Consider the following 144,179-nt stretch of genomic DNA (forward strand, 5'->3'; position numbering starts at 1 on the left):
TACTAACATTGCTGCTGCCTGTTTACCATCTGTGGTACTACTCTAATCGCTCCTTGGAGATGAAAAATCCATATGCATTTGCATTTTAGTCATTTCTTGCTGCCATTTCATTTTGACAGACAAGACATTGATTAAGATATTCATGTTGATGCTCTGCAGCAATTAGTACATGACCTGTTCTGTTAAGTACTTTGCTTTTCAAACCACAAGGGAGTTTTAGTGTTCAGCACAGCAATAAAGCAAACCTCATGGAATACCATTCAACAAGGACTTTTACATAGGCTACAAAAAATATTTTACTTCATTTATAATGTCAGTAAACACATCAGGAACTATGTTGTTTTAGTTTTATTAAAGTTTATGATCAGTTCTGATTAATAGAAAGTATATTCAGTCCAACAGTTATCAAGCCACGTATCACAATAACCTTTGTGGTCGGTTCAAATTGTGAAAATTGGAAAACAAAAAAAACACATTTTGGTGTTTCAAAATTGAATTGATTATAAATTGTTGAGTATGAAAGGGCAGGACATTATAAGTTATCATATCTTCTACCTGCTCCTTTTCGAACAGATAATATAAAATTGTATGTCACTTGGGAATAATCATTTGTTTTAACTTGTATTTTTTATTAATTTTTTCTTCTTTCTTGTTTTTCTTATGTCTCTTTGAAGTGAATAAAAAAAATTAATAAAAACAATACATTTGCTTAATGGCAACACACCAATTTTGAAAAAAAAAAACAAAAAACAAAAACTAATGTTTTTTGATTTTATAAAAGCATTCAGTAGGATGAGGGCTTTTCTTTGGCTGTATGGAAATTAATGTATTTTGCGAAACTACACACTTTTCTGCATTATGCAAGTCATGATCAACAGCACCAAGTTTTGCACACATTTGTAATGGAAGTGCAGCGGTAACACTTTATTTGAAGGGGGTTGAATAAGACTGTCATGACACTGTCATAAACATGACATAACACCTGTCATGAACATCAATAAGCCTTCATGAATATTTATGACTGTTGTCATAAAGCGTCATTCGGTAAATTATGACACTTTTAATACAAAGTTGACATTATTCAAAATGTCTTTGTTATGACAACTTGACATTAACCAAGAAATCATCACTGTTTAAACTTTACCTTTAATAACATAAAGTTACCTAATTTTTAAAGTGCAATCAGTAATTATTTTATAACAAATTTATATCAGTGATGATTTCCTGGTTAATGTCAAGTTGTCATAACAAAGATATTTTGAATAATGTCAACTTTGTATTAAAAGTGTCATAATTTACCGAATGACGCTTTATGACAACAGTCATAAATATTCATGAAGGCTTATTGATGTTCATGACAGGTGTTATGTCATGTTTATGACAGTGTCATGACAGTCTTATTCAACCCCCTTCAAATAAAGTGTTACCAGTGCAGCTATTGGCTGTAAAACAAAAATATTTGCATAGAGATAATAGCTAACAGGTTGATGTTACTGACAGTAACATGTCCTGAATTAATCCATCTGTTGTTCCACTTCTCTTCAATTCTCTTCGTTCGTTTAGACAAAAAGCTGCGTTTAGTCATAAAAGTCTTCAAAAAGAATAAATCAGTAGCAAAGCTACTCCAACATATTGCTGCTGTGTGGTGTAATTCTAGAGGTAACACAGCATGAAGACCAAAGCAAAGCTGAATTTTAATCATTAGATTTAAAAAAGTGTTTTGGATCCAAATAAAAGTTTAATTTCCTTTTTGGTTTTACTGGCAGAACATTACTTCTCATTTAGGCCCAGCAATGAAACAGTAGCGATTATAATATGTACTGTGACAAAGCCTTACATCTATTTCCTATAATAGCCTGTGTAGAGAAAGAGAGATGGGGAGAGTTTCTCTCTGATGGAAACCATAGCATGTAGGACGCAGAGGTCAGAGCCAGATGATATTTTGCCCTGCTGTTCTGTCGCCAGATGAAACAGCAAGAATGATTTATGGAGGCTGCTGTACGGCAGGCAGCGCAGAGAACAATGTTTTCACTGGCCCCAACAGACACGAGCAAAATTGGGTTACTTGGAAAATGTAAAGACTCTGTCTAAGACTAACAAATTTAATCATGGTCATCCTCCCCTGCATGTTGTTTTTCATCTGGTTGGATTACAGAGGTTTCTCCTCTCTCATTGTGTCTCTTTGGCAAACACACATGTCGTCCTGGTCAAATCGCTGCAGCACAGCACTGGGGTATCTGTAGGGAGTAGGAAAAACTCTGATTATATATTAAAGCAAACACCACACTAGGTTTTAACAGTCCTTTTCAGAAAAAAAGAATACATTTCTTTGCACATACTATTGCAGGAATGCCAACATAATGGAACTGTCAGTCATAATGTTAAGGCCTGAGCTTTGTGGATAATCTAACCTGGCAGTCCTGCAAAAGAGAAAACAAAGCTAAACATTGATGTCACTGAAGACTGAATCTGCTCTCTTAGGATGTTTCTGACTGATTACAGGAGCTGCCAAAAAAATGAAGAGGAATGTTAAGAGCGTCTTATTTCTTCTGAAATTCAGATTTGAAACTGTGTAACTCGGATCAAATGTTTAGGTTTTTCCTCCACCATCTTCTAGCGATAGTTTGATGGAACTTTTTCTTCCTGATAGAACAGGCTCAGGTTTGTACGTCTCCTTGCTAACACGCACACCTTTTCAGGTCTGACCACAAATTTTCTGTAGGACTGAGATCAAGACTTTGTGATGGTCACTCCATCCACTTTGTTTTGTGTTTGCCAATATGTTTCTAATCTTTGACTGTTTGGAAAACCAACACTTTCCTATATCTTCAGATTTTCCATCAAATCTTTCACACAATGTTCTTTCCTGGTGATTTCTAGAGTAGCTTTGCAATTCATGTTGATACAGCATAGTAGCTGTATTCAACTGACCGTGTAATTGCATAATTTGACATTTTGAAAATAAATTTGCCTCATGGAGACAATCCAATTTAGGAAAACCTTGTCTTTTGATAAAAAGTTGTGTCACTCGATTGTTGTCCATATCAAAATTGGTTTATTTTCCAAAGCTGCCATGGAAACAATTTTTCTGCATCAGACGAGTCACATGATCAACAACCAGATGTTACTACTGGGGCAAACCACGAAGAAGAAGACAACAGGAAGTAGTTGGAGGATTGTGGCGCAGCAGTATTTTTAATGACTTATCATGTCAACAAACTTAGTCGTTTGATTTTAATTGTACGTTTCGCCACAAAAGCCTAATTGTGTGTTTTTTTTTTTTATTTAGGAGAAGAGTGATAAAAGTCATAAGTCAAAACAAAAAACAGGTTATAATTTTTACACAGTGGATTAAATGTCTGGTCTTCACTGAGCACTTACAGTAAGCAGGACTATAAAGATTTATGTTTTGCCATCTTTGAAAAAAAATAAAATTCCCCTAACTGCCACCAACAAAATGGAATTAAACATAAGCAGAAAATCCTCTTTCTTACCTTGAAGCCGATATTGGACTTGGCTTCAGGGATTTCCTCCCATTCAGCCACAAGAGTATTAAAAGAGCTGCAACATGATATTGGTAGATAAGGCCGCACTGGAAACCTGATAACCACTGCTGCTATTTCATTACTTTAGTTGAGCCAATTTATGTCTTGCTGAAGGTTGGAAAGTTTGGCTGGAAACCACAGTTGTTAAAACTTGCTTCAATGTATTCTGATTAAATTGGTCAATGGGAATAAAACAATTAAAAAGTAATAGTCTTTAAGTAGAGATTCACCAACAAGGTTTTTCTAGTAAAGCAATCCATCCATCCATCCATCCATCCATCCATCCATCCATCCATCCATCCATCCATCCATCCATCCATCCATCCATCCATCCATCCATCCATCCATCCATCCATCCATCCATCCATCCATCCATCCATCCATCCATCCATGCTTATCTAAGTTCAGGTTTTGGAAACAACAGGTCTGGAACTGTCATTGAACTGTCAGTCATAATGTTAAGGCCTAAGCTTTGTGGATAATCTAACCTGGCAGTTAGATTATCCAGTTCTGGATAATCTAGCATCTGGTTCTGTCCTAACCAGAACTGTTTGGTTAGGAGAGTACCCAGATGTTGCTCTTCCCACAGATGTTCTCCAGCTCTTTCTTGGTGGCATTCTTGGTGTGTGTTTCCTCCACCCCAAATTTGTTACAGCTCTCCTTCATGAGCGACATTCAATGGAAATCCCCCCAAAAGATCAACTAGTATCCTGACCAAATGTCTAAACTACCGTAGCTAACTCGTCTCGATGTGGGTGGGTCTACTTCAAGTGATAACTGAAGCTCATTTCAGGATATTGTCCTTCCATTAATGCTACATGGCTTTATTTTGATGATGTTTTGTTCAACTATGGTAAATTCCATTTTTAGTTCTTGCTGTTCAGTAAATAGTCCTGCATTTTCCAGGTGCCTGGCAGATTGATATTTAAGCTGTATATTTAAAATATACATTCCCTAAAATAGTTTACTGGTATTTATTTTTGCCAAGGCACAGTAATCCAGCCCAAGATAAATATGGCACAATTTATTTTTTTTCTTTTTAATCAGTTAAAGAACTACATTGTTAAACATCTATGCCTGTCATTGGGAGTTCAACTTGGACTTTTGATTCATTCATGGGAGTGCAATCATTTTTAGAAAATGTGTGGAGGCAGATGCAATGATGGGGGATTTAGAATTTGAGCTAGAATAAATCCTTTGCTGCCATCACCTCTTAACTCCTCATTTACATGGACAACAAGTCATAAAAAAACGGCCCAAAATCCTCAGGTCACCGCAGGCCTGCAGCTGATAAGAAAAAACTGCCAAGGAAGTTACACTGAAGACAATATTTTCCAGATGAAAATAGGTTCAGGGGGATTTGTGCTTTCTGCAGGTCATTATTACCTAGTCACCACTTACCTGCTCATATATTGACTGTGGAGATTTCATATTCATCTGTTCAGGGTTCAGCTACCCAGGGAAGGAAATGCAATCAACTGACTTTGCTGCTGAGGTTTCTGCTTGCATTTTAATTTGTGTTTGAGCGCCACGGTGGCGGTTCCTGCTGCAGCCCTGTCACTGTGGGCCTTTGGGCTGCATTTGAGATGCAAAGAAACAACCGAACACTTCTATTTTAAACCAAAGTCTACGCACAACCTTTATCTCTGCCCCCTCCAATTTGGTGTGTTACCTTGTCACCGTGGCGATCGATATGCCTGGGTAATGGCTGCCTAGAGAGCAGCACCTCCTGAATGACAGTTCTGGGAGCAGGGCTGAGTGATGGAGCATTGTTGCCAGCTTAATTAACTTCCAGTTGAGTCTTCAGCGAATGCATTCAGCACCCCACCAACATCTTCCTCACTGCATCATTCCTCTTTCCATCCCCACCTCTACCCCATTACCCTAAGCATAAACAACATGCCAATTAAAAAGGATGCTTGCACTTTCAAGCCGTTGTTTACACATGAGTTTCGTAATACATATTCATTCTGTTATAAGATTTTTGTGCAGGATAATGTATTATAGATCAAACAATGTTTGTCCGCTGAAAGAAAGTTTCCCTTGTGTCCTAAAGAGATTTTTCTATACACATACACACACACGCACGCACGCACATGCACGCAGACACGCACACACACACACGCCTTGTTTATACAGAAGCCCAGCGATGCCAGAAGAGACTGTATAGAGACATCCATTGCGCTTCAGTAGCTGCAAATTACCATTAAAGATTTCAATTTTCCCCCTGTCACTTCAGTTTTAAGTCAAAAGCTAATTTGTTTGCCTCGTGGCAAAGGAGATCAATAGATTGATTCGAGAGAATGAAGGTAAGGTTGGGGTAATGTTGAAGAAAGGGTTTTCAGGTCCGTTTTATGGAATAAAAGATGAACCATGGGAAAGGTACTCTTCACAGTTCAGCTGTTTAAAGTGGATCCTTGAGAGCACAGAGCCCAACAGATGGTAAATGGACTGAGCTCATATTGTGCTTTGCTAGTCATACTGACCATTCACCCAGTGGTACTCACTATAACTCTTTATATCATTAAAATTTAAAAAAAAAGTTTTGTAGATGTTTGTATAGAAACATAGATATTAACACACATTGTACGGTAGTGTGCGTCACTAGTGATCATCCTGTGGGAACAGAAACAGAACAATTAAAAACACATTTTTGCTTTTTACACAGCTTTACATTATTATCCAACAGTTACTATGACTGGAAGTGATTCACATGTTCCATCCTCCTCATGTTTCACACAGGAAGATCAATAATGGTGCACTTCCTCCAACATTCATTAAGAAATGATTGTTGGCTTCTCAGAATATAAATACATGTGGGTGTCTGTTATGATTGAAACATTTTGGACTAGCCAGTAGCTTTAGCCTAACCAACCATATGCCATGTCAGCAAATAAAGTCCAAATTAAAAACTCATAAAATGGATCACAATCAAATTAAGCATGGATAGTCATTCAGCAACAGTAATTATAGACCTATTGTTATTATTCTGTTCACAGTTTTTACCTTGAATTTAATGTCAATTTAATTTGCATTTTATTCAGAAAAGATTGAACAGCAACAATGTTACGCTTTTTTTTATTATTCAAAATTTGAAGAAAACAGATAAGTAAAAACAGTTTTTATTTTTTTTCATTTTAAGAAATGTCTTAAATGACTCATCATAGGTGTAAGTATACCTGTCAGCTTTGTGAGATATTAAAATATACTGATTTTTAACTTTACAGATGCTGCTAGAAATAGAAACCAGGCTCATATAAAGTAGCTATTGGTGAGCTAACACTGTTTTGTGGGATGCTTTTCCACCTGACCTAAAAGTTTGAAGGCTCAGCTGAGGAGCTTCACAAGAATTATTTTCCTCTGACTTTACCACCATCCCAGCAACAATTCATTTCTTATTTCCGACTTGGGTGAACACCTGGCTAGTGGTTGTGGTAATAGAGGAACTGATTTTTTTCACTCATTATCTGATAATATGTCTGCAGTTTTAAAGCCAGACTTTACCTGTTACACACCAAAACCAAAAGTCATTTGGTTTTTCAAGGTTCTGCAAACATAATCAATCATAAGTCCCTTTATGGATATCATCCATCCTTTGCTTTCTGCTTATCCAAGATCACGACTCGATGTACATCAGTGAGGCAAATGCAGATGTTCCACTCCTTCTGCTAATTCTGGCTGATCCTCAGGAATTCCAGGGGCCAATAGGATGATAAAGTTCCTTGGAATGTTCCCAGAAAAGCCAAATAACTGACATCTTTTTATGTGGATGAGCAACAGTTTGACCCCAACGTCTCACCCACTCTCCAAATCTAGAAACAGAGGAAGCTCCTTTCAGCTGCTGGCATCCAGCATTTTATTATTGTGTATTATCCAAAGGTGAGATTTGGAACCTAAAAATACCAGTAAACTGGGAGGTTTACATTTTCAGTAAAACTGCTACCTCCACAACCTGACCTTGAATAAGTGGAAGACAATAGACGATAGTTTGGTTGCAGTGTACGTTTTTTTTTGTGTGTGTGTGTAGAGGCTATAATTAAAGATATTTCTCTTTCTTACAATTAAGCACTTTTTTTTACTTGTTGCAGGTCATGTACGCAGCAGTCACAGGGGAATCCATCTTGCCGAGATCTACATGATGTGTGTGGGAGAGGCAAATTGGCACAGTTTGCAGTTATCCCTCTGAGTAGTGAGACCTTTCTTCACTGTAGCAGATAGAGAAGTCAAATCATATATAAAGACATTTTGCTTTCATATGATCAGAGCTCCTTCCTACTCGTTTTTCATTTCCTTTAAAAGATTTGAACCAAACTGAACTCCTTAAAGATATTTTCTCCACACTCATGTTGTGTGTAACTTGTTTTGAGAAAGAAAACCACCCAGTCAGTGCCAATAAGCAATCCATTCCTTTCTTTCTTTTGTTTCTTTTATTTATTTATTTTTTTAGAAAATACCGTGATATTTTATTAAAAATGTTGCAGAAAAAGTTTATACAGGGGTCCAGCCAGAAATAGGTCTATTATCACTTAAGGCAAAACTGCAAAGAAATAAGACAAACCGAGGATTTTAAAACTACAATAAAAACCCTTGTTAGCTTGAGTGGATTGGGGACCAAATGACAAGAATATACCTTTTTATACAATTTATAAATGCAGCGTAAAATTTTGTGGATGTAATTTTTTTCTCCTGATATAGGATGCAAAATGGAAAGGGCATTAATGGAGACTTATTTTGTTTTCATAGTAATTAATATTAATATTTACACTCATTCACTTGCTTGTGTAAACCAAAATATCACAAGTCTGGCACAATATTTTACATATTGCTAGCATATGACAATTGGAAATATCTAACATAGATGTCTTTACAAACATACCCAACTAATATTATTACAAAAATTCACTGCCTTTTTTAATTCCTAAAGAATACATTGCTGGTCACATTGTAAGCTCAGGCAGAGCTGAGATTGCAAGACAAAAATAAGCAGGAAAAAAAAAATCCACAAAGAAAAGCAATAGAAGCAGAACAAGATGAGATCCAGTCAGACTGAAAATACTGAGTTAATCTCCTTTCCGGGCCTTGAGTGTCTTAAAAAGTGAACACCAACCAACACACAAGACAGTACTGCATATGATGAACCGAAGAAATCTCCTCTGATGGGATTGTGTTCGCATTTTGGTCATTCTGACAAAACTAATGAAACACAAGCTGTAGCCAGAAAAAAAAGATTATTTTTTGGGATATATTTACACACACAAAACTGAAAGCACAAGCCAAAACAAAACAAACAAAAAAAAAATTAACCATCCCAGCAAAAAAAAAAAAAAAAAAAAAAATTTAAAACAAATCAAATATAGAAATAGCTCTTTGTATTTTTTAAAATCTTTTTAAAAACGTCTTTTATTTGCACGCATAATTATATTCCCTTTTAGTTTTCTTCTTCTTTTTTTAATTTATTTTTTATTTTTGCAAAGTTTTTATAAATACATATCAGACTGGGGTGTAGAATTGTGTGCCCAGGTCAGGTGTCCGATGCAGGAAAGATTCTGAAAAGATGAAGCTTCTTTGTTGCTTTCTTGTTGTCTTGTGTATTTCTGGCTCAAAACCTCCATAAAGGCTTTTTTGCCCCCTTATAAGGATATTAACAGTCAGTTCTGGTTGCTTTCTTTTAAGTAAAACCTTCTATGAAGCTTTGCTTCAAAAAGAGTTACTAATGTAACATTCATTCTGAATTTCTGGAGAAGTTTATGAGCAATGCACCCATTTAATACTTTTCAAGAAGGCGTGATAACAAAATATCATCTGCTTAGACTCGGAGTCTGTGCTTTTCAGTCAATTTCACATATTTGCTTTGTGTTGGAATCTGGATTGGTCCCGGCCCAGTTCAGCTATACCCGTGTTGTCGAGTGGCCGTGGGGCAAATTGGTACTGTTCTGGCTCCCCCCAAACGTGTTGAAGTTGTGCAGAGGCTGCATGCCAGCCAGCGAGTTGGGGATCATTGTGATAGTGCTGGGCGTCATCAGTGGGATGTCGTCAGGCGACCGGCGTAGCGTGAGGGTGTAGTCAGGGGGACAGGTGAGCCGCAGCGTGTCGTGGCTCTGCAGGGACTCACACTCGTGGTGATGTTCGTGCTCAAGCTGCTGCTGCTTCATCTGTAAAGACATCAGCTCCTCGCTCTGCATGTGCGCCACATCGTTGGCTGTAGTAGAAGTGTTCGCCGGGGCGGAGTTACGCTGCGGGGTTGGAACTCGGCGGTTGGACTCGTGTCGCCGCTTGTCTTTCTTGTAGTAGAGTGCCGCGAAGGCGAGGATGTTCAGAAAAAGCAGCGACGCCCCTACGGCGATGGTGACACTGAGCTCAGTGGAGTAGTCTCTCTTGGTCTCAATCATGACGGTTGATTCCTCAGTCAGGTCTCCACTCTTGCGCTGGTCTGTGGTTTGCTTGGTGTTGGCAGAAGGGACTCCTGGGTGGCGTGTGGTGGATGGCCAGTTGTTTTTCCCTGGAAAGCGTTTGGTGTAAGGGTACGGGGTGGTGTCCTGCGGCGGTATCTTGGTGGTGGTGGACACATACTGGAAAAACTCATTTATATTGTGCAGATGTGGAACAAGTTCCAGCCAGAACGCAACCTTTGTAGCCCGGTAGTGATCCCGAACTCTTGGCTTTAGGCCAATGTGAAGGTAGAGCTGGTCTTTGGGGTTGTACTTAGTCCAGGCTACTTCTTCAAACCGGTTAGGCTTTGTGTGGATGAATTTTGTGTCTTGTGGAACTGGCTGATTTGGATCCCTGAAAGAGAGAAAAACAAAAACAGTATTCTTAGTAAAGGTTTTAATTCAGAACCCTTTCAGTAAAGTCTTTTCCTATCAATCAGATGGCAACAGACAGTTGCTCTGTTGCAGTTTTTCATATACTCACAACAAAATTCATTGTGTTTTGATGATAATTTAAGTGAAAGACAAACACAAGGTAATGGGTAGGGATTGAATTTTTAAAGGTTTCTTACACCATCCTGAACAAACCAACTGCACTGTGAAACATGGTTGCATCAGCCTCATGCTGTGGGAATGCTTATATCAGCAGGGACTAAGAGGCTGGTAAGAGTTTACAGGAAGGTGGATGGAGTTAAATCCAGGACGATCCAGGAAGAAAAGCTGTTTGCTGAGTACTTGAGACTTGGGGGAAGGTTCACCTTCCAACAGGACAACCACCCTAAAAATACAGCCAGAGCTACGATGGAGACGTTTATATCAGTGATATCGACTACCGATACTCAATGACAGGTATTCTCAATGTCTTAGATCTTTTCCTGGTTGGGTGTGAATACAGTATCAGTATCTAAACAGTATCAGTGTTTAGAATCTAAACCAAACCAAAGCAAGTACGTATCTGTTGTTTCACTGAGGACTGATGGATGTCACGTCCAGCTGAGTTATTACCACATCTCTTCAAAAGTAATGCATTTCCAAGTGACTCCAGGATTAAATGAATGCTCTGTCACCACCTTCATATTTAATGATGCCTTATGGTTGGCAGGTTCTGAATTTTGTGCTAGTTCTGAAGGAAGAGAAAGTTAGACAACACTTGAAACATGTTCTTCTTAGATTGTTTTCAGTGAGAGGTGTTGTTGACCATGCATACATAACAAAAAAGATTTTATGAGTTGGTTGTCATATTTGGTGATTTGCCTTTACATACATATGTGATATGTCCTTTCCTTGTATCCATTTTCTGTGCATGAATCAAATGATTGAAGGTGGTTGGAACTGATCTAAAGCAGCCACTGGGTAAGACTGAGGAATGGAATCTTGTCATTCCCTCTTACTGGTCCCAACTCATATGTGGGCCCTGCTGGTTTATTTTGAGCACATTTTATTACCAAAATCATATGACTTTTTTAGTTCTTTTGTTCTTATCATGAGGTTTTCTTCCTATATGTTAGCAATACTTTGTTGTTTTTTCATGGATTTTTAATCCTAAGATTGACCTTTCACTGCTCTAGTGACGCATAAAGCAAAAGGTATTTATTTGCAAATTAATTTAAATGTTATAGACATATTTCATCACTAAGCAGTAATACTGCAGTCTCCTGTGTTCTCTCAGCTTTGCTCTGTTTGAGGTCGATGCCAGCAGTCATTTGGCAAAAGATGGGAAACCCAAAGGAGAAGTGGCCTGTTCATTGTCCTTTAGATAATCTTGGTCCAAATAAAAAGACATAAATAAAATTAAATAAAAATAAAAGTCATGACAAAAAACATCATGAGTGACTGAAGAGAAATCTTCACACAAGGGTCAAAACCAGAAATCCACTGCTTAAAGGAAGGTCTCATAGATCCCATTGGCAGCAGTTTTGCTCATGTTTTCACCTCTCTGATCAATCAGGTAACAACCTTTTGTTGAAAAATTCAGGCTCTGCTTTTAAATAAAATATTTTTAAGTACTTTATTAGAATCAGAATGATTTTATTGTTATTTTACCGAAATCTGTTTTTGAAAGAGAGTCAGATATTTTTTGGTGCATTGCTGTCTGTCGATGTTGATTCTGCTCAGGAATCACCTATTCATGCAGATCTACATCCATTACCTATCTGTGAGTATATTCACCTGTGAATAGGTAAATATACAATAGAAAAGTTCTACTTTCCTATTGTATCAAATGTTTACTTTATGCATTAAAATGCAAATTAATAATTATACGTTTTTTTTATTATTATTTTTATTTTGATAGGACAATGTATTTCTGTGAATTTTTTAGGTGATGTCTCTCAGGGTTGATGTGTATCAACAATGACAATTCTAGACCTCCATCGTTTGTAAGAAAATGTAAAAAATAAAATGAAATAAAAATCCACAGTGTGTCAAATACTTATGTTCCCTCACTGTGTTTTCTGAAAGGGCCTGCACAGCAGGTGTGGTTGAAATCATGCAGTGATGACAATCTGTGTGACGAGCTGGTTGGTAAGATTAAAGCCAAAAAACAAAAAAACACACCCTAACTACATTTGGATAGAGGGTCATACTAATCCTTTCTTGCCAATAACACACATTGATTGATTGGGTCATGGTTGGAACTTTTACTGGAACTTTTGTTCTTCTCCCTTGCAATCATAAAATCCATTAGTTGCATAAAATTCACCACAAAATCTAAATTTATGAATTATAATATTTGAAAATGCTAAAAAGTTAGTGGAGCATAAATCATTTCCCAAAAATGTTAACTTGCCTGTTTTCCTTTTCTATTTGTTTTACCGTTCAAAAAAAACAACAAAAAAATAACAGTTTTCTGCCTTTAATGCCTCCCTCACTACCTTTGGCAGTCACAGCTTCCTCATTGGAACCAAGAACAAAGCTGCTCGGCTCAAGCATCCCTGAAAGCTTCCCATGTTTCAGATGGATTCTGTTTTGGCAAACACTTGATCCATTTTTCAGAACACACTGAGCCAGAAGCAGAGTATTTTCTAGGATAATAAACTGGACCAGAACACTACTGTGCCCTTCACTCAGTCAGAGGAATTTTGCCCAGGAATCTGTGCTAAATCTCCTGCAGAGTCATCACTGCTGAACTCTGCAGCCCATTAGGATGTTGGTGTCAGTTTATTGAGGGTCCTAACAAGCAACTGAAGAAAAGTGTGTCCAAGTAATTGAGGCCTTTTGGGAGACAAAGCTGAGCAAAGACTTCTGAAACTGAGTAATTACAAATTTTAGATGGTCTACTGCATTTTTTACACTGAAGGAATGAAAGTCAATTTATATCTGCAAACACTAGAGCAGATTTCCAGTCGGTGGCTACAATCATGCAGCCCACTGGAGCCTCTTTATAAGACTCTTCACTATTTCATAAGAGTTTGTTTGCTTTGTGTTGAAGACCCTGAACATTCCTACTTCTAAAAATCATTTACATGCTTATTATTTTTCTGTTTCTACATTTGCTTCTTCACAGGATTTGAATGGTAGCCATTTAAAATTTTACCAGAGTCAAGAAAAATCTAATTTGATTGGTGACCATGAATGAAGAAGTATCACTTTTCTCTAGCTGGATAAATCCTCCTACACTTTAGAGAGTGTGCCTGTTAGCATCCTACATCAATCATAATATTGGGGTATAGTATGTACAATGGAAACACAATATTCATGTTTTACCTAAAATATTTGACCCAAGTCGTGGCTAATTTGATTATATACAAACATTTCTAAAAAGTGTTATTATTATTCTCATACTTAGGTCAAAATAATTCAGTTAACTGAGGAAAAAAGGAAAGCTTTAGTTAGATTTAACATCAAATAAAATTAATATAATTTTTTTATAACTTAAGTACGCAATTGTTTGGTTCCAACAGTATCACTGGTAGCTGATAGAAGCAGCACCTCTGCCTGATTAAACTGCCTCCTTAGGAAGGGTCAAAACAGTCATCCAGTAAGGTTCGGCCTCCAGCTGGTAGCTGCATATGGAGCCACACAAAAACGATTGCTGGCATGTGGTAAGAGTTCCCTCAAGGCCTGTCATTGCTGTACAAACATATGTTAGAACAGACATCACCCCTCCCACTGAATGCATTAGAGATAGATTAAACAGAACACTTTAAACCAGGGGTCCCCAAACTTTTTCCTGCGAGGGCCACATAGCTGTTCCTTTCTCTAGTCGGGGGCCGGTCTCAGGTTTTGTAGAAAGAAACCTTAGAAAATTCTTGTCGACGGGGGGGAGGGGGGAGGGAGGAGGAGGAGGAGGAGGCTGTTCTGTCTTTGAAACTGTCGAGCGGGGGGGGGAGCGCGACGACACATTCGCCCTTTTAGATAGATTTTTACCCAGAATGCAAATGGAAAAAACCGTGAGTGACACGGTGACTGGGACTGACTAGTATAAATTCCATTGAGGGAAAGTTAGTTTCACTTCTGCTCAAGAGCCCCCCTGGTGGTTGAAGAAAAATCCACATATAAACCGGAAAATACAATATATGAAAAAAAAACACTGAATGCTCTCTGGTATGAGGAGGCGGGCCGGATCCGGCATTGTTCAGGGGGCCGGACCAAATGACGTGGCGGGCCGGATCCGGCCCGCGGGCCGTAGTTTGGGGACCCCTGCTTTAAACCTTCCTCTCCGATAGAACCGCCAATTATCTTACCTCAATTATTTACATCCAGATTTTTGTAATAATTGAGATTTCTTTTTTCTCCCCCATGATTAATTTTACCAAACACTCCCTCCATTTCTTCTGGCCAGTAAATTAAAAGTGAAATAAACTTCACCAGAGTGTTGCAACAGATGCTTTAATGGACTTGGATGAGCTGGAATGAATTCAGTGCTGGATTTTAGATGTCTATGAACAATATTTACATTGTTGCACTGCAAGGGGACATGTTTCTAATCAATAAAATGTAACTTGAGACTGAAAATGTATTTATAAGTCATCTGACCGATTTGCCTCCTGTTATCCTCCTGAATGGGAACACAGTCTATGTTTACTTTCCTAGGAGGAATGTTCTACTCCAAGAGTTTATGATAGGTTCCCACCAAGTTGTTTCCAAGTTTGGTGGAGTCGATGTAAACCTTTGCAGGGTAGTGTTCAAGAAGTTCTCTTCTACCAAATGTCTTTGAGTTTTTTATCTGACCACTGCCCTTTCTCCAAAGCCTCCTTTAAGTCATGTAGTGGTTCCATAGAAAACTGAAGCTCCTTGTGTGCAGCTACAAGGGGTCTGCCTGTTATTGGGTAGTGTGTCTTTCTAATGAAAGTCCCGTTTGGATTCAGATCATTAAAAAGCTCATCTGTAGTTGTATGTTGGTCCCTCACCTTTTTATCATCAGCATCACTTCATAAGGTAAAATCTCAGACTGGACTCCAGAAAGATGGTGATTAATGATAATTTTATCTCTTATGTTTCTTTCCTTTATTAGTTCTTTGGTTTGACATTTTCAGGTTCAAATGAAAATCAATTGGAGTTAAAGATATTTGGGTTCAAATCTTTGCTAAAGACTTCAGGGTGGAGTCTGTGTCCTCTGTATGTGTCGGTCCTCTCTGGGTAAAGTGTCTTCTTCACACAGTTCAAAACACACATGGGTAAGTAGATGGTCAAAATGTGCATGTATGCTCAGTTGTATGTCTTGTTGGGTTCTGTGTTGCCCTGGAGATGAACTGGTGACCTGTCAGTAGGTCTCCCACCCATCACTAGAGACAGTGTATCTGTGCCACTGCAAGGACAAAGTGGGTATAAAAAAATGGATAAATGGTGTGTTTCACACACACAACATGCTGGGCTCAAACATTTCTGATTGACTGAAGTGTTGGTGCCATATGGAGACTAAGATAAAGTGCCAGAATCCAAGCTGGAACATAAGGGGATTAAATGTCACTTTCACTCAATGGGGTAAAAATCAAGTGAAGATTTACAGTAGAAATAAGATCTTTACCTACACTGTAAAAAATCTAACACATTTTATTTTTCTTCATTTGGTATTAGACTAAATTTTCTATGAATTACAAAATGTACTTTTATCTGAAGAACAGCAGGGTAAGATACATTTTCAATTTTAAACTCAGAAATTTTCTCCTAATTTCTTAGTATTTGGTCAAACCTTTAAACTTTACAACTTGGGTCAAATGATTTGGTTTGCTGTAATTTTCACCAAGTCCTCTGAACAGAACTTGTGTTACTGGGTTCAGATTTTAGGCCAACAATCCTCTTAAACAGGATGAATGGTGGACATTGCTATGCTGTTCATAAAATAGTTTGAACAGATTAGGGAGGAACCTTCAGATATCTCAAAAGTCCACAATTCTTTTTTCAGATATTTGGACAGATCTTCTTTTGATTTTGTACAAGGAGCCAAAGTGGTTTATTTGTTGCCAACTCACATGTGTCAAACTCAAGGCCCGCGGGCCACATGTGGCCCGCCATGTCATTTTATGTGGCCCCCCCAGCGTTTTATAGGTCCATGATTGACTTAAAATAGGTTTTGAGCACAAATTGACGACAAACTACATCTCCCATAATGCATTCCGATTGTTACCAGCCAACATTACGGCTTCTCGCCACTAGAGAGCAGCAGAGTCACCTTAAGCTGCTTATTGATTTTACCAGCGAATAAAACTGAGACATCGACAAGCTAACATCAAAACGTCCAAGAAAAGAAAAATCGATTTACAAGTAAGACTGTGAATGAAGATGTGTGAGTTGGTGTCAGGGCGGCAGGTCGCGCTAGACTTTTTTTGTTATCCGTTATCTTGACCGACAACATTAAAAAAAAAAAAAAAAAAATTGGCCCTGTACTATTTTTATCCGTGAAATTACAATCATATTAACATCGGATATTTAGCCGCATTTTATGCGGTTTAGTGAATATTCACCGTGAATCCTGATCCCATCACAAATTAAGCAGATAAATGCATCTACATTTTTCTCCGTAGTGACAAAAAAACCACTGACTGAGGCCCCAATAACTTTTAATAAATTAAATTAAGCGACTTCACTTAAATCAGCATCACTTCACCCGCTGGGGTCTGAACGCACTTCCTCCTAGTTCAAATCTGCAGAAAAATCTGCGCTAATTCATCAGTCAGTTGGATCTGTCTGATCCAAACAGATCAACTGAACTCTGAGTGTTTTACCCTGCGGGGTCCGGTGTGCGCTTTAAGGATTTTTTTTTTTTTTTTCCCGCTTCTCCGAAACGGACAGATGTCACGTCTGCAGCTCCTCCAGAGCGCCGCTCTCCTGGGTAACGTGAACCCAGAAGGCTCCATTTGTTAAATCCGCTGGATGAGTTTCTCCCAGCGGTTTTTAATTCTTCGCAGTGGCATAGCGTAACTGCCTCCGCAGTGGTTGAGCAGCGCACTGCGCATGTTACAATCTAATTAACTTTTGCATCGTCATTTATTTCCTCAAGATAAACTGCCGGCTCCTCAGATGGATTAACACAAAGTTGCATTCTCTTTAGTTTTCTCTGGTCTGTAATGGAGACTTGAATTTAACGCGCCATTTCAAACAAAGGTTTTGAATGTGCTTCCTAACCAGAACCTCCAAAGAGTTGTTTAACAATATGAGGTGTTGTTCAATTTATTTTTAACATTGTATTTTCATACATTTTATGCTAGGGGTGCCCAAGTCTAGTTTTCCAGAGCTACCATCTGCAAGATGCGTTCCTTCTCTAACACACCTGGATCATTTACTCATTATAAGGCTCTACAGAACTGAGTTGCTGCTAATGAGGGAAGTCAACCTTTTGCCTGGGGTGTGTTTTAGCAGGGATGCATCTAAAAGTTGCAGTCTGAAGGACTGCAGCTGGGCACTCCTGATTTGTACCGTCAATGTGGCCCTTTGAGGGTGGCCAATATGCTGAAGTGGCCCTCTGTGAAATTGCGTTTGACACCCCTGCCTTAACTTATAGTTTCAGCTGTTGATGTGATCCAGAGTTTGTTAACTTCATCATGCTTCATTTGAAACACATTGTGTTTCAGAATGGGTTAGATTTAAATCATTTAAAATCAGCTAATACAATGATTTAAATCTAACCCCCTTCCAGTAAAAATAAATTGTCAGTCCTGACTGATCTGAAACATGAACAGATCAGTTTAATTCATTGTCACAGAGAGTGTTAATCTGACAAGACAAGATATCTGGTTTAACTTTGTATACAATGTGATTTTCTAGCATTTTTGTAAGTTTTTTTTTCTTTTACTATTAAAATCAAGCAATCAAGAAAAACATAAACTGTATTTATTTATTTTTTTTTTCCAAAGTGAACACATTTACATATCGTCACCTTCCTAGGTCATTTTTGGCCAAAAAATGATTAAGGCAAAAAAAAAAATGACTGGAGGTGTTGTTTAAGGAAGGTGACAATATTCAATAGAAGATCAAATATTGATCACCTCCAGTTCTTCTATATTTCTAATTACATCTACCATTTTCTACCAAATCAGAACTGACAGTTTTTTGTAGCGAAATGCAATCTGGCATGATCACAACTGGAGACTTTGCAGTGAGGTGGGGAGACTTGCTGAGAAACAGCAACTCTCCAAGTGATAAATTTGCTTTCAGTAAACGCCGTCTTGGAAGTGCATAAAAAAAGCAGCAAGAGAAAAGAGCCTACCCAAAATGTGTGTGAGGAGACCAATCCCCCCGCTGATCAGGCATCAATTGAATTGGAGCCAAACAGCAAGCGGTGAAATGCTGCAGACTATCATGCTGATCAAGACTTTATTTATTCGCCTGAAAGTGAATTTTCAGTGTGACTGGGCCGCAAACAACCTGATGCCTAATCTCAAGGTGTGTGTGAAGCAAAGAATCGTGATCCAAATATAAATAGCAAGCAAATCCTTTCATCAAATCCAGCACTGCAGCAGCACCAGGGCAGGATTTAATGTGTTTTATTAACCCCCACTTGATCTCTGTGACTCACCGACTAATCATTAAATAGCTAATCATAGCAACAATATTTGTTGATACCCTGTCCCTGAATCCAGGTTTGGAGCATTAATGTTAAATGTTATTTTAGAAAACATTTAGCTGGTAATTTGATTCATCAAGAGGCATCTAGAGCTTTATACACATCTCTGGTTATGAGAGTGCAATGGGAAATGCTGATTATCTTGTACTAAGACTTCAGAATGTCTTGTGTGCATAGTGTGTTGAAAAAGTCTCACACAAAAAACTTTAAGTGGGTGTAACCCTTGTACAAGTTGTACAAGAACCTTTGTGAACCAGTAAAATAAACAAATAAATAAAATCAGCTTTTACAGTGATTTAAATCTAACCCCAAACCATGCTTGGAAAAAAAAAATAGTTCACTTAATGATTCAACAGCTTGTAGAGCCATCTTTAGCAACTTATAGTAACTGCTTTCTGTATCGCTTTATCATATTACATTCCTTGCATAGATCAAGAGAGATATATGGCCTCACAGCCGACTCAGCACATTGCATGTTAATGTTTACATCCAGAGATTTTGCCCATGTGTAGGACGCTTGAGGGCAAAAAGACTATTATTTTACTTGCTATCCATTTTTTCTGCCACGGAAGAAAAGTTCAGTTAACAAAATGAAACCCGGAGATGTAGGTATTATTAATTTAGTTCACTGCAAATGGAAAAATGCAGCAGAAAAATGCTGAAAAACAGCTCCAAACCACCAGTATTCTTTTTCTTGCTCTCTGTCAGCTATGCTTCACACAGAGCCGTTGCCGTAGTGACTGACTGACAACAGCTCCAGCAGTGTATCAGGATTCAACACCAAAAACCAAGCAAACATTTCTCACACAAAGAACAGAACATTCAGTCGTTACAGATTTAGGTGTTAAGGTTGTCAAAGTCAAGCTAGCATAGCTCACCTACTTTTAATTCAAACTTTTCCCTGATCTGGTGATACTCTTGGGCCTTATTATTGTTGTGGTATTGTTGGCTATTAATAACAAAGTGTCCCTTTTTCTTTCACATATCAAACGTGCATTTAAGATTTACAGTGTTATGTTGACAACTTGACAGCTAAAACCAATGGTAGTCATCGTTAGCAAGTAGTTTGTTGCCCTCCAGCAGGGAGATGGGGGCAGGATCTTTCATGCATCACATCAAGTTGCAATTTGTCTATAATATTGTAGGACACAGAGGACTTCTTGGTCCACTCATCGACTCTAATCAAATCCAGATCTTGTGGATTCAAATCAAGGTCAAATCATCCAGAGGACTTCTCCACTGTGCCGGCCGGTTGGCGTGAACGTATGGGGTCAAACATCTCTACTTTAGTTTCATCTGTTCACAAGTTCCAGAAGTTTTGTCTTTTTTCAAGATGCAGCTTTGTAAACCTTTGTCATACTGCCATGTTCTTTCTAGCAAGAAGACGCTTTCCCCTTTAAGTTGTTTTAAAAAAGTCATGCTTGTTCAGTCTTTTCCTAATTATCCTGTCATAGTGTTTAGCATCTTAAATGAGGTCAAGAGGCTAGGATGAAGCTTTTAGGTGTTTTGCAGTTTATCAGAGAGAATTTTGACCAATGGCCAGATGGCAGTGTAGCTACTGACACTAAATTATTGTAATTCTTGATTTTCACACTTAATCATGCATTTTTATAAATATTAACTGAACAATATCTGTATTTATTCATGTTCATCTATTTATTTGTTTGTATTTTTAATTTATATTTACATGAGCCTATATAAAAATATTTCACAAGTCATTATTTTATTCATCATGGTAGGCGACTTTTTTCAGTCGCCTACCATGATGGATGTCACTGAATGAAGGATGAATGGGAAAATGTACTTGAACATGCTTGATAAGAATCTGCAGATGAAATACAAGTGGATATTTTAGCAAGACATCTATACAACACACTATGTGTGTTGGAAGAAAGTATAGCCTTTATAATAAAATGCTGCTCTGAATCAAATAAAATACCTGTGAAAACCTGAAGTGGCCTCCAGAACCAGTTTGTGTGGAAAAATGAGTCGAAATCTGCTGTAGTTTCTTGATATAGGAGACATTTTGATGCTGTCATTACCAACAAAATATTTTCTAATAAATATTAAATAAGTTCAAGACAACTTTTTCAATACTTATTCCATATGTCACTCTAGTAAATATATGTGAGAACGTGATATAAAACAAGGTGAATATTACGTAGGTCACCACATCTCTGGGTGTCATTTACAAATAACTAACATTAATTGAAGTGAAAATAAGGCTGTTTAATAGCCATCTGTAGTAAATCACAGTGAGAAAAGACAAAGATAAGAAAGAAAATGTTTTAGAAAAACTTGAACCTTACCCTGTTTTTGCAAAATTAGTCCAGTAGGTCATGACGACTGCACTAAGCATCACATCGTTCTTTGAGAAATTGCAGTTAAAAAGATCTGTGGGGCCGATCATAGGGATCCCAAACACATAAGGTACCTCGTCACCGTGGGCCGAATCGGCCCAGCTGGGCTTCATGTCACTTTGACAGTGGTGGTAAAAAGCATAAAAGTAGGTGGGGGAGCCGTACTGGGCGTGAAGGTCAGCTGTGGCCACAGCTGGCGCCACCCACTGGTGGTCGGTGAAGAGCGCCACAAGGGTCTTGCGACGGGTTTCTGGATTTTCCTTGTCTGCCCAGTCGGTGTACATGAACTTGATGGTTTCCCGCAGAGTGTCCTTTCCCTCTGGGTATCCATAGAGATGATCCACAAAGTCTGACACTGCAAAGTCAAAGTCATTGGCAGACACTCCATCCTCACTGTCCACAATGCCGTCTACAAATTTGAACCCCTCGCCCTGGTTGACGCCCAGCATGATGTCATAGTTCAGAAACTCCCCTTGTTCCATGAGAATCTGAGGGTCGTCAGGGATTACGTCGCCGTCAATGACAGGCCCAAAAGCAATGTGATACTTTGCAGGCGTGACGTACTGCTCGATCAGCTCCTTGTAGTTTTTCTTTTGCAGGCATTCCACCAGGTCGATGGTGTCCAGCATGTTGCAGCCCACCTTCTCAGCGAGGGATCGGGTGTACTTTGCAGGCTGGTAATTGACAGCCCAGCTGGACAGCGCTGTCCCACTCTGGATGATGGCTTTCTGGAACAGATCTGAGATTCACACTGGTATTAGTTAAACACTTCAAAGAACGCCACTTCTCTTTTATTGACTACACACATTAACCAAAAAGATGAGAATGTGTAAAAATTAAACATTAAGAATAATTAGAAATTCCGATTTAATTGGAATTCACAGTGTGGTGATAAAGTGTTTGCCCCCTTCTACATTCTGTTTTTGTTTCTTTCTTCCAAATCTGGCCATATGTGAGAAAGTAATGACTCTTTAACATCATTGTAGAGGAACTTTGGCCTACTGTGTTTTGTAGTTTTTCTTTTTTTAATTCAGCCAAATTAAAATGTTAAAAACAAACTTTTTTTTTTTTTAACATTTACACTCTTAGATTGACATTCAGGACGTCCCTGAACCTTCACTTTGGTTTTTTGGTTTTATGAGTCATTTGGACATGAACGTCCTGGTGTGCTTTGGATCATTGTTCTCCTGAACAACTCAAGTGTCCTGGAGTTCAAAATCACAAACTGATGCCTGGACTTTTAGGGCAGCAAAACAGCCCCAGATCATCACTGTCACCACCATGACTATAGGTATGATTATCTTTCTCTGAAATGCTTTTCACAGAGCAGGATGCACACTATGATTTCCCCAGTAGTCTTGTGGATCATCAAGATGTTTTTTGATACATTTAAGATGGACCTTTGCATTATTTTTTGCTCAGCAGTGGTTCTGCCCTTGTTTCTCTTTCTTTTGTTGGAGTAATTAATTCTGACTCCAAGTGCAACAGGATCTAGATGGTTCTAAATGTTTTGTCTGTGATAGATGAGGGCTACCTTTGAGTTGGATAAAATTACTTGTCATTTCTACATCATTCCTTGAACATTTACCCCAACAGAAGTTGGCTGGGAAAAGCAGGTTGACTTCTACCAGCCTCAACAAAACACAGGGAGATGTAAGGATCTTGATCTGCCCTCAAAATGGTTTGAAAAGTGGATAAGGTGTTTCCCTTTCATCTGTTCTCGGATTATTTTTACATGGACAATATTATTGCCTACATTTGAAAACCTCAAAAGAACAAAATGAGGATTTTGAAATGCTTTGTCAAAGTGTAAGGTTAGGGTCAGCTGACATCAAAATAACTGTTTGTGTTAAACCATGAACAGTCATTCAAGTCTTTAAATACTTGCATGAATATTACAACAGGTTTCTCAGGCGGTACTTAGCACAACATTTCCAGCTTCCAATCAGCAAATAGGTCACAATACATTTTCCCCAAAATTTTGGTTTTAGACGGTTCTATTTATACTCATGCATACGCAGAGTAGTGACTCAACCAGGCCGATGTGGAAAGTATGTTTTGAGCTCAGAGCCGACATTTCCCAGAAGCCCTGTTTAGTTCTGTGCGAGATTTTACTGCCACCGTTCTCAAGCTGATGGCGAGCTTCGGCTCAACCTCGACTCAGATATTCACTTCGAGTGACGGTGAGGTTTTATGAGCCTGGCATGTTGATCCACAAGGCTGATGATGCTGCTGTTTTCATGGCAGATTTACAGCATGGCGAATGCAACAAGCCACATTACATTTCTCGGTGATGTATTGCACAGAAAATAAAGGATTCTTGGCAAGGCATGGGCGTTTGTTTACGACCACAGCCCTGAGTGCTGCCCCTTCAGAAACATCCAGACTTTTACCTAAATGTAAAGTAAGCCATTCCTGCTGCAGCAACTACACAACACAGAAAAATGAAACAGATCTGCACACTGCAACAACAGAACCTATTGTTCTCTTTGATCTTCTTTAACAAGCTCTTGCCTTTTTGGATTACCTTTCAAATGAAGCCAAGACACTTTTACCTGTTATTTCAATTTTTAAACTTGTACAAAAGGGAGTTTTTTCCCCAAAGCCTGTGTTGTTAACATTTAGGTGGAGATATCTTTTAGTAAAACAAGGTTTTAAAGTCAAAACAGAAGAAATATTTATGAATAAAACATGAATATACAGCTGAACCAATATATACTGTACCAAAAATTCAAAGATTTTTCTCATGTCTGACACTGAATGAAACTAATCTTCATGTTTTTACCAACATCGTTTGAATATACTTATATCAAAAATAATGAGAGATTTCTGTAAGACATTGTTATTCTTCTTCTACCATTCTTGACATTACAAAGTTTTCATTTATAGTGTCCTATCTGGGTATACTGCTGTCAAACTGATACATGTGCAGCTGAAACCAAAAAAAATTACATACACCAAAAAAGTACTTTTTTTTCCTCAACGCCCCTCGTTAAATCAGACCAAACTTCTGCTGTTTAGGTCAGTTAGAATTACCAAAAAAATGTATACTTTATATGCCACAATAATAACAGAAAGAATATGTCAGATTCATTGATTTTCAGATGTTTCTGTAGAACCTAATTCAAAATTATAAACTAAAAATCCATCATTTTATAGATTTTTTCTAAATAGTGTATTTCTAGATTTAAAAGAAAATACCAAGGCACAATTCTGTTTGACAAGCTATTAGCTGTCGTTTGCAAAGTGGCCAATCCAGGAGAGCCATTCATTTTCCTGTCTCTTATTGGCTGCACCCTCAAGAGCAGATGCAATGAAAATGGCAGATATTAGGTTCTGCTGCAGTGCTCAGGTTCTTTCCACTGTGCTTTTAAAGACAATATCAAGTATATTTGGTGTCTAAATTGTTAAAATAAACAGTTTTAATTATTATTATTATTATTATTATTATTATTATTATTATTATTATTATTATTATTATTATTAATATTTTAAATGCAGCAGATTTTTGAATCCCAAGACAACATTTTTGATAGTTATATCAATTGTGTGAGTTTACAGTTTGTGTCATTTACTCTTATAGAAGATTAGACACATAAAAAAATAATTTAGAAAATGAAATTTTGTTTAGATGAAGAGCTGATGAAAAGTGCTGTTGGTTCAGTTTATGCAAGAACAGCTTAAAATCTCTTTCTGTTTTGCATCCATAAAGGTGGCACCTGGCATTATAATAATATTATCATCACATTAATACAATATAATTCTCCTATTGACTAAGTAGTTGCCACAAATGCTTGGTTGTTTTTTTGTGGCTGTCGTCTTTGTTTATGTGATGAAGCTGTTTTCATTCCTGGGTTAACAAAATGATGCAATTTTCTAAAGTCTGGAGCATAAAATCATTTGAGAAAGTCTGAGGCTTTGATGCCCTGAGGCAGCAGCTGTGGCAAACAGAAGTCCACACCGCCAAGCAAATCTTTTCTGCTTTTCATGGATGTTTCTGCTCAACAACTTTAAATAAGTTGTAAGAGCAGAAGTAAATGCAGATTCAAAAGTCAGCTCTGGTTTTAGAAGTAAATGTTGCTGTGCTTTGAGATGGAAATTCAACTTCTCTTCATGACTCAGTGGAGGAGCTCATACCTTCTGAGTAATGCGAAAGGCAGAGCAGGCTGACGCACGACGCTCCAGCCCCTGAGCCGAAAATGGTCACTCTTTTTGGGTCTCCTTTGAAGGCATGGATGTTTTCTTTGATCCACCTGAGAGCCTGAATCTGATCCAGGAGGCCGTAGTTCCCCTTGGCTGCCTGGTCACCCGTGCTAAGAAAACCTGCAGCGATAAAAATGGAGAAAAAGATATAGCTTTTATTTATTTCAACAATCATAAGTGTTTGTGGTACCTGCAACAATGACTTGCTATTTGTGTTCATTCATGAGAAAAAGGTGTTCATGACTTCTAATCTAACAATATGGAAACTTATTTAAACCTTTGCTGTTACTGTGTCTTTAAGCAGATGCTACTAATCAAATAGATGTGAGGACTTGGAGCTTAGCAGTGTGTTCTCACAATGCGTGGAAGGAAAGACATCAGTAATCGCCTCAGAGAACCATTGTGTCTGCCCATTGATCTGCGAAGGCTTACCAGGTCATTTCCACAGATTTTCAAGTTGCTCTTTGTACACTGAGAAAGATTCTTCACATGCAGAATTTCTCTTCTCACTTTTCAGCTACCTGTAGTCATCGTTAAACACATTTAAGTGAAAACCTTGACACTTTCTACTTTCCAACCCCAGTTTAATTGTATTTAGATGGAAGTCAAAGGGGTTTTCTACTCAGGGTTTCAGTAAAGATGTACATTACTAGAGTTCATAGCAGTGCAGTTAAAAGAAATTCTGAACAAGCATGATTTTTGTTTGAAAAAAAGCAAAGCTTTAATTAAAAATAAATATGATTTCCTTTAATTTTATGAACATTGACAAATTGTTCAAAAACTTTTTTATAAAGTAGGTCTGGAAAAAAAATTGTCTCTTTCAATTTAACTGAGAGATGTGAGTGAATTTGTTTCTCTTCTTTAGACAGATCAGGGCATCATGAGATCCTGCAGCCTACGTCATGCTGCTCCTCTCTGTGTTTGTCTCAGTCGTGTCCTTTATTATGGGGACTTTCACAAAACAGGTAAACGTGACTCAAGTCCACTTTTTTGGCTCAATTGCAACTTATTTCTGACTTTTTCATGGCAGTCTGAATGACCCAATAAAGATTACTTTTCAACCACCCAAAATCCAGATTGTGCTACTTTGACATGTGCTACTAAGTCGGAAACGATTTATGCCGCATTTTATGTCATTTATGTGAGATGTGTCATAATTTTGCACCAGCAGAAGTTAGACAAACAACAGATGTAAACAATGGCTGAAAGTTATAAATCAAAAATTCTGATGTTAAGGCAGAATTCTGTCATTGGCTGCGTCTCCATTACAAATGTCCACAAAACTTTGTCAATATTCCATTAATGTTGAAAAACACAATTTCGCAATTGTGGCATTTCCATTAAATAAAAAATAAAAGTACAAAAAATCCCACTTGAATAAATTTGTTCATGTGAGGTCACTAAAAACACATGCCACACCGTGATCCTCTGACTACTTCCTGTCGTCTTCTTCATGGTTTGCACCAGTTGTAACATCTGCATGTTGATCATGTGACTCTTGTGATGTGAAAAAAAAGTGTTTCTATTGCAGTTTTGCAAAATAAACCAATTTAGATATGGCCAAAAAAGCTACCTCATTCTAGAGGAAAAACTTTTTTTTGAAATAAGTGTGTTTCCATTAAGCAAATTTATTTTCAAAATTTCAAATTAACGTAATTATATTGTCAATGGAAATGCAGCTGAAACATCATAACTCCACCACTTTGACTGCAACTACACATCCAAACAGACTTCTCTACAGGTTTGGAGTCAATGCAGCACAAAAGTTCATTACTATTAATTGAGCTTTCTTTTTATTAGTTGTTGATAGAAAAATATCAATAACAGATTGTTTCACTTACAACAATAGAACAATGTCTTGTTATAAATGAAATAATCTACCAGTAAAACATGTATTTTTTTCAACATTATTAAGGAATTAGTGACTCAAAACAAGCTCCTGCATCTTGTTAAAAAGTTACTTGTAAGTTGTCTTTGTCTTTATTCAAGTGTGCTAAGATATTTGCACGAGAAAGTAGACCAAAACTACTTAGTGAGACTGTATGTTTTTGCAGTGTGGGTGCTGCTGGTGGTCAGGGGGTTCGGTGGCTCACTTTTGTCAGTCTGCTCCAGGGAAGCAGAATGCTGAATGGATGAATTTCTGAATGTAGTGTAAAGCGTTTTGGAATCCTCTGGACTTGAGAAAGTGCTATTCAAGAACAGGCCAGCTGTAATCTGTGTGGGGTGAAATACTCTTCACTCTGTGTAAACCTCAAAAACACCTTGGTGGATCTGTGATGAACTGGAATACAATGAAAGGTGGTAGTACACATGCTCCTCTGCTGTTCCAAGTATCAACAGCCAAGTAGAGAAGTATGCAAATTTGATTGTACCCATTGCACCAGAAAAGGTTGCCCAGAAGGAATCCCATCCAGACTGACCAGCCAGACAGCAGCCTCTGACTTCCAAAAACTTGTTGACAAATTAGCAAATACCACTAAACCCATTAAGTGGCTTTCTAAATTGTGCCACTGGGGTTCCTGGCTGCAGCATCCTGCCAAGCCTGGCAGCGGCCACCGGTAGCTGTGAGCTAACCAAGACTGAGGAAGTGTAAATGACAAATGGAATGAAAACCACTTGGTAAGAGTGCAGGGGAGAAGGAGGATATGTAGCCTGTGGCTCTTTGATACACCACAGATCCAGTTTGTCATGGTGAGATGGAGGGAATGATGGGAAGAGGAGGGAAAAGGTGGGGGTGGGATTAAAGGCCGACGGCAGCCTCCAAGACCCTGCAGCACGGCCCTGATGCTGCTCTCCCCTTCAGACCCTTTTCAGCTCCCAGATTCTCATTTCTCTGCTCTCTTTTCCTCTTCCCTCACATCCCTCACCTCAAAGGAGCCAAAGAGAGAAGCACGCTTACAGGCTCTCCTCAGGAGGTGTGAAGATTAGTCAAAGATTCATTTCAAAGCATCCTGTCCCCAAAATAGACTCACATAACTGTCTGCTGCCTGAGACTTTACAAGGAAAACCATTTCAAATAAGTAACAGGAATCAAATAAACAACACACACTCTACAGACATGTTCACATGTTAAACATGAACAGTATGGTCATTCTGAACTGATCTTTTTTTGGTGTTAAATGTACGCATTTACCTAAATGTCTTAATGAGTGGCGTTAGAAGTTATATAATGCATTTTAAGCTTTTACTTGTTAAATTCACAGATAATTAGTTGAAAAATAACTTTAAAAATGTGTTTTTGTCATCATGCAGATCCCACATTTAGAAGAGATGGTTCATTTTAATTTTGCACATATAATAGGTTCACATTTTGGTATTTAATATGTAGATTATATAAATAAGATAATTTACTAGATGGCATCAAAGTTATTACAAAATGATTCTTGGTAGGAAGAAGTTTGAGGCTAATTTGCGACAGTAGACAATGACTGAATTTCACCTGATGAGTGTTGACTAAACCAGATGGTAACATAATCTGTCTTTCTGTTAACTGCATAATTTCACAATTTCACATTTTGGAAATACATTTGCAAACTTGATTTTTGAGAAAAAGTTCTTAGACAACAAGACCTTCAACATTTCTTCAAAATGTGTAAAAACCTTTGAAATCCATGTTTGAAAACAATTTCTTCCTTTCTCTACAGCTATGTGATTTTTAGTAAATTTCCACATAAAGACTCAGTAAATACCCTGAACTTTGGTGTTGGAATGTGACAAAATGTAAAAAAGTACATACTTTTTCAAATGTTGTACATAGTGACTTTTTTCTATGCTATTTTTATGAGGAAAATACCCTTTCAGTATCTTTAACAAATGACAAAAATAAAGCATCATTTACTCTGCAAGAGTCAGAGGCTCTAAGGAATTCACTTCTGGTGAAATAGGAAACAGAATAGGAAACTCAGTAAATCTGAGTTCATTCAAATATCGAAACAACTAAAATCAACTCCCAGATCTTCAGTTGTTTAGCTGGTCAGTTCATCATCCTATAAACTAGTGGCTGATTGAGACATGTGCAGCTGAGATTTACCAAATTAAATGATTTAAAATGTGAAGAAAATGAAAGAAACATTCCTTGAAGGTAAACTGCCTGTGGCTGCAGTTGACATTTCAGTCCTGCTGCTTTTATCGGAGCGCCACCACGGAAATTAAACCGGAGCAGAGCTGTCAATACTCACATGGAAGAAAACACTAATGGCACACATTTAAAAATACCACTCAGGGTGAATCACATAAAGAAATCACTGGACAGCCTTTTAACCAGACCACTGACAGGCAATTTTCATTTTCAGTTTCACCTGACAGGGACACTTAGTGAGTTCTTGGTTAATGTAGTGTAATAAAATGTGTCTCCAGACGGACTGATTTAAAAAAAAAAAAAAAAAAAAGGTATAGCTTATCAGAAAGCAAAATTGTAGAGTTTTTTATCATAGACTTTAGAAATTCCACTCACCTGACATCATTGATTCAAGTAAAGATTCTTTGAGTTTTCACTCTGTTATATGATGTCAGGTTTTACACTGGAGCCCCGTCATGTTGAGCTTCACTGCTTCACCAGCTTTTCTTTATTTGTTTTTTAATTGAGTGACTTTATTCAATCCTAACTTTGCCTTACAAACTTACAATGTGTTGGATTTAAACATCCAACACATTTGGGCTTTGGTGAAAATTTTCTCTCTTCCCTCTCCAATAAAAATAAATACACAAAATTTCATCTATAATACACAATGAAATAAATACATATCAAACTGCAGTGATAACTGTTTTTTTTCCCCAAGAAATAAAATGTTTAAAAATGCAAATGAAACAAAGATTTGGTTGTGTAGTTTAAAAAGACTTTGGGGTGGGGGGGGGAGCGAATTGATTTCTGTGCTAAATGCATTAATAAAATCCAAAAAGTCACACAAACTGCAGCCTGTTTTTGTTGCGTGATGTGCTACAAAAGTAAACTTGAATTAACTTGACCTGTGTTTTATTCGGCAAAATTTCCTGCAGAGACAATAAGCTGCTACTAGTAATTGTTTGCATTCATAGATAATTACATAATGGAAATGTTCTTTTTTATTTCCTGGTTGGTTTAGTTGTTTTGTTAAGCTTTAGAGTCATAGTAAAAATAAAGTACGCACTCAAGCTGTGTAAATATCAGAGCATGATCAAACATGTGAAATTGTTAGAATAAAAGCAGAAAACAATTAGCTTTTTTTACATCCTTAAGGAGAACTGATTCACAGAACGTGTTAACACCTCTATGGAAGCTGGAGTTTTAGATTTCTGCTAGCTGTAGGTTTTCACTCAATGCCAAAGTGGACAGACATTAGCAATTCATTTAGAGAAGAAAATGTGTTGATGTTTATCACCCTAGGAAGGGTTAAAGGTCATTCAAAAGAAATAAAACTAGAACTACAAGCCCTACCCAGCAAGTCCAATAAATACATGAAAGGTCATTTCCAAATATTACGAAATCCATCATTCAGTAGTGAAAAAATAAAAAGGTTTAATATATCTGCAGATCTTCCCAGGAGAGGAGGTCTCAACAAATTCAGCCTCTGAAGGACATTATAAATTCTTGAGCTCACTTTACTGCTTGATTACTAGATTATTGTAGTTTTAGGGCCAGACTAAGAAAAAATAGCAAATAAAAGAGAAGATTAAGAGAACAAAGTCATACAATTACAAGAATGAAGTTATGATATTGTGGGATTAAAGACTAAAGTCTTAATATTTTAAGAAAAGTCATAGTATTATGAGAATAAAGTCATTTTTTACAAAAATAAAGTTGTAATATAAGAAAATGCTCATATTACAATAATAAATGTGTAACATTGAAACTTTATCCGCATATTATTTTGACTTTATTTTTGTGATATTGTGACATTATTCTTTCAGTTTTGGGATTTTATTTATGCAAATTGTATTATTTTAATTTTATTTACGTTACCTTAATGCTCCATTAGTTTAATAAACAGGATCAATGTGTATCTGATTGACTTAAAATGATATTTCTGTAAAGTGCCTTGAATTGATGTTATATAGATAAAACCAAATGAACTGAAAAATGAAGCCATGTGAGAATTCCAGTCGCTAAAGGTGGAGCTACAAGCAAAACATTTTCCACTTTTGCTTTATTCTTGTGTATTGATAACAAAGATAACAAAGATATCATTGTTATCCTGGTGAATATACTGGAGTCCAATTTGCTTAAATGTGTTTATAGTAAAACTCTAGAAGTGAAGGAGGGTGCGTTTTCTTTTCATCATGGCAGTAAAGATGTTTTCAGCAGTCTGTCAATGACAACCCAACTGAGCAGCACCACTCACCGCTCTGGCCTACAGCATTAAACCCTCCCTGCTCTATCTGTACAAATGCTGCTTTCACAGGCCAGAGCTTAATGTAGGTCAGTCTGATAAAGTCCACAGAGCTCTGAGGTTTAAAAAGCGCCGGGCTGGGCAGCCAATGGATTGATTTCAGGCTCTAAATGGAGCAGAGGAGTAACATGTCTGGGTCATCAAACTTTTCACATTCATTGGAAATTACAGACAATTCTATAAAAAAAATATACAATTGTTGAGCCAAATAGGGAGGTGGGGAGTCTGCTTCTCTCTGACTGACATTAAATCAGGCTAAACTTTTTCTGCTTCAGGTCAGTTAGAAAAATGACTTCTTTCTTAGGAAAGAAGTCATTTTGTCAGAATGTCAGAAGTTTGCACCCACTAAAATTACTATGAATTGAAACAAATTGGGAATACAGAGATTATGATGTCACGACTACAACAACTGAGCTAGAAGAGAAACACTGGAAGCATTTCACAGCTACATCCTAAACACACTGTCAGAATCAGGAACGCTGGGAAAAAAGAAGCAACTATTACGAAAAATGAGACAAAGGTTGAAGTGCTGGGACATAAAGAGCATCATTACATATGAAAGAAAAAAGTGAAGCTGAAAAAGTTGGGAACATTAACCCAAGTGGGACGTTAAGGTGGTGGCAGCATGAGAAAATAACATTCTGTGGATTTATTGAAGCAACATCTCAAGATATCAGGGACAAATTTGTCTTCCAAATGAATAATGTCCTTCAGCATGACACCAAATTACTTACAAAGTGTATTAATGTTTTATTTCTTTTTCAGCTCTGATCATAATTCCATTGAACATTTGTCAATTAAAAAGGTGTGCATGAAAAGAAGAACCAGAATCTTGACCCAGTCACAGAGGTCAAACTAGATACGGCCCGTTTGCTGGAAACTATTTTCAACAGCTTGATGAAAACAAGCCAGATGATTCATCCAGATCAGAAAGTTTAGACAATATTTCTATCCAATACTGAGGAAATATGTGAAAACTTTTGAATTTGAAAAATGTAACAAAATTCTCACCATTGTGATATTTAACACATGAAAAGTTTTATTTTCAGACTGAGAGAAACAAGATCATATTTCTCCTTTTAATATTCAGTTCAGTTCTTTTTTTTGCTTTTGTAGCAGAAATGTTTTTGCTGCTTCCTGTCCGAAAGATGCATTTAGAGGGAAAAATATGCAGGAGACAGACTGGACCTGCTCTGTATTCTGCTGCAGCTGTGAGATATGGCCCGTTTCCAAAGAGCAAACAATCAAGTTACAAATTATTTAAACCCTAAATTTAGACTCTTTATGCTCTTGAGTGCCATCTGAACTTTATTTGTCTGCTTTCAGTCCCATATGAAATGATTGTTCTGTAGTTGTTGCTGTTCATCGACTCCAGCTCTGATGGAAACACACCTGATGACTGGAAATGAATGATCTGAACTTGTTGCTGTGAGGCGGGGAAAGCTGACTTTTAACTAACAGAAAGTCTTTGCTGAAAGCAACATGTCCCATCGAGGCTCTGACAGTACCAACTCATACAGCGGAGGTGAAGATTTGGATCTTTGTGTCTGAATTTCAGATGCTTTACTCTCAATCCCATTGTGTGAACAAGGAAGTCAAGATTCCCAGGAACAGTTTACTGACTGCAAATTGTTTTCCAATTCTTTATGAAAAAAATTCTGAAAGTATGCTGGTCCTTCATAATCAGCCCAGTATTAACAGTTCGTAGAACCACAATCCAGACAGATCCAGCTCAAACCTGCAGAGTACATTATGTCTACAATTTAGTTGTATCTGACCAGTCAGAAAATGTTCATATATTTTTCACCAATGATTAGCAAATAGCTCAAAAGTGTTAAAATTTGATATTAGGTCTAAATTAATTTTGCAGTCTGGTTTAATCTTGCATAAATGAACCCAGACATGTTATTGAACTAATAGCTAAATGTAGCAGAACTAACTATGCTAACTAATCATGAACTTGGATTTCATAGTGAAACATGATTGTTTTTATTCTACAAAATTTAAGGGTATATATAAAATAACTTACAATTTAGTTGTTTTAATTAATTTTATTGGGTTTACAACAAATGCATAGAATCAGATTCAGTGCATTTCCTATTAAGAAATTATAAATTCAATGATGTAATCAATACACAAATCTAGAATAAATTATGGAAATTAGCACGATCAGCTAGCTGATGCTAGTTCGCAGACATACCAAAGATCATATTGAAAGCAAAGTGCTGTAGTGGTTCAAAATTATACCTGATTCAGATCAGTTTCATAAATTTGCCTCTTCTGCCTCTTAAGTACTGAAATGTATTGAATGTGCCATATTTAGCTAAAAAGAAAAGTTTTCTTTCCAGAATCTGTCAGCTAGCATTCAGGTCCTAGAAGATCACACCAGGATAGCATGATGCTAACTCCACAGCTTTAGCATGAGTCCTACTTCCAATGTTTGACCAACCCAGAGTGGTCAAACATTGGCCACTCTGGGTGGTCAAACATTGTGTGTTTGACCACCCTTTGTGTGTGATACCACAACACAAAGGACAACATTGGTTTTGTAGAGGCGCTTTTATAAAAGTATTTTCTTCACCTTCAAAAATAAATGCAGCCTGAAAAATCACCCAACCAACCCATTGTTAATGAGGTTTAATAGCACTGAGTCACATGAATGTACAAACCAAACCCCAATGTAAGCCAGGGCGTTGATTTCTAAAGATAAGAGAAATCCACCTAGCAACAGAAATGTTCTTGTAGGTGTAAACATGAACAAAGCCGCTTCACAGGTGGTCGTTTAGAGAACCTGGACCGACTTAATCCTCACAGAGCATCTGAGCTTAAATTGAAAATGAATCTCATCAAATTCTGAAAAGACCATTGGAGACTTATCAAAATGTCATGGTATGTTTTTTTGGGTTCAGTTTAATGTTTAAAAAGTAGCAGCAGCAGCAGCAGCAGCAGCAGACAGCAGAGCGGCATTAGTGACACGTATGAAGGAGTGAAATGGCACCGCAGCTCTCTGAACAAACTGTGACCCCGGCTGAATGCCAAGAGTCGGAGCTCAGAGCACACAATGTTCAGAGGCAGAAATCTGTGACTCACTGCAAGTTGTTGATTTGATTAAAAGACTTTTATCTGTTAAGATTCTGTAAAGGTTTAACCATGTGAAGACATAGAGACAGAGACAGGCTGGTCAATTAGGTCAGGTGAGAACCCGCTATCACCCACGTAGATGACTTTGTGATTTATTGTGTGAAAAGGGAGGAGATGGAAGAGAGTCAGAAAAAGTTGTGGAATGTCTTGCAGAGAAAGTAAAGAAACTCACCAGATGAAAGAATTCATGTGTGAATTAGGGGAAAACAAGGAAACCGCAGAAATAAAAGGTTCTGAAAGTGGATTGGATTAAGTTCCTTCAAAGAAAACAGCTAATGCAAAAGACAGTGGAAGGTGGAGTGGAAGGGGACGAGTGTCAGCGATGATGTGTGTTAACAGATAATAGAACCAGGTGTTATGTACGATTTGGAGACGGTGGTGCCAATGAAAAGGTCATCTGAGACGTTTAGATAGTGATCAGCAGGGACCAAAATGGACGGGATCAGAAATTAGTATTAAAGCTAATGCTAAAGACTGTAAACACAAAGTAAGGCTGTGTTTACATGATACTGCTGCCTGGAAACTGCCACTATTTCCAGATCTCGATTGGGAAAAAGTTCCACGTTTAGACGGCACCACAATGGCAGCTCGGGTCAGCTGTAGTTGTTATGTTGTGCCACCAGGTGGCGATGGGCTTTTAGCATGTGGTCAAACATATCCTTAGTGTTTGCCTCATTGTAAACAGTAATCTGTCCCCTTCTTCCATGAACAAAATGCTTGTCTAACACATGTACTCTTTATCAGAACCTGTTTGCAACTTAATTGAAATTCCGTTAAAAAATTGGGCAAAAAATTTGTCGCTATCCCTCTACTATCAAAAAAGAACAACACAATTTCACAATTATGGCGTTTCCATTAAGTAAGAAACTAAATTAAAGTCACACTTAAATAAGTTTGTTTACGCAATAAGTTGCTAAAAAATTCACCATCATCCTCCAACTACTTCCTGTCATCTTCTTTGTCTTTTCTCCCTTTGGTAACATCCAGTTGGTCACATGACTTGTGTGATGTGAAACAGCAATTCCTTTGTAGTTTTGGAAATTTCACTAATTTCAATACAACTGTAAAATATCCCGGCACAAAAATGTTTTAGCAAAAAAGTTTGTTTCCATTATGCAAATGTATTTTGGTAATTCAAATTTGCACAATTATGTGGTCAAAGGAAACACAACTATTGTTCATCCTGGAAACCCCTATTAACGGGCTAGCAACCTGTCAGTAGGGCAACATGGGGAGCTAATGGATGGCTTATAACTAATCAGTTAAATGTACAAAGATTATGAAATAAGATCAAATATCTTAAACAAGTGAATATGACAAAAAACAAGGTCAAATCCTTTCCTACAGCACACTCTTTGTTCACATATTGTGACCTGCAGTGTGCAAACAAACCCAGGGTTATCAAATGGACTGATGGTGGAAGCATGTCGTGCTCAGCTGTGTCCATGTTCAGAGCTACTGGGCAGGTCAAAGTGGCAGCAGCGAAATTAGGTGAGAAGAGCTCCATCAAAGTCTCCAACTGGGCTGCGTAATTAGAAGGGCGTGTGAAAGCCCACATGGGGGAAGCTGAATGTTGATGATGGAGCGGCAGCTCAGCAGTGAAACAAACACACCATCGCTGTCAGAGCACATCAGCCACTGCATCACTGGGCCAAATCATGAGGCTGATCTCAGTCGACAGATGGGTGAGTCAAACTTTGAACAGCTTTATGATGCCTGCAACATATATTTTTTTAACTAAAGCTGCCAATCAAGGTTAGAGTTAGATTATTTGGCAAGAAAAATCCCTTAGGTGTTCTTATAAAGAATAACGGAATGTCATTTACCTCCCTTCAAATTAAAAAACAAAAAGAGCAGTTTTTTTTTTTTTTTTGTACACCACAAATATCACGATCTTGATTTGTGAAAGTCATTTGAATCCATGGAAACCACAAACAGACAAAATGTGCCTCTTAAAAATGTTACACAACATGTGAAACATTTATGTTCTTTACTTTGATGTGACATATTTCATAAAGCACTCTGCCTTTAGCAGCTACTGTGACATTTCATTCTACTAAAAACTTAAATAATTATTCAGGGTGCCTTCCAAAAGGTGTTGTATTTTTTTCTCTTTTGGAACAAACTGTTCTGTTCATTTAAGATTTCCCTTACATAAAAAAACAGTGTTTCAGTATTCCTCTCTTTTTGTAACCTACAACCAAAAACATTTCTCCTAAATGACATTTTCATGTCAAGATTAAATGTTATAAAAGGTTTCACTGACAGACCCACCCACCATACATGTCTGTATGTCACCCCATTGTTGCTAATTTGGCAACATTCTTACTATATTTAGCAACATTTCATACAAAACAATCGATATAGACCAAAATTGGAATTGGCCGTAATCTGCAATTGGCCAGTAAAATGTGATCGATGCAAGAAAAGAATAATTGTCCACTTCATTAATCTATTCCTTCTTCACCAAAATCTAAGTTTGCTTCTTTGAATTTGAGACCTGACAGAAAAAAGGAAAATAAGATATCTCTTTTTTTATGCCAAAGCTGCAATTAAATAAGTGTAAATTCTTGAGGCACCATGGCACCATGCTCACTTGTTTCTAATGTATTTAATCCCTTACGTACCCAGGAGGTTGAGTCTTCAGTAAGATTAAGAAGCATCCCGGAACTTGACTCAGTTTCTGTAACATAATACGATTACAGGGAATGTGAGCCTATGTGTTGTATCGCTGATGCTCTTTGAGGTTCATCAGAGGGAATCAGATAAGACAGAACAAAAGTCAACAAACACGTGTCAATAATACCATAAAGGAAACAACTTAGACATGTTTTTGTTCTACAAAATGCTTCATGGAAACATGCGGAGTCCTGAGCACAACCAGAACCATGGAGCGTTAGAGGCCGCCTGGTCTCATATCCAAGTCAGATACGCTGCAGAAAGAAATCAACCACAACAGGTTTTAACCGGGAAAAAGAAGCTGTTGCAACACGCAAGGTACTGCATAAAATGGAAATAATGCAAGTGAAAATGCAAACACTTCAAAACATCTGTACAATTCCAGATTTGAGCAATTTTTTCAGTTTTTTTTTTATTTTTTATTTTTTTCTGTCTATTTTCAAAGTTTAAACACTTAAATTCACCCTGAATTTTACACAGATAAAATGATGGCTGGATAGACAGACAGGTAGCTGAATGAATGCAGTGATGTGCACAGATAGACACCAGGTGGTGCTGTTCTATTGCACCTGCCTTTTTCTGCTGAATAAAAAAGTGCCCTTCTGAATTTTTTTTTTCTTTTTTCTTCACAGTGCATGGACCAAGGTAGCAAAAAGCCTATTTTAATTAGGTAGCAACTAATTTATTTTGGATTTGAAAGTGACAGATGTTCAATATTATTAATACTATTAATAGCTGTTTATATATATATATATATATATATATATATATATATATATATATATAAAAATAAATAAATAAATTCCCCTCTCACCCTCCGTGGGTGGTCTCTTTCATCTTCTGAGCTCGGGTCCTCTACCAGAGGCCTGGGAGCTTGAGGGTCCTCCAGTATCTTGGCTGTGCCTAGAACTGCACATTTCTGGACTGAGATGTCTGATGTTGTTCCTGGGATCTGTTTGAGCCACTGCTCCAGTTTGGGGGTGACTGCCCCGAGGGCCCCGATGACCACAGGCACCACTGTGGTCTTCACCTTCCAGGCCTTCTCCAGTTCCTCTCTGAGGCCCTGGTATTTCTCCAGTTTCTCATGCTCCTTTTTCCTGATGTTGTGGTCACTTGGTATTGCTACATCCACCACAACGGCTTTCCTCTTTTCTTTATCCACCACAATGTCCGGTTGGTTCGCCATTACCATCTTGTCTGTCTGGATCTGGAAGTCCCACAGGATCTTAGCTCGGTCATTCTCCACCACCTTTGGGGGTGTCCCCCATTTTGACCTCGGGGCTTCCAGTCCATATTCTGCACAGATGTTCCTGTACACTATGCCCGCCACTTGGTTATGTCGTTCCATGTACGCTTTCCCTGCCAGCATCTTGCACCCTGCTGTTATGTGCTGGACTGTCTCAGAGGCCTCCTTGCACAACCTACACCTTGGGTCTTGTCTGGTGTGGTAGATCTGAGCCTCTATTGCTCTGGTGTTTATGGCCTGTTCCTGGGCGGCCAGGATGAGGGCCTCTGTGCTGTCCTTGAGTCCAGCTTTCTCCAGCCATTGGTAGGATTTCCTGATATCAGCCACTTCAGTTATTTGTCGGTGGTACATCCCATGTAGGGGCTTGTCCTCCCATGATGGTTCCTCCAGCACCTTGTCCTCTGTTCCCCATTGCCTGAGACATTCGCTGAGCACATCGTCCGTTGAGGCTTTGTCCTTGATGTATTTATGGATCTTGGATGTTTCATCCTGGACAGTGGCTCTCACACTCACTAGTCCTCTGCCTCCTTCCTTACGGCTCGTGTACAGTCTCAGGTTGCTGGATTTGGGGTGGAACCCTCCATGCATGGTTAGTAGCTTCCGAGTCTTAACATCCGTGGCCTTTATCTCTTCCATTGGCCAGTTAATTATTCCGGCAGGGTATCTTATTACTGGCAAGGCATAGCTGTTTATTGCACGGATCTTGTTCTTGCCATTGAGCTGGCTTCTCAGGACTTGCTTTATTCGTTGGAGGTATTTGGCTGTGGCTCCTTTCCTTGTGACCTCATCGAGGTTGCCATTTGCTTGTGGTATTCCCAGGTACTTGTAGCTGTGCTCTATGTCTGCTATTGTTCCTTCTGGGAGTGAGACCCCTTCTGTGTGGACGACCTTCCCTCTCTTTGTAACCATCCGGCCACACTTCTCTAGTCCGAATGACATCCCAATGTCAGTGCTGTAGATCCTGGTGGTGTGGATCAGTGAGTCGATGTCTCGCTCGCTCTTGGCGTATAGCTTGATGTCATCCATGTAGAGGAGGTGACTGATTGTGGCCCCATTCTTAAGTCGGTATCAGGCCTATGCAGAACAGCAGTGTTCTGCACAGCCCCAGTAATGAACGAACTATATATATATATATATATATATATATATATATATATATATATATATATATATATATATATATACTGCTCAAAAAAATAAAGGGAACATTTCACTTTAATTTTGTGTGTGCCTCCATTGGTTAATAAATTTGATTTCCATTGATGATTTTTGTGTGATTTTGTTGTCAGCACATTCAACTTTGTACAGAACAAAGTTCTGTACAAAGTTGTACAGAACAGAACAAAGTATTCAATGAGAATATTTCATTCATTCAGATCTAGGATGTGTTATTTGAGTGTTCCCTTTATTTTTTGAGCAGTGTATATATATATATATATATATATATATATATATATATATATATATATATATATATATATATAAATTATTTATATATATAATTTTTGGGGGGTTTGACATTACACTGTATCATACTGGTAAATAAACACATTATCAGTCTTTAGCTTTACAGAATCTTTATGTCATAATTTCACAGAATTGAACTGTTGATTTTATTGACTTTTTCACTGTAGAAGTGGGACATGCAGACAAAGTTGTATTTTACATTTCTGTGTGAACAAATATGATCAGAGTATTTTAAATATCACTATTCATGTTGGTTAGCACATATAGACATCCACTCAACAAGTACATTGTACTATAAAGATGTATTGTTAAATTAACAAATCAATCATTAATACGTTACAATCCTAAAGGAAACCTGTCAGGATTTCAACTCCATCTGCTGTGGAAGGTGATTCTCATGGCCTTCATGCAAACGCTTCAACCTCAAGCATCTTATCAACCATAATTTTACAAATACTGTAAGCCATCTTTTTTGAACAGAACAAAAAGCAGCAGCTTATATTCTCTAACCTAAGGAATATGAGGACACTAAATTTGAAATTCCAATTAAAGTTATTTAGTATATAAAGTCAATTTTTTTTTCTTTCAGGACATAAAACAATCCTAAAGAATGAAAGTTAAAATGATCATTTTACTATATGTGAAACTATTAGCATTGTCTGAGTGCCTTGGGCCTCCACTAACTCCACAGGAGGATTTTCAGGGCAGTGACACATTTTACAAAGTAATGCTGCAATTAAGCCAATGACTGCAAAGCAGCTGACATGCAACCATTGTGGACTCTTAAGGGTCAGGGGCCCCAGGGCCATCTTCTGAAAGGTTGCACTGTAAATAACAACCTAATAACCCATCACAAAATGACTCAGACTGGAGTTCAGAGGGTCACAGAATCAGCAGTCAGCAGTGAGAAGAGTTGTTGAGCATAGCAGACAGTAGAGGAACAACAGAATCAGCCAGTCACCCAATCAGCCTGTCTATTAATTATTATTTCTAACTTTTTATCATCAGCAGAGATGATCACATTGAAAATAACATGGAGGGCAAGGACAACATCAATTAGAGTGGGCAAAAAACAATAAACATACAGCTAGACTGCAATGGAGTGGTTTAGATCAGGGGTGTCCAAAGTGTGGCCCTTTTACTGATTTTTTGCGGCCCCCAACAGCAGTTCCAAAATTGTGCAAATTTGGCCCATCCAGCACAGGGACTTAATTCAGATAAGGAGACGTTTCTTGTAATTGTGGTACAATTATTAGTGACATGATTTTATTACAATGCCATTTGCTAAGTACAACACAAAGTGCTGATCTTTTTATAACCAAGTTCTTATTAAAATTAAAACCAAGTTTGTCCAGAGACTTTTACTGAAAAACCAACTTTGCTGCACACAAGTCAGCTTCTATTCAAGTTATTAAACTTGGCTAGCATTTTGAAACGAAGTGACCCAAATCCTGTTCTTACAGCTGAAAATAAATGTGTTTAATTAACCCCAAATGAAATTGAAAACTACAGAAAACAAGCAAAATCCTTTTAAAGTTTTGGATCCACAATGAAAAACATCCATTTAGTAAAAATAAATAAATAAATAAATAACTGGACTACTTAATTTTATTTATTTATTTATTTATGTTTTTTTTAATTTGGACTCCCCTGGTTTAGATCAAAGCAGATTCAAATATTAGAATGGCCTAGTCAAAGTTCAAATGTTGACAAATTCTCTCCATCCAATTTGACTGAACTTGAGCTGTTTGAAAAAAAGTGTCAGCTTTCAGCTGGAACTGGTTAAACATGGTTCTAAGTACAAAGAACCGAAGCAGGGATCTGAACATAAGCACACTCCACACTTTTCAGATTGTATTTCAGTTTTATGTCATGTTCATTCCAACTCACAATAATTTACTTTTCCTTTAATTGACTCACTACAGACACATTTAATAACCATGAAAGTGATTGTGGATCCAGACAAAGTGTTTTAACCTGTACAGGAAGTAGTTGTGACCACATCCTGTTGAATAGTGAGGCTTTGTGCTCTCTACTCTCTAGTGTTTGGTTAAAGCACCTCAGCAGGCTGTGCTGGAACAGCAGTAGTTGCATAAGAAAATACACTCTGGTTTTTCATCATATTCCAGCAACAGAATGTGACACATGGCAGGGCCTGAGCGTTTGTCCCTTCATTAATCTCAGCATCGTTTTCTCACTAAGTCAGGGCTACTTTCTTATTTCCTCCTCCTCTCCTGAACTTCCATCTGTGACGGCGGGCTCTTGGCAGGGACGCTCCAGCTCTGACACCCACATCATCAAAGCCTCGTCTTCCTGAAGCAGCGAAGTGAAGGAAAAACACACGCATAAGCTGTGTGAGACTGACATGACTGATGGAGGATCTCTGCGCTCATGCTCAAATGCTAGCAAAGATGAAAAACAAAAACAAGTGTCAGGCTAAGTTCTCCCTCTCTGTGCCTTCGCCTGGCACCTCACCATCTCATTCCCCTCTGTTGGATGGCTGAGCTAAGTGGGGATGGCGGTTTCCTCTTAGCATACCAAATTCAGTTAAAAGCCATAGTAGAGCTGGATTTGACAGGGCATATGGAGAGATATGCTTCCAAAATGAATGGAGGTGACTGTGGCTGTGTGGGTAGAGTAGTCGTCTTATGATCAGAAGGTTGTATGTTCGATTCCACCTTCTTCTCCACGTGTCGATGTTTGGGGTCAAGTGTCTTAACCCATTTGCCTTCTGATCTGTGTATAGATGTTTGAGGGTTTGTGAATGTGACTCTAGTGTAAAGTGCTTTGAGTGAGTCAAAAATGACTGGAGAAGCACTATATAAGTTCAGGTGAATTAAAATGAATATAAAAGATGTTGGATTAAGTTAATTGGATGTACAAACATGTAAATACAATTTCTCATTTTATGTGAATGTGTAAAAGAGTTTCAGTGTTTTGGCCTTAAATGCACATGGAAACAATTACTGTGTTTCCATTAGAAATGTTAAAAATCAACACTTGAATAGGATTGTTCATGCAATAAGTCATTAAACATGCCTGGCCATCACCCTCAAAAAATTAGATTTATTAAAAATGTGATGTATTTCCATTAAGCAAATTTGTATTTGAAATGTCAAGTTTCAAGAACAGTATAGCTGGAAATTCCCACAATGTCAATAAAACAGTAAATGGTTGAATGGAAGATGCATTTGTCTAGAAATGTCAAAGTTTGCAAAGCCATCATCTGGGTTTTCCTACAATGTTTAAATGAATAAAAATGTTAGCATGTGATCTTAAAGGTTTAAAAAAATTAAAATGTCTCTCCCTATTGACATTTCGCAAATAGAAATTATGTGGAACAAAAACATTGTGTCTTTATATACAGTCAATGAAAATATCTGTTTTTTACTGTACCTGTTTTGAACTCTGTTTGTTTGTTTTTTTGTTTTTTTTTTTTAAAGTTCAAGAGCAAAATGTACCATAGGAAAAAGGAAAGAGAGAGAAGACGGACACAGAAAAGAGAAGTAGATTTGTCTTTCTCCAGGTTCATCGATTGAGAAGTGGAAAGATGCATTTATTAAGAAAGTACAACAACATCTGTAAAGAAACACAAAGTGAAGAAATCCAAGGACAGAACTATAAAACTTGCAACTATAAAATCTTGTTTCCATCCTTCAGAGAGTACAAAGAAAGGAGCGAAAACGTGGTCAAGGCAATGGAAACAGAGAGGTGTAGATCTTGTCCTCTTTCTTTCCATTATCTGGTGATTTTGTTCCTTTTTTTACTTTTTTTGCCTCTGTTCTGAATATCCACAGAAATATTGAGGCTGATACCGAAGAAAACACAAAACATTTGAAGCTTGTCAAAGCTTCATGTCAAGCCTGTTCCAAGCATTTGTTTTTGCATGATTGTAAGAAATAGGCTGAGTTTGAAAGATTCTGAATGAAATAAACAGCTAACAATGTAGATGCTGTGGTCTGATCTAACAGTATGAAAGTTTTTATTATTATAGTTTGTAAATAGTCATCAATGAAATCAAGGCTTTGTTAAAAAGTGCAGAAACTAGAGGCAAAGTAAGTAACAGGAATTTTGCTACATGTATTAAATAAGAAACACAATCAATTTCACAGGAATAACTTCATTCGCACGATGCCATGACATCATCCTCCAACTACTTCCTGTCGTCTTCTTCGTTTGTACCAGTAGTAACATCTGGTTGTTGATCACGTGACTCGTCTGATACAAAAAAATATGTTTCCATTGCAGTTTGAGAAATAAACCAACTTTAATACAACTAAACAAATCCATCGAATCCTAGTAACACTTTTTCTTGGAAAAAAGTTTTTTGGAAATAGTTGTGTTTCCATCTATTTATGAAATGCTAAACTGCATATTTACTATAAATGGTTTATAGAAATGACATCCTGTCTCCTCAGTTTCCTTAGGTAGAAAACTTTTTACCAGTTGCAATAATAAATTAAATCTTGTAAAACCAGGATTGAATTGAAATGTGTGTTATGTTCATTAATTGGCTGAATCCGCTGGATGGAATTATCTGTATATTTCTGTATATAAATGTAATGTTTCTCCATAAAAGAGCCTTGATATGACCCCTACTGTTTATCATTAACATAACACTAAAATGTTAAACAGTATGGGAAACAATACAAACTGCTCCATTTACAGTGAATGTAAATATCACTGACTTCAAGCATATCTTCACTCATGGAAATATGAGATTTATTTTTGACCCTTGTCATTTGGGGGAAACGGGAAAGGAGAAAAGAAAATCAGCAGGAATCCGAGGTTGCGGATGTGGCAGCGAGGCGTAACAAACTGTCCCGTTCTGACCGCAGCGGTGCTCAGCCCCTCCCCGGAGCCTCCAGCCCGGCACGCCGTACACATTTCAGGGGTGTATAATGTGTGACAGAGCTGTCACAGGTATCAAGCCTGTCTGTGGCAAATCCATAGAGTGTGGCAAGGTGTGTGGGGAGGACGGGCAGGACAAAGATGAGGGACTGGAAAGGAGACTGACAGATTGTCCGGATGGAGGACAGCTGGGAGATGGCGATATGTGTTTTTTCATACATATCTCTCAACACCACTGAGTAATGGTGCATTTGAGGAGTGAAAGTAAACACAGAGTACATGGAAATCTGCAGTGCAACATGTGGAATAACACACAAACACTACAACCCGAAACACACATCACTGCTTGGGCTCAATCTGGGTCACAAGGCATTAAATCCCCTTGTTCATCAGCTGCTCTTACACACACCCCCACCAACACACACTGCAAACCACAACCATCACCTCACCACACACCATCTGTCCTCCAGAATCCCGCCTATTAAATCCACCAGGGTCTAACCGGACTAACCCCCACAGAGCTGCCAGACACACGTGAACCAGTCGGCTGACGAAGCTATAGCTCCTGCTAACGTAACGTGTCCAAAACCAACTTCAGACTTGCTGTTTTATTCATATTCAGAGCCCCATTCAGAACTTCATATCCTCTCATCCTGGGATGGAATGCAATGGTTATTCTGGATCTCTTTAGTAGGATGCAACTGCAATTATTGTTAAAAAAAACAAGATTAAAGGTACAAGTTTGATTTACAGGGATTTTTTTTTCAACTCATCAAACAAGTTCTGTTATCAGAGGAGGATTACTAGAGTGAATACAATAAGAAGTTTTCAATGATAACTTCATCCTCACTGTAATTAATGGAAGGTCAAGACATTATATTTCTGTAGTAAAAGTATTTTTAAAGGGTTAACTGCTGTAATATATGTTTGACATACTGAAATATAAGTTTCATTAAGTTATAAACAACAAAACTAATTTAATAATTTTGTTGATTAAGAAGTTAAATTTTACCGTAGATATTTAGAATTCAGTGTTAAAGTCAGTGAGACAAGAATATGAAAACAACAAATAAAAACCTAAACCTCCTTTTTCAACTGGAGAAAATCAGGATTTTATATTTTCAAACTGTCCTGCAGGACTGAAGCACAGTTAGGGTTAAAGATTGCAAAGAATCTTAGTGGAAGGAGATAAAAGATTCACCCCGCCTTGATGTTTCACCATTCCATTGTTCTTATAAATCAATCATTGACAAAAGATTTACTCCTTTTAGAAGAAAAAATTACAAAAAAAAAATCCTTCAATGTCAAAATAATGGATTTCTACTAAATATCCATTCATCCATTTATTATCTTCCACCTGCTGTGGGGGGAGTTCCAGGCCAGCAGAGCCTCTCAGCTCCTTCAGACTAGCCAGCAGAAATTAGCAAACACCTGGTGGAGCTATAGTATTCCAATTTCATGAGAAAATCTAAATTGTGTTTTTGTTAAGCCATAATTATCAAAATTTCCAGACATAAGTTCTTCAATAGATCATCTTGAGTGTATGAATGTCAAATCTTTGGTTTTTATTACTAAAACAAATATATATTTTTTTAAATTTTCTAATTTATTGATTTAAAACTGTAAATTTGAACTTTCCAGAGTTCATCAACAGAAAAAACAACTTTAGCATGAAAGGTAGTTGCTGCATTTTTACTCCCACTTTGAAAAACAAAATGATTAAGGGAAAGGGCAAATCTGACCTCTGCAAAAATAAATAAATAAAATGTAAAATAGAAGACCAGGAAGCAGGTTGTTCAACAGTGTCCTTCATGGATTCATAAATGGAGCCTCAGAGCTGTTTTACTGTCACCTGAACAGATCTGGGGCCACAAAGTTCATACCAAGCATGACGTGTTCCAGATCCAAAGGCTTTATGGGAACCAAAGGTGAACAAATTCCAAGTGGTAAATAATCAACACTAACATCAGTCTGACTCTTGGGGCATCGATGAGCTGATGACACTTTGTCTTCAAGCTGTGTTCGTCACCTCAGCAAAAGTTGCCAAGTCAGAACGAGTGAATGTGCCAAAGAAACAGAAAACATCAATGAGATTCTGGTTCTGAGATTCTCACTCAATAGAAATCAAATATTAACATCCACTATGAGAAAATATGTTTTTTTTAACCTTCTAAAATAAAAAATAAAAAATTGAAATTTGCATGTTTCCCAATTTGTGCAATTTTATGGTCAAATTACATCTGATGTCACACAAGGAGACAAAATCTTTGAGAAGTTGCTTCAAAATACAAAAACAGGTGCATCTGAATTTAGCTATGAAGTTTAAAATGTCATAAAATAATTATCTGGACTTTACCAAACTCTGCAGTAATCTTAAACATCTGAATTTGAAGAGTTTGGGGACATTCTATCACTCCATTCTATTTATTGCATTTAGCAAATTGCTATAATTTGATTGAAAACAGGAAAATGTTTCTCTTCTTCTCTTTTCATAGAATGTGAAGAAATATCAGGTTTTACCTGGAAGTGGAGATAAGTATCACAAGTGCTTCTCCATGGAAGTGAAGGCACTTTTGCAAAGTGTAGAGAAGAACATGTGATGGTAAGACTTTACCTTACATGTGAGAGGAAGCTCATACTGATGCACATTCGTTAAGATTCACACGAGGTAATTAGGAGAGAAGCAGGAGGCGCCGCCTCCACACTTGTGTCTCCAGAACATCAAAGCAGCGTTGGCCCACTTGGTGGTCGGCCATCTCACTTTTCTCTTTCTGTGCCCTCAAGTTGTTAAGCGACATTACTCTTTAATCAGCTTGGCATCTGGGGAGTATTCTGCCCCACAGATATCATGCAAATCAGCACAGCTCTTCTTTGTTGGTGGCTGTGTGCATGCTGGTGGTCTGCTGGAGGAACGCTCCATTGTTACATAAAGTTGGATTTCTGCAGGCCTGAATCAAAGCAGCTTAAAATTTCCTGCTATCTCACAGGAAGAAAAACAAGAACCTCTTAAATGTGCCTGACTTTTGGTAAGATCCTGGGTGTTTGTGGGTTTCCACATGGATGGGGATCGTTTTTCTTTTTGTTTTTTTCTTGACTCATGAGGTGTCTGGGGATGTTCATTCGGGTCATTGAACATGTTCGGTTCTGGTTGGAGTCTCTCAGAATCTCTTGGAGGTTGGTGTCTATGGCTTTTGGCAAGGATTTCATTAAATAACTGTAACCTCCACTGCTGATGTGTATAAACTTGAATTCTGCAGACATCAGCTCATGCAGAGGATCAGAGAGTACGCTGCTGGTGCAGAGATAACATCAGAAATTTCTACTTTAAGCTGAATGTTGGTGTCAGCTTTCAGAGGGGTCACTTGTTAAGGTGGAGTTGATTGGAAAGGAAAACTTTGCCATGCCCTTTATTATATTCCTGTTTATTTAAATGACCCTTTAATTTTCATGGAAATTTTTCCATGTGTATCATTCAAAAGCAGAAATATTCTCCATTAAAGATTGTGCTTAAATGTTTATCCAGCAACATATTAAACTTTTTTGTGAATGCAATCATCAATTATCCTCTTTATGTAATTAACAAATAATTTTCTGCATTTTAACTCTTCTGTAATTAGTTTAGCTATTATCGTCTTCCTCTCTCTGTTTTTGTCAACTTAAGGTGATATTTTCCACCACATCCATATCTCAACAATTGTTTAAAAGTTTTGTGTTTTTGTTTCATTTTGTTTTTACTGTTCCATACATGTAAATTGGTGGATGGGCAATAACCAGAAAATCTATTAAACTCTTGATTTCAAACAAGAAAAAAATATCTTCAGAAGTAATAAACTTTGCAATTTTGAAATGATTTCAGATCAAGAGAATGGCAAATTTACTGGAATAAAAATATTTTTTTACAGCTTAACATGTCACAGCATTATTAAGATTCACTATTAAAGAAAAATCATAATATTACTGATTAAAAACCAGGATGAAAGGTTCAGTTCTAATTCTGCCACAGCTGAAAGTCCTGACAAACAAACAAAAAAAATATCTGAATTACATTTTAGCGTCAAAAGCCTTGGTTTAATTTACCGTGAAAAAAGAACAATGAAGCCTTTGCCCATTAACCTGAAGTGATCCTTTTTCATTCCTGACTGACCTCTGACCTCCAGAAATGGCCAGTGTCCCAACAGGTCTAGCGAACTGATAGAACTGAAAGCTCAGTTAGATAGCAGTGATTGTTTTTCTCCCACAACTTGGCTGCAGAATAAAAGCCTTCCCTGTTTGCTACAGCAGCTCAAATCCCCGGCCCACGTTGGAATGCAACACGACGTTCAACTGAGCACAAAAAAAAAAAAAAAATAATAATAATAATAAAAATCTGCAGCTAGATCTCAGCCGGCTGTTTGGTGGAGAGAAAACTGGAGACGGATCTGTCAAGATTCTTTGTTTCCAGGACCAGTCACTGTTTTCATGATTTGACTAAATCAAATCTCAATCAGCTGTCTGAATTTGTAAGCACCAATTTGAAAACTACAGAACACAGGAATGATATTTTAATTCACTTCATGTCCATCCATCCATCCATCCATCCATCCATCCATCCATCCATCCATCCATCCATCCATCCATCCATCCATCCATCCATCCATCCATCCATCCATCCATCCATCCATCCATCCATCCATCCATCCATTTTCTTTACACTCTTGTCCCCACTGGGGTCAGGAGGTGCTGGTGCCTCTCCAGCTAACCTTCCGGGCGAGAGGCGGGGTCACCCTGGACAGGTCGTCAGTCTGTCGCAGTTCAGTCCATGTCAACTTGTTGAATTTGACTAACAATTACATTTTAATGCCTCCTCTCTTTTGTATGATTCTTTCTTCCTTTCTTTCTTTGCTCAAATAAACTGTAATACTATATGGCCAAGAAGCTTTTTTCATTCAGACATTTTTTTTTTTATTCAATTAGCAAATTTTATCTGAAGTCATCCATTCAGACTGCTAGGACTGAGTTTTCTCTGGTCAAAGTCAGAAAAAAAAATGTTCAATTTTACCTGGCTATAAAAACTGTCTCTTAAAACCAACAATTTTACCTGAGAAGCATATTTGTGTTTTTTGTCTCAGTTTTCCGTTACTAAAAGCAGTTATCTTCATTTCATAACATGCCAGCAACAGCTCCAGTAGGAAAAGCGTTATAAAACCAGAAAATAGGCCAACAAAGCCGCGCTTTGTAAATAACAATGTTTTAAAGTATTTCTTCCGCCGGTTGCCTAGGTTCAGTTGCTGATAATAATCCCCCCGCAGCTGCCTAGCAGAGGAAAATACATCTTTATTCATGCAGCTCTCATTTCCATAGCTCTTCCATCCTAATGCAGAACAGAACAGCTTGCAGATAAGAAAAGTAATATTGTCTGACAGCAGCTTTTGCCATTTTGAGGGAATAAAGATGTGCTGTCTTTGATGTACTGTCTGCAGGAACTGAATAAAGGTGTATCAAGCTTTTGTGCACATAACTTCCTCTTCAGCCTTGACAAAGAGCAAGTGTGATTAAACATAGCTCAGTGGCTGCTGTAGAGTCACACCTTGGAGTCACAAGGCTCTGTGACGTCTTAAGCTGTCTGGATGAATGTTGTTTCAAACAGAATAATGGAGCGGAGAACTGCTTCTCCTGTTCTTCACTAACCACATATAAAGTCTTGTAAGAGTTGTTCATTCAAAGGGAATTTCATTTTATGTCCAACAAACTGAAAACAAAACCATTTAGAACTGTTGGACTTGTTCACATTTTGTCAACCAGTTGAGGCATCATGTTGATCATGTGACTCGTTTGATGCAATAAAAGTGTTTCTATCACTGTTCTGTGAAATAAACCCAAAAATCCTAAATGTTTCATCAAATACTAGACTGTTTTGAAATTGTCATGTTTCCATTTAGCAAATTTATTTTCAAAATGTGTGAGAATTTATTATATGGTCAATGGAAACGTAGCTACAATGCAATATTTTACAATTACAGTGGCTGACTTATTGTAATATACAACAAAAATCCATTAAATTAGAACTTTATTGAAAAGCCCGCTTATTTTAGGAACTTTAAACACATTATATAGCTTAACTATACATTTATAAGTTTGAATACCTTTATTTCTGTTAATTAGGATTTTCCACTTACAACTAATGAAAATATGACATTTAAAATTAAAATCTAAGAAAAAAAAACATTTTTAAAATAATGAAGAGTATTTTTAGTACCTACTGAAAAGGTTGTTTTTTTTTTCTCCAGGCAGGTTCTTTTCATCTGACAGAAGCATCTCATGTTCTAATTTAGAGCGAAGGCCCGAGCACAGTGCGTTTGGTTCAGGTTCAGTGTCCACCCTTATGCAGCAAGGCAACTGCAGCTTTTTATCTCCAGGTTATTTTGGAGCTGGATTGTGCATGATGAGAATGCGTGGAGTTTTCTAAAGCTCTGAACCGGACTACAAAGTGCTGGTTACAGAAACTGACTCATGCACCCCAGGGAGACATTAGAGGTAAATTGATTCTGCAGGATGACTCTAACTGCTCAATCAATGAAGCCACCAGAATAAAATAATCACCCGGCTGACACATGACTGTCAGATTAGAGAATAATGTGAGTTCAATAGCTATCACTATCTTTCAAGGATGTTTTTTATGCTTTTATGACTTTTTATGATCCTTCAAACCAAAAGAGCTTTCCATCTCTCCAAACAGGATAGAAAAAAAAAAAAAACTTCATTTGCACCATCCAGCTATTTAATGACATTCTATTTGCAGTGGCATTCACTCTGGGAAAAGCAAATCACACTCATCTAACACATTCATGTATGAGGCTGGAAGGGGCAGAGGCGAGCGGAGAGGCTGCTAGTGCTGCAGCGATGGGAGCCGGCCAGAGAGGCTGGACCCCCCCAGCACCAGGTTCCTCAACCAAACCAAACAAAATACATCTGTTTAAATCAAACACAGCAACTTAAACAGAAGCATTTGTAACTTTAGGCATTGCATCAAGCGTTTAGAGTCCTGCTCTGTGAAAGGTGCCAGTTTGGACCAGCAGAGGCATCCATCTCCTCTCAGGAAATCTGGGCTCGCTTCTAGCCTCTCAAATCCCTGCAGTACATCTGTTGCATTGTGCAGCTAGCAGTCTGTGTGGAGCAGACTATCATTTGCTCAGCTAACAATGACTTTGTTGCAAACTGGCCTTGCTTACTCCGCCTTTCTAGCTGTTTCAGACAACAGAGTTGGGAGAAAATGCACAACTTCAACATGAATATCAATGCAGGCTGCGTTCCGTATTGAATCACAATAGCAGTGAGCAGGAGGCTGCGACACAGCTGACCTTTAAAAGCCAGGTTTGATTCTAAATATGCACGCTTGATACATATATTGCACTTCCCTATAGCCTAAGGTAAGGCACAGCCAGCACTGCAGTCTGTTTACATCCCAACAGAAGGACAGCAGGAAGTCCAATCTTTGCACAGCATTTCACTTTTTTGACAATTTGTTATGTTATTTCAAGATAATTCTACAAATGATAACTCACAAGGACAAAATGAAAGTAGCAATAAGAAGCATTAAAACCAATTGTCAGGGTGATATTCTTTCTAAATATGTTTTTCTAATTTTGAAAATTGATCTTTCCAATTTCTTCCTGACAGTGCTGCTCCATTAAAGAGGCAGTTTTCTGAGTTTTCCAGCCACTTAATACCATTTTATAGCACATTTATATATAACAAGTAAATATGTCACAACCTCACCACCTTCTTTGTTTGCTTAGATGAAATAATAAAAAACATAAAAAGCCTTTCAGCATGTTTGATGCTGCTGCTTTTTCATCTTAAAACAATCTTTAATATTTCATTGCACAGTTTCTGCTCAGAGATGAATTGTCAGCTGTGAGACTTTGTACTGCAGGGTTTACCAAAGCATGACTCAAATCAAACTGTAGAAACATCTGAAAGGTGTTCAGAGGAAATCAGAAGGACCTGCAAGTGATTCTGTTTCCTTAAAAGTTTGCGGAAATATCAACTTTTTGTCATTTTGCAATTGCAGTACTGTAAGGGAAAAACCTATTCCAAAGCAATAAAAGTGATGAGCTGTGAATATTTTCTGGAACCATCGTATGCCGAGTTTTTTTGACTTCTCTGTCTTCCAGTGTGCTCACTTTACGTCATGATAGCAAACGAGATGTTATGTATCCTTTGGCATCACCAAAATCCCAATCTCATCTCGGACAAATTTTTACTTTTGAAACAGTTGCAAAATCACTGAGATTTCAGAGTTACAGAAATATATGGAAAGAAGATTTAGAGCTCCAGCAAACTCTAAAGTTGGTCCAGGCTTTTAGAATAATTACTGTAAGCCTATTTTTCGCAGGATTATCCAAATAATCGGCAGGACAGCATCAACTCATGAAGAATGAAGCAGGGAGCATCTTTACACCAACATAGATGTCGGAACCTTCCCCCTTTCTGACGTACGCTCATTGCCTTCATGTTTAATATAGAACATATCTCAGAAGACAAGTTTTAGTTTGTTCTCAGAATTTATTTTTGTCATTTGAACTGAGCCATTTAAAGTACAGTGGACTATAGATATTTGTGTGAATTGGAAACAACCCATGAATATCAGCGACATCAGCAAATACTTGAGAAACCTAAAAAAATACATATAACTCTATAATAATAATATTCTAATAGTTCACACACATATTATAAGTTCACATGCATAAATACATAGAGTAAAAATTGTTTTTGCATTAGCACAGAAGCTAACGTCTACAGCCTCATTTAGCTACCAGGGCTCAGCCAACCAGTGGGAAGGAAAGTGCATGCAGCTCCTTGACTGGGTGCTTTGCAAATGCCAGCCAATAGCGTGTCAAGCTGCATTGTGTGGCGCCCATCTATTTTACTTGGCCTTCAACTAGTTTTAAACTGTATGTTTGTTTGTTTGTTTGTTTGTTTTTAAACTAAGAGTTTTTTTTTTATTAATATTGTTGTGTTTTAATGTACAGCACTTTGTGTCAGTTGTGGTTGTTTTAAAGTGTTTTATAAATAAAGTTGGTATGGTATGGTATTGTTGTTTTTTCAAATATTTGAGATGTATGCAAGAAAACTGAAAATACTAAAGTAATAAAATATGACTGTAAAATCTCCATTCCTGGAACTGAAAAGCTTCATCAAAGCAGTTCTGAATTTTGGAGTTTTTTTAACCTTTATTGCAGCTGCATGAAACCGACTGAACAATAAATGACTCCTGATTATTAACTGGTCTGTTTGCTGGCAACTCTGCATGTATTTTTACTGCTGCTGATAATTGGTTTGGGTCATTACTGAAATGAGTTGGTTGTGCCGGTATTTGCAGAAATAAGTGTTTCTAAAATATGAAAACAAGCTCCGTTGTGCAGAGTGATGAATTTTGTCTTGATTAATTGATCAAGACACAATTCTTTGTGTCTGTTGGTAGTTTTTCTTCTTCTATACTCAGGTTCACACACTGCCAACCCATCACACTTCTAGCAAACTATCTTCTTTGTATTCATCATGAGTGAATGATTTCTGGTCCTACTGAGCAAAGGTGATCTGTGTGTTTGAAGAACACTGAAATATATTTTAAGAATACTTTCCCAGCTAATGAACAGGTGTGTATCTGGACTGGGCTTTGGGTTTGTGTTTTAGCCAGAAGCAATTTAAAGAATAGAGTTATAGTAATGGTATGACATGGTGTGGTGGCCTTTGGCTGTGAGCCCTCCAACCATTTCTTATCTGACAGCAAATTAGAACTGACTTCACTTTTATTACAACACAGACCTGAGTGCAGAAAGAGGAAGAAATGACTGAATAAAACAGATTTCTACAAAAACAGATGTTTTGCTTTATTTCACACTTAAATGTATCTGCTCATCTAACAAAGTCTAATATTAGGCAGAAATAATCTGGGTCCATATGAAAGGCAAGTTTTTATTAAAAATAAATAAATAAATAAATAAATAAATAAATCCCAGTGAAGTTAACTGTTTTTTTCTAACCTTGAAACTAAAAATGTCAGTTAACTATTTGAAAACTGGTCAAAAGTCTTTTCTATTACTGTGAAAACCAACTGTGTTTTGGAAAAATCTTTTAATTGAGCCATTTTTACAGCATTAATCACCTGATGTCATTCTACACTATTCATGTCAGATTAAAGTCTGGACTTTGACTAGGTCAAAGTCTGGAATTGTTGTTTTGCTTTAGATTATTTTCTGCTCCATAATCCCGGTATGCTAGCTCTAAAGGTCATAAACTCAATTCTCCTTCAGGAGTTTCTGCAACGCAGCAGCCCAGACCATCAGAGTCCCACCACCATGTCTGACTGTTTGACTTCTTAACTCTGGGTATCTAACAGGATCCAGTTTTGTTTTCATCAGCCAACAAAATGTTTTCACAAAAGGGAATCTTCCAAATCTTTTTGGCAAACATGACCTTGGTCTCTGTGCTCTTTCTTGGTGAAAAGGGATTTTGTCTTTGTTCCATGTTTTCTTCATTTGTGAATAATAGTTCTCATTGTGCTTCAGGCAGTTCTAGTGTCTTAGAAATGGCTTTTTTACTCTTTCCAATCTGTAGATTTTGACTTCTTAATGTGTTGGTATGATGTGTTGCTTTATGAGATTGTTCAGCCTGTTGCATGCTGTTGGACATGTTCTATTGATATGGTTTATAGACTCCACACGTCTGGCCGTTTACTTAAAATGAAGCCTAAGCTATCAGCTAATTATTGCTACATATATTTCTAAATATTCATGCTAGCTAGTGCGAGAAGCATGCTAAGGAGGAACACCAAAACAAAAGTGTCCAGTTTAAATGGCAACTGTGCCAAATGCTTCAGAAAATGATGGGCATTTCAGAATTTAAAGAAAGTCATACACAAATATAAAAAACATCAATTATTCAGGCATTTAGGAAGTTTCTGACTACAGCAGATTATTGAAAATACTTTTTCTGGCTCTGAGTCAATGCAGTGAGGGAGAATCAGCTGTGCTTCACAGCAGTTAACAACGTGTTGTTGCACAAAGTTACAATTAACATTTCACAGTCTTCATGGGGGCTGGAACAACACCGTTCCATAATTATATGATGTGTCAACTAGATATTAAGGTAATTAGCTTTTTGCCTTTTCAGCTTTAAAGCAATTCAAATGTATACAATGACTGGAGTATATTTTACTTTCTATATGATTTGCCTGTAAAAGTTTTCATTTTTTCTAGGGCTGTCAACGTTAACATGTGATTAATCTAAAATGAATGAATGAGTTAATATGACATAATGCAGAATAATCACATCACCTATTTTGACCTAAAGCATTGTGTGGCTCACGGCAGCGCGGTCTTGTACTGCGGTCAGCAACACAGAGTGAAAATATGAGACTGCTGCACTCAGCGGCAAATATCACTTTAAAAGGAACAAACAATGGACTTTTGGGTAAAACCAAAATAGCATATATTTACTGAAATTATGAATTTCAGTAAATACAACCAGTTTATAATTAACATTTCTAATTTACATTTGAAACTAAATGATTTCTTTAAATTATAAAAGCCCGGAAAACTGAGATGTTTTCTGTCATTTTTATATTTCAAGCTTCCAAAGGTAAGCATGGTGATTAATCGTGATTAATCACAGTGCTAGAGTGTGATTAATCTGATTACAATTTTTAATCGATTGACAGCACTAATGTTTTCTCACATGATTGATGTTAATGTTTTGTACTGCTATTAAATCCATATTTTATTGAATCTTCTGACGAAGTCCACCTTGTGTCTGACTTCTCCCTCTCTGCAAGGACAGGCACGGCTGAAGGAGGCCGTCACCAATTGGATATGCTTTCCCTGCAGAAGGCCATTTATGACAGTGTTTGAAGATAAAGATATAGAAATGCTGTGTGACTCCGGCCAGTGGTCAGATATTCAGTCCAGCTGTGAGTCAGACCATGAGGCGATGTCTTCTGACGTGACACCGAAAGGCAGAGGGCTGCAGCTGCAGCTCACATTGTGCCGCCAGAAGGATTGAGAAGGAGAAAAAAAAGAGCCAGCGGAACACACATTTTGTCTTGGCCAGAAACATGACGAGGGCACGGGGAGGAGGGCGCACACAGTCATCTGTCGCTTTGGCAAAACAGTCATTTGCATGACAAATGTTGCTCTGTGTGTGTTTTAGTCAATGTGTCCTGCTGTGTCGGTGCTAATCAGCAGCGGCTTTTCTTCCTTTTCAACTCTGCCTCTTTCCTCTGCCTTTTATGGGGATGTTTTGATAAATTCAGGGTTTTTTCTTGACATGAAGATAAAAAAAATGTTTAAAAATGTTGTTTCCTTTGTCTCTAAATGGGCTCACAATAAAGAACACTTGCTGCCTATCTGCGAGTTTTATGCAATTCAGTTTGATGTTGTCAAAGTCTTGAATTAGGACAAAGTATATCATTATTTGAATGTCGGAAAGCCAAAATTAAGCTATGCCATTCTTTAGTAGGTGGACAACAACAAGGCTCCTTTCACACAGGTTGTGGATTTCTAGAAATGTTCATACAAAAAGGAAACACTAAGAACGGCCCAATGCTGTTTTTACTCCCCCAGACCTGTAAGTGGCGCTACACACTTAATATGGGGCATGAATCTCCCACACAAGGCTAACAGTAGGCTACAGGGGAAGAAGAATGGCGAAAGCCGAGTGGACTCTTCTGTCTGGAGTGCCAACAAAGTTGAGCTTCTTCTCTGTTTCATACTGGATTATAAAAATAATAAACTATTTATTGGCAAATTTTTGTAGTTGCATCATATTTAACCTCGTTTTGTATGCCCTTTGTTTTCAGTGAGACAATCATTGACCAGAGACAACAGATGAAAAACAGCTTTTTGGTTAATTCTGGCACATTTACAGAAACATAAATGTGCCAGTTTTGTCCCTGCCAAATAAATTAAAATATTTGAAATTTCAACTGCAGAACAAGCATGTGACATGCCATTGTTTTTGTTTAGCATGGCACATTTGGCGCTCCAATGTGTTTGTTGATAGCTTTAAGTAAATCATTTGTACAGTGGGATGCTACCAGCCATGTTCAGTGTCCCAAGTTTGGTGTTGGCTCACAGTCCAAAGGGACAAGATCGTGTCACATAGGAGATGTGACTTTTGTTCCTTCTCTCACAGATGTCATTTTATAGCTATCAAGAGTCTTTGTGAAAGATTATTTTAATGTAATAGAATTGTTCAACCCATACATTGATTTTTTTTCTTATTTTTTAGTAACATCCTAAATTAAGACACTGAAATGATTTAAAACCATTCTGACATCAAGTCTTTGACTATGCCATTAGACTTATTTGGGCTGACTCGAGAGCATAAAGATGGACAGAAAACATATGAGATTTAATGCCAATTTGAAAACAAATAACATCACAACATTTTACATTTTTGGGGGCATTGAAAAGAATCTATTTTTTTTTTCACATTACTACCACAACTTTTAATGGGTTGTATTGTGATTTTATGAGAAATGCAAACTTAAAGCAGTGCATAATTTGATATTAACAAGGTGATTGTTTAAAGTCACTTGTGAAGATATTTTGTTGTATTGCATTTTATCTTGGGGTAATTTGGGGCGTGTTTATAAAATCACACCACTCTTTTCTGATTTCAGTTTCTACAAAACATGTTTAAAAACAATAAATCAAGTCCATTCCAGTTCCCGTTCAGACAGCACGAGGTGTTGATCTGTGTATCACACAAAACTCCAGAAACAGACCATATGTTTCACAAACAGATGCTCTACTAGAGTAGTTTAGAATGAGAGTAAGATCAGTGTTTGCCCAGCCTGGAAGCTTCTTACTGTTCTAGGAAAAATAAACAAAAAACAAATAAACACAAACTTTATGTCTGATTTAAGTTGTGTAATAAAAAAAAACATCAATCTGTAAAAGTAAAAAAGCAATTGAATCAAAATAACACTAGTTACCTCCTGTATACCATCTCCCTCTGATCAAATCCTAACTCTTTACACAGAGTTGCTACTTCAATACAATATAACCTGAGGGCAACCATGCAAGACCCGACTGTCTGTCCCTTAATATTGCCAGTCACAACAGCTTAGATGCTGCTGTTTTTACCTGGTGAATCTGTCTCCCTGTGTTTGTCTGATACAGGAAGATGGTTCCCCAGACTACCTCAGAAACAGGTTTAGCTTTAAAAACACCCTCGGCTGATGTTGACACGTCTCTCTTCATAACACATTTTGTAAACATGAGAATGCCAAAGACCCTCTACTTCACTGTGAGGTTGTATACTTACAGACCAGCAAAAAAGAAGTAAAACACTTGGATTGCGGATTTTCTGTTTTTGGTCTCAGAAAATGTTTATCAAATATTAGAGATCAACCAGAATCATGAAGGCCAGGAACACAACAGACAAGAAGACGTGGAGCAGCTTAAAGCAGGGTTAGGGTGTTTCGGGTCAGGAGGAGTCCGGTGGACTCGGTTAGATTGGGAACCAAAACTGAAACATTTGCTCCATTTTCAGCTGGTGCAGTTTGCTTTCACACTGCACTGTTAAACAAACCAAACCCTTCGAAAAACCTGTTCCCAGCTCAGGGGGGAGAATCCATTAACAGACAATTACTACATTACTCTTTATCTTAGGGAAATATGGCAAGAAGAAATACATTGCAAGAATGCATCAACATAAGAATTGAATGCACTATCATCTAAAATCCCAGTAAATTGTATTGAATGTGGTTAGAACATGACACAACATGAAGAAGTTTTCTAAGTATGAATGCATTTGCAAGCCCCCCCTTTGCTTGTACTGCAGTAGCACAGTTGTATCATTGGCTCCACCAAAGGTAATGTGTGTGATCTAAAGGAAAAGCATGGAAGTGATGCAGCCACTGACGGCCATCTGGCTCCATGTGTGAGGTCAAAGTGGAGAAGGCCGAGTGCCCCATGATTTCCTGCAGTCCTCCCTCTCCCTGCCAGCGCTGACACAGTTACAAGCTGCTTGTCCTGCAGAACTCACTTGCCCTTAACGTGAGATGCCTGCTTTAGTCCGGCGTCATGCTGTTCACACGTTTAGCGTGCCAGGCCTTGTTGAAAGCTACTACCACCCCAGCAGCATCTGGAGACGTCCATTTGAATCATCTGAATCATAGCAACAGCCACACATTTTTATTGGGTCAGGAAACTGCTGTGTTTGCTGATGTTCACAAGAACTTTCTTACGCTGAAGAGCCGTCCAGCTCATTTTGTTTATGCTGGATCCAGCAGTTCAGTTGAGGAGTCAAGACTGCTAACAGAATGACTTTGGACACATCCAGAGCACTGACTGTCAACTTTTTTCTTGACTCAAGCTATTTCTGTCAAAAGCAGATTGCAAGTTTCCAGCTCTTCAAGTCCTTATTTCCTACTTACTTGGAGAAAGAACTTGTATTTGACAGCATGTTTAACCACAGTCAGGCTCCAAAGCTCAGGAAAACCTCAAAAGAGACACACTACTGTTTTTCATTACAGATGTGTGCAAAAGTTTGTCTATGTTCTGCTGCTGTTGAAAAAACATAGTTTTGTGTTGTTTCCATTAAATAAGAAATTGAATTAAAATGACACGTGAATTCACTTGTTCACAGGATAAGTCATTAAAAGTCATGGCAGCGATTCATGTAAACAGTCACATGAGACATTCAGCCAATGACACAACTTTTATGAACTTTTATGAGAGTTCAGATAAAAACACACAATCATCCTCCTACTACTTCCTGTTTTCTTCTTTGATGTTTTTACCAGAAGTAACATCCGGCTGTTGATTTTGTGTGATGTGAAAAACGTGTTTCCATGGCAGTTTTGCGAAATACAGATTTGAACATGGCTCAAAAACCACCTCATCCTTGATCAAAAACTTATTTTTAAAAACATGAGTTTCTTCAAACTTGGCTTGTTTCCATTAAGCAAATTTATTTTAGCAATTTCAAATTGTGCAATTCTGTGGTTAATGGAGACACAGCTACTGTGAGTCGACAGGTTCTCTGCTTCTTCACCGTAGGTGAAGATTTGAATTTAAGCGGGCCACTTCACTTTTTTTCCTTCAGCTTGACAGCAATGTAGAAACTACAGCAGGTAAGATATTAAACTTTAAACCAGACCTTTAACATGAAGACATACTTGACCAGTACAGAAGGACAGTGACCAATCTGAGCCAACATCCCTCATAACCTTGTCGTTTCCTCCAAAGTATTGTGCTGGATGTCTCAGTGAACCACTCTGCCACACCAACGGAAGAACAGAGTGAGGAGACCAAATGGGTTTCATAATGGAATTGAGGTCAAAGGAGTTCTGATTGATTTGGGTTATTATCAGATCTTACCAGCACAAAAAAAGAACCTCATTACAGCTGAGGTTGTGTGTGTGAAATCCATCATTTCAGCAAACACAATTAAGATGCTCTGTAAATGATTTGGCAAAGCTCAACAGTATTGCTCAGAAGACTGGCATCTAATATAGATACAAGGTTTGCCACTCTTCTGACACTAGAACAATAACTTCAGACAGAACCACGTGAAAAATGTTCCATCAAAACTTTCGTGAGTCCAGTTGATTCCTTCCATTTTGTCTGCCTTTGCGCCCATCCCCCTCTTTTGTTTTGATGTAAGATACTCATCTGCATTTCCTCTCTCTCTCTTTCTTTCTCTTCTTCCTCATGTCTTTTCCTCCTCTCTGCATTGCACACTTCTCCAGCACACCTTTCCCCCCTGGCTCTCCTGCAACTAAATATAGTGACTGGTGCAGACAGCTCAGCCTTATAACAAATGGTAAGCAGAGCAGCGGCGCTGCAGAGGCATGTGCATTTGGATGAGCTGCAGCTTGACTTCAAGAGACAATGAAGTGCATGCATTCAGTGAAGGAATCACAGATACATCATTTTAAGAAGGAAACAATGCAGATAATCAGAATGTATGTGTACTACTATCATAGTTGAAGGCAAAAAAAGCCGTCATTGCTGCAGAGGACCTGTTGCTTTGGCACTGAATACAACAATACATTTGTCTTGTCAACTGAACAAAAAATGTTACTTTTATCTCTGCATGAGGGGCTTCTGAGTGGTTTCCTTACTATGAAAATGAACAGGGCTTCTCTCTGTTACACTCACAAAATTTATATCAAGTGGAGCCAGAGTAGACTGACTCCCACAGAGATAGACTGGAGCAGTACCCACGTATAAGTGGAATAGCAAGAGTAAAGATGATTTTGCATGCACATATTGTGTGGGAGTCTCCAGAGCATCAGCTGCTCCTGTTTATGTGAGGCAGCAGCATGAAGTGCAGAAAGGCAACATGAGAAACATTTACAGAGGAGAAATTATTAATAACTCTGCTTTTCTGACACCAGCACCTTCACAGGATTGTTGTTGTTCTGGGGTCACATGTCACACCAGAAGCTTCTTGAGCAATATGATGATGGGACATTCCCATCATGTTTATATGTGCATATAATTGTCTCAACAAATGTGGCCACATTGCATTTTAGTTTTGAATTTCAAACCATTTGAGGTCTCTTCAAATTCGATCCAAATTTGAAACAGATTTGAAAAGACTCACCAGAAATCTGGAATAAATATATTCAAAATATCTGGTGGTATTTAAGTATCACACAAAACAAAAACACAACCAAAGGTTGTTGTGTACCTCGCATTGTTTTTGTCCATGAATCACATGGCAGCACATTTCCCCTAGTTGTACTGTAGACAGGCATAAGAATGATAAAGCTCTTAAATTATGATGAACCAACAATACGCTGTTCAGTAACCAACAGATCTGCATTTCAATATTATGTTTACTATGAAACTATTATAATAATCCATTGACTAATATTTGTTTTCTCACTGTATCTACAGGCTGCTAGAAATCCAGTAATAACAAAATGAACTTAAGAATAGAAGAACAAAAACAATATCAACAATTGAAAACAAACATAAAATAAAGATCTGAGGTGCAAATATGAGCAGTTCATATTCTTTGTTCATAATTAATAAAATACTCTGTTAGTTTAGCAAAGACTTTTGATATGAGAACTTAAATTTGTTTAAAGGTAAAATGAAATGAATTATGTTCAGTTAGATCATGGAGAGTGTTTGTTGTTTTAAACTTTGGCTTTGAGGTGAGTATACTTAAATCTTTTAATCAAAACAAACTGAAATGAACTGAAATATCTCATTGGCAGTAGGGAAACAAAAAGCCTGTGAAACGGCCCATAAAACACCAGATATAAACCTGAATGGTTCTTATTTAACTCCTTCTTAAAAACAATCCCATTGTGGTTTAGGATCGAATGTCGACTCGTTGTTGAACGTGTCTGAATCGGCTCAGTTAAAGTCTAAGTGGTGGACTCACCCAGAACTCCAAGCCGGTAGTTGATTGTGATGACGATTACGTTCCCGTAACTCGCCAGGATGCTGCCATCAATCATGTTGCCGGTTCCCTCCACATACGAGCCTCCATGGATGTAAACCATGACGGGCTTTAATCCATTCTCATCATGAATATCTGAGGAGAAGAAATCACAGGTCAGAAAAACAAACAAACAAACAAAAAAAAACAAGGTTTCTACATTTACAAATTAATTGGCCAAGATTATGTTTCCAATTTATTTAAATTGAGGTATATTGACAGTTTGGAAAAAGAAAATATTATTATAACTATATATTTTTGGGTTGCTGTTAGTTTGTTGTAAAAGTTTTAGTTTTGCTTTAATTATACGTTATAAACTACAAGCATCTACAACATATTTAGAAAAATGCAGATTGCAAGTAATGTAATTTTTCTGATGAGGAATAAATTAAAACATCCCAACATTTGTTCTTAAATACAATGGTTAGAATCACACACACTGATGTATCTCATCAGAACCACATGATTAAAATAGCATTGCTCAGCATTTGAAGGAGACTTAACAGCTTTGAGTCTCAGGCATTTAATTTGATGCTCCTGACTGTCGAAGAGAGAGTGAAGCACCCTGGTTTGGGGCTGTGATGCTGCAGGAGGGACCGGTGCACTTCACTAAGTAGATGGCAACATGAGGACAGAATATTATGGAAATATTGAAGCAACATGTCAAGAAATCAACAGGAAGTTAAAGTTTAGAGAGGAACAACAATTCCACTTGAACAAAGTCACAAAACACCATCAAATATGGATGTATTTGATGGTGTATCAAATACACTCTGGAGTATCCATCACAACCACATGATCTTAGTCCCAGCTGAAAAGGTGCATGAGACTCCTCTGTCAGAGGAACTGGCCAAAATTCCAGCAAACTATTGCAGAAAAACTTATGAAATGAAATATTTGCAGTTTAAAAGGCAATTCTACCAAGAAGTAAGAAACAGAGGAGAAATTCTGAATTTTAAGAATAAATGATGCAAATAATCTTCTAATCGTTAAATCCATAGAAATGAAGCAAGAAAAGCTAGTCAGTGTCCATAAATCAAACTTTCGTTTCAACATCATATATTTAATGTTGAGTATTGCTAATATCCGATGTGCTGGTAGTCAGTGATAAATAAACCAGTCCATTGAAAATACAGGAAAAATCTGATGATTAATGATTTTGACATTTTTTTTAATCTAACAGGAACTTAAGTATCCAGTACTTTAAAGGACAGAGTGTGTTAGAAATATGCTTTGACTTCCTCCAACAAATCCTGATGAGCACATCATGGTTTAAACCCTGTAATCTTACATCAGTCTGTTCTCTCTGCTCCATTTGTTATTTGTGTAATGCACTGGGAATATGGCAATTATGGCAGATGAAAACCTTGTTTATGAAACTCTCCGGTTGTGATTAAGCAGGATGATTAGCAAATATATATCTGGTATCTACAAAACATGAGAATCCTTTTTTATCAAAGAGCATGGAAGGAAAAAGTATTTCCAAGTGAAAAGTGTTTGAACCAAATCTGAGAGCAAAGGAGCCACAAGCATGTTACCAAGAATTCACTCAAAATCTGGCATTTGTTGTAACTTTTTTCACCTCACTCCTTTGAACCGCAGGGTTGAAAGGGAAGGAACATCAGAGCAGTCCTTCCGATGCCTGGTCTCACTGCACTACAGCAAGTTTTGGTTTTACCTGAAACCAACTCCTGAACAAATTCATTCACCCTGCCAGCTCAGAAATCTCTCAAATGTCATTTGGGATGGAAGTCCCTGCTGGTGAAAACTGTAAATCGAAAGCAGAGGTTGGGAGCTGTTCGTATGAAATATCCCAAATGAGGAAACCGAGCTGTAATATTTGCTGGTTATGATTTGCAATTTCACTGGAAAGAAACAGGTGTTTATTTCTAAAACAATCTTTCTTTTAGATTTCTGTGGCTGATGATAAACAAGAGAACAAATTCCATTTAGTCTGACTCTGAACCACTAGATGAGGTTCACCAGTTCAGCTAAGTGATGAAGATGCCATGCTGAAGTTTCCCTCTTTGTCTTCCAAAAGTAAAAACGGTCATTTTGACACTTCACTTTTTGCTTCATAAGACTACAGGACATGTCTCCAAAAAATAAAGTCTTTGTCCCTGAGGACATCTACAAACTATAAAATATTGCTTTTGGAGAAATTTTGTTTTCCTCTCTTTTCTCACCATCTTGAATTTATTTTTCTGTGGACTCTGTTTTTACAGTGGATGGAAATATCTGGTTCTCCACTGTGTTAGAAAAGAGAAATTGCCATACACAGCACATGAAACATCGGTAAGCACAATTAGAAAACCACAAATGGCTAAAAGGCTAGCCGCTAATGACGCTAAAGCTAACATCTGCTTTGTGTTTGTTCGGATTCAATTTGTGAAATTAATCTTTCCTGCATTTGATCATCTCTTGCTTTCAAACTGAATTACACCAACACATTAAACTTGAACTAGGTAATTCTACGCTGGAAATAAATTATTTCAAATACAGATTGAATTCATGAAAACAAAAATGAACTGATTGTTTTCAACACTCTCTCATACAGAAAGTACCAGAAGATTCAACAAGAGCAAAAAAAAAAAAAATTCCCTGGACTGTGTCTATTGGTCTTAAATTGGATCTTCTATGTGCATACAAAATATTAATCCCTCTTCCTATTGGTGATGGTGCAAAAGGATTTGTTTGCATGATGCACAAATCAACAAAGGTAGGTAGCCACAAGGCAGGAAGAGTGCATAATTATCCTTTTCTACAGAATAAAAACTAAGGTCAAGAAGTCCTGAGCAACCCACAGAGAGGTTATTAATGTCTGCTGTACTCTGAGTTGTTGCCCCGGGCTTAGTAAAGCCCTGCACCTACTCCTCAACTCCTCACCTGTAACCAAAATGGCAGAGTCATAGGTTGGGGTGTAAGTGGTAGGGGGATGGGTTGCTAATGGTGAGCCTGGGAGGATCTGAGGTCAGAGCCCCGGGCCAATTTACCCCACTTTAACAAATGCCTGCTAATTACAGAGGCTGGCCAGCACAGCAGTGTCAATAACTTCCTGTTTGTCATTCAGTTCCACATTAGAACAAGCCCCCGCGGAACAGGGTGGGCGGCAGGAACAACCTTGAAAAGGCAGATGCACATAAAACAAGAGCAGTGCCATTAACTTGTCATAGCCTCTAACAGATCGGCATCTGATGGTTGCTGCAGGCATCTGTGGGCTCAAACAAAACTATTCTCTAGCTTTCCATCAAACAAACAGGCAAACTGACTGCTTGTGTCTATCTCTTTGGTTGGAGTGCATCAGTAGAGTCACATGCTAAGAGAGACGGAGAGCATAAGGAAGTCTACTCAGCCTAATTCAGTCCAACAAAGAAGAAAACACCAAGCACAGTTAGCTCTCATTTACTAAAACGTCAAACATTTAATTTCACTAACATGTTGCTCATGAATGAAAATAACAGACATGGTTTAAGTTTATTTGTATAGCACAAGGCAGTTCAAAGTGCTAAATATCATAAAAACACAAAAATACAAAGTCATAAAATCAACATACCAATAAAAATTAAATTTTATTTAGTGTTGTCATCAAAATCATAAATACACATCAAATATTCACAGATGGAACTTTGAATGTAAAGTTCCATTTATTATCTTGCAAAAGCAACTCTGAACAGGTGGGTTTTTAGCCCTCTGTGTTTCGGCAGTCTTGTGGTTTTCTGGAATGTTATTCCAGATTTGTGGAGCATAGAAGCTGAATGCTGCTTCTCCATGCTTGGTTCTGAGGATTTGGACCAGACCCAGAATCCAAAGACCTGAGAGGTCTGGAAGGTTGATACAACAGCAGATCTTTAATGTATTGTGGTGCAAAACCGTTCAGTGATTTATAAACTAACAACAGTCTTAAAGTCTATTTAAATCCACCCTGAATATGGATATACATTATTTTTTGAGTACTTCATAAAAACCTAAAACTTTTGAAAACGTCCATTTTTACATCAGTGGTTTTATTTTTATTACTCTCTTAGATTTAGGCATTCAGTTGATTCAAAATCTCTTTAGTCAGAATCTACACTTTCTACCTTCTTTTTATTAACTCCTGAGCTAAAGATGGACATGATTCAACGTGAACATTGTTCAAACCAGTTTCACATTTGTGCTAATTATACAGCCTTACATGAGCTGTATTTATTTGGATCAGAAGGACCAACTTTGGGTAATTGTGTATTGTCTACCAAAGGAAAATTGGTTTGAATGCAATTAGAGTAAATTAGAGCCACTTTCAGAAAAGTAGTTTGGATTTGACCTCAATAAATCAAGTTCTTCCATTCCTGGTACGACGAGGTTCAAAACCAGAGAAGCTGAAAGCAAACCTGCCAACTGACATGAATGTACAGATGCTTGCTACAGGCTGGTTTGGTGTTTTATCATGAGTCCTGGGTGGGCTCAGGATGCCATGCTCCAGTCCCGTCACTGAGGAGTCCATTTAAAGGAAAATAAAACGGTGTGCTTTAAATGCTTTTCTCGTTGTCTCTCCCACACTGTCTCTGTGCCTCTCACTCTCTGAACTCTCTCAGCTCTGCAGAGCTGCCTCGGTGACTGTGCACTGAGTTCGTCTTGGACATTTATCACTGCCACCCGGGCCGGGGGGATAATATATTCCTCCAGTGGCTGCGTATGTTGCACACATTACTCATCTTTATATGGGTGAGGGAGGTGGAGAGAGGGAGTGGATGGTGTTTGAGGTGGGCTGGGAGCTTGTTCAAGGGGAACCAACTGAGTTTTCTATTGCTTTCAGCATTTTCTGCTGTTAGCAGGACAAATAAAACTGGCTGTTAATGGAATCTATGTAAAGTGCATCGCTGCAGGCTTGTCTGCCCTCACCACTACCACTGCTGTCACAGCTGACACTGACCTTCTTCCTGCTCAATATGGTTTTACTGACAGTGCACGAACAGATAGTCATCATTTGGCCAAGAGCAAGGACTTCATATCGTAAGAGGAGAAGAATGAAGAAAAGAGAACATATTCATAAATCTATAAAGAACTAAGTGAAAATCTGTGGATGTGGGTAATTCCACCATTACAGTTTTAATTGTGCTTTTCTTGAGAAGGTATAAATCCAAACACAATTGTTGGTAAATCCAGGACAGAAGACGTAGGGCTCGTCTGCAGTGCTGTGTGGTTTCTCTGCAGAGGTATAGGTGGGACCACAGGGGAGCTACACGAGTAATTCATTGCCACTGCAGATGTAAAAACAGTCACGATGCATTGATCTGCTGTGCTTTCCTGAAAACACAGCCAAGGACTGCTGGTGTCTGAGTGTGTGATTTAAGTAGGCCAACATGAAACAGGTAATTATAAATATGTATGTTTAACACTGAAAGGGAATAAGAAGGACAGCAAATAAACCCCCACAGGAAAAACTAAAAATCAAGACCACTGCTTCCTAATATCTGTTTCTAAAAAACAATAACTCAAAATCCAATCTTAACTGTGTGACTGACTTAAACTAATACTCCAGTGTCAGACATTTAGATTATACTGTGTGTGTGTGTGTGTGTGTGTGTGCACACACACAGTATGTGTGTGCGCATTGGTACGCATGTGCGTGTGTGTGTGTGTGTTCTCGAATTATTGTGTTTGTGTTGAGAGGTTGTATGTGAGCTAGATTGTCACCTGGAGGTGCACAGTTGTTAGAGTGGAGTAAAAGGTGGAAGGCCTGTAACACAGGACGGGTGGGCTCAACCCGGGAAGGACACAGGAGCCCCAGGCAGACAGACACGAGGCACCACCCCAGGGCAGCCGTCAACCGCTTGCTAAGCACAGCAACAGCATCCAGCAAGGCAAAGAGATGCAGGGGGAAACGTAAGGCGCCTGGCCCCCCTGACCCATGTCAGGACTCAGCCACCATAGCAACCCAGAGCCCCCACTAATCCCTGGCAGCAAGACCGACCAATGTCTGTGGTGATGTGAAATGTTGCAATGAATGCAGTGTGCATTGATATTAGGGTTGTTGCTGAGGTGTGTGAGACTTCACTGATCGATGACAGAAAAGCCTCCCCATCCCAAGACTCTAAGTGACGGGTGTTCACTGCATGGTGCTACACTCATCGACTGTGAAGGCTACACATCAAGACACAATTGCAGTGCAGTACTGGATATGTTAGGGAGGATGGGGTGGTTCACACCACTGAGACCAGTCATTCCTCAGAAATCCCCAAAGATGCCAGGTAGTCCACAAAGACCAAATTGAGATTACAAAACTCAACACTGCAACTCTTGTACGAGGCAATGAACTGCTCAACATTAAAATTAGCAAACACCTGGTGGAACTGGTCACCCGCTGAGTTCATTACGGGGCAACGTCTCAGTGAAACACTGCTAAAAAATAAAACATTGTTAAATGGTTAATAGAGGAGCCATGTTGTGATGACATCCTGAAGGAGGAGTTTCAGAAAAATCAGGAGTTTCTTAAAGAGACCGAGTTAAATTATGAAGTCAAATTTATTTTAAGTTATATTTGATATATACAGTATTTTTATAACAACTAAACATGGCATAGTTAATTGACTGTGCTATACAATGGCACACAGGCTGACAGTGGTTGTAAGCATTCACAGCTCAGGAAGGCATTGGAGTTCATGACTGAAAAGATTTGGCAGTAAAATGAGGAAGATATACACACATGACAGGTGGTCATAATGTTATGCCTGAGCGAGCAATGTACATGAAACATCATGTCTGTATTAGAAAAGTAGAGAAACTAGAAAATATTCTAGTTTCCTATGCTAACAGAGCCTTATGTAGAAAGACACTAACATCAGCTATAAGTCTCCTCTGAACATCTCTAACATGATTTCACTTCTTAAACTCAGTAAAGATTTTATCTTTATAGCTCATACTTAGACTCAGCAACATGTTAAGATTCTCTTTTAAAGCAACATCCATAAAAACTGATCGAATGCTCATAATGATAGGACTCAGAAATGTCACTGCATTTCCTGGCACTTGCATCTCTCCCCCTGGAAAACAAATGATGGCCTTTAACTAAGACATCTCTGTGTTTTTCTCTCTCCTCCAGTCATCTGTCAGTCCCCACTGATTACCCAACGCAGCGCTGAAAAATGCTGCACTGTTTGGTTATTATCAAGCAGGCGCAAGAGGTGTTAATAGAAGAGAAAAGACATGGCAGACATTTGTCGGAGTGACTGATGAACAAATTGCTTCTGTCAAAACAGCATGGGTTGGTCCTCATGCTGCGGCGAGCTCTGGGAGGGGAAGGGACAGAATATGTAAAAAAGAAAAAGGGAATCTAAAATTTAAAAATGTAATTCATCAGGGGACAAAAAATGTTTTAAATTCACATCAGGTGGATAACTGATTAAAAAGGAAAGGCTGGGATCAATTATGTTTAAATGTACTGTGGTGTTTTAGAAACATCTAATTTACATTTTGAAACCAGATATTTATACAAAACGTCACAGAACTTGTTTTTCCAACTGTCTGATATTATATCAGGCTAAAGTTTTCCAGTAAATGAACAAGGAAGCAAGAAACAATCAAACAAATGAACAAAAGTCTGTGTGAACAAACTTACATATGTACAAAACAACTGACAAAGGAAAGAATAAAGCAAGGAATGAAAGAAGTCAACCAATGAATAAATTGTGGAAGAAATTAAATATATGGAGGGATGAAGGAAACAAAAAAGGAATAAAGAATAAGACAGTTTAAAAGGAAAGCAAGATGATAGGAAACAAGGGAGATTAAAGACAAAGAAGGCAAGAAATAAAAGAGGGAAAGATATTGAAAGAAAGAAGAACTGACACAAGGAAAGAAGGACAGAAGCAAAGATGCATTTCAGGAAAGAAGATAACTGTTTCTGTTTTATCTCAATCTTTATTTTTGAACCAATGTTCTTTCAACATAAGAAATAAAAACAGGAGTTCCCTCTAGTCTAATTGTTGGCACAGACACTGAAATATTAAAAATGCATGACGCACATCTCACACACAACACTGACTCCAGAAAACACTAAACATCAGTGTTGTGGTCAAGACAACCTAACCCGAGACCAAGACAAGAGCGTATCAAGACTGAGACAAGACCAAGACTTTTAGGGTCCGACACCAAGTCAAGACCAAGACTGAGGGAAGTTGAGACCGAGTCAAGACCAAGACCAGCGCCCCGCACTACATGACACAATAAAATGTAAAATATGATCAAAATTACTTCTCAAATTGATCTGAAAGATCCATATTCCCATAAAGACATCTAGATATTAAATACTTAATACATTTTACCAATATTAAATATTCCATCTCTGTGCTACAATCCGTGGTGGTCTCGTGCCATCCCTAAAAATGTAATGCCCTGGGCGTTTGCCCATATTGCTCATGTCAGAAACCACCACTGTCTGCACCATTAAACATAGCAATTGAGGCAATGCCCAGACGGTAAATAATGCTAAACTATGAACACTGACCAAGGAGCAACAAGCAAGAAGTAACTAAGACGCTCATCGTAACTGTTCTCTCCCTCTCTTCTGCTACATGAAGCCAGGCAGTCTGACACCATGGCACACATTACAGCTGCCACTATGAACGAAAACAATCAAAGAGCAATGTGCATTCTCTTTTGTTCTTGTGTTTTAGTTATTTGTTAATTTAAAAAATATCAACGTACATAATTAAATAAAATAATGATAGCTACTGCAGTGTACGCAGAGCATTACAAGAACAAACAACGGTGGTCTGCCAGGTCAGCATACGCTGTCAGATCGTCAAACGCTTAGCACAAAGTCACGGCTATATCTGTCAGACACGTCATTACCATAAGATTTCATTTAATCAGCAACATTCAAGATTCAAGATTCAAGATACTTTATTGTCATTCACATCACGTATCACATGAGGTGGAACAAAATTGAGAGTCACAGCCCCAGTTACATCCAAATATAAAAATATAAATATAAAAGTATAAAATATAAAAATATAAAGTCGCTACAAGAGCACAATATTATAGGTAGGAAAAGTGTATAGCTAAGAGCAGTGCAATAAGGGAGGATGATGGGAGTTTAAGAGTCGCACAGCTTCTGGTATGAAGCTGTTTCTCAGTCTGGTTGTCCTGCATTTGATGCTCCGCAACCTCCTACCTGAGGGGAGTGGGACAAGAAGTGAGTGTGCTGGGTGAGTAGGGTCCTTCATGATGCAGGAGGCCCTTTTCCTGCATCTGGAGGTGTAGATGTCTGTGGCGGTGGGGAGGTTGACTCCAACAGTCCTTTGTGCCGCCTTCACCACTCTTTGCAGAGCTCTCCTGTCTGCAACAGAGCAGCTGCCGTACCACACGTTTATGCTGGAGCACAGCACGCTCTCCACCACACATCTGTAAAAGGAGGTGAGGACAGAGCTCCCCAGTCCTGCACGCTTCAGCCGCCTGAGGAAATAGAGCCGCTGATTCGCCTTCTTTCATAGAATCATATTGTAGATCGCCATACACTTTAACAGTTGTATGGCATCCTGACTTAGCGGTTAAGTAGGTTAATGAGTTTTACACGGGCGTGTGTTGTAGCTGACTCCAGCTGCAGCCAGACCCTGCTTTAAATACACTTTGAAACCACTATATAGTTATCATTGAAAACAATTTAATGACTTATTTTCGTCATAACTTGTTGCGTATGGTGAACTGACAACTCCTCTTGATGGTCGGACTTCTTAATGCGCATGCATGGTACTCACTGCATGTATGGTATTCTGACAGCGTATGGTACTCTGATAGAACAATGGCTCTCAGTGACACTCCAGTCCTATCTAATAAGCAGTGGTGGGAAGTAACGAAGTACAAGTACTTTGTTACTGTACTTAAGTACAGTTTTCGTATATCTGTACTTTACTTAAGTAGATTTAATAATGGGTACTTTCTACTTTTACTCCACTACATTTTACAGTAAGTATTTGTACTTTCTACTTCACTACATTTCTACAAAAGTGTTGCGTTACTCGTTACATCCAAGTCGCGTTGCGCTTTTTGTCCGTTAAAATGTGAAGTTCAGGGACTTAAGGTGGCGCCGTAAAATCCGAGCAATAACGTGACTTACGTGTCTGTTGTCACCCATCACCTCCCCCTTTACTCGCACACGGAGCTCCAGACATGCGCAGTGGTTTCCTCTGAGCGGGAGAAGATGTCTGTGTGATTGTCAGTAATATAATAGCGCTGCATAAATCATAAGATATGGCGACATGTAAAATAAGCAGCGCTTCGCTTTCACAGATGGTGGGGACTTCGTCCAACTTTTCGCGTCACTTCAAAGGAAAGCTTAAAGAAAGGTAAGATCTGTGGATGTGATGCTAGCAAAGCTAGCTGTACTGACTGAGACACACATGTTGCATCTGTGATGAAAAAAAAGTTGTCACTCATGCGCTGAATTATTGTGTGGAGGTGTTGACTGAGGTGTAGCAAATATGGGACAACGCTGTGACCAAAGTCTGCATTGATATGACATTCAGGAACGGTCCAATTCTTCTGGACGGATATTTACTGATTAAATTTATTTCAGCTCTAGGTATTTAATATCTAGGTGTTTTATGGGAATGTGGATCTTTCAGATCAATTTGAGAAGCAATTTTGATTGGTAAAACTTAATGTTTTTGTGTCACGTAGCGCGGGGTGCCGGTCTTGACTTGGTCTTGGGTTCGGTGGTCTTGACTACAACTCTGCTACGTGGCTCCTCGATTGCATGTCGTCCCCCATTCACCTTCTTTCCATCCCCTTTCTGTTGGATTTCTTTCAAAATAAAAGCCACTAGTGGCAAAAAAAAAGTGAAGTTCATGCTATGTTAGGACAGGAGACACGATGTTTCCGTCCCTGAAATTATGATGCATAGAATCACATATCTAAGTCTAAACTATGTTACAGAGAGTAGACATAATAAAACATGCTTTATCTGTGGCATTGTTCATTAAAATGGCACATTTCTGATGTATTAAAATTAAATACTATCAGTTCACTTAATGATATTGGATTAGGGATTATGTAATGCATTCAGCAAGTACTTTAACTTTTAATACTTAAGTATTTTTAAAAGCCAGTACTTTTTTACTTTTACTTAAGTACAAATGTTAATGTGGTAGTTTTACTTTTACTTGAGTACATTTTTGTCTGTGTATTTGTACTTTTACAAATACACATAAGTACATTTTTTGAGTACTTTCTCCACCACTGCTAATAAGTAAAGAGCTGTAGAAGAATCAGACCGTTTCTGAATGTCACATCACTATATTGCAGACTTTTGGACACAGTGTTGTCCCATATATGCGACAAGTTAGTCAACACCTCCGCACAATAATTCAGTGCAGTGAGTGACTTTTTTTTCATAACAAATGCTTATGTGTCTCTATGTAGCTCATAGACATAATATAAGAATAGACGCCTCATGGACCGCTCTTGCCTATTGTCACTGACGAGATTTAGGGCAGCCATCTTGGAGCGGTCCATCACTCCACTCAGCGTTATGTGTTTAGCAGCCACAATGACGTATCAGCGGATTTAATCGATCATAACACGCTTTTTTGTTACTGTAAACCATATTCAAACATCTGTCAAAGCAACATTTATAAACAATTGTATTTTTAAGTATGTTTTTAATACATAGTTCATCATATTTAAATATGCTTAGTGGCCATAATAATAGAATAGGAATGGAATATTCTGATATTGATGTATGATGAACATATTACAAAGCACACAGCAGTTCATAATTTATTAAAAAAATTATTTAGTAATATATAATTTATACATATTTATATAACTATACAAACACAAATAAATAATGATTAATACTGAATAATATATATTGGATACGTTTATATGTATATATGTATGTATATACATATATATATATATAGAGAGAGATATATGTGTACGTTTTCCAGCCGAGGATTTCCAGCTTCAGTGATTCAGCAGCTGAGATTGAGTCCAAAATCCGATGTGAGATTCATTCGTGCTGCAGTGAATCCGTCTCTCTTTATAGATATCTCCCTCTTCTTCCTCACATCGTGTCTTTAGGAAACCTTCAAAACAAAAACGGAAGATTTAGGATGTATCTTACTTTTGACAGAGTGAAAGAATATAAATAATAGTCTTTACCACCTGTGTAAACTTTGCCGGTGAATGTTATAACACATAATATAAGTTTTATAATATGTGTTACATTGTTTCATTTCTAATATAGGCCCTTGTGTCAGATAATCTAAGTCAATGTTAGAGAATAATTAATTTTTTTAGATTTACATAATCTCAGTTAGCCTTCATAGCGGGGCTGAACCCGTATTACACCAAGCACTGTAGCTAATATTAGCTGGTATCTTGCCGGTGGACATAAATACAGTAAAGTAATATTCTAATGACAATATATACACAATAATATGTCCATCTTACTTGTGAAATGTTGTCTGTGGAGCCCTCACATCAGTAATCCATCGACCAAAACAACAATGTCCCTCAGTGCTGAGGCATCTTCTGCTGTTTTGGTTGAGCAAAGTAGGAGGGTATACCGCTCCAAGATGGCCGCCGTATTTCCTGCGCCGGAGCAGCCAATGCGGGGTCTACTCTTATATTATGTCTATGATACAGCTAGCTTTGCTAGCATCTTGCGCACGGAGCTTACCTTTCTTTGAGCTACTTTTCTAAGTGACAAAAAAACATAGACGTTGTTCCCATCGTCTGTGAAAGCGAAGCGGTGCTGAGTTAGCTGTCACTATCGGATTTTTATGATTTATGCAGCACTATTCTATTACTGACCATTAGACAGACATCTTCTGCCGCTCAGAGAAAACCACTGTGCATGTCTTGGAGCGCCGCGTGCGAGTGAAAGGTGGGGAAGGGAGGGGAGTAACAGAAACACGTAATTGCTTGGATTTTAATCGGTGCATTTCGCATCCACCGAAAACAAAGATGTTAACAAATAAACTGGACAGTATGCTATACGTTTAGTGATATTTTCACAGTTGCGGTCTCGACTGGTCTTGAAATAAAATGCCGAGTCCTCAGCGCCCGAGTCCGAGACGAGACCGAGACCATCAAAAAATGGTCTCGAGACCGGTCTCGAGTACTACAACACTGCTAAAAATAAAAAAATACCTAACTACAAAAAAAGAAACAAATAAATTAGGTCAATATACAGCAAACCCAGAGGACTATGGAGTGTAATCTATAAAAAATATATGTTTTATAAAATCCTGTTGAGTTAAAGCCATATAGCCGTGGAAACAGCTCGTCCTCTGAAGTGCTAATTAGCCAATATGCCAATAGAAGCTTCTGAAAAGTTCCTTTGTGTTTTTACTGCCTCGAAGTTGTCTGGCATCCAGCCCCACTCTGGGCTGAACTCTAGTTTATTTTCTGTACATGAGCTTTGGCAACAAAATGCTTATAAGTGAACCTTAGCACCCGATTACATCGACGACCTGAAAAGTCAAAATGAGCAAGACAGTTAATGGCCATCTGTTTTAAAGCTTCCCATTAGACATGACCAATTGTGTCATTTACTTTCAGTATCCAAAGACATGCCATTGTGAGGTCCATCCATCCATCCATCCATCCATCCATCAAGACACTCACACTCCAGAATTTTCTGGCCACTTTGCAACATCTTACACCAGAAGTACTCCAATATAAATCTTGAAGGTCCACTAAGGCTCTTTCAAATAATCAAAGGTTCATTAAACAGTCAACCCACAGGCCAGAAACTGTCATATTCAAAGTTCCTTTTCACTCAAAACAATAAACATATGGGACAAAAAAAAAACAACTTTTTAAGTTAAATATAACTTTACATACTTAAACAAGAAACTCATGCAAATTAATATTAAAGGGCAAATAAGGGGGGAAAAGTACAGTATAATTGTAAAATGATTCAATGAATTCAGGAGTTTAAAATGCTTTCTAAATAAAAAACTCAGCCCCTCCATAGAGTCATTTTGTAAACAAATACTCATGAATGACAGAAATGTCCAGTTATTCCTGTTAACATGACTGAATTCTGTCACAAGTGATGGCCAGGCTGACACTTTGGTCAAGTTGGAAATCTTTACCTAAGGAACAGTTTCTTACCCAAACTATGCCGACCACCAACATCAGTTTTCACTGGTGCGTTCAACAGTCTGACCCTATCAACAGATTGTTGTCACTTCTTTACCACAAAGTCATGGAACAGTTGCTTTTCAGACCTGGAAAATCCGGAATGGATCAATATCCATTGTGTTTTCTAGATCAGGATCCAGACTGAGAACAAACTGCAGACAGCATGTTAGCGGCTGAGCCAGAAACAGATGGCTCACAGGCTGCATGTGGACCGCTGTCCTACAGGAAACTTTGCTGGAGGCAGCATGGTGAATGGTGGCCAGCATGCACCAGGATATTCGTCTGGTCCTGATGCTCTTCATGCTTCTATCACCATGTCAATACTCCAAGTAACTTTTTGCAACTTGTGCACATCCCATTGCTGCATGCTTTGCTCTCATTAGGATCCGTATTGACCAATCCACACTTTCAAATGTTATCAACAAGTATCACATCATGCTCATACAAGAACTATATCACTGCATCACTGTTGGAGTAGGGCTGCCAGCTGTGGAGAAAGGTGTGCACTTCTAACTGTGGACTGGTTGCTAAGAGACAGAAGGGAGTTGTAAGTTGCACCAACCAAAAAAAAGGCTGAAACATTGGTGGTCCAAAAACATTTTACTTTGGGAAAGCTCAAAAAGTGCTATCATATGTAGTGATCTGCGGTAAGTTTATTATTATTATTATTATTATTATTATTATTATTATTATTATGGTGCTGTTGGTAGAGCTGTTGCCTTGCAGCAAGAAGGTTCTGGGTTCGATTCCCAGCCTGGTCTTTCTGCGTGGAGTTTGCATGTTCTCCCTCTGTATGCTGGGTTCTCTCTGGGTATTCCAGCTTCCTTCCATAGTCCAAAAACATGACTGTCAGGTTAATTGGTCTCTCTAAATTCTCACTAGGTGTGAGTGTGTGTGTGCATGGTTGTGTGTCCTGTCTGTCTCTGTGTTGCACTGCGACAGACTGGCGACCTGTCCAGGGTGACCCCGCCTCTCGCCCGGAACGTTGGCTGGAGAGGCACCAGCACCTCCTGACACCACTAGAGACAAGGGTGTTATAAAATGGATGGATATTATTATTATTATTATTTTATTTTTTGTATGAGAGGCTGAAAATATCTTATGTTTTTGTCTTGTTTCCTTTTTCTTCTGAGTTCAGGTTTCATTGTGAATGTAACAGGCAATTATTCTAACTACCAAAAAATGTCCACTGACATGGAATAAAGAAAACTTGAAATTTTTTTAAAACTGCATCTGCACCGATCCGATATCAATATCTGTATCAGTCCCGATACTGAAAAAAAAAATTGTATCAGGTTACCTGAGAAAATGTGTCCAATCCACAAGGGCAGATCTATTCAGTCTAATTCTATGCTTTGTGCATTTATTATTTGTTTTACATTACAATCAGAATTCCTAATTCCACTTTCTGAACAATTTGAAAGGTTTATTGCAGTTTAATTTTTAACTTGTTTTTCCAAGACAGTCAACCTATTGTTTTAGTTCAGTTTCTGTATTATTTATTTTAAATTGCCTGTTATAATCCTTATTATATCTCAATCATAATAAACAAAGAAACCTCTAATTGCACTGACAGTTGTGTTTTTACATTTGTTAGCTTGTGAAGCTGTTGGTGTGTTTCAGTGAGCTGCTGTCGTGGCGCAGTGTCATCAAATAAATTTGTAATTCAGCACATTTCTGTCTGTGTTTAAAAAAAGAAACATTTTAACTCAGTTCAATTCTGGTTTTGTGTTTCAGCTGATGCTAACCCTCTGGTATCTGTTTTGGTATCGGAAGCCAAAAAAGTGGATTTGTAGATTCTTAGTTTTAACAAGAAATGACTGCCGTCTCTTCAGATTTATATTGTGTGTCTTTTTGCTCCTGCCTTCATGTTTTATCGAATGCATGTTGCTGCATTCGATAAAAGGCAAACAGAAAAGAGCTTGTTTCAACAATGTGTCAGTCTATGGTTGGGATTGTGGGCTGTTTACATATTAAAGCTGCTCACTGTGAGAGCAAGCTGCACAAACAGAGGCCAGTGTCACATAAACCAGCTGAGCATGAACACTCAGGCTGGTCACACTGCAGGTCTCCTGCACGCAAATTAAACATGCAAACCTAAATAAATTAGACCATTAGCCCACAGAGTTAAATATGCACAACTCCAGTCATATCAAGTCAAATGTTTTATGCATGCTACCTCCACACCCTGAAGTGGTGAAGCTGCTCATAGCCTCTGAAGCTTCATTTACACTAAAGGAATGGCGTCTCATGCTAGAATGAGTGGAATTTGAATTGGACTGCTGCAGTTTCTGAAGCCGCATGTTCCACAAGACAGGCTATTTTTTTTCTGAAAAATAAAAATAAACCTGCATATTGTTATGCATAGAATGGACTGTGTAAAAAGAAAATTAACAGCCATCATGCCTGGAGAAAGTATGAAGATAGAATACCAATGTGACTGAAGAAAAACGTACATAATGAACACGTCTGTCGTCTACATGCTTTGTGTAACTTTTATTTCTCCGGAATGTTTATACAGATGTAGCTGCATTTCCATTGATCATATAATTGCACCAGTTGACATTTCAAGAATAAATTTGCTTGGAAACACACTAATTACATTTTTTGATAAAAAGTTTTGACGCTGTGGTTGTTTTTTTGGCCATATCGAATTTGGTTTACTTCTGAAAAACTGCAATGGAAACACTTTCTTAGCATCACACGAGTCACATGATCAGCAACCGGATCCTGGCACAAACCCCAAAGAACAAGACAACAGGAAGAAGTTGGAGGATCATTTTTTTAATGACTTGTCGCGTCAACACGCTTATTCGTGTAATTATTGTCATTACATTTCTTATTAGATGGAAACTCTGCAATTCCATTTTTTCAACATTAGCAGATTATTGGCAAAAATTTGCAAATATTGTAATGGAAATAAAGTTTTAAAAGGAGAACTTGACCCTTTTCTAGTGGGACAACATGTCTCATAACATACCAGTAAACCCACTAAGGATTGACTGACAATTAAGAAAATCAAAGTTTTTGTCCAGTCAAAGTCCAGACCACAGATGTTTGGTGTTTTAGTAAAATTGTAATGCTGGTGCAAAAGCAGCAACTGCAGAGAAGTAGTCGGTTTCAGTTTGAAACAAAATGTATTTTTTTAAGTTACTGGTCAGTAGCTTATTTAATTTTCTTCTCTTTTGTCTGTTCTGAAGGTTGAACATGTCCAAACCTGCTTAATTGTTGCAGTATTTCCTGCTAGACCTCAAATCAGATCAATTGTACGCTACAGTGCATATTGGCAACTTATTCACAGATTCATTAATTTGCTGATTTTCCTGTGGAATATCACTTCATTATTTGTGTAAACCCACCTACAATGCACAAACACAAAAATTTACTAAGTATTTTTGGTTTAGTTTCAAATATTTTAGCAAACTCGAAATTAGACAACACTAACTTTTAACTTCTAAGCAAGAAATAGAAGCTTGTTTTAAGTCAGTAATTTCTTAAAATTGATAAAAAAGGATTACTTAGAAGAGAAATAATCATCCAGTGGAACTAATGGAGCATAGAAAACTTCACGTCATTACAAAATACATCAAAATTTTACCTCCATTATTTGTCTATAACAATTGAGTTGATGAGGCAGATAAACCTAAAACCTGTTTCTACGTCGCCCTACTAATCCTTGAAAGATGAGGTACTGATCTTTGATATATAAAAGATAATGTCCCTGCATGCTTTTTAAAACCCATATCTGCTCTCTAACAGATTGTTTATTTGTGGAAAAATGTCAGAATATATAAAAGTGAAATCACCCTTGTTGAAACAGCTGATCAACAGTTCACAAAAATGACTTCAGGTCTTCAGTGCTAATCATAATCTGTACAATATGTCATCAAATAAATCAGATAGCAGGAAAATATTATCAAAAAAAAAAAAAACCTGCAAAACACAGAAAGGTCCATCATGCTCTTTCCAATTCAATATAAAAATACTTGAATAATCCCAAAGGGAAACGGACTAAAACTGTTGTGACTCATATTATCCAAGTTTCTTCAAAGAGCTGAAAGTATTGATTACTACAGGCTGGAAGGATCTCCATTAGCAGTCTGTGTTGCATTATTCTCAGGAAGCTCCTGATTGAAGACACGCTGTTGTTTTATAACAATTTAATGAAAATGATTTTCAGAGTTGTCCATAATGTTATTCATTTTATGAAGAATCTATTATTAACTAAATTTTTTAAATATTTAATCATTTGAACTCTCAGTGAGGATGAAAATTAAAATCCTTCTTCTTCACAAAAGGTTTTGGGCCAAAACTGACAAACTTTTGTAAGTGTTCAAAATTTCCAGGCTAAAGCAGATTTTTTTTTTTTTTACTTTTTATATTAATACATGCATTTGTTTTTCATTTCAGTTTTACAGGATTAATATGAAAAATAAGTATTTTTACTTAAGTACAGAATCTTGTACTTTTGTGTACCATACACCAGATATTTATTTAACATATGTAATCAGAGTAAATCAAAGAAGATTCCTAAATTTCATCATTAGACAAAGAGAAGTTTGACCAACAGCCTCCACTGTTCCTGAGCTGCTCCTCTGTTCCCCCTGACTCTCTGTGTTCTTCCAAGACTAAGTTGAAAGCAGCATGATTGCATCAAAGTCCTCCAAGTCACCAGATCACACACTTCAAATGGTGCATCCTTCATGTTCTTTTTTTTCCCTCTGTGTCCCTGTGAAAGACCAAGAGTGAGAGACAGCAACATTCCACTTCGCCGTTTCTCTGCCTCATTTTGACCCCAGCCTGAAATCATTTCCTCCTGCTTCTCCCTGAGTAAGACTCTGTCACAAAGCTGCCTTTCAGAGGCTCTCTGAGCGCCGCAGATCCTTAAAACGATGACAGGAGGACTGCAAGATCACAGTTCTGCTGCTTTCAACAATTCCAGTGGGCAGAGGTACAATTGTACAAAGAGCTGCTTGAGGAAATTGGAGCAATTGCCATTAAGCTAAGTGGAAAAAGAATACAGAATTTTATTCTGTATTAAGTATTGAAACAAACGAACAAAAAAAAACTCTAGGCAAATTAATCCTGTATTTCAATAATGATTCTTCATGGTCAGCCTTAAAACTCCATGTTTCTGTCCTGAATATTGAAATGTTTTCTGTTTGCCCTAGAATTAGTTTTACCTAAGGACCACGTGCCATTTTTTAAAATTCCAGAATTTGTCTGCTGTTAATCCCATGCAAACTGACCATGTAGGTAATTTATTAAATTAAAAATCCCCCTGCAACACTGCAAAATCACAAAATCTTACCAATTATTTTTGGCTTAGTTTCTAGTTCAAATACCTTAGTACACTTAAAATAAAACAAATCAACCTGTAAGTAACTTTCCGTCAAAATATAGGAACTTGCTTTTAGTAAACAATTCCTTAATGATGAAAAAGTATTAGTTCCACTGGCAGATTATTGCACTTATGGGAAAAAGATTAAAATTATAAGTGAAATGATCTGCCAGTGAAAGTAATACTTTATTTGTCTGTGCATTAGGATTAGACCAGCTTGGAGAATTAAATATTTATTTATTGTATTGTATATTCATTTTTGTAACCTGTCAAGGAACTGCAGATGTGAATTAGCTTATGCTATTATCTGGCAGAGCGCTTCAAATGGCGACATGCATGTTTGAGCGGTTCCTTTCTAAATAAACTGTATAAATGTCTTCATTTATAACATGGGGTCTCCAGATAATGAATAGGGCCTTTGTTAGTCTTTTGTTGTTGATGTAAGAGGTGATCATTTTTGAGACATTTCAACAAAGTGTTTCTGAGAGCCACTGTTTCAGTCACTTACCCAACTTAACTTGTGTACTTGGCTTCTGTCGAACTTTTTGTAAGGAAATAAAGGTAGCACCGTTGTAGCTCAGTTGCAATGATCTCAGAGCCCAGCTTGTTCCTTTCATATTCATAGAGCTCAGAAGTTGCAGAAGGGGAGCATTTCAGGAACTGATGTGGCTCTGAATGCAAGCACATCTGCTACACACCTCTGTTAAGACGAGATTGTCCATTTGTGTAAAAGTATTTTGAACACCACGGACGTTATCAGAACAACTGCCGAGTCTGGTTATTCTTATCAAGCTGGAGGAAATCTGAGGCGCTCTGAGATCTCCACTGAAAAGCTGCAACACATTAGCAGCTGCAGAGGAAAAGAAAAAAGTCATTGATGCAGAGCAAGTTTCCACTAACCTCTCTCTGAAACAACGTGTACAGATAAGTAGAGGTGAACAGTAGATTATGGCTGCTGGTTTTTAAAATATGCACTGTGCTGTACTTTAAGGTCATATAAGCAGAGTTTAGTTTAGAAAAAATGCATAATGAGGAGGATAAGGGTGACAATCTGCCAATTTTGCTGTTTAAAATGTTGATAACTTATTATGAGAATATACATAAAAACTAGATTTGTTGGTAGTAAAAGGCTTATGTCTAAAATTGCATTTGTAAAGGAAAACAGCTACTAACCAACTGAACCATCCTTTACTACTGATATACCTGCAAAGCTGCTAATTAGCTCAAACTGAGTATTTTCTGCCTCAACAGCTTTTCTTCCAGGAATGCTACAGATTCACCTCTCTACATGAAATGTGAATATTTATTTAGGAGTTTGAGAGTGTTGGGGCTAAAATACAATGTAGTCCGCACTTTTCAGATTTTCATTTGAAAAACAGAGAAAGATTTTTTTGAAAAAAAAAAAAAAAAAAAAAAAAAACATGTTTATATTCTTCTTTAAATTTTTCTCACTGTATCATTTTGTGATGTCTTGTCTTTAAACTGTGGAGTTTTTCTGTTCTGTTTTCATTTTCCCAGTAAACTGGAATTAAACAGGCCTCATCCTAAACCTGCCTGCTGACAGGAATGGACTTCCACTTGGTTCTCCTCTGCTTGTTGTCTCAGTGCCAAAACCATGGAGCTTCGCCATTAAGGATGCACATAAACAGGACTGTAATCTTTATTTGAACAGCAGAGCATTGAGGAGTAAAATGGAAACAATGTGAGGAATGTCTTTAATTTTTAAAATGGTGGTTAGACGACTGAGATATTGTCTTTGTCTTGAAGAAAATAAACATTTTCAATCTGATTAATTCACCCTGCAGCTGGTTTATCAACATTACTCCATTAACACCACAGGTTCATATTAGCATCTCTTTCATTCTTTGTCTCCACAACTTGTAAGCACTCAACTAGTTAATCAGCAGAAAACATGGAGACGACGGCAAGGAACCTAAAATATGACAACAGAGCATGCTCAGTACAGATCATGGAAGTTCAAACCAGATGACAAAAGTTGGCATCACTTAATCTGTCAGCAGCACAGGTGTGGGAAAACAGGAAATCTCTCCCTGATCCTCAGCCGGATGGATATTTTGACATTACACTGGATTTCTGAAAAGGCCAACTCAGAAGATATTAAGTTGATGGGCAGCGAGGAGAGCTCTAAACAGGCCAGACATGTCGCTCCCTACTGAGCTCACACTGAAGACACACATTATTAGGACTCTTTGATATCGTTGTCTGCAGAGATGAAGACTGAAAGATGGAGTAAAATATAAAGTGGTGGGTAGTCAGTTATAGAACCTGATATTTACATACATGTCTGTTTACTTGTGTAACAGACAAGTAAACTTTTCTTTCTTATTCTCTGATAATACTGCAGATTAAAGTTTTAGTTAACTCTGTACTACAAACATAATGTTTGTTTCTTTCCACATGATGTCATCTATTTAGTGAAGAGTCCTATTCCAGCAGCAAAACAGCCCCACAGCACAATGCTGCCACCTTCTGGCTTTACAGTTAGCATGGTGTTCTCAGGCTAACTAGCTTCTCCCTTTAACCTCCACTTGTAACAATGGTCATCATGGCCAAACATTTCACGTCTACGAAAACTAACATCTTGTATTTTCAAATTGTGATCTGGTTTTTATGTTGCTTTTGGTGAAATGTCTTCTTCCTCTCTGCGTGGCTTTTCAGTCCATGTTGGTGAAGCATTTGTTTTACCATAGAAACTGAATCTTCACAGGATCTGTTTGGACTATGATTATTTGTACAGTACATTTACTTGACTTGTTCTTTGGTTGACTCACACATTTCTGAAACCCATCAATCTGTGGGACACAAATTCTGTCTCCATTTTGAGAATTATGACAGCAGAGCATGCTCAGTACAGGCCATGGAGAATTTCCTGGACATTCATAGGCTTTTTTAATTTCATATTGAACAAATGAAAGTGGAATTTTCAGATATCTAACATTTGTACCTGAGAATAAACCAGACTTGTGGAGGCCCACATTTTCCTCCCAATGTACTGACTGATTTATTTGGATATTTTTTTAAGAAAAAATATTGAACTCTCTCTTTTCCCTCATTATTCTGGCAGCAACAACAGCAAAGTTTAGTCTGATGAAATCGTAATAAATAATGTTACATTTCCTACATGTCCATATCCCGTTTCAACTTTATTTACCAATCTAGAGATGACAGAGCCGTCCATTAGGGCCCTGTGAAAACAGGAAGCCATTACAGTTAGACTCTACAGGTACACTTCAGCTCCAAGCAAGCAGACTCTCTGTGTTCTCCATTCCATTAAAAACAGCTCAGAGACACTGAGCTTTCTGGACTAATGCACTGTGTCATATGTCACAATATCTGCAGTGTCTCTGCTGATGAAAACCTTTTTAAACCTGCTGGATTAATGGGTTGAGTCATAGCGGATGTCTTCTAGAGCAGTCTGCAGTACAAGTAGCTCTTATTTAACTATAACCAGGACTATTCTGACTTGGAAACAAACAAGAAATCCTACAATCAAGCAAAAACAAAATGAAAAACAACATGTCACCAGGAGGCATTATTTATTTAGCAATACAGAAACTACATACTTTTATCCAGTTTTTTTAAGTCAATAACTCTTCCTAGATAGGTATAAAAATGTGAAATGTTGTTGCATTTTGTTGCTTTTGCAAGCCTGTTATTTTATCATTTACCTTCCAATGAGGAAAGAAGACGGTGACCAACAGCAGCAGACAGACAGACAGCCTGGCAGCCTCAGTGTCTACATGGATTTCCAGTCAACACTTTTTCCAAGGTGCGTTTATATACTAATCTTATTAAGCTTAGTAAGAGGCAATAAAATGTGTTTCTAATCATTAACCATGAAAAATATGTCATCATGTACGACATCGTACGAAAAAACTGGTACACATCTAGATTTTTGAATGCTTTTATGTTTGTTCTGGTGTTAGGAGAAATGTCATTTAAGAAATATTGGTTTAAATGTGGCATTAATTCAGGCAAAGTTGGCAATTTAATCAAATCAGCTAAATGTCAGAAGAGAAAAGGTATGGGATGGATTTGTAAGCTAGCTAGTTCCAACTTTTACAAATACTATAAGTCCCAACAGGTCTGACACTTCCACAGATAAATTAGCGTAACTTGAGCAAGTAGACGCCATGGATAGATTGGAAGAAACAACTGGGGAAAGCAATCACATTTCAACGCTCCCGTAAATCACTTCCAATGTCCGTCATGGCGCCTCAATATGAACAGGTGACATAGTTGCAAAGTTGAGGCAATCTATGAACACTGAATGTTTTCCAGAGAAAATTATTCACTCAAGTGTCTGCAATGAGTTGACATATCATACCTAACTGCATATCAAAGCTGGACCTGGGCATTTTCCAGTCACTAAGGTATTTCAGAGCCCATCTGCTCACCAACCACTGCTTGGCTGAAAGTGGGTCACAGTGCAGTACAGGGCATCTCAGAATGAGAAGAAAAAGAAGGTGAAATGAAGGTGGTGCAGTTGGATAGTCAAAGTTCTGACTGAAGTGACATTTAGAGCCGTAGAGTTCTGCAAAAATAAATAAAAAAAAACTAACAAAAATCTGAAAATTGATGAAATCTGTGTTTAGAAGGAAACAAGCTATATATTTTACATTTATCAAAGGGAGTTCATACAGACAAAGATTGTTTAATGCTAAATAAATAATGAGACTGCAATGTATTGTGTTTAGCTTCTTTTATGAATGCGTTTGTATTTACTAGTTTTTTCACCTTTTAAGAGTTGTTAAGAAACATTTTTATTAAACCTCAATGTTTTAAATCTTTTAATTAAAAAAGAGGTTGTGTTTACTCTTTGGAGTCACTCTGCTTGCAGGGGCACTGATTTGTTTTATTAAATCTCTACTTGAGCAAACAACTTTAATTTCTTTTTTTTTTCTTTGTGTTTATTTCAGAAATACAGAGTCATTTGAGAAAAGCTCCCTGCTGTGCACCAGTGTGGGATTGTGAGATTATCCTTTTCCTGCACTTATTAATCTGCCATGTACTGAAGAGCTTAGAATAAATTTAGCACAGAGCTGTCAACGATCTCGGCCAGAAACGCACGTTAATACGCCTTTCTGCATGTCCACTTGCCATCCATAGTTTCTGTTCGTTTCCTAAAAATGCTCTGCCAACCTCTCCATCCTGACCCAAGCAGCTCAAGGATCAACAGACCATTTTTTTTTTGTTTTTTTTTTTTTGTTTATACTCATACCGAGTCAATTTAATGGAGCATAATGGAGGCAGATAAGAAACCTGAATTAGTAAAGGGTCTGCTGGTGTATGTTACCTCAGTGTTAACAAGAGGGAGTAGAAAATAGAGATCTTCATGCATCACTCATATGGTTCAAGCACTCTTAATATTCCCAATGAAATAAAGAAACAAACTATCATTGTGAGTTTTGTTACTGTATGCAAGTGTTAGCTCAGTTAGAGAACAATAGTGTTCAACCTCGTCTCATTGTAATAAAGCAGAACATGTTTTTTTCAGTATATATATATATATATATTTCTAAAGCAGCTATAGACAAACTAAGTAATCCAAATATGTAAACAGATGAACAGAACTAAGCCAATAGATTAAATATTGTGTAATATAGTGAAATGTCAAAGCAAATCTGTGTTTAATACTGAAAACATTGCAATAATCTCTCAATATTTAGAAAACAATCTCTTATTGCGATTCAAAGGAAATGTAAATGGATGTTTACTATTCCTAGTAAACATCCAGATGGTGCTGGCTAGTGTTAGTTTAGTTTCACCTGGGTGGCACCGGCATCAGCTGGAATGAAAGGAATTTTAATCTTGAAACGCTCCCTGGAGAATGTTCCAATGAAATCTAATCCAGAACCTCCTGTAATCAAAAACCAGCCGTGGCCAGATGTACGAGTGAAAAGACTAATCAGAAGAGTTTTCCAAGAGCCAGTAACCTCCCACAGAGAGCCACGGGGTCCATGTAAACAAACTGCACAACACTCCACTGATGAAGAAAAAAGAAAGAATGCTAAAGTTAAGAAAATTAAGAAATCCAACAAATAACTAGAAGAATACTGCAAGGTCTTCACAGTGACAGTGAAGTTTGATGGTGAGACGATGATGAAGTGAGGCCATTAAAGGTCGGATAAATGGATAAATGGATAAATGGAAGGTTTTAGTAATAAATCTGAAAATACCATCACTGTGAATTGTTCTGAGTCAGAATGATCCCAAACACTTTCTGCACAAAGGAAATGCCTCCAGCTGTCATATCCAACAAAGACTTAAGTATTAAAGTATTAAATTCATTTCGGCAACTGTGGTTAATGCATATTCCCTGTGTCATTCCACTTTCATAAACATAATTAATGGACCCATTTCTTAGTGTTTCTTTATGTAAAGTGCTTGGGGTGTTACTGAAATTATGTGAACTTTACATCAAATTAGAACGCTTGTTATGGTGAAACTGGTTCAATGCTTTTTTTTTTTTCTCTACCAGAAACACAATAATCTAAATCTCTATGATGTCACAGCAAGTACACAAAATATTTTGGGGTGGCTCCATAGAACAAAACTCCAATCAACCATTTACTAATGTGCACATGACTGAGAAGAATTATGACCCAAAACAACTAGATTGTTCTATTTGAGGCAGAACAGCATTGTCTAAGATCCTCCAACTGGCTGCTTCACACTCGGCTACAAACGGCTCCATATGTGCTGGCAAGCCATTAAATTTAACATCAAGCTATCAAACATAGCTGATAGAGAAAATGTTTGAACAGCACTTTCATTGATTTGTTTATTGGTACAATCTATTGGATTCTTCTAAACGGCTAATCAGAAGCCAAATTAACTCACCTTTGTTTTTTTTTCCCTAGAGAACTGCTGATAATGAGACTGCAGTTGTTTAAACATGTGTAACAACATGTACACTTTGACTCTGACCAAATCAGATTTTTATCTTTTGGTAAATAAAGACAAGATAAACCAAGATCAGTTGACACAAAAGTGTTTGAAATTGATTTTTTCCTAATGCTTAATGAACATTATTTACCAGTAACAGTGTCACTGTCCAGAGTAATCTATTCATTCATATTTCATCTATTTTAATGAGTGTAGTATATTTGGAGGTATCGAGGTCAAGGGTTTGAAAATAATCTACGTCTTACAACCTGTGACCCATGATGGCGCTCCATCATGGAGCTAATTTGTCACCAGTGTTAGTTGTGGCTGAACTAATAAAGAAGAAGAGCTACATCCAACCATTTACTTATCATCCCAAACAAAAAGTAAAAGACATAAAATGTTGTTTTCCAACAGGGAACCGATACCCAACACACACCCAAACTGGTTTTGGAACAAATAAAGCAGACTAAAATTAAGCTTCTTGAATTTCTCTGACCTTAACTTTGTCTTTGACCTTGCTAAAAGGTTGTGGATAACTACATATAGCTGCATGTAGCTTACTGTGGAGCAGTAAATCAAATACTACTGGGCATGTATTCTTAGATATAAGCCTGTAAATATAAAGTATAATTTTTCTGGTCTGTGAAAATGTACATTTCACTTCTGCCACAGATTGTTTTATATCATTTTTTGGTTAGTTATATCTTCTAATTATATTCCACAGAACCTGACTCAACCAATGAGAGGTAAAGGACACATTGGCAGCAGAAGGAATACGCATTCCTCTGAAACTTAAATGGTGCTTTTCCAGTTACATTTTAAAGTGTTAGTTGCACTTACAAACTCAAACACCGGCTGGTAGGCAACGCTGGGTTAAGAGCCTTGCCAAAGGGGCACATCAACAAGTTACAGGAAGAAGATGAAATCAAATCTACAACCTTCTAATTGCAAGACAACCACTCTACCCAATGAGACGCTGCCAGGCTATACCTATACCTGTAACTAAGCAAAGGTAAGTACAGGTAAGACATGAGGCAGTGGCCCCAGACCACTGGAAGGCAGGCTGAGTTTTTCTTCATTAACTATCACAATGATAGTTTGAGAAACCTTCACTGAAAATATTCTTGAAAATTGTTAGATTTTCTTGATAGCAAAAAGTAAAAATAGTTCACCATGAACATATGTTGTGGTAACATAAGGTGTTTTTTTTGTTTGTTTGTTTTTTTTAAAGTTTGGCAAAAATAATTAATCAAAATAAATACCGTCAACGATCTGAGAACATAAACTGAAGAACAATTAGCAAAACAAGCATGGAAAGAGGATGAGATGACCTACCATCCTCTGTTGGGACGTAGATGTTCAGGTAGAGGCAGTCCTCGCTCTGCTCCTGCACGTAGCTTACTACTGTATCCAGGTTGGCGGTGAACCACACAGGGAGCATATCGTTGAGTAAAAAACGGTCCTCCAAGAACTGAGGACAAACTGGAGCAAAGTGAGTAGCATTTCTAATTCCTGGCCAAGACATGGGCGGTTCTGGTGGCTGGAACCTCCGCTCTTCTGTTGGAGCCAGTGCATAGGGGATCCCCAAGTACTGCTCCACCGGTCCCAGAATCTCGTTGGGTAACGTAACCTTCACTCCTCGCAATTTTCCGTAATTGGTTGTGGCTACAGGATGCTGCTGAGCTTGAGCAGCAGCTACACAGATGGACACCAGCCCCATCCAGAGCAAAAGGCTGATCTTAGCCTTGGAGCAACACATCCATGAAGGGCCTATGAGAACTGACATGCTCTCACTGTGTGGAGCCGGAATCTGGCAGGTTGTGATACTGGATCCTCAACAACTCCTCCTGCCCACCTCCGATTGAATTTGCACTGCTCTTCAGACTGCGAACTGAGTGAAGGAGCACCAGCTAATCACTGTTGCTTTCTCAGAGCTCCCCATCTTGAGAGCTTGTGTGGAGATCAGTGGTTGTTGTTTTACTCCTGTCTGGGGAATGACTAGAACACTCCCACCACCCGAAGTCCAACGTGATCGAATGTTCTAGAAGGAAAAAAAAATAATAATAATTTTAGTTCTTCCAAACTATTGATAAATGAGCTAGTACATATTTTCAGCTATATATTGCACATCTACATTAGCTTAACACCAACAAGGCAACATGAAACTTTTTGCACCAGTAGTAGTTCAATTGGTTCAGGTTCTGTTATCAAGTCACCAAGTTGGCTTGATAACAGATCACACCACCTCTCACCCAGTGACCACTGAGGATGGTCACCAGCCCTCATGGATGGATGGATGGATGGATGCCATTTCATTCTAAATCTCTTCAAGGTGAAGTGTGAAGTTTTGGAAATATTTCTCAACATGCTAACTGTTCCACCAGGGTTTGTCTGCATCATCATGGACAGAAAATGAGATGCAAACGATTTATTCTACTTCCTGCTACTGTTGACCTTATCAGTCTGCTGAAGGTCTTAGGGCATTTTTAAACATGCATTTTGCATATTTTAAAAGGCTAGGATGGAGAAAGTGATATGCCTGCCTACTCCAATCCAAAAGTGTCGATTAATTACCATCCCACTCCAGTAACACCGTGTGCCACTGAAAGTCAGACCAAATTAATTATTAAATCTCATACTGACCAGGACGAACTTCCATCTAATATCAAATATAAATGAAAAGACTTCATGATTTGATGAGTGGTCCTCTGCCAGAAGGGCAAAAGCAGACACACATTTTAGCAAGTTAGATTTTTAAAGTGAACAGCCGTCCGTGATGTTACACTAAGAAAAGAACATAGACAGGAGAGCAGAGCAGATACAGCCTGTATCATTTGAGGACAAAATGCTCAGAGACAAGAAAATGGCTGTAGACACAATGATACGAACTCACTCAGTGATGTGGAAGGTAATTATACCTGAATTGACATATATAGCCAACATCTAAGCAGAGATAATTATAAATTAAAGAGAGGATTTATGCTTAGTGTAAGCCATAGAGTGTATAATATGAACCCAGTTTATTTACTAATGTTCTCTTGCTGCTTGGCTGCTAGCCAAGCATCCTGTGCAGTCGCCTCAGCTTTCACTATGATCTTGAACAGTTTAATTTCTGGTTCAGGTTTCATTTCCACACACAAACACATGATCTCCACTTCATGTCAGTCTGAAATATGAACCCTACAAGCCTAAATGTAAACGAACAACAAGACCAATGGTATGCAGTCATGCGGACAAGAGCATTTCCTTGATTCTGATTGCAGTAGAGGAGAAAAAGTCTCATGTTTTAGCTAGTCTGAGCCCGGGTGTCAAAATCATTCAATCAACCATCAACTCTCATGTATATCAAAACATTCCACAGTCAGATGGGAGGCCATCTGTCTAATAGCTAAAGTTTGGCCCAAAGATTGTTAACCATTATCTAGACAATCCAACACAGAACACTGCAACAGAATGGCTGAGACACTGATCAAGCTAATACAGAAAATGATTAGCTATTGATTATCAATTTTGTTTCTAGAAATAAATGTATTGACAAGCATAAAAATGTAAACTTTTTTGTTGCTGTGACCTTAAAGAACTCAGATTAAGTTTTGTCAAAAGCTAATAACTTTTCTTCAAGAGGTCAATGTTCCTCAAAGTTATTTTCATTAATAGCATTTTTGTCGTCAGTGATTGATTTATGTGTGGATTATAAAATCATAACCTGATGCTGTAAATCAAGACTGTTGAGTTGTCGAAACTCAAACAGTAAGACTTCATCAAGTCATGGTCAAACACATTGCTAATGGAGCGCCAGCAGCTCAATATCGATTGAACTGACTCTGATGTATCAAACTACTGAATTTTTCCACAGACACACAAACTGGAAACTTTTTCAAAGAGAATTTCATTAATATTGGTTCCTATATGTCATTTTACACAGTCTACCCCTGGATTGCATTAATTTTAATCTCAATGAATATTAGAATAATTTCCAAATGTTTACGTTTTCTTTTTCTATTTTTGAAGAACAGTCTCTGTTAGAGCCTGGATGCTGGTAGAGGGTGACACTCGGCATGTTTCTTTAGCGCTCCATTAGGTTCAGATCAGGAAAAACATTTCTCCATTCAATCACCTTCACTCTCTTTTTCTTCAGAAATGCAATAGTAGCTTTTGATGTCTTTTTTCATGTTGTAAAAGTGAATAAAGTTTGGCTTTTCTCCTAAGACTTGAACTGTTGTGGATTTTACCAACATGGGCTTGAATCAATTTGTAAAAAAAATACTTTTTGTTGACAATCACCGGCCCACATTCAAAGTGTTTTGTTGTATAGTACAAGAGACATGCTGAGTTTAAAAGAGGGTTTTCTGACCATAGTAGGGTGTATTCATTTATACTGAACACTGTAGCTTGTTAGGAATATGAAGCATGTATGTCCACACCTCAAGTGTTTTTGTACTTTCATGTTGGCCTTGGAAGAAGAGCCAAGCAACAGCAAACCAAATGTGCTTGACCTAACATCTAAAAGATATTTGCTTCTATAACTCAGTGACAAGAAACAAACTTTTATGACAACAACAAGGAAAAACAAAACTACATATGTCCTTGTAACATCAATATAATTTTAGGGGGTAAGGAATGTAACAGCAACATGTTGCTAATCTGATACAGTTCATTATTACCAAATATATGGTTTGTATTTTTCTCAAGCATAAAGGTGTGTTAACACAATGTCAATAAGGAAAGCCAACAGCAAAGACTTCAGAGAAGTAATTTCTACTGTCCATCAATCTAGAAAGGAAAGAGTAATAAGTTCCTGTTAATCTTTGAATTTTACCAATTTACACTGAGAAAGACTATTGCCAACATTTAGGATAGTTTCTAGGCTAATTTTACAGAGAGTGGATGTCTTAGCAAAGGTCAGATGCTCTGATAAAATAAACTCAAAGACTCATCTCAGACTCTACAGCAGGAATGCCTTACAGGTTTTAGATGAGTTCCTGCTCCAACACAGCTGAAAACAATGATTGAATTACCTCTTCAGCATCCCATCAAGTTTGGCAAAAGTCTCATAGCGACCCATTCATTTGATGCAGGTGTGAACAGGGTTGCATCTAAAACCTGCAGGACAGTAGATCTCCAGGGCAAGGCTTAGAGTCCATTGGATTACAGGCCAGTATTATGTTATGATGGGAAGATTAGAGGAATATTGAAAATATGGCTGAGTGGAAGGGTTGAGCTAGAAAGATCTGGGTGTGAAAATTTTCTACATCAACATGTGAAAATGTCATTCCAGTAGCTAAAACTTGGCTAAGAGAAAAGGACAACTAAGATGGATAAGAATCAGCAACAGGTGGCAATGATTGTAAATTCAGCCCAATTAGATTGAATTAAGTAAATAAGACCAATGAAATTCCAGTAGGTGAATCCTCATGCTCTGAGAACAACAGTTTAAGAGACGAGTAGTGATGGGTCCAGCAACACCGACGCACCGGCGCATGTATCAAGCCCAGAGACCAACACTCGTGTCGGTGCGCGTATTGGTTTCAGCAAGTCACGTGACCAATACAGGAACTGTTTCGAAATGACCCTGGATGCCAAACTGTGTTTATAAGGAAGCGAATCTGTCAAAAGCATTTGCCAAACAAATTCTTGATCTTTTACAGCGTCAACTATGGAGCAGCTTCAAACAAAATGTTTCCGCAGTGTTGGACCATTTTGATCTTATGTTGGAAAATAAATTTGTTTTCATTTTTGTCGTTTCATCCGGTTCTTGTCAGTTTCTACTTGATCTATCTGAATCCAAATTCAGCTGAAACTGACTTTTAGTTTACTTTCATATTATGTTCTGCAGGTTAAGTGTCGCATATGTTTGACTAAACTGTCTTATTTAAATAAATCCACATTTTCAATGCTGAGGCATTATGAGGCCAGGCATGAGAATGAAGTCCCAGATACACATAAACTCAGATATAGGCTACAGCCATTCTACAAATTACTCAGTTGCTTTTTATAAATTATTTCATATACAGTGAACCCTCGCTGTAATGCGGTTCACTTTTCACGGTATCGCTGCTTCGCAGATTTTTTTGTGCAGTTTTTTTTCCTACAGTGTTCTTCGCCCTGCTTGACCGCTGGTTGATTGACCATATGATTGGTAAAAACAATCTCCGCGCTACCTGAGTGCCAATAACGTTACGGTGTTTAATACAGATTGGCCACTCAGGAGATGGAAACTGAAACTTTCAATGTCTGCTGGAAAAAAAAAAAAAAAAAAACTGTGGCTAGAGGCAGCGCAAAACCCGACCGGAGGCTCGTTTGATGAGATCCATCGCTCTGCCATAGATACAGCTGTGAATTTCGCAAAGCAGCTTGGAGGAGACGCTTTAATGACATGACTACGGATCACATTAAGGCCCGATTGATGCACACGCACATCCGCTGACCTGAAAACAGGTTTTGTTCTTTGGTTTCAATGTAGAGTATTTATGTATGCTGTGTAATAACTGTAAAAAAGGATTTTGCCTATCACGGGTTATTTTCGGAACGCAACCCCTAAGAAAAACAAGGGTTCGCTGTAAATGTAGTGTTTACTTAATTTTTTTCTACAGCAGAAGTTTTGTCAAAAAAAGCGAAACAGGCTTCATTTCATAAGGTTGTAAAAACTTTTTAATAAAAATGTGTGGGAAAAAACAGTCCATGCATCCTCATTCCAAACACACTCATTTAAATTTTCACTTTATGGTACATGTTCACATTCTTTATTGACTGTATATCAAATATAGTTTAACTGTAACTGAAGATAGGACATAATACAACGTATAATATTCAATGAAATACAAAGACTTAAATCTTATTGTATAGACTTGGTCATCAAATCACTACGTTGCCTGTAGGAATTTTTAATGTCCAGCAGGTGTCAGTATTGAGTGACACAGTATCGACACAATATCAATACAGTGTTGCTATGAGTCGAAACGCCTCATGACGCCTCATTTACCCATCACTAGAGACGAGGATCATATTTAAGATTTTGTGATAAGAAAATTGCTTATCAGCTCATTGAAGTGGTTTTCTGGTTTGAAACTACCTGAAATGTGAAGAAATGTCTCTTTACTACAGGATCCAGCCTTCAGTTCCAGGCGGTAATGCCACCCAGACCTCCCTCCTCTCTCCACCTCTCCTCTTATAGGGGTAGTATTTGATATACAGTGGCCAGCCCCAAGCTGTTCATCATTTACAATCACCCTCTGCTATAAAGACTACTCTGTGAAATCCACACTGCACCAGATCAAAGACTGACTTATCCTGTCAGGACTGGTCAAGCTAAAGAGTTGTCAAAATGATTCTAACCCAACGTGTATTTTCAGATGTCAGAGCCCAAACACCTTCCTTCGCAGAGTCATCGTGTTTCTTCTGAATCAATTAGCAGACAGCTTTAGCTTTAGCTTTAGCCTGTGCTTGTCCCTGGCTTTAACTTTCCGAGATGCTGCTTCAGTATTCCCACAAAATGTTCTTCCCTCATGATTCCAAATAGTTCTCTTGTGAACTTCCTGCAGCAAATTATCCCCATAGCCTGAAACTACCTGCCTATGAACAGAAACAAGCTTTTTCCTCCAGGTAGATAGTTTTGCTGCAGTGGCTTCTTCCTCTCTGAATGACCTTTAACTGTGGATAGTGACTCCTGAGAAGGTGACTTAAAAGTATTAACTGACTTAAACAGGAAAAGTTTAGTCTAATTTAACATCACTGAGAACATTAATATTGTATTGTAAAAAAAATAAAGTGAGTTTCGGGGGCACAATATGAGAAAGCATCTGTATTAAAAGATCATAGACCCTTTTTACCTTCACATATTTATACATAGAGATATAGATAAAAAAAACAAATGGATATTCAGCAGGTACAATAGGTTACTATTAGCTCACAGACTATTGATCATTGGTTATTGCCCACAATGAATGAAAATGATTCCACAGAGTACTGGGAGTGGTGCTGCTGCACATGGCTTCACAATAATCTCCAACCAGTAGAAGCAGCGAATGCAACAAAATGAAGCCAAACTGTTTCTTATTGTTACCTCAGGTTATGTGCTTGTAAGTGTTTCTATAATAAATTGACACAGGCAGCTGCATTTGTAATAACTCAGTGTTTTATGACAAACCGTCCTTCACACGGCTCGGCCTGCATGCAGATCTTGCACTGCGGCTCTCCTGTGCAGACAGAGAACAATGTACTCACTCTTAATAATTATACAAGATAAGTCTTATGAATATCAATGAAGGCGCTCTCTGTCATTTGCATTTCAATCATTATAAAATGATTCTGTCGGAGACGCGTTGTCCTCCTAACTATAGGATGTCACAGACTGTTTGAGCCGCAGTAGCTGATGATTAACCACCGAGTATGTAGAATGCATTTGAAAGCTTTAGCATATTTCTGCACTGTTTGTTTTCTGCTTTGACATTAAAATCTACAGGATGTCACATTAGGGAACCTTAATGCAAGCAGAACGAGGGAGAAAAGAACGTCCTGATTCGCTGTGTTTAAAAACTGGCGGTGGAAAACACTAAATTACTAGCAACGGTTTCTTGCAAACAAATCCATGTTCAATTAACCTTCTTTCACAGAACAAAATGTATTTCACTTGGATATTGAGTTGAATTTATATCTGGGCTTTGACTAAGCCCAGATATATATCTTTGTTTTTTCTCTTTCAGGTGTAGAAGCACGTTCCTATGTCTTATTACAACAACTATTCTGTGAAGTGCACCAGATCCTCCTGCAGCAAATACACATATTATGATGCTGCCACTACCGTACCTTACAGGCTTGCAAGATTCCCTCTTTTTCCTCCAAATGTAACAATGACAATTATAGTCAAACATTTAGTCTGAGGACAAAGCCAACAAAGCTAAGGTGTTTGTTAGTTATGGATATTAATGAATACTAATATAGATTATTGTTAAATGAAGGTACACCTAAATAAAATTGAAAGATTTCATATTTTAGAAAGTTATGTTGATGCCTCTGTTGATAAAAGCTTCTTTGGTATTTTACACAAAACATTCTAAACATCCCACAATACCGCAAAACCAAATATTTGTATCTTTTACAAACTGTCCATGTGTCCATAATTAGGCCATGAAGATCTCTGAAGCAACAAGCCATTTTTCCTGTATTGTGTTTGTCCAGTAGGAGACAAAGCAGAAAACAGTTATGTCATAATAAGATAGATATTTTGATCCCAGAATGTGCAATATGATGTCCTGTCAAAGCCTGGGGCGTCTCTGACCTACAAGGAAGATGTTATGTTATTTTTAGCAATCCAGTCTTTGGATTCAAAGTGTGAATGCCAGGAACTTAGTTAGGAATAAACATTAAATAATTAGTAAATAGTCTTTCTAGATTTACTAATTATATTATTTGATGGATAAAAAAACATATGTACAGGAGAATCTCACTGTTAAAAAAATTCCTAACGAAGCCTGGGAGATTAAAAACTTCAAGTTAAAAAATATATTTCAATTAGCAACATTTCTTTTGCTACCTGGAGGAGATTAAACAAAAAAGAGGCAAATACAACAAAATTTGTCTATATTTGACAAAAACTAAGACGACATACAGGTGAATATGTAGCAGTCAGGATTTCCTAACCAACTGTTTCAGAAAAAAATGAGTCTTCATATCTGTGACTTTAGGAAGGGTTCTTAAACTGGACATAACTCAGTGAGTTTATGAACAAACCTTTATACAGCTTCAATTTCCAAAGCTGCATCTGAATAAAGAATTGATAACTTTAATGGTCATTTATCAACCATTAGATTCTCTGACATACCAACGTAAAGTCCTGTGAAACAAAGATTCACTCCTTTTCAACAGCAAAATTTCAAGAATAATGTAATTATTAGGAATTATTATGTGATCATTTACAAGAAGGGAAGAAGATCTTGCTCAAACTGGACCTGAAAACACAGCAGCATATCAACAACACACTCAGCAAAAAAAGACTTGCCAGTCCAGACCTACAGGAACTGATCTAAACGCTGCGGTGAGACTTTTATCAGCCCTGTAGGTTCCTCAGAGTTTGCTTTTGGTGTATGAAATATGAGATTTTATGTATTATAAAAAAACAATTGAAACGCAGCTACCAAAAGGACATGTTTTGTCCTTTTAATCAGAATAGATGATAGTGGGCAGTGTTGTGTTCAAGACCACCTAACCCGAGACCAAGACACGACCAAGACCAGAGCTTATCGAGACCGAGACAAGACCCAGACTTTTAGGGTCCGAGACCAAGTCAAGACCAAGACCGAGGGAAGTCGAGACCGAGTCAAGACCAAGACCAGCGCCCCACGCTACATGATACTATAAAATGTGAAATATGATCAAAATTACTTCTCAAATTGATCTGAAAGATCCAAATTCACATAAAAACACCTAGATATTAAATACTTAATAAAATTAATCAATATTAATTTTGCTTCCATCTCTGTGCTACAATCCGCGGTGGTCTCGTGCCATCCTTAAAAAGATAACGCCCTGGGTGTTTGCCCATATTATTGCTCATGTAAGAAACCACCACTGTCTGCACCATTAAACATAGCAATTGAGGCAATGCCCTGACGGTAAATAATGCTCAACTATAAACACTGACCAAGGAGCAACAAGCAAGAAGTAACCAATCACAAGACGCTCACCGTGACTGTTCTCACCCTCTCTCCCACTACATGAAACCAGATAGTCTGACACCATGGCAGACATTACAGCTGCCACTTTGACCGAAAACAATCAAAGAGCAATGTGCATGCTCTGTGTGCTCTTTTGTTCTTGTTTTATTTATTTGTTAATTAAAAAATATCAATGTATATAATTAAATAAAATAATGATAGCTGCTGCATATGCTGTCAGATCGTCATACGCTTAGCACAAACCCACGGCTATATCTGTCAGACACGTCTTTACTATATAATTTTATTTAATTAGCAACATAGAATCATGACGTAGATCATTATACACTTTATTAACAGTTGTATGGCATCTTGACTTAGCGGTTAAGTAGGTTAATGAATTTTACACGGGCGTGTGTTGTAGCTGACTCCAGCTGCAGCCAGACCCTGCTTTAAATACAATTTGAAAAAACAATGCATGTATATCTATATAGTTATCATGGAAAACAATTTAATGACTTATTTTCATCACAACTTGTTGTGTATGGTGAGCTGACAACTCCTCTGACTGTCGGACTTCTTAATGCGCAGGCATGGTACTCACTGCATGTATGCTATTCTGACAGCGTATGGTAATCTAATGGGCTCTTTGCACTACGGCGTTGACGTCACATCTCCAGGAGCTAATGCGGCTCACTTGTTTCCGCTTTGAGTTACCATGACTGGAAGAAAAGACTAAGTCGTATTTCAGATGCAAAAAACGCAATACTATGAACGTTGTTGTCTTCCTAATATAATGAGCTTTTAAGTTTTCATTAATTTCCAAGCGATCCTGAATTAAGAAGATGGTGGCTTGTAAATATTTGTCACTACCAGTTAAAGCTAACGCTGCACAACACAAAGTTTGCAGCCTTCACTCCGGATCAGCCTAAAAATACCAGGGATACGGATGATAAATAAAGGAGCCTCCCTGAGTTATTTCCATGGAATCACTTCTGTATTCAGCCTGAAAGAGTTTATGGGAACGAGAGAGTAGACCAGAGCCAGACAGCCAAGCAACTGATCCGCCTGTACATCCTGCTGTAAACACAGTCCTATTCGAGCTCTTCACAAGAAACATGCAAAGGTAATAAAACGAAATAACACGGAGACATGAAGCAACACGGTCATATTTTTCTAAAAGCAACTTTTAACCTGAACAGCTGAACCAGATCTCTGACACCAGAGCTGCGCTACTGTTAAGCTACGAGGCTTGTTGTGCTTCGTTGTGCTTCGGAAGTAAAAAGCCCGAACCGTAACCGAACCCCTTTAGTCTGACACTAACGACAATAAACACACAGTATACTTGAAAATTAGGTAAAAACATTGTCCGTTAGAATGTTTAGATACTTAAATAGCACATTTTTACAAGATCAATATCCGAGAATATTGCCTACTAGCATAAGCTAAGGTTAATGTTAGCCACAAAGTTTAAGTAAAACTCACCTTCGTATCACTAAATGTATAACGAGGCGTACATCTTAAAACCTTTCTCCAGCTTACTTGTTGGGGCTTCGGATCGATGTACAAATCTTGGCCAAGCCCTGAAAGCACCTATTGTAAAAGGCCATTTTCAATAGATCGGAAACAATCGAGCCGCTTTGGAAGCTGAGGTGCAAAGAGTCCATAGAACGACTCTTAGTGACACTCCAGTCCTATCTAATAAGTAAAGAGACGAGCAGATGAATCGTACTGTTCCTGAATGTCACATCACTATATTGCAGACTTTTGGACACAGCGTTGTCCCATATATGCGACAAGTCAGTCAACATCTCCAATTCAGTGCAGTGAGTGACAACTTTTTTCATCACAATGCTTATGTGTCGCTGTACAGCTAGCTTTGCTAACATCACGTCATCGGAGCTTACCTTCTTTGAGCTACTTTTCTAAGTGACGAAAAAAGTAAGACGTCTGTGAAAGCGAAGCGCTGTTGAGTTAGCTGTGGCCATCGGATTTCTTATGATTTATGCAGCGCTATTATATTACTGACGATTAAACATCTTATGCCGCTGAGAGAAAACCACTGCGCCTGTCTCAGAGCGCCGCGCGCGAGTGAAAGGTGGGGAGGGGGAGGGGAGAGAAACAGAAACACGCATTTGGCAAGTCACGTAGTTGCTTGGATTTTAATCGGTGCGTTTTGCATCCACTGAAAACAAAGATGTTAACAAATAAACTAGATAGTGTGCTGTATGTTTAGTGATATTTTAACAGTTGCGGTCTCGACTGGTCTTGAAATAAAATGCCGAGTCCTCAGCGTCCGAGACCGAGACAAGACCGAGACCAAATGCGATCGAGTCCGAGACGAGACCGAGACCATCAATAAATGAGACCGGTATCGAGACCAAGACCGTTCTCGAGTACTACAACACTGATAGTGGGTTTTTATGGGAAAGTGTAAGCACTTCAATATAATTTAATATCAGTTTTGCCTTAGCAAGACAGCTAAAGCTAAAAATGTATTTTGTTTCTCAGCATCATAGTAAGTCCAGGCAAATCAAGAGAAAATTGACTTCATGGGAGGAAAATGTAGCTCTGGCCAAAGTCCAGAGCTACATTTTACAAGTCATGTAAAATGTAGGGTTAGGGCTAACCCTACATTTAACCCTAGATGAGGCCTGTAGCAATCAGGCCTCATCAAATGAGGCCTGATTGCTACAGATATCTGCACTTTAACAGTGTGAACTAGTACTAGAAAAAGGTAGAAACTGAATTTTGCATCTCCATAACAGACATCTTTCAACAGACAGAAACATGAAGTGCTTTGAAATATCCTATTAGATGGTTGCAATGACTTTGGACTTGTGAAAAGTCACTGGACCACCAGCCTTCTGAATCTCCTTCAATCGCCTAAAGGCTCTAGCGTTCACCTTTTCTACTCTTCGTCCACTCAGTAAAACAACTAACTTCTTTACATGTCCTTTGCCTTCCTTATGAAGAGTGTCAAATACTTCTGGACAACTGTAAAGTTGACAAGCTTCTGCAGGATTGAGTCACCTTGGCATGCCTGGAGAACACCCAAAGGGGAGGCTGATCTTGATCTGGTTCTCAAACCTCATCGACTCGTTTCAGGGTGGAGAATTAAGGTTAAGTTCAGCCGCCCCACCAAGTATCCAAAGCTCATCTGAACAGCTTAAATCCAAGACCAAGAGGGCAATGTCTTCCAAAATGAAGGTTTTTGTCCCTGACACCATCTGCAAACTGTAAACTGTCTTTTTATGAAGCTTAAGGAGGAATTGTGTCTTCCTCTCTGAGTGGCCTTCAAGCTCATGCTGGTAAAAGACTCATTTTAGTGCTACTGACACTTTGTTCACCACTTCCTCAGATTGGGTTGTGTCATGGAGTGGTTTGGTGGTGGTGAAGACGAGACGCAGGCGGACCCAGATGAAGATGTAATTATGAATTTAATGATGAAACCAAGGAACAGAACAAGGAACATACGAAGCACGATGACCTCACGGTGGCACAGGGAAACAGACTGGTAACACGACGACAAGGATCCGACAGGAGACAAAGACAACAGGTGAACTTAAATACACAGGGAGGGTAATCAAGGAATGAGACACACCTGGGAAGCAATCAACGGGGAGGACAGGACAGAGACTCAGAGGAAAACAGGACTGAACACAGAAAATCTCAAAAATAAACACACAGATCATGACAGGTTGAGGTTCACTTAAAACACACTCATGATGTTTAGATGTATTCATATCACATAAGGATGCCGATTGCCTTAAAATAAATCCCCAGGTGTGTCATTATTTGACTCAGATGTTGTGAATGAACCTGGCAGTGGCCAACAAAACCATGACACCATGATCTGAGCTCTGTTAAACAGCAGTAATCTCAGCATACATGGACTTCCTTTCTAATTATTCTGACATATATCAAACACTGAACAGGTTAAATGTGTGTTTTAGAGTGTTTGTCTTATTTGTGCAGAATAAAGGTTTAGCTGGTTGAACAGGTGCCTCTTTCTGGTAAAACCAATGGAAACTGGTTTTACCAGAGAGAGGTTTTACCTCCTCTCTCGAGTTCTGAGATAGAACTAAAGATAGTTTGAGTTCTATCTTTTGATTTTTGAGATAGAAAGCAGCCTGTTTGATCTCATCTTATCTGTGAATTCATGCATTTTTTCTGTTTCTCCAGAAGCCACATCCAGATCTCCACACCACCATCTTGTGGCGGCCGGGCTGCGCACAGAGCTGTGCTGATGGAGGACGTCAGTCTGCGTTGCAGCTCTCACGCACACACGCGCACGCACACACACTTGGATAGCTAAGAAAAAGAGTTGTTGACAAACACACAATGTGTTGAATGTGTTTAAAAACAGGTTGCTCCTGCTTGTAGTCTCTGTTCCTCACTGTTTGCTTTGGCTCTGACTTTGCTTTAGCGCAGTCTGGTTGCACATGAATGACGCCTGAAACGTGAAAAGCGCACTTAGTCATTTGCGCGATGAGGGATTCGTGGTGATTTTCATCCCAGCTGCTCCTTCTTGCATCACTCACACCGTCCTCACCGCAGACATTTTTCTCCAAACCAACTCGAATCAAAGTGAAGCTCTTGCACCTGCAGCTTCCTCACACTGACTGCTGTTGTGTCACTCACCTCAGTCCGGATCCCTAACATACGAGTCCTGACGTCTCGCGGTTCTCCAGCCCACATGCGCAAAAAAAAAAGAAAAGAAAAAAAAATGCTTTTAAGTCCACATCCAAGCTCCTGCTCTGCAAACCCAAAGTAACACAGCGCGCACCATGTGTGCCGGAGGGAGCGCAGCAGCACGTCCTGGGTTATGTTTTCCCCGTGCGCGTGTGTTGCGTGTGTGTGAGATGAGGAGAACGGAGATGCGGCTTTATCAGCACTGAAGATGTTTCAATGAGTCATTGCAGAGGCGCTGGGAACGCTGCTAAATCTAATTGCTCTCATAGCGAGAGTGAATTGCGCGTACAAGATTAGTGATAGAGAAACCAGGTCTCTCTCTCTCCCTCTCTCTCTCTCTTTCTCTGGCTTTCTATTGGACTACACAGACTGAAATTTACTAAGCCTGCAGCCAATAGATTGCTGCACTCTCCGTACCGAACTAACTGTGGCAGGTTTCCACCAAAACACTTGAAACACAGGGACGCCTGCAACTTACAATCACGCAAAAATCTGGACATTTCGGATCGGAAGAGTTTATGAAACCAAATGTTTAGGTATGTTTCTGAATTAAAAAAAAAAAACTTAATTAAAAACTTCACACTGAATGTTTTAGAAATAAATTGGCAAAAACTATTGGACTATTGTGTAAAATAAAAACGTTTGTACATAAGATATGAGGATTAGGACTACCGGGAAAATAATTCTGACTAATTTTAGAATTTCGACTTTAATCTGACTTTTGATCTCAGAAGTTTAATGGCACTATGTCATTAAACTATTTCTCTTCTAGTAAACTCTTGGTTCCTAAAACAACATTTTATTTCATTTTTTGTAATGTTTTAGATTTACCAAAATAAATTTAATAATCTGAATCTGATTTCTTTTTTAAAGACATTTCAACTGTAATTTAAAAGTTTTACAGTTCTGTATAGAAAATAATTCTATTTCCAGGGTTTAGTCTAACTGAAATCCTCACACTAATTTTAATTAGACAAAAATGCAAGCTTTTCTTAATTTATCATTTCCACAATTAAGAAAAAAGGCAAAGATCTAAAGCAACAAAAAGTTTTCTTCTGTTTACAAATGGAATAAAGAATTAATGAATCCTCAGTTTTTATGAATTCATTTATAGTGTAGAATAATCCAAGTGAAGTATCGATATTTTAGAGCTAGAGTTGATCATCTATTGCTGTTTCAACTTGATTGTGAATTTTTGATTGTGCTTTTATGTGTCATTGTGAAATACTGTGAAACCAGAACTTTACATGCTAGAAGAAAACAAAAATAAAACAGAGGAACTAAGGGACTTTTTTTCCTAGCACTCCTGCGCTTTCTTACAGCTGCACTGCATCTAGGTGGAATTGGGGATCTGATTATTTGGCAGTGCAGTCATTTATCAGGTCACAGGTAAGCGGCTGCTGCAAGTTATGTTTTTGTTAGCAGTTGTATTAATAATTTGCTCTATTCTTTTTAGCCTTCTGACTCATCAGCATTGCACCTGGAGTGACACTCGCTGCTGTTTTGCCTACTTATAAATTGTTTTAAAATACTAATCTGCACTTTCCCTGGGGATAAAGTCCGACATTGTAGAGCTATTGTATCACTGTTTTACTTGTATTGTTTCATTTTCTTGTCTTTTAGGGATTGAGGCTTCTGTGGTGGCAGTGGTGACCCCTGGTGGCGGTGTCTTGTCTTGTGTGTTTTGTTGGGGCACCTTTTTCTTTGTTTGCTGTGTTTTTGTAGTGTCCAGGGTGGTCCCCTTTTTTTCTGCACTGGATGTTGCCCCTTCCCTCACTACTTCCCCCATTGGTAAGCCTCAGTTTCCTTTGAAATTTAGACATTTTATTATCTTGTTAAATGCATTCACTGTTTTAACCATTCAATTTCTCTGTAGATTATTGGAAATTAAAGATATTTTGAAGTTTAATAAATTTTGTAGAACTTTCTGAATCTTGTCTCCTCATTTCCAGTAGAACTTACCTGTGTCCTTACTACATTATATTTTCCTGGATTTATTCCAGGTGGCGTTGTTGGTCATTGTAACCTTTAATATTTTATATTTGGGTTCATACTAAGAAAATCCACCCCCCAGGTTGCCACATAAGTATTAGAGGTGTGCCGATCGATCGGCCGATTTCCGTGAAAAAGTGCATGATCGGTGATCGCCGATCACGGTCTCTTGTTGCCGATCACACAAACCGATCACCTGCATCTCATTTCCCAGCCTGCCTGTACAGCTGGTCTCCTCTTTCCTTCACACTGCGCAAGCGCGCAGCAACAAATCCTATAAGCGACGTCGTGTGGAACTACGTATATCGCACTGAGTGAATGGGGAAGTTTTCGTGTTGCGGCGGAAAATTGAAGCAGGTCAAAATGCATCAACACGACGAATCTAATATGGCATAAAAACAATGCCATACTTGACGGAGTTTGGCTACATCGAGGCTCACTGCAGTAAATCAGACATATGGAGGATCAGATAGCAGGTAAAGCAGCGCACAGCTACAAACACTCACCCGGATTAGCATGAGAAAGCTAAACAAATAGCCCGCAAAATTATTGAAGTCTTCGAGCTGCGATGTCAGACGCTGGTTCTGCTCTCCTGTTGAACCGCTGCTACGCTACAGGTAGTAATATTTGACAGACGGAGCTTCGCTTCTGCTCCACCTGGTAGTGACTCTCACAACGAACCTCTGCTTAAAGCTGCAGCGTCTAACTTAAAAAAATATTTTTACAAACGTATTAAAACTTTCGCTGTCACAACATGAGACAGATAATCTCTGAAAAAATAATCGACCTCCTCCCTGTTCTGCATAATTACTCCGCTCAGTCAGAAACAGCCAATCAGAGCTAGCAGTAATCAGCTAGCCGCCATGCTATCAGGACGTTTTCATTCAGTAACTCTGGATTGTTTATTGTAATGGAACCTGTTTTTGCCTTTGGATGTTAAGTTTTATACTTGAATTTTTTGGCAATGTTGAGAGGTTTAATTTTGACTTATTACATTATTTAGCCTCTTCAGAGCCTTCATATGTTTTCAGTCTGTTAAAGATAGTATCACCGATAGCAGTACAATTTGCACAATGCCTGTTTTGTTTTTTTCTTGGAAAAAGTTATTAAAAACAAGTTTTTGTCTAAATTAAGGTGAATTCACTGTTCCTTTTCTACATAATGTAACCGGTAGTGCTTATGATTAAAAAAATAATGTGATCAGTATCGGTGATCGGTATCGGTGATCGGCCCTCATGGGTGATCGGAATCGGCAGGAAAAAACATGATCGGCACATCTCTATAGTATATATTTTTGCACACAGTGTTCCTGCAGGCTAAACCGACTGCAGGGAAAAATGTTGTCTGAATGTTGTCAACCTGACCGCATCCCCAGGTCCTCATCATGCTACACTTCAGAGAAACAAATCTTAGTTAGAAATGGAGAAAAAAAAAGAAGGAAAGAAAACCTTTTTTTTTTTTGTACATCTACAATGTGCAACAAATCAGTGATCAAACTCTGTATTTGCCCACCTAAAGCTGCTAACATGAGATACAATAACTGTTTTGGAAGAAAACGAAACGTGGCATGGTGAGCAAACACACACACTAAAGCTCAAGTCAAGGTTTGAACCAAATATATTTAAAAATATAAAACTCCAACTGTCTCTACAAATGAATTTTATTGCTCATGTGGTGGGATGGTGTTCCACCCTCCCCACACTGCGCACCGGGTGCCGGAGAAAGCGCACCATTGATTGGTGGGCGGGGCAGATGCGTATTTAATTGGGCGGGCCTCTGCAAGGTGCGTGCGTCTTTGTTTCTCCCGCTGTTGCTGCGGTCGACGGCTACATGTCGGCTTGTGGGTTTGGTCGACTCGTCTGCGATCGTAAGTGACGGTTTTGCTATCCGTGGCTGAGATCATGGTTGGTTTTTGGGTGCTACACTTGTCGTGCGTTTCTGCAGTGTTGCTCTGATGGCGTTGCTGGCTGCAGCTGGGGACTGCTGTGGCGGGCGGCTTCAATCTGGTCCTCACCTGCTGACCCGCTTCCTCCCGGGTTAGGCTGTGTTTCCACCTCTGGGTAAGCTACCTGCTGTTTAGCTTTTGATTTCTTTTATCTGGATCCACCATTAATGGGTTTTCTGTTTCAGGCAACTGAATGTATGTGGAGCTGCAGCGCTTTGGACGTTCTGCTGTCTTGTCTTCCTGTTTGGGCCGCTCTCAACTAAACCTGTTGCTGGTTGGGCGGGGCATTACTCTTCTGGCCTTATCCAAGGGCATTTGGAACTGGATGACGACAAATATTTGTTCCATTGTTTGAAGTGTTTTCTTTTACCCTTTGTATTTACTAATTTGTGTTTATTCTTTTGCATTGCATGTTTTATTTTATTTCTTTTGGAATAATTGAACTTGTCTGTCATGGTTCCTTTTGTTCCAGGGACCGAGTAGTGGGCCTGAAGCCTTGTATTTAAAAGGAAAGGTTTTAAAGAAATTGTTAAATAAAATATTGTGCACTGTTAAATCTGTGTTCAGGTGCATCTTGTTACTTTTACAAAGATCTCCACCTGCTGGTCACACTCATAACCGACCAGGAAGTGCCCAGAGGTGGACATAGTGTTGACATCTCACCAAGACAACAAGCAACATGGCAGCTGTACAAGGTAGAGTTCAGACAGTAAAGCAACACATATTTTACTTGCTACAGGAAACTCTTTATATCTTCATTTGAATAAAATATTTTAATTTGTTTGTTGCTGCTAGCTAGCTGTAACCTCAAGCTGTGCACTATATCCACATGACATGGTGCTAGCTAGCTGTGAAAAACTCTTTTGATGTCAGTGCAGTCATTAAGGAGTAATATGCTGCTTGAATAGCGTATTACTATTTAAGTAATATGCTATTGAATAACATCAAAATAAAGAGCTATGCTGTTAGTCCTTTTGGACTATTGTGTAACTAAATTCCAGTATGTTTTTTTTTGTTTTTTTTTCTCACTCAGACAGTGAATACTTTATGCAATAAGTTCAATAACCACAATCTTATAAATTTTTTATTTTTTTTTTTTTAATATCAAGATTTCAGACTGTCCCTACAATAATTTGGAGTTGGCCTGTTAATCCTTTTCAGATATACAGTAAAAATGTATTTGTTATAAAATATCAATAACAAGTAAGAGGCATATTTATCAATGGGATTTTTTATTTTTTTTGTTCCACCACCTAAATTAAAACACAGAAGCCTGGAAAGTGATAACCTTCAACATCAAGGTCAGACTCATTTCAAACCAGTGTGAGCGCAGCTTCTCATCATGTTACATAAAAGAAGCCAAAAGGAGGTCTGAACAGTTGAGTCAGAGCTGGGAGATGAGGCAGGCCTCCCTTTGATATCGTCATCATTTATTCCTTCTCCCCACATCATAAGCCTCGGCAGTCGGGGGTGTCCTCGTTGCTTCTGAAGTTTATATCAGCTCCAGTCGGCGGATCGACCAAGATTGACTGGGTGACTTTCATGAGACTGATGAAGGGACGTTGGCACTGCCTGAGTGGAGCCAAATTAAATGTTGAGTAGGATTACAACTTCACCTGCAACCTGCAGTGGAGGACCACTGAAAAAAGTCCGAGTGGCCTCTCTGTCCTTGTATTAGCATGCATGCGGCGTGATGAAACCACTACTGGCCATTTCCTCGTACAGCACAAGTGGAAATTTTAGATAAGGAGTATAATTCTGCACACTTTGCATTTCAGATAATTGGAAAAGAGAGTGAATATAGCACCCTAATAATGGCTTTTTTCCTTCACTACAGTACAATTAGATATAGTGTGTGTTAAATTGAGGATAATGAAAAATAATTCTCTGCGATTTAAAGATATAGCCTGAAACAAATAAGGTGACGTGAGAAAATATTTTATCCTTGTTTTCTTTAGTCTTTGCTTCTTAGTCACACTGAAATGTCTACAAACATAAATTAACTTTTCAAATCCAGAGTAAATCAATACAATACAGACCAACATATCTCTCAGCCTAATAACTAGTTGTTCCACTTTTAGCATCAGCAGTTTCCAAACAAGGTTATTATACTTAACTACAATAATGAAAACTGGAAATGAAGCTTAGGTGAAAATTCAAACCGGGAGACTTTCTAGCCCAGTGGTGTCCAAAGTCGGTCCTTGAGGGTCGGCGTCCTGCATGTTTTAGTTCGCTCCCTTGTTTAATACACCTGGATCAAATGACGGCTCATTAGAGGCCTAAGAAGAGCATTGGCATGCTGAAAAGGTTACTACCACCACTTGCTTTCTCTGGCCGAGTCTCTCCAGATTGAAAGAAAACATTTTTGCTAACTGAAATATATGAATAGTAACTGATGGGGCAAAACAATAACTGAAAGTTAAACGTATAGTATGCTTCCTTTTTGTGTTTATGAATCCATCCATTTACTATATTATGCATCATATTGATTTATTTGAAATGTATCCACTCCAAAATGGGGTTTCAAAAATGATAATTTCTAGTCTCCCAAGACTCTGAGTCAGTGTGGATGCACAACCTAAACGAGAAAAAAACATGTGGATACATCTAGAATTACCTGGATGGGCCTCATTCTGACCTTAACTGACCTAGTGAGGCCAACAGAGCTGCAGATTTTCTAGATTCTTTGGTGATCTCCTTTGGTAGGTTAGGGACTCCAGAGAAGGTTTTCAAATGTTCTCAGTTTGAGGATAATCTCATGATGGGTTTAACGGATCTTACCTACATGCATGAACACCATAAGAGATGGATGAAATATGAAAAGTTTATTTACAGAAGCAAACAATGGGGGTGAAGCCATTGTTTGGTTCACCCCCATTGAAGCAAACAATGTGCTGCTCATCAGTGCTGCTCTCGGTGCACTGAGAAGATAAGAAGATAAGAGGCCTCTCTGTGGTGAGTTCAGGTTGCCGGGAAACAGGAGGTTGCTAATGTGAAATTCATAAACTTACTCGCTCTGTGCGTTCAAATGGCTTCGAGGGGACTGGTAGGTCATGGGGTTCCTTCAAACCTATTGAGTTTCTTCTCCGTGGAGCTTGGTGGTTCGGAGAGTGGGGCTGAGTGGCCGTCAGTGGTATGGAGAGCGGCTTTGGAGGGCGGATAGGTAGGCTTGTCGTTGAAGGTGGCAGAGTGTAGGTGGAATGGCCAGTCGGAAACTTCAGAATCGCTGGCAGGATCTACGGAAACAGATGAGGCTTGGATCTCAGGCATCTATGGGGTAAGAACCCATGACATCGTAAGGAGTGACCAGAGGTCAGGTAAGAAGATTCAGATGAATCCTGAGGAGAGCAAAAAATCCACAATGAGCACAGTCCAAACTACGGGGAAAAAACAGACAGATCTCAAGGAAAGGAAAACTCGGAGCAAAAACTCTGAGGGGCTGGAGGTACCATCTACGGTTGACACTCTGGTGTTGAAGTACCGGCGTTCCACCTCTCTTATGCTGCCGTAAATGAGATGATCAGCCCCCGGTATGAGGATGACATCATCGATGAAGCCACTGCCCAGCCGCCTCTAGGACTCCATCTAGTGGGGAAATAACCCAGCAACCCAAAGGAACAAAATAAAACCCCAGAACCTAACAGATAATAGATTCTCTGGGATTTATAAACCTTAGAAATGACTTTATAACCTTTTCTAGACTGGTAGATGTCAGTGAGTTTGTCATCTGTTTCTCAGTCTCTTCAGGTTGTTTTATTTTCTGAGATCTCTTGGCCTACTTTGTGTCGTCACACAGGTTCTTTTGAAGTGATTTCTTGCCTCTACTATTTTGGCATTAATCATTCCTAGAACTAATTTTGAAATTTACTTTTTGAACATTTGAATACTTTGCTGACCAACGCTCAGCTTCATTTCATCATCATTAGGATTAGTTAGTCCTGACAACATCTGGATCTCATTTCTCAGTCTGCAGCATGGAGCTACATTAAATACGTTGCATGAAAACTGGAGCCGACAGAGGTTTGCATGCGTGTGTATGAGAGGTCTGTACAGCCGTGTTCACTCTTCCAGAATGAAGAGACTGTCAGACCTGCGGATTTAATGGCAGCAGCAGTAGATGAGGGCAAGAAGTGTAGTGTTTAATACTTCACAGAGGACAAGCTGGCCTCAGATGATTTAGACAAGCCGTGGCAGTAATCACATGCAGAGAGACAGGGGCTGTGGGAGTGGGTTTCTGAAAGTGCCAGGACACGTCTCCTCCTCTGTGTTTAAGTACAGAAGATTCCTGTCGCCTCAGGCTGGCAAACAGATACATAAAGTCTATAAAGTGGTTGGTGAGGCATGACGCTGGGACTCTTCAGGAGCACTCACTTCTTTGGTGGTGATGCATGAGCACGAGGATGCGGCCCTCTTCGCTGACTACTTCAGAGCAAGAGCGGTTTTATCTTTGTTGGTGTTTTGATCGATTGCAGTCTCAGTGTTGATGCAATAAGGCAACATGATATTTGACAGTCTCTTACAGCTACAAAATTAGTGATCAATGCCTGTCGGAGCTTTGTTGCTGAGGCAAACACTCTTCAAGAGGCTAGGCCTCAATGTTTCCTCTCACTCTCAAACCCTTTAAAGGACTGAAAGAAATACACAGAGGAAAAAATGTATCACCAAGGTTATGAGAAAGTCAAAGAGTAATTATTACCATCCATTTAGTACTCATAAAAAATGTCTAAGATTGGATTGTGGTGGAAACAGGAGAGAAACTGAAACATTCTTCTCAAGGATAAACCTATTAAACCACATACACACTGCTTAGTGGACCCCTGGTATTTGTGGTAGTTAGGGTCAACAGTTGCCCAGAAGATCTACCAATAGTTGAGAACTCCTGCAAAAACACTTGTAATTGTTTAGTTCCAACAGCAGATATTCCTTAATATGCATTAAAACACTCAGTGGAGCTCATGTTGACACTACACCAGAGCTAACATCCATAGTCTTCCTTATCTCTGGTCTTAGAGCGAACAGTCAATCAACACAAGGTAAAATGAATGGCACTTCTGGATTGACCGCTTTGCAAACCCTAGACACTTAAAGATTTGCATTTCTGACATCTGTGTATTTTGTAAAGTGCACCAGTCACTCTTGCATCAAAACATGTACAGTGGATTTCTACGTCTGAACATTTTTACGATACCTCCTAACATCGGTTCTCACCCCTGTGGCTGGCTGGTTCAGATTAGAAGGGTGAAGCAATATTCTAATCTGAACCAGCCTAGCGTACTGGTTCTTTTGACCCACTAAGCTGCCCTGCAGGGTCAATGAAGCCATTTCCCTTTGACTTTAACATTTAGGTTTGCTTATGAGACAATGTCTCTGTCCCCTTGGCAGAACTTCTGCCTCACTTCCAGACGGAGCAATAACCAAACTTTCCCCAAGAGCAAATGCTGAGGGTGATGCCGTTTCATCTGCTGTGCTCCCTCATGCTGCCATTTGAAGTTTCAGATTCCCATTGTGACTTTGATGCTTCCACCTCTCCAGCTGCATCTGAGCAGTGTATCTCTTAGAATAGATGTAAAGTTTTTTTCCACACCCAGAAATTCACAACACACAACACAATAAAAACAAGAATACTTTTGCTCTTTTTTTGACATTTCTATACGTGAAAGGACCGAATGTTTCGCAGTTTCGTTTTCGCTTTATGTTGTAAAGTATCTGGTCCAGTCTGATCATCTTAAAACAATTGGATATAGTTATTAGCATAACATGTTGAAACTGTGTGTCCTCTCCTTTGTGTTTCAGACAATAGCACTGATTTGTGTTGGTCTATCAGATAAAACATTATCTTCTGGCTCTTAATTGTATAATTTTTGTTCTTCTGTAGGATGTGATTGGATTGCATCATTATCTTCTGAATCTATCTTTTAAAAGCTAGTTGTAATATTAAGAGCATCTCCTTCATGTATTTGAGCGCCTTTGAAGTTTCCGGTTTTATTGAAAATCCGTTTGAAACGACACTCTGAGTTCTGTAAAGCTCTCTCCTCAGAACGGATGAAGCAGAAATGTGTTCTCTTCATATTAAATAATACATTACAAGCTGCTCGGAGGTGGCCAGATGAGCAACCATTTTTTAAATATTCTTTCCTTTTTTCCCTTCACATCTTTATTTAGAGGTTTTTCTACAGCAATATTTCCAGTTTTTGTTCTCCTTGACCTGACAGTGATCTTTGCTTTTCAAATAAAGATGTGCACCTTGCAGATATCCCATGTCAGCTATGAGTCTCATGAATTTGGACTGATATTGCCTGCAGTGTGTCCCTGACCTTAAACCGTGGAAATTTTCTAAGCCATCCTCTGACCAATTGGGCTTTTGATCCAAATCATAAATGGCAGCTTCCATAGCGAGCAGGCAGGAAGACAGATATGGGAAGCAGTGAGGAGATATCATTAAGTCTCAGGTGAGACTCATATCTGGTGCTGAAACTAGAACAAACAGAAGTGAATTTGGTTCAACTTGGACAAGGTTCAGTCTTGATTATGGGATGTCAGAAAGCAGCAGTATAGCAACCTTCCTCTCACTGTCAGCTGCGTCTTCTTATATAAGCCTAGATGTCAATCAGTCCTCGATTCTGCTTTTTTTCTCTGGACTGCTGTGAAAGTATTTGATGCTTTACTAGTTTCTTCTGTTTTTATTTTTTGCTTTTAAATATTTTGTATCAAACTAAATGAGATGCAGCAGATTGGACATTCATCAGGCCTCAGTGTGTGACTAAAACAAAACTGTCCAGTTAAGCTCAGGTAATTCATGATTTAACAAGGAAGGCATTATCCGAGTTTCCAATATATATGTGAGCAAACTTTGTCGATATTCCACTAATGTATGAAAAAAAAAAGTTTTCCAATTGCAGTCGTTCCATTGAATAAATTAAAATTAGTTTCACAAATAAAAGTCCCGAGCTGGAACCTTTGGCATGCGTTTCTGGTACACCCATAAATCTAACACACAAGCAGCAAAGGACAACAAAGCTGCTTTTTTTTCCCACTGAGAGTTAATTTTAGCTTCAAAAAAGTTAAATTCAAGTCAGATTATTTATTTTGCACCAAGTCACAACAGATATAATCTGTAGTAATTTCAGTTCAATCTCGTCTCATTTGAATGCGAGTTATGAAACAGCGTATTCATCTCAATTTATTCATCAAATTAAAGTGTTCTGTCTAAGGAAACCCAGCAGATTGCATCAAGTCACTGACTTACAGCATTTGTTCTTCCTGGATGAGTAGACAATGTGGTTGACTTCACAGCCATCCCTCATTCTGGGCAACTTGCAGCGACAGTAGGGTCAAAAAACTCCCCTTTAACAGGAAGAAACTTCAAGCAGAACCAGAACCTGGCTCTGGGGGTTTGAGAAGGTGCAGGCTCAAAAAAGAAAAAGAAAAGCTGTTGTAGGATTTTCATGGGTCAATTTTTAGTAATTTTCTTTTACTTTTACTTCGGTCAGTTTCAAGTTATTTCAGTCGTTCACTAGCCGATTTACAGACTATTTTATAAAACTGTTTGTAAATCATCCTCTTGCATATGTTATATAAATGAACAACAAACAGGCACTCAAAATGTAAAGGTCCAAAAGCAAGACAGACTGCTTTTCTGTTGTGTACAGTTGGAGATTTCAGAAAAAACAGTCAGCTTAAGTTTTTTAAGGTTTTTAAGTCTGTAGACCTTTTCAGATTTGACATGTTCCACGTCCAGTCAGGAATTATCCAAACATGGTGTTCAAAAGCAGCCTTGGTGTTCAGTATCCTGACCATACCTGGGTGGTAATGGCTAGTTTGACTATGTGCTTTCAAAGCATGGAGTCCACTGAAGAAAACTTAAATACTCTCCTCTGACTGAAGCCTTACAGTACCAAAACACAAAATATATAAAAGAGATTAAGAAAAGAACTGACAGAGCAATTTTTATCAGTCAGCATGGAGTGCAAGTTCACTACAATGTGGAAAAAATAGTAATAAAAAGAGGTAAACTAAAATGAAATGTTCAGAAACTCCCAGTTATCTGAAATTGTCTGCTTCAGGCTATAAAACAGAACTGAATGCGTTTTTCTGTCTTGCAGATATGTGAGCAGACCCACTGGGTGCAAATATAGCAAAGATAGGTTTGTCCACCTGAACAGAACAGACACAATACGCCGGTGTTCCTATAACCTTCAGTGATTATAACATGCAGCCGTGCTACGAATAAATATGTAAGGTTATTATTGCTCTCCACACAGTTTAGCATGAACCAGATCATCTGTCACGGTTAGGTGGACATGAGAAAGAACTGCTGTCAATCATCATTAGCAGATGAAAACATTTATTTCACTGTAAAAAAAAGGTGTATTATTATTATTATTATTATTATTATTATTATTATTATTATTATTATTATTATTATTATTATTATTATTATTATTATATAAAATTATATATACATATAATTGCACTACTTTTCTGTTCTAGGTCAGTTAGATTCAGCAGAATTATTTAATTAGTATTGTTTATTACTTACTAGATTTTTTTAAACACTTTCTTCAAATTTCTGTTGACAAGCTTGTCTGCGCATCCTTAAAAAGTCTGAAATGTATGTATCTAAACCTAATGCATTAAAATGTCTTAATTTTCTTTGGAAAAATCAAGTTGGCTTTAAGTATGTTAGACACAGGTCTTAAATTTGGTTGTGGCAGGACTGTTTAATCTCATCATTTACGTTGTTCCACCCACAAAACATTTCTGTTGTTTAAAAGTCTGAATCACACAGAGACATCTTCACTGCTTTCTGTATCTTCAGGCAGGTGCAGATATTAGTAGCTACCTGTTAATTTACACTTTGTGTTTATCCTGGGTAAGTCTAAACTTATATAGCCAGGCAGCTGGGAAACATTCTTCTTTCCCACTGGCCCATTTGTGTAGCATAAAATGCTACAAGCATTCTGTGCAACAAAACTATGAACTACAAGGTCAATACAAACACCAGAAATTTCAGTTTTGCTAGCGTTGCTAAAGCTCCATTGAGTTTTCTTGTGATGCACTTGTTAAATTTCATTGATGATGGTTGTAAAAAAAAACATCCTAAAAAGTCATAAACTTGAGTTGGTGAAACTGGAGGTTTGTAGGTCGCCTTCATCACTCTGGCCTTTTGAAAGTCTCTTTTGTCCAAGCTCTTACTTTCTGCTTGATGTTGCTTCTATATTCCCTGATATATTTTGCATTGTGGCTTTAAGTGCAAGTTCTTTTCCCCAAAATGTAACAATTAGCAACAATTGTCCACCAAAATTAATTGGAATTAATGTCAGACAGTTGGATTTTTTGTAGTGAATGGAAATATCTGATTTGAAAAGTACACTCATATCAGAGACATTCCTTTTCTTAACGATGTGATTGGAATAGATCAATTAGCCTTTAATGGGTGGGGAACTGCTGTGTGCTGATCCTTAAGTGAGAGATAGCTTAATGCCTCTGGGTGCTATAAACATTGTGGATGAAGAACTTTTCAGTGAGACAATATTAGTAGCAATGTTGCTGCTGGTCCATAACAATTTATAAAAATAACAGCTGGAGCATAAATGTCACATTTACTAAGTCAAGCCACTTGAGATGTAAAGCCAGTCTTTGACAGTAAATTTTACTGCCTGCTTATTGAAAATTAACTTGTTTACAGGTGTACTACATACAATTATGGAGAAATGAAAACTGCATCAACTGTCAAAGCAGTTAAGGAAAGGAAACAGTAAAAGACTTTTATTAACACAAACATAAAATTCTGGAATCCATATGAGTGAATTTCCAACATTACCTACAATACTTTGACAGCCTCTGTTGGTTCAGCCGATGCTAATCCTTGATCTGACTTCATGGCACAAACATCAGAACTCTGCTGACCAGTAAGGAGCAAATCATCACTGAATACTGACCGCTAGCTACCACTCCACATCTTTAGTCACCCCCGCGTCCTCTGCCTCCACCACAATGCTGACATGCAGTAAAAGTCTGTACTAATAAGTCCTGATCTGAGCTCCACTAATTCTGCTCTGACTTCCAGAGAATATGCCCTGAGCAACCAAGAGAAAATTCTAAATGCATATTGAAAGCCTGCATATCTATGCAAAGTGATAACAATTTTCTTAATTTGTCGGCACGGATACGAGACATTTTATCTTTAAAATGCAAATTCCTCCTTGTATGTTTTGATTATGTCTTGTGTGTTTCAGTGTTGCCCTGTGATAGACTGGTGATCTTTTCATGGTGTATGTTACCTCTGACCCAATGACCTCTGGGGGTAGGTACAAGCCTCAGAGTGACGCTGCAGGATGGACAGATGGATGGATGGATGGACAGCTAATGACTACCCACATCCAAATTGTAATAGTTCCTCACAAGCACTGGCTGCCAGGATATGAGAAATTTAGTTGAGTCACATAAAATCAGAAACTGTGGCCATTAATTTATGTAATCACACATATCTCCAGGCTGTGTGAGCCAGAGAAGGGGGTAACAAACTATGTCACATGTTCATTATAGCTGCATTACAGCTCTGTCATTTGGAGAGAATGTGGCAGAGTGGGAGGCCACAGTCACACAGCTGCCACAGTGGATTAAGATGGATTATTTGTTTGGCAGAAAAGTAATCCTGTGAGATTGGTGATTGGCTCTAGCCTCTCTTTGTTGTAGTTCTTGCTTGGAGTGAGAAAGGTAGAATTTTGCCAGACTTGTAGAGAATATATTTTTGCATAAATCATTAAAGTAATTTAGACAGAAACATGACATAAGTGGTGACTAAATTGAGACAATTAGAAATTTTAACATAACGCTAACAAGCTGGGAACTGAAAATCATTATTTCATATGCTAGAAAGTAAGAAAAAAGTTTATGAAAATTGAAAACTTTTGGAAATTAAGATTAATTTCATTAAGATATTAATTGAATAAGATTGTTTTTACGTCAATCAAATACAATAAATATGTTGATTGAATTTAGCCAATTTGTCTGAATTCAGTAAAAAAGATCAAATCAAGTTTATTATTATGATACAGTTCACCAACAAGGCAGTTCAGAGGGCTTTTCATGATAAAAATAATATTATATCAATAATGAAACAATCAATAAACATTACGTTCTGTCAAATTCATTATCTTGCACCATATTGATTAATGTTCCAGCTATTGTTAATCATTAACAGGTGGGGTTTTAGCCTTATTTCACCAATCAATTTACAAAAAAAAAAAAAAAGGAAAAAGATCATTGATCCGCTGAGCTTCCTCCAGGGTTACAATAGAAGAAACTCAGAAGGATCTCACTGATGTAGACCACGGCTTGGTTAATATAGAACAATCACAATTTTTGAAGTTGATTAATCTTTTCCAACCAAATACTATAGCATAGCAACTGTATAAAGTTTAGTTTGCTGTTTTAACTGGTGGCGACTGAAATTCTCTTGCTATCATGTTACAACTTTCATCCAAAAGTTCTGAGACTTGGGTTGGAAGTATCAGGCTCATAAGTTGTGTTCAGAAACAAACAGAACAGTAATAGGGCAACAGAGTCCATTAAAGAGCAACATGTTATCAGTAATGAGATCATCAAGGTCACATGAATCTCTGGCCACTTAACGCTTTCGTGTCAATGTCACTGACAAACCAAGCAAATCTCCAACAGTGTCAACCTGTGTGCCGTTTCGGTCACATGTCTCAAGCTGTGAGTTTCTCTGACTGCATGTTGATGCTTATTTCATACCTTTCTCAAACCCTCCATCTACCTTGTTCAGAGTGTGACCTGACCTGGCTCTTATCGGATGAGTCTGAACGTACCACACTGAAGAGCCAGAGTTCAAGTGTTCTGTCCTTGGGGAACTAATCTCGAAAATTGCTACCAGATTTAAATTGCACTGGAATATTGTGAATAGAAAATATCACAATACTTCTTAATAATAGTTTCTCACACTTTAGTCACATATGTGATGACTATGTTCTTCCACCACCTCTTCTCCTTTGCTAGTCCAGCCCAGGTTGACTGTTTTCTTGATGCTCTAACATATTCCACGTTGGAATATCCACAGGTTTGGAGGATTTTCATGATGTTTTTGTTCTTTGTCCTTTCTTCCCTCTCTGTGAGGACCTGTTGGGCTTTAGTGATCTAATTACTGATCATTTTTGTTCCATTGGGTGGAATGGAACATAAAGCTATAATGCTTTTTGAAATGACATCAAACTTGTAAAGCACTTTTTGGCATCTTCAAAGAAGCTTTACATTGAAATCAGTCGTTCCCATACATGCACACACTCAGACACGCTGATGATGTAAAGTTTATACCGAAACTACCTAATACCAAGATTATGTATGGATTGAAACTTCTGAAGTTGAACAGATGATTTTTTTTTGTCTTACTCTTATGGTATTTAGCAAATAAAAATAATTTTCTTAAAGGGGCAGCATTATGTAAATTTGACCTTTTGAGCTTTATGTCATGTTATAATTTAATTCCCTGGAGGGTTGCTTTGATTCTTTAATTCATGTTTGAAAAATCCTTTAGTCTCCCATGGCAACCATTCAGCCATGTGTGGACCTGTGCAAAATGCCTCAATGGACTGAACACCGCCTTAGAGGTGCAGCTCCTCCACAGAACTGAAATCTTGCAACTTTCATCTCACTTCCTGAAGGCGGAGTTTCATAAAGAGCAGAAGTTTTTAAAGAGACAGAGATTCAATTTCAATGTATTAAATTGCTTTTAAGCTACATTTCATGTGTGAAGTTAACACAGTTTGTGCTATGTGGATGAAAAATACATAATGCTGTCCATTTAATTTTAAATTAATTTAATCATTGCTTTAGAAGTCCAGATTCAGCACTAAACCTGTGGTTGTGCTCAGCTCCTCTTTCTGTTTTTCACCCACTGTTTTAAAATATGCACATCTGCTTTAGTATCGCTGAAAACCAAAACATATCATAAAAGATAAAGAACACATTTTACATTATGTCTATAGTTAAATCACGTCTTAATGAGGATGCACAAAAAATAATCAAGTAAGAGATTCATTCTATCTGCATAAACCGACAACGTGCTGATGTAAATATGGCAAACCCACAGAAAATGACTAATGGTTAATAAAATTCATCTAAAACACATAAACTGACATAAAAATCAGCTGCTTTTGAACCAGAACATTTGTTTGCTCTTTCAACTAAATGGCTTCAACAAGTCTTTGATGTGAGGCTCTCTGGGGTTTCACCTGGTAAACCTTGATGGTGGTTAAGCTTCAAAGCTGTCTGCATCAAACCCATCACTATCTACACATAGACAAACACACTGCACATGGATTTTTATTCTTTGGTATTCACCACCAGTCAAGATGTTTTTCTTTCTATCATGTATTCTTTAAGAGAAACTCTTTTGGGCCTATATTTTTCTTTTTCTTTTATCCTTTATTTATTAGAATATTCTTTCAAAAACTTGAATTTCTAAAGTCTTCCTACTGAAGGTTTTCTATTCACAGTTACACTTCAAAGAGCTCTTCTTAGCAATAAAACAATAATACTGTGTGGATTTTAAGATGACAAGATGAACATATAGTTTATACTCTTGACTCATGTTCATCTCAAATGTTCAGCTATGTTGTTTATTTGCACCTTGTATTGTTTTAACGATTAAAATAGGCAGCTACGCATGTAGACAAAATAGTTGGTTCCCCTCCGCTAATGGTCAAAAAACAAACAATAGTCAATAAAAATTTACTGAAAATGAACCCATGAAAATCAAACATTACTTTTGAATTGTGATTTAACAGAAATACACAAATGAAACATAATAGCATCCCCAGAAAAAATTTAAAATGATTTCACCATATGGACATGTTAAAGTAAGCATCTCAGGTGTCTTCATGTTCTGGAATGACTTTGCTACATGTGGCACAGGGTGTCTTGAACCTGTGTAGGCAGTTTTCATTATGGATTTTAGCGTTGTCCCTAAACCCCAAGACCACAGAGGGTCCACTGTAATGCAATTGTGAAGTAGAAAAAAATTAAGTGCTACAGGTGCCATGTTTCACAAGTGTTTTCTGTTTTTCACCGTTGTTTGTATTTTGATTATTTTAATATTTATTTATTATTGTCACTGATGGGTTTCCATACAGGTTAATTGCTTTTGTTACTCTTATGTGCTTTTTGTGCTAAATTAGCCCGAAAACTGAAATCAAGTCATTGTTTTGAAAGTCATAATTATTTAGTCTTTACTCCGAAGTCTTGACTCTGGTCACAGTACGTCCATCCAGGTCAAAGGTCAAGACATCCAAGGTCAAGGTGAGCAAGTCCTGAGTTGAGTTGAAGTCCAAACCTTTTTAAAAATTTAGGCTGAAGACAGTAATGTGACCATACATGTAATGCAATCTCAATTAAATATTAACATTTTAAAAGATGATACATTCTTTGTAAAAGATGCATTTTTTTGCAGCCATACTCTATTATGCAGATATAAAGTCTCCTGGTGCTAAAGACCAGATGGAGCACTGTTAGAAGAAGAGCATCTAGAAATTCTGAAAGCAGTAAAATGTGACCTCAGAAAACTAGGCTTCACATTTCAGCAGCAGCAACTTAAGCCAAAACCAAACAGACAAACCTGAAGCCTTTCAAACGGCTCATAAATCTTTCAGAACCAAATAAAATGGACCAATTTGAACTCTGGCAGGATTATTTTTTTTCTGAGATTGTTTCTTATTCCAAGATGATGGTTTATTCTGCTGAAGAAGGCAGGAAAGTCGTTTGCTCTGAATATATGTGTGTGTGTGTATGTGTGTTAGTATTTCTCATCTTAGAAGGCCGGGTTTTCTAACAAATACTGCGTTGTGAGGACCCACTGCTCTTTATGGCATCCAAAGCCCAAATCAGTGCTGTCATGGGGTTAGGTTAAGGTTAAAGGTCAGGATTGGGCAATAAAAATGAATGGAAGTCAATAGAAAGCACTTCTGAAGACAGACTAAGATACCTAATGTCAATGTGTATTTTACTAAATGTTTCTTCAAGTTATCAGAAAAAGACAATAATTTAATACTTCTAGTATATTTAATATTATCGTTATGTCTATGTCCTAGAAAAAGCTTTATCCACCAGTGTACAAATAAATTTCAATCAACAATTTGGTTTTGACAAAAAATATTTTACTGATTTTATTTCAAACTGAAAACTAATTCTATGAAATAATGACAATTAAATACAGTGGTGGGAAGTAACGAAGTACAAGTACTTTGTTACTGTACTTAAGTACAGTTTTCGTGTATCTGTACTTTACTTAAGTAGATTTAATAATGGCTACTTTCTACTTTTACCCCACTACATTTTACAGTAAGTATTTGTACTTTCTACTTCACTACATTTCTACAAAACCGTCGCGTTACTCGTTACATCGTCACATTGAGCTTTTTTTCCGTTAAAATGTGAAGTTCAGGGTCTTAAGGTGGCGCCGTAAAATCCGAGCAATAACGTGACTTAGTGTCTGTTGTCACCCATCGCCTCCCCCTTTACTCGCACGCGGAGCTCCAGACATGCGCAGTGGTTTCCTCTGAGCGGGAGAAGATGTCTGTGTGATCATAGCGCTGCATAAATCATAAGATATGGTGACATGTAAAATCAGCAGCGCTTCGGTTTCACAGACTTTGGGAACTTTGTCCAACTTTTAGCGTCACTTGGAAGGAAACCTTAAAGAAAGGTAAGATCTGTGGACGTCATGCTAGCAAAGCTAGCTGTACTGACTGAGACACACATGTTGCATCTGCGATGAAAAAAAGTTGTCACTCATGCCATTGTGTGTTGACTGAGGTGTCGCCTATATGGGACAACGCTGTGACCAAAGTGCAATATAGTAATATGACATTCAGGAACGATCCGATTCTTCTGGACGGATCTTTACTAAGTCCTAAGGACTGAAGCCTCACTGAGAGCCGTTCTTTGTTCTTGTGTACACTGCAGTAGCTAACACATACACACGTTTATTTTATCGCCGTATAAGTAAAAGTTGAACGAACACAGAGCATGCTCATTGATTTCGTCTCCTGTCATGGTGGCAAACATTGTAGTGGGAGGGAGGGTGAGAACAGTCATGGTGCTCCTTCTGCTTGGTTTCTTGTTGCGCCGTTGGACAGTGTTCATAGTTGAACGTTATTTACCGTTAATTGCTGTTTCAGTTGTGGTTTCTGACATGGGCAATATGGGCAACGGTCCAGGGTGTTATTTTTCTAGAGATAGCAGGAGACCTCTGTGGATTGTTGCACAGCAATGAAAGCAAAACAGAATGAAATGAGTTTTAATTGATACTGGTTAAATAAATTTCAGCTCTAAGTATTTAACATCTAGGTGTTTTTATGGGAATGTGGATCTTTCAGATCAATCTGAGAACCAATTTTGATAGGTAAACTTAATTTGGTAACACTTTATTTGAAGGGGGTTGAATAAGACTGTCATGACACTGTCATAAACATGACATAACACCTGTCATGAACATGAATAAGCCTTCATGAATATTTATGACTGTTGTCATAAAGTGTCATTCGGTAAATTATGACACTTTTAATACAAAGTTGACATTATTCAAAATGTCTTTGTTATGACAACTTGACATTAATCAAGAAATCATTACTGATATAAATTTGTTATAAAAGTTTTACTGATTGCACTTTAAAAATTAGGTAACTTTATGTTATTAAAGGTAAAGTTTAAACAGTGATGATTTCTTGGTTAATGTCAAGTTGTCATAACAAAGACATTTTGAATAATGTCAACTTTGTATTAAAAGTGTCATAATTTACCGAATGACACTTTATGACAACAGTCATAAATATTCATGAAGGCTTATTCATGTTCATGACAGGTGTTATGTCATGTTTATGAAAGTGTCATGACAGTCTTATTCAACCCCCTTCAAATAAAGTATTACCCTTAATTTTATTGTGTCATGTAGCGCAGGGCGCTGCTGGTCTTGGTCTCGGTGGTCTTGACTACAACTCTGCTACGTGGCTCCTCGGTTGCATGTTCTCCCTCACCCACCTTTCCATCCCCTTTCTGTTGGATTTCTTTCTAAATAAATGTCACTAATGAAGTTCATGCTATGTTAGGACAGGAGACAAGATGTTTCCATCCCTGAAATTATGATTCATAGAATCACATATCTCAGTATAAACTGTTACAGAGAATAAACACAATAAGAACATGTTTAATCTGTGGCATTGTTCATTAAAATGGCACATTTCTTATGTATTAAAATTAAATACGATCAGTTCACTTAATGATATTAGCAATTAGGTTATGTATTCAGCAAGTACTTTTACTTTTAATACTTAAGTATTTTTAAAAGCCAGTACTTTTTTTACTTTTACTTAAGTAAAATGTTAATGTGGTACTTTGACTTTTACTTGAGTACATTTTTGACTGTGTATTTGTACTTTTACTTAAGTACATTTTTTGAGTAATTTCTCCACCACTGATTAAATATAAATATACAACATAAAAAGTGATCTAATTCCACAAAGCTAATTGGTGCTAGTCGTCTCACAATAAGTGGAACTGAGCTCACCTGAGTCATGTCTCTGTCAGGTGATTGTAGCACGAACACATCTGGGTCTGGAAGGTCCAACCTCTGGTTAATCAGTCTTATTGGTTAACATCGTCAAACCCCGGGTTTCAGTAAACCAAAGTGTCTCAAAACAAAAGTTAGTTAAGAGTTGTAACCCAGAGCTCGTAAATATTTGAAAACAGTTCACTTCAAAACTATGCAGGTAGCAAGACCTAACAGCACAAATCAACATTACAAAATGCACCAGGCAAATCAAAACTTAAAACTAACAAAACACCAACAGGCATAATTTGTTTAAACCTGAAGGAAAACTGCAGCTTTGGAAAAAAAGTTATTTTCTATCAAAACAACAACCTGAAGATTTCAGATGAAGCTACACAGAGATGGTTTGAAACAACAAGATGGATGTTCTGGAGTGGCCAAGTCAAAGCCCAACTTCAAGCTGGCAGATAATTTTTGCCAGGACTTGAAATGGCCTGTTCACAGCCCATCCCCATTCAACTTAACAGAACAAGAAGAATAGAGGAAATTTACAGAGTCCAGTCCAAACTCAAAAAAGACCTACTCACTATAACTCCAATGACTCAATACTGACTTCAGTGTGCTATGTTACATATTTTTATTTCTCATTACTGTTTAGAAATCAGTTTGTCAGTGATATAGCATGGATGGGTGTCAACACTTTCTAGATAAATCATTGCTCCTTTGAGTCCAGAGGAGTCTGTTAAAGTTGTTTGAAGGTTTTTCAAGTATGTCCCACAGGAGGGATTTCTGGGTCCTGCAGTCCCAATGACTTTATTTTGGAGAAGCAGTGAGCAATGGGCAGGTAAACTGCAAGAAATATAAACTCCTCTCAAAGGAAAACATATGTGAACAACACACTGCCTTTGTTTCTAATTTAAGTTTTGATATGTCCTTAATAAAAGATATTAAAGAACTGTATCAGACCGTGTTAAGTGCACGTGATTTTCACAAAACAAGAAGACGTCTTGCTGTTTTATTGTTGGATTTTTGAAATCGACAGAACTTGTTTCAGAAGTTCATTCATCTGCTTCAGATGAAAAATCCTCTCCCTCAAGATCTGCCTGGAGAATTTATTTTCTAAGCCAGTCCAGCAGAGAAACATAAACTCCAGTCGTCATAGCTCAAGTTGGATATGCAGTAGCAGACTTTTTTCTTGGCGTCACAAAGACAACATGAGAGTATAAAGAGGAGCAATCAGCCATAGTCAGTGAGACTTCACACTGCCCATCAGCAGCATTCAGCTGCCTTTTACATCCCAGCAGCAGCCTTGGCCCACTTCCTCGCACTGAGCGACCATTTATGGGCTTTGCGACTGGAAGAGGACATGCATAAAACAAGCCTGCGCCCCTGGGGTTAGTTTGTGGACAAGAGGCATGGGTGCAGAAAATTCACTGACACAGAAAGCATCTTACTGAACCAGAGAGAGCAAGACGACAAGCTGGGAGAAGAGACATTACTAGACACATTGAGAGAATCAGTGGGAGGAAGGAATGGTGGAGATCCACCACCACACAAAATTTTGTGTGGAATAGTAGGGTGTTGTGCAAATGTTTTCATTCCTCTTGAACCTTGGGCCGTTCTGTCATGGAACTGCCACAAGCTTCAGTGTATTCTATGTGACAGGACAACACAAACCAAAGTGATACATGGTTTTCTAAACTTTACCAAATGACACTAAAACTAATATTTTGTAGAACTACCTTTCATATAACCTACTGGCCAAATATTTTCTTCATTTCTAAGCAGCTCAGAGTGGGTCAGATTTCAGCCAGATTCAGTTCTGAACTTTGACTAGCCCATTCCAACACATAAATCAGCTGTGATCTAAACCATTCCATTGGGTTTCTGGCTGTATGTTTAGAGCTCATGATGGAAGGTAAACCACCTCAGCCTGTAACAGGTTTTCTCCCAGGATTGTCCTGGATTAATCTCCATTCATCTTCCCAATTACTCTGACTAGCTTCTGTCCCGTTGCATATCCACTGCATGCTGTTTCTGCTACCATATTTAGCAACTCACTCCATTTATAGAAGTGGAATTGTTGGAGCTCACCATCATAATTAGTGCAGTAAGCTTCTGCCAAGATGTTATGGACAATGTGAATGATAAACTTCAAATCTAAAATCAAACATGCCAGCTCTATTAAGTGAACCTCTGTTTGCTTTCAGGATTATTAGTCTCACACAAAACTGGTAATATTTCCATAGAAATTACCATGAAAACTGTTCATGTATTGGAAATGCCAAATGATCAATGGCATTTCCAATAGCTGTTGGTATCTAGAATAGCTGAGGAAAAATAGCTGAGTTGCTATTTTTTTATTATTATTTTGTTGTGCTTTTTCTGTGAACAATGACAGAAAAAGTAATTTTGATTCTGATTCACTATGAGGCATCAATGCAAAGCATCAGGAGAAAAATTATGTTGCAAACAAAATTTTGTTTGGGCGGACCAATAAGGGCTAGATTTCAAACACTTTGGGGGAGGAACCCAGAGACGTCAACAACAAACCCCAGGTTTCTGCTAAGGAGATTGATTGGTACTCAGCTGACCTCTGCTGGATCTGATGTGTCAAGGAAGACGATTGTGAGAGGTCTTCACTGTGGAGGACTGAGGTCAAGTCCTCCATTTATGAAAGAACACCTGACTAAAGTTTGCCCATGGACATTTGAAACATCATGATGTTTTGGAAGTCTGTTTCTTGTTCTGAGACAAATCTTGAGCTCTTTTGGTCCAGGGATGTTGCTTTTTGTTTGGAGAAGGAAAGACTTTCAGCTTCAGCTTCAGCTTTTTTTTTTGCAGTGGAAGTCATTATCTTGTTCATGACTTCCATCATGAACAAGATAATGATGGAAGTCATAACTCCAAGTTGGTGACAAACATCTGGTAGCTGGTGTGGCACTCATAGCACAGATCTCAATCCCACTGAGACTCTGTGGCGAGTGCTTAAGGTCAATGTTCATGCATGAAGACCACACAATCTACAGGAGCTTTAACAATTTGCCATGGAAGAGTGGGCTTATATGCCTCTAGTGACGTATGTCTACCTATCAAAGAACTGCAGGGAGAAGACAGAGCCAGCTGTGAGACAGACAGGCCACTCTATTGACCATTAACGTCAGGAGGGCTAATAGTTTTGACGTTGTCATTTCTCAGCTATCTTGTTGTAAATCAGCACAATAAAAGGAAATGTACTGATCAATGATTTTGTCTTTTTTCTTTTGGGGGCCATAAAAGTATAAAGAGTTTTTATTGTGGTGGTTTCCATGGAAACATTAGGATTTTGGATGATTGATCAGGGGGCTGAGAATCCTGACCTGGAATACCAGGAAGAGACTCCACCCCGTCACCCACATCATCACAGACAGCTGTTACACATAGAGGACAGCAATTTACTAACTATTGTTTAGAGAAATATTGTCTCAGTGCTCTTCAAACACCACAATTGGTGCTTATTTAAAGTATATGAGTCTTTTAATTTTAGAAAAATGTCTTAATTGTGACTGTTTCTTGCCAGAAGTCTCATAAAACTTTAGTCTAAACAAAAATGTTGAAATTCTGGCTAGTTTACCTCATCTGATCAACCCTAGACATTTTTCAGCTAAAACTAGACATCAGTCGATCACCTTTCAAGTTTTAAACACACTTTTACATTGTTTAGATGAAAGAAGAGTGTTTTTCTAAGTTAGTTCAGCAGAAACGTGTTCATGGAGTATCCTGACCCAGATATTTAGTTCAACATGGCACCCAGGAGACTCCAGGCTGATGTGGTAAGATATTACAGACTCTTTGAATTCCCTGGACATGCAATGATCTAGGTCTTGTCTGTGCAACAAAAACAATTGCAGAGTTAAAAAAAACTGTTTAATTGGTTTATTGGAAAGCAGGTTTAATGGATGTTCGATTGCAGACAGAATCTTCTATGAAGAACAAAGATGAGGATTAGCTGAGCTCAGTTGGGTTTTACAGGTAAAGATAATGCCCTTGTTGTTTGCTGTTGATTGCCTAAGATCAGGCCTGTGAATCCTGAAATGAGTGAGTTTGGGGATGCAGAAGATCAGGAATGTCAGTATTGCTGTGTCAGTTTCTTGTCCTTTCTTGGTCTTTGATGGTTCCCTTGGCAGCAACAAGGGAAATTGTTCTAGCTAGAATAAAACACTTTGTCTTGGTTGTAGTAACAAGCTGAGTCTTGAATAAATCACTTATGAGCTGATCGGTGTCCAGGTTGGTCAGATTTACTTAGAGTATTAAGCAACTTCAGGAAGTTTAAAGATTTGCTTGAGGTAAGATATCTAGACAAACCGATACACAGATAACTAGTAACCTCACAAATAAAAAGAATGTTTGATTTGTGCCACCAGCAGAACAGTAAGGCAACCTGTGGACTCTGGAAGAACCCTAGTCATAGTTTAAAAAGCAATTTGACAAATAGTCCATGGGCCAGACCATTTTTTTTCCCATTTCAGGCTGGCAAAGGCTATTAATATGTTTTGAAAAGATACATGTCTCTAGTTAATATTTTGGCAAGATAGACCTTCCAAAATGGTAGCTGAGTCATAATTATCAGCTCATGAAGTAAACAATCCCTTTGGACGAATTCAGTTTTTCAAGACTGGTGCATGTCCGGGTTAGGCTCATGGTATGAGCATTTTGTCAAAGGTCCATATTATAATGTTTGGTATCATCTGAAAGGGGGCGCTCTTGGCTTTCATTTAAACCAAGTTTTGAGTCTCTGACCAACACAGAAATTAGGAAACAGTAACATCAACAACAACAGTAATGTCTCATACGGAAATGTAATTTAGCAAATAAAAAAATATATAGATAAAAAAAAACAATGAATGGAGAGTGTTAAACATTCACACTTTAAAAACAATAATCTTAAAACAATTGTTTTACTAAATCCAAGCTCTTCCTGGATAACTGTGAGTGGAACTGTATAGCAACACCCCTGATTCATTATCAATAAATCCACCATTAGGAACTCACTTCATTTACTGCTGCACAAAAGGGTTTTTAATTGTATCATAAATCATAAAGCAGTAAAAGAAATGTCACATTACCCTGAATGCATCACATAAATAAAGGAAATGAGACTTGTCCAGTTTACCAGATATTTAGGAACAAATTATGTCTTAACGGTTTACTAAAACACAAGGTGCGTGCTTTTAACTGGTGCCTAATCATTATCTCCTTTATAGTCAACAGCTGGTTTTCTGCAATATTTTGTGTGCCACATGAGGAAAAGGTGAGCCTTGATGGGAGTGAAAGGAAGATGACAGTTTCTACAAATAAAATCTGAGTAATTTAATCTGAGAATGAATGCAGATGTTCCGTTTCTGGCTTTAGATAATTTCTTTGAATTTTGCTCAGCATTGCTAATAATGATGAAATGACAGTTAACAAAATTTTCCCCATAATAATTAAACCTAGAAACATGAAAAATAATATACTATTTCACACAGAGGCATTGTTGTCTGAGAATATTTTGGTAATTTTATGGTAGATATCTTTCATTGAAATTCATGACAATAGCATCCATACTCAAAATGCATCATAATGCCCAAGTTTCATGCAAATGTCTAATTAAACAAAACTAACATTGCACATCATCCAAAACATAGATGTTCAGAATGTGGGTCTTTAACATGAGGAATTGATCTATTGCACATGTTGTCTGAAGTTTAGATGAAAAACGGCTGCAGATCCGTTATTGGCCTCACATGGCGTAATGTCGGCCTGGGACATTGAACGCTGGATGCATCACACATTTCCTAGAAGAGTTTTGTTGGTGTGATCGATACGCCCCCCCCTTGCCGGCTATCCATCTGTAATGCCTCCCTCGCCTCATCCCTCACACCCTGAGGTCTACAGCCCTCCCACTAACAGCATCACTTCTCCAAACCAAACCTCTCCATTTTAGGAGACCCTGGCTTCTCCTCCAATGAGGCTGCACAAAGAGAAGACATAGCTGTCTTCATTAAGGCACCTGGGGAATCTTAATCAAAAAGCTGTTTGCTTCCTGCAATTGATTTCTGTCTCAGTAATCAGATTTTAGTGTGAAAATTCTCTCTTAACTGACTTTGCCTCTGAATATCATGAATCTAAAAAAAAAAAAAAAAACAGCTTGGAGTGATGATTTCACCAATGCACATCCTTATCTTATTGTTCTGTGTATTTCTGGATGCAAATTAGGATTCTGATGGTCTTTAAATAGTAAGGGCACTATTTAGTTTTATTTTTCAGATGTGGAAATAGTCCAGGGTTCACCCAACATAGTTGAAAAAGGGCCAGATCCAGAGGCAAACACAATAATCTAATTGGTTCCACTAATCAATAATCATTCAGGAAACTGTAACTTTAAACAGTTTGGAATTTTGTCTCACTGAAATGCCTCAGATTCCCCAGAAATTGTAAAATTTCACTAAATTCAAAAAGTACTTAGCTCTGTACATTAGTGTAGAGGAATCTTTGCCTCTGTTAATTTATCCACTTTGGAGGACTTTCCATCATGTCTAGGGTCATGTGATGGTATCCAGTTTAAGTCCAGACTTTGACTAGACAGAATCTTTATCTTACAAAATGGCCTTCTAAACCTTTTTCTTTCTACAATCTTCTTGTTTTTAGAACATTGTGTGTTGCTTTTTATGATATAATTTAGCCTACTTCATGTTGTCAGACAGCTTCTGTTCCAGGTTTTTGAAATTTTGAGCAAGCATAGTTTTGAATAAACATAGTTAAAGATGTTTCCTTCATATGTGAACAACCAGAATAAATGATGTTTTCACATAGACTGGTGGGCTAGACTTTTTTCCCCTTAACATTATCATTTAAAACTAAGTTTTTGTATTTACCCAGATTATCTGTGTCTCATAATAAAAGTTGTTTGATGATTTGAAACATTTAGATGTGAAAATAAAGCAAACGCAAAAGACATTTGTAAAATGTAAATATTGTTTTCTCTGGTGGCATAAAACAGCCTCTGTCTAAACAGAACCATTTAGGCACCAAGTAGATTTACAAACCACAAGCTGTGAACAGTTATTATTCCAACTATAACTAGTAGTTATCACTCTGCTTACCAAAAAGGACACAAACACATTTACCAAGCAACATCTAAAGGATCCCCAGACAGAATATGCTGTAGATTACAGGATAACCCTGAAAGCTACAGTATTTAAAACAATTCTTCAGTTTTTAAGTTTAGGGGTAATTACTTAAACTCAGAGGGTCAGCCTTGTTTACACAGTTCTTCTAAATTAATTAGCTTGAATAACAATAACATAATAAAATTGTTAAGTGTGCAAAAATAAAATTATGGGTCTACAAAAACATTTCCAAAAATCTACTTTCCTTCTGAAGAAGGGAGAAAATATCAGCCTACAAATCCTGAGAGGCAGTAATAAGATGCAACTGATTAATATTGCAGGGATTTTCAAGATGGTTACACAAATCAGTCAATTGCTGAACTACTTACAGTTCAGATATTAAATCAGTATGTCCCTTCCAAGCTCTCTGCTACTACGGGTGAGAGATGTTTCTTCCACCAAAAGGTGGAGGGCTTGGCCTGCAAAGCTTGAAAACCACTGGGATAAGATGTGCATCAGCCACCCACACAGTCACCTCTCAGCTCTAATTTGTTTTTCCTGACTACTCAGGTCAGCAAAAAAAAAAAAAAGAAAAATAACTTACAGGTACCAAGGGGTGTTTATGTTTGTTATAATTCCGAATCATGAGAAATGTATATTTTTATATAATACTTTATTTAAAGTCTGATGTTTAATACATCAAGATTAATATGGCTTTCACCTTCCCCCAGGTTTTTAAAACAGCAGTTGAAACAATTAATGAAAAAGAACAATCTGGACAAATGACAGCAGCAGAATTACAGGCCGATGTCCGACCTGCTCACCACAGTCCTGCCACTGCCTTGTGACATCCACATGAATACAGACTGTGGACGAGCCAGCGTTGGTTCTGAGGACTTCAGCACAGCATTTGACACTATTTGTCTTGCCTAAAGAACTTGGACTTATTTGAGTGAGTAACTTCTTGTCAGTGTGGACAGAAGGCACATGTGGGATACCCCAAGGTTCAGTAGTAGGACCCCTCCTATTCAATATCTATACGCTTCCACTATCTCAGGTTATAACAGGAAACAAGGTTAGTTATGTAATGCAGGTGATACACAGCTCTATTTTACGATGTCACTAGGTGACTATGAACACATCCAAGCAATGAGCAGATACTTAGAACAGATCAATGTGTGAACGCGCCATAACTTTATCCAGATGAATAGAAACAAAGCTGACGTTATCACAGTTGGACCTAAAGAGGAACCATCTAGAGTCAGTAGCACACAGCTTCAGTTATTACAGCTGGAAACTAAAAATGAGACCTGAAATTTGACCTGAACCTTCAGAGACACATAAAGACAGTTATAAAGTCGGCCTTCTATCGCCTGAAGAACATTTCCAGGTTCAAAGGATGAACATCCCAACAAGAACTAGAGAAACTCTTCCATGTGTTTAGCTTCAGTAGCATTGATTACTGCAATTGGCAGATCTCAAAAATGTGTGTGAACCAGACGGCCAACAAACCAGACCCAGTTCTGTCAGGACAAGCCATTTAGAAAAGCTTGTATCATGATAATAGTGTTTGACTCAAGCATTTAAAAAAGTCTCAAATGGTTTACGCGTCTTTTTCTACAGTGTATGTAAATATTTGGGTTCAGTTGTAGCTCTGACCTCTCCATATTTGTAACATAAGCCTGCATACAGCTTTGAAATGTGCTTTCAAACAAAGCTTTGTGCTGAACCAACAAACAGCATCACCTCACACAGTAACAGGATCCATACTGCTTTTCTTTAGAGCAAGAGGAGTGTGTGCAGCTTACACAGGTGGCAGAGCAGCAGTTATATCATTTATCATTTACATACCCCGCTGTGTCAATGAGCAGCCATGCCACCGACGTTTCTACCACTTGTTATTCTCACAAAAGCGCAAATATAATTTCCTCAAGATAATCTGAATATTTTTCTGGCACATCCTGTCAATTATTCCAGTAATTTTGTCACATTTTATTCTGGGTAGAGGAGTTTGGCCTGAATGGGTGACTAATGGGTTTGGAGGCAGGCTGTTTATCCAGAGGGAAAAAAAACCTGATAAAATTAATGTAATAATATTAAAGGTGCTGCTGGAGAAGAAAGACCAAAATCCAAGAACAACAAATGCCTGCAGAAAATTGACAATTATCTATTTTGTTTAGTTGAAATTCTCACTGACGCTGGTTAAATCAATGTTAACATTTAGGAAATTAGGAATTAAATCTAGTAACAGGCCTGAGTCATGTTGTCTATCATTACAGATAACATGGCGGTGTGCAGTCTGCTGTTTCTCCAGCTGCTTTTTGAGAATTGACCACAAATCCTGTCAGGTATCAGATCTGGTGCTTTTCCCAACCCACAGGTATGAAATCTTAATCTTATGGACAGGGATCCACTTTCATGTTACACTAACCCGGCCACACAGTGGCTCCATCATGCTGGGAAATCCACAGATTTTCTAGGTTGTTAAAGACGTTGCTTTTGGAGATTTTAAGTCGAGTTATTCACAGAAACTTGTAAAAACATCACTTTATTAGGCTGGATGAGGAAGTGTCACTATTTCACTAACTAACAAGAAGATTTCAGGTAAATGTTAGACGTGTCTTTGTGTTCTTCTTGGAGGTCAGGAGTAGTTCTGGCTTTCATTTTTGCCACACTTTGTGAAAAAGTTATAGAGCTTGCTGAGGCAGAATATTACTTGAACTTCAGAGGTGTCTAGATAACATGCAAATTCTATGATGCATGTAGACTTTAGCTTCAAGAAGTCTCACGGCGGGTCTAGTGCTGTGTGTTTTGACGCATTTCCTGAGTCTGGTGCTGAACATTTTGAAGACTTTCCTGTTTCTGTTGCTGCTTGTTCAGTGAGTCTGGATCTCTGTGTTTTGAAGTGTTTTGTGAGTCTGGTGCATTTCAGATTTCTGAGGAATCGTTTACAATGAGTTCAAGTTGGTTTCGAGTTCTTTCTTATTAACATTTTTGAAGATGATGCTTTACTTTATGTAACATTCCAAATACAGTGTTTTGTTGTTGTTTCTGCATTTCTGTGAGTGAAAGATAGAGAAAGGAAAGAGAATGGAAAGGAATAAAAAGCAGGATAAGCTAGTATTAAATTTTGCATTTACTTTGTGGTCAGAATCTATCAGCAATTTACAGTAGGCAAGATATATGTTTGTTTTTTTGGTGCTTTTTTTACACAGTCGGGTTGTTTTGGGTAGTTTTTTCCTTAAACAAAAAGAAGGGAGATGCGCTAAGATAAGACCAGCATGCCTGTTTTAATACAGTATTTTTATGAGAATGATAGAAAACTAATGTAAACTTCTGTGCTGCTCCATCTCTATTCAAATGTGAATCAAGATGGAACTGTTTTGATTCGTCATTTAAGACACTGGAGGAAGAGGATCAATTAGTTATTGAACCAGCCTCCGGTCCATATCACCCATCGTTTCACTGGACTCTGACAAGCCCAACACCAGATGATGCGAATGACTGAATCATATGGTTGATTCCTTAAAGAAGACAGGCTGCTTGCAGCTGTCACAGCAGAGAGAGCTGTATGTTTGTAAGATTCATTCAATGGAAACCTAATGTGTGTTCAGGAGAATTCATTGAGCTGTGATTACTCAGATGACCCACTTAAGCATCTTCCATCATGTTGTTTTAAAATATTTTTTTAATAATGACTCATTTGATTGGAGCATCATCCAAACAAATCCCTCTTTAGGTGGAAACAGATGAATGATGCACATGTTCACCAAATGGCTTCTGTATTCATTTATTCATTGTTATTAAAACACGTCATACTCTGGTGATGACTAAAATTCATGTGGTGCATGCATCATGTGAGAAAAGCTAAAATGTATTTAACTGGACCTGCTGGATGTTTACATTCTCAGTTGTTTGGCACCCTTAGCTTTTCAAATAAATATAGTTTTTGATAACTAGAATTAATGGGAATGTTCATCAATCCAATATCATACATGAAAAGACGTATGATAAACCATCCGGTTTATAGAGTCCTCACTGTGCTCTATAAACAGTGAGGGCTACTGGTTCTTATCTCCAGCAGTCACCAGGCGAGAGGTGGGGTCAGCCTGGGCAGGTTCTAAAGGGAATGGATGACATAAAACTGACACCTTTGTTTTTTTGTTTGTTTTGTGGAAAGTGCCTTGAGACGACATTTGCTTGAATTGGTGCCACAGAAATAGACATAAGTGGACTGAAATGAATTTAAAATCTTGTACATATATAGAACCCTCATGTCATGTGACACTGCCGCGCCCCTCAGTTAAATGTTTGACTTCCAGCTGTCTTTAGACACATTAATGTTGCTCCATAAGTGGCAGATCCCCAACACAGTGAACAGTTCAATATTCAGAGACAGAAGCCAAGGAGTGCATCATCTTTTCTTAACAAGCAGTGCACTCTGTTCAGCTTTAGATCTGCCAGTCTGTCTGCAATCTCTGCCTATAATCTGAAAAACTCGTTAAGAGGTGCTGAAGTCTGTAATACGTTCTGGCAGCCAAGTGTTAGAGAAGCACAAAATGCAGCATTTTTAATATCACCATGTTCTCTTCAGAGATCAAGTCACGTCCTGCTCCTATGTGCAATCTATACTACATTTCAAGTCAGAATGTGATTTATATTTGCTGATTTAGGTGAGGTGTGGTTTTAGTAGCATGACTCCCAACACTCCCCTTTGTTCCAAGCTAGAAGGAAAAGTAACTCATCTTCATTTCCTCATATTGTATAATCTGTCATTCCAAGTTTTGAACATCTCATAGAAGCTCTGCTCAATCCATTATCTGAACATGGGAAGAAGATGAACCAACTGCAGATTTATCAGGACATGGACGTCCATATAAACTGACAGGCTGGGAAACTGAAAACAAAAACTTCTTTGCATCCATGTTTGTGTTGGGAAGCTGCGTGGCTCTTAGCAACAAGATCCATGTCTATACTTTCTTTAGCTCATCTAATACTATCAGAAAAAAAAGTATGTTTATGTAAGGGTTGTAGTTAAATTACAACCCTTGTGTCATGTTGGTGTCGAGTTTCCTAACCCACATGCAGAAACACTCCAGAGACAGGAAATACAATAGTGTGATTTATTTACAGTGAATTCAAACAATAAGAATTAGGATCCTGGTTCGTCTGGCAGATCTCAGGGCAACTAAGGGAGGACAGAGATGATTAGTCAGGACCCAGGAAATTTGCCGTTTGGTGGAGGTTGGAGATATACCTGTTCGGAGGGGGGGAGGAGTGTTGGACCGGGAGAGAACCTTGTGGGTCTAGAGCAGGGGTGTCAAACTCAATTTCACTGAGGGCCACTTCAGCATATTGGCCACCCTCAAAGGGCCACATTGACGGTACAAATCAGGAGTGCCCAGCTGCAGTCCTTCAGACTGCAACTTTTAGATGCATCCCTGCTAAAACACACCCCAGGCAAAAGGTTGACTTCCCTCATTAGCAGCAACTCAGTTCTGTAGAGCCTTATAATGAGTAAATGATCCAGGTGTGTTAGAGAAGGAACGCATCTTGCAGATGGTAGCTCTGGAAAACTAGACTTGGGCACCCCTAGCATAAAATGTATGAAAATACAATGTTAAAAATAAATTGAACACCTCATATTGTTAAATAACTCTTTGGAGCTTCTGGTTAGGAAGCGCATTACAAACCTTTGGTTGAAATGGCGCGTTAAATTCAAGTCTCCATTACAGACCAGAGAAAACTAAAGAGAATGCAACTTTGTGTTAATCCATTTGAGGAGCCGGCAGTTTATCTTGAGGAAATAAATGACGATGCAAAAGTTAATTAGATTGTAACATGCGCAGTGCGCTGCTCAACCACTGCGGAGGCAGTTACGTTACGCCACTGCGAAGAATTAAAAACCGCTGGGAGTAACTCATCCAGCGGATTTAACAAATGGAGCTTTCTGGGTTCACGTTACCCAGGAGAGCGGCTCTCTGGAGGAGCTGCAGACGTGACATCTGTCCGTTTCGGAGAAGCGAAAAAAAAAAAAATCCTTAAAGCGCACACCGGACCCCGCAGGGTAAAACACTCAGAGTTCAGTTGATCTGTTTGGATCAGACAGATCCAACTGACTGATGAATTAGCGCAGATTTTTCTGCAGATGGGAACCAGGAGGAAGTGCGTTCAGACCCCAGCGGGTGAAGTGATGCTAATTTAAGTGAAGTCGCTTAATTTAATTTATTAAAAGTTATTGGGGCCTCAGTCAGTGGTTTTTTTGTCACTACGGAGAAAAATGTAGATGCATTTATCTGTTTAATTTGTGATGGGATCAGGATTCACGGTGAATATTCACTAAACCGCATAAAATGCGGCTAAATAGCCGATGTTAATATGATTATAATTTCACGGATAAAAATAGTACAGGGCCAATTTTTTTTTTTTTTTTTTTTATGTTGTCGGTCAAGATAACGGATAACAAAAAAAGTCTAGCGCCACCTGCCGCCCTGACACCAACTCACACACATCTTCATTCACAGTCTTACTTGTAGATCGATTTTTCTTTTCTTGGACGTTTTGATGTTAGCTTGTTGATGTCTCAGTTTTATTCGCTGGTAAAATCAATAAGCAGCTTAAGGTGACTCTGCTGCTCTCTAGTGGCGAGAAGCCGTAATGTTGGCTGGTAACAATCGGAATGCATTATGGGAGATGTAGTTTGTCGTCAATTCGTGCTCAAAACCTATTTTAAGTCAATCATGGACCTATAAAACGCTGGGGGGCCACATAAAATGACATGGCGGGCCACATGTGGCCCGCGGGCCTTGAGTTTGACACATGTGGTCTAGAGGCTGGTCAGCGGGTTGAAATCAGAGGCGGCGGCAGAGGACGGACAGGTAAGGCTCAAGGGGGTGAGGGTTCCGTCTCGAGGGTGACTGATGACCTGATAGCTCCAGACCAGGGTAGCTGGGAACACAGAGACAAGAGTCAGAATCTGGGGATCAAATCCAGGTAGAAGTAGCTCAAGGTAAGCCGGTACCGTTACTGGCTAACACTCTGGCAGAGAAGTGTCAGCATCCTCCTCCATTTATATGCCTCCAAATGAGTAGATGGAGGACAGGTGTGCAGACGCCGACTCACGCCCTCAGGAGGAAGGTCTCAGGCTCCCTCTAGAGGAGAAAAGCTGACAAACCTCAGGATCCCAACACCTTGGATGTAATCCCCAAAGTAAAGTCTTCTTTTCTGGTGAGAATTTGTGTAAAAGTAGATTAAATAGTCTCTAGTTTTGTTTTTGTGCAATTACAACCCCTGAAATTTCCTGACATGACAAGAAAGGCATGCTGTATAAAACACTGACTCAAGAGGGAAAATACAAATCATTTCAGATATTTATTTTGTGAAGAACATCAATCAACCAATAAAACACTTTAAAATTTAGGGATATAACATGAAAAACTTGAAGACTTTTAATGGATATAAATATTTTTGATTGAGAAATATTTTTTATTTTTTTATTTTTTGGTTAATTTTGCAAGAGCTGTCTAAAATAGGGGTGTCCAAAGTCGGTCCTTGAGGGTCGGCATCCTGCATGTTTTAGTTCTCTCCCTAGTGATTGTAACAACCTCCTCAGCAAGTCAGTGTTCTGTTTAGGCCCTGTAACGATCCATCATTTGATCCAGGTGAGTTAAACCAGGGAGAGAACTAACACATGCAGGATGCCGGCCCTCAAGGACCGACTTTGGACACCCTTGGTCTAAAACATTGAGTTTCAGCCAACAGTACATCCACAGTCTCAGTCCAGGGTCCAGTTTACTCCCATTCTGAGTCTCAGTCAGAACGTTGCAGCTGCAGTACACTGAAGACCAGCGTTACATAACTCCAGTCATACTGGGATCTGCTGTTGACTGCAGATTAGCAGAATAAACACTTCAGCCATTTACAGACATGGGATTCATTCACTTTATTAACTATCAGCTGGAGAAATGACAACATTCAGTGACTTTTCTTTAAATTTGTCTGTTTAGCCAACAGCTGAGGAGCAGAGATGCAGGCAGCATGTCTGCTAAGCTACAACTGGACAGCTTGAAAATCAGCAACATAACATTTAACCAGTTTCATCTCAACCGCATGTAAACACCATCACAACAGTTTGGAGCAACTCATAAGCAAATAAATGTAGATTTTCTTATACAATTTGTACACATTTCAAATTGATTTATGGATATACATCTGAATATAAATATTATATTACAATTAACAGCCAATATGTCAGAGCTCAGCATCCTATGTCTGTTATCATGTCTAAAAGAAAGCAAAACCAGATAGAAACATTAACTCAGATAATAGATGTTTTACTCATTAAATCAAACTAAATTCTATCTACTTTATGTTTGTTAAATAACCTAATTATTTCTATTTGCTAAATGCCAAAATAATGAGAATTTTTAATACTTTTTGGTCAAACGCAAAATCCTTGCGTTAGTTTGGTAAATGGTGAATATTTGAGAGATCATGGTGCAGATTATGAAGACATGCTGAGACCACTGAACATTTCAAGCAATCAAGTGCTGAAACATTTAACTAACATCAGGTTGCTTTGAATACAGCTAATGAAAACAAGACATTTAGATTAGAATATTACATTAGACACAAAATAAAAAATATGGGGTTAAGGAAATGTACTGCTTAAATGTTTTCAGTTTTCAAATGGTAGGTTTATTCTGAGAAACGAGCTTCATGGAATTGAAAATATTCCAATCTACTGAATAAGACTGTTGATGTAAGGCTGGTCCCACATGACTGACATGTTGCTTGTAGCTCAGAAGAGTTGTGCCTCGTAGGCTGGAAGTTCATTTTGGCTACACACTGAAGAGATATAAAAGAATAAATCTGAACTATACTGTCCAGAGAAGAATTTATATTTTACACCAGGCAAAAGTTCTTAAAAAGAAAAATGTAGATTTTACTCATGTAGGAAAGTTGGAGCAATGTGAGCACTCCACCTACAGCAATACATTCTTCTTAACCTCTGGGAATTGGCTGTTAGATACCAAAAACCTACTAGATTTGATCAACAATAGAATCTGGTTGTATTCAAAAGTTAGTTCTGACGAAAATGTCAGTTCTATGTTCAATGAATTTTCAGGAATTATATTCATGGATGGGTTGGTCGCTGTGGAATTTGGATGTTGAAAGTTCAGGACAGTCTTGAGCCTGAGGCGTCAGGAGTTCAGAGAGGTGGCCCATTCAGCCCCCGCTGAGAGCTCATCAACAAGCACAAAAACAGTTCAAGAGACCAACACTGCATGCAGAGAGGATTTCTCAGGTTCCAAATCAAAGTCTCTCCACACCTCAAGGAGTAAAGTGAAGTAAGTGGGAAAGTAGCTGGCATCCAGAGCAGCCTGGAGGGTGAGCTGCCACCTGCTGGTGTGTTGTTGTTTTCACCAGCCTCCGTCTTACACCCCTCCGCTCCCCAGACCGCCACCCTCAGGATGATTGACAGGATTCGGCTGTGGAGCCAATTAGCAACACGCAATTACTCCACGCTAGATGTGACCCTGGAAGTAATTTAACACTTTGGCAGTCATGAGGATGACAATGAGGAGAAATTGACCTGAACTGTGTCACTGAGATGAAGAGGAGGACTTCTGTTGGGAGCCACAGGAACTTCATCCACATGACAGAGCGAGTCGGTGGAGCGTGTTCCACAAGATGTAGGAATATGTTCTATAAATGAAACTAAATGATCATTTCTCACATGAATTAATTAGAGGATGCAGCTGATCCAGATATAAAGTCTTTGCCAAGTTAAAGGGAAGTTTTCTGACCCACATGGCTGGTTGTGCAGCACAAAGAGATTTCCTGCAAAGTGGTCTAAAGCATTCTCCAAATATAAGGTTGCAAGTAAAAGATTATCACCCAAATGTCAGGCTACCAAAGAGCATCAGTAATGTTTTCTTTTTATTTCTGGGTCAATGAAGAACTCTTTACATTCTGCAATGAGGTAGGGTTTCAGACAGTAAAATATATTTTTGTTAGATTCGACTTTCTGTAACTAAACACGTTGCAAGCTACAGCATAAATCATTAAAGA

General features: G+C 38.1%; 1 protein-coding gene across 1 annotated transcript; it reads right to left on the reverse strand.

The window, feature by feature from the left end:
- Positions 1 to 8,943: 8,943 nt before the first annotated feature.
- nlgn4xa (neuroligin 4 X-linked a) lies at positions 8,944 to 92,162 on the reverse strand. The gene is made up of 5 exons (XM_088015095.1): positions 91,464 to 92,162; positions 63,683 to 63,835; positions 25,475 to 25,660; positions 21,287 to 22,076; positions 8,944 to 10,328 (listed from the first exon to the last, which is right to left on the reverse strand). The coding sequence occupies exons 1-5, from the start codon at positions 91,912 to 91,914 to the stop codon at positions 9,434 to 9,436; spliced, it is 2,475 nt and encodes an 824-aa protein (XP_087871221.1). The 5' UTR covers positions 91,915 to 92,162; the 3' UTR covers positions 8,944 to 9,433.
- Between the last annotated feature and the right edge of the window lie 52,017 nt (positions 92,163 to 144,179).

Source organism: Poecilia mexicana, unplaced genomic scaffold, assembly GCF_051168715.1.
Source record: "Poecilia mexicana isolate PSO_F unplaced genomic scaffold, ASM5116871v1 scaffold_2, whole genome shotgun sequence".
Taxonomy (NCBI): domain Eukaryota; kingdom Metazoa; phylum Chordata; class Actinopteri; order Cyprinodontiformes; family Poeciliidae; genus Poecilia; species Poecilia mexicana.

Excerpts from the sequence above, each read along its gene's own strand:
- nlgn4xa (XM_088015095.1), bottom strand. The coding sequence starts at position 91,914 with ATGTCAGTTCTCATAGGCCCTTCATGGATGTGTTGCTCCAAGGCTAAG. Across the intron at positions 63,836-91,463 it reads CTACGTCCCAACAGAGGATG|ATATTCATGATGAGAATGGA; the intron begins GTAGGTCATCTC and ends TCTTCTCCTCAG. Across the intron at positions 10,329-21,286 it reads ACTAATTTTGCAAAAACAGG|GGATCCAAATCAGCCAGTTC; the intron begins GTAAGGTTCAAG and ends TCTCTCTTTCAG.